This window comes from Podarcis vaucheri, assembly GCF_965113315.1.
Source record: "Podarcis vaucheri genome assembly, chromosome: 14".
Taxonomy (NCBI): domain Eukaryota; kingdom Metazoa; phylum Chordata; class Lepidosauria; order Squamata; family Lacertidae; genus Podarcis; species Podarcis vaucheri.
This window is the reverse complement of record NC_138752.1, coordinates 25,101,180-25,245,358: the sequence shown is the minus strand read 5'-3', so window position 1 is coordinate 25,245,358 and position 144,179 is coordinate 25,101,180. Positions and strand designations below refer to the sequence as shown.

The 144,179-nt window shown below is 44.8% G+C and overlaps 2 long non-coding RNA genes across 2 annotated transcripts; one reads left to right on the top strand and one right to left on the bottom strand.

The window, feature by feature from the left end:
• Positions 1-44,435: 44,435 nt before the first annotated feature.
• On the bottom strand, positions 44,436-49,528 carry LOC309518612. The gene is made up of 3 exons (XR_014213555.1): positions 49,474-49,528; positions 46,198-46,351; positions 44,436-44,836 (listed from the first exon to the last, which is right to left on the bottom strand). It is a non-coding gene; the product is annotated as an uncharacterized lncRNA (long non-coding RNA).
• Positions 49,529-57,607: 8,079 nt separating this feature from the next.
• LOC309518597 lies at positions 57,608-114,253 on the top strand. Its single transcript, XR_014213540.1, has 2 exons — positions 57,608-57,687; positions 113,954-114,253. It is a non-coding gene; the product is annotated as an uncharacterized lncRNA (long non-coding RNA).
• The last annotated feature ends 29,926 nt before the right edge of the window (positions 114,254-144,179 follow it).

Here is a 144,179-nt window from a genome sequence, read left to right as displayed (position 1 = left end):
ACACAGGTTTTCTCTTCCTGCTCAGCTCCTCTTTGTACTAAACCAGCCTCTCCCACACTGAACGTGCCACTTGGATGCAAGGATTGGGTCCCCCTCTCCTTTGCATTCTGAACAGGGGAGAGGTGCTAAGAGCAAGCATTGCAGTGGCTGAGGTAGGTGCCTTTCCCCACTGATATTTTTTTGTGGGGCGGGGGTCAAGGCCAGTAGAGGAGAAGTGGAGCTGGTATAAGAGTCTATTTCTGGTGAGATCTCGCAAGACTTTGGCAAGCTGTCATGAGATTTCAGCAAGCTATTGTGAGATTTGGGTAAGCTCTTGCGAAATATCACAGGAAAGCAGAGCTGATCGCAGGAGCCAACTCCTCGGGGCTGAGGGGTTTTTGACCCCCCCCATAAAATATTTGAAGGGGCTGGCTCCCCCAAAGTTGATAGGCATTGCCACTCAAATGGTGTCCATGCACTGCATCATGTGATTGATTGTGCAGGGTGGGGCTTACCTACCCCCCCAATATTTAATTCAAGTCGCTAAATTACTCTGAGAATTGCAGCTCTATGAGAGGATGAGGGATCTCCTAACCACTCCCAGCATCCTTAACAAACTACCCTTCCTGAGTTGCTTTGGGGGAAGCCATGAGGGTTTAAAGTGGTCTCACAGTACTTGGAATGCAAATGTGGCTCGTGTGTAAATATTTGCACCTCTATCACTAATGCCATTCCCTCCATTCAGTTAGACCAGGATCTCCAGGGTCTCATGACCTGTTGACTTAAACCATTTTCAGACTTGTCACTTACAAAAAAATAAAAATAAAAATCCTTGGCATAGCTGGGCTGCTGATGGCGTGCTCTGCTCCCGAAGTCGTAGCAAAGCCTCTCAGCATGAGATTGCTGTCATGTTGCTTGCTGCTTCCCTGCGCCCTTGGGCCATAATTCACCCTCCTTTTGATTGCTCTGCCATTCTAAGACTTTAGATAATGGGCTATTATTCTCAGTATATTGCTATTATAGTTTATTAATAGGCTCAGGGAAAATTTATAGCTGCAAACTCGGGGAGATTAGCAATTGGAGTGTTGTCATTCTCTCGACGGGCAATTACGTTTGGCAAAGCCGTTGACAGGAGGGAAGGACCTGGGGTTCCGCCTCCCTCAGTTTGCAGTGGCATTCATGACCTCTGTAATCCATGTAGATTAAGCAGTAGGTGGTCTCTAAACACACACACACACACACACACACACACACACACACACACACAAAATGGGAAGGCCAATTCTGCAGCTCCACAAAGGAAGAAGCTCATCACCAAAAAAGAATTGAAAAAGGACACCAATTTGCATATGCTACATTCTATATATGGATAGGAAAATAAGAGGAGCCTGCTGGATCAGGCCAGGGGCCCATCTAGACCAGCATTCGTCAGGAGTTCAGCCTACACTCGAGTAGGACTCTGGCAGAGACACATGCCCGACTGGCATGTTCTATCCCTCCTGGTCTTTCGTTCAGGAGCTTCATAAGCTTTCTTCAGCCTGAACATCACAGCGGCCAATGCCAACTGACACCGGCACACTTAGCGATCCACAGAGTTTGCGCAACTTGCGTGACAGACCTCAGCAATTCAGCACTTTGGCTAATCTACTTTTATTACATATAAACACACACGGAGCATTGCAACATGGCTCCCCCTCTCTCTAGCATCAGACAGCAAAGAGAAAAAGAACAAAGGACAATAGTCCCACTTCACGGAACACAGTAACACAAACATCCTGTCTCCGTCACTTCCCACTCCGTGGAGTCAAAACATATACCGTCATGTGATAGACAAAAATCCCACAACTGCAATCATGGAGGAGGAATTCTAACAGTTCTCACAATGACTTGTGGGAAACCTGCAGGCAGGACCTGAGCACAAGAGCCCTCTCTCCTCCTGGGGCTCCCAGCAACTGGTATTCAGAAGCATCACTGCCTTGGACCATGCAGGCAGAGCCGAGCCGTTGTGGATAGTAGCCATCTGTAGTCTTCCCTCCATTAATTTGTCTGATCCTCTTTTAAACCCATCCAAGTTGATAGTCATCACCACCTCCTGTGGAAGTGAGTTCCATTGTTTCGTGATTATGCATTTTGTGAAGAAGTACTTTCTATAATCTTATTCCTCCAACGCTCAGCTTTGCTAGATGTCCACAAGTTAGAGAGATATGAGAGAGGGAGAAAACCTTTTTGTGATTCAGCTTCTTCAAGCTATGCATGATTTTATTAACTTCTATCATGCTGCCTCTTCCTCACCTTCCCCATCAACTGAGAAGTCCCAAATGCTGCAACCTTTCTTCATGGGGTGGGAGGTGAGATGGGGTCGCTCCATCCTATTGATCATTTTGGTCACTCTTTTTTTAACCGTGTCCAACTTCCAGCTTTAGAAGTAATCTAACTTAGAAATCCAAGACAGCTCCCATTATGATGGGGAAGACTGCTCAGGTGTCTGGTACAGTTGGCTGTCCAGGGGTTGACAAGTAGCCTCAAGGCACTCCCTGTTGTTGCTTCTTATGGTTCTTCCATACGTTAAAGCTATGGTTTTCCCAGTAGTGATGTATGGAAGTGAGAGCTGGACCATAAAGAAGGCTGATCGCCGAAGAATTGATGCTTTTGAATTATGGTGCTGGAGGAGACTCTTGAGAGTCCCATGGACAGCAAGAAGATCAAACCTATCCATTCAGAAGGAAATCAGCCCTGAGTGCCCACTGGAAGGACAGATCCTGAAGCTGAGGCTCCGATACTTTGGCCACCTCATGAGAAGAGAAGACTCCCTGGAAAAGACCGTGATGTTGGGAAAGATTGAGGGCGCAAGGAGAAGGAGACAACAGAGGACGAGATGGTTGGACAGTGTTCTTGAAGCTACCAGCATGAGTTTGTCCAAACTGCGGGAGGCAGTGGAAGACAGGAGTGCCTGGCGTGCTCTGGTCCATGGGGTCATGAAGAGTCGGACACGACTGAATGACTAAACAACAACAAATGGTTCTTCATCTTTATCAGCCTGTACTATACATTTAAAGCAGTACAATTTCAGTCTTGAGCCCCCCACAAAGAAACCTGGGAAGTGTAGCTTGTTAAGGATGCTGTGGAGACGCTATTCCCCTCACAGAGTTACTCAGAGTGGTTTCGCTGTCAATCCCTCACCCCAGGGAACTGTGGGAAATATAGCTCTGTGAGGGGAATAGGGGGTCTCAGCAACAACTTCTCTTTGACCTTAGATCAGCATTCCCCAACTTGGTGCATTAAAAATGTTTTTGGGACTGCAGCTGATGTAGTCCAAACATCTGAAAGGTAGCGGGTTGGGGAAACCTGTCTTTGACCGCAAAGCCCAAAGACCTGACTTTTAGGCCTTCTTCTGGTCAAACACTGAACCATGCCCCCTTTGTCTGGAGAAGTTCCCGGGTAGTTAAAACAGCCAGTGCTTCATGCACAGATCTCCCAAAAGGCTCCTCAAACCGCCTTGTACAGTGTGGTAGTCAAGGAGAATCAGTGCTATCACAGCCAGCTGAGCAAACACAGGTGTGTTAGCCCACACCTTTCGCTGCAGGCAGAAGCAGCAGAACTTGTCTTGTTGGGTTCCTTGGGTGGAGTGTGAAGTTGGCAACAAAGAACTTCCATGTTCCCTTCCTGTTGCGTGTGTGGGTTTCCCCCTTCTCATTCTCCTCCTAAGTTCCTTCCACCGAAACCTCCCTGTTTCAGCGGAGGTCATGGGGGGTTCTTACCACAGGGCAAAGCCAACACAAACACTGTGGGTGGGGCAGAATTGTTCCAGCTCAACGTGCCGTGAATGGGCCAACAACATGTCGGATAACCTGTTGTCACCATGGTTGGAAGAATCTCTAACATTTGGCTCTGTTGACATTGAATTAGTCACCTAGCCTAGGGGTAACGAGAGGGTGGAAGGAAAGGAGAAAGAGAATATTCTCCCAAGACAACTTTTTCAGTTTGCATGACAGGTGCCAAAGCTTTAGTCATAAAGTACTTTCAATGAGGGAAAAGGTGAAATGCTTCAGCTTTTGGGGGGTGGCAATCTCTCCAATGCCTGCTTGAGAAGCATCATTCTAGCCCAGTCACCCCCAAACTCAGGCCTCCAGATGTTTCGGGACTACAACTCCCATCATCCCTAGCTAACAGGACCAGTGGTCAGGGATGATGGGAACTGTAGTCCCAAAACATCAGGAGGGCCAAAGTTGGGGATGCCTGTTCTAGGCAATAGGGCTGTTCACACATTCCATTCAACAACTGCACAATCTGTATATCCATAAGGCTTTCCCCCTTATTAGGCTGAACGCAGGTATGCAAGCTGCCTATACACATGTTCAACGGTTTGTGTGTGTGAGCACAGCAGGGTTCAAATCTCCACTCGGACATAAAGCTCAGATGATGACCCCAGGCCAGTCACTGCCTCTCAGCCTATCCTACCTCATAGGGCTGTTGTGCCTATCGAGGAGGGGGAAGAATCATGTACGACACCTTGAGCTCCTTGAACAAAAGTGGGATGTAAATGCAACAAACAAGTAATAAACAAGCAAACTATTGTGTATGAAGGGAAACAGACTGCACACTCAAGGAACGTTACCCGTCAATAACCCTCTGAATGCACAGCTCAGCTACTGTGTTTACAGGTACACATATTGTACGCAGGTGATTTCTTTTCTTTCTTTTCTTCTCTTTTTTAACAACAACAAAAGCCCATACTTCTGGAGCAAGCAAAATGCAAATATTTGTGGCTTCCTGAGGCCACCTTAATCTCCCTCCCTTAATCCTGCTCTCCATGTTAAGCACCATTCTGCTCTTTGTGAACTGCCTCCTTCCCACTTGCTCCTCTGTTGACTTGCCTGTGATTCCATCAGGCCAGGCAAACAGCTCGAGAGACTTTTGGATTGTGTGCTGAATGCTGCAGCAACTGCCTTAATCCACTGAACAAATAAGGAGGCTATGATCAAGGACAGCACTTTGAGCATTGGGCTCAGTTGTTATGAACCCCTAGAAAACTCACACTTTACCATGTTTACTTGATACTTTTTCACTTCCAGTTTGTCCTGGACAGATGATGGACCCTTCAGAGAAGCTGCCATTTCCCTGTGGGAAGAGACCTTATGGGGTTATTTGTAGTGCTGTGCTGAAGAGAGAAAGAAAAGTCCAGCAGTTTCCCCTGCAACGAAATATGCTTCTCTATTGTCATATAATCAGCATTATCTCATCACTGCATTGTGAAAGTGCCTATCTAATCAAAAATCCCCAAATCTAGTTTAGCCGATGCAATATTAAAGTGCGGTTCCAAGATTTGTTTGCAGAACAGGACATGGATACCATTACTTTACCTAGCTTTTCCAATGCTTTCCTCACATTAAAATTGCACATTGGTAAAGTGCTTACCTGAGCTAAATCTACCTTTTCTCTGCAAAGCACTTAAGAGGCCTACATTTTCAGTCTAGGAAGTCTGATTTTCTGGAAGATCAAGAAAATCATCAGTTTCTGGAAACCACAGGAGGGGAGAAAGAACTTATGTTCAGGTCCTGCTAGAGGGTTTCCCAGAGGTATCAGGGTGACCACAGTGAGAACCGGATGCTGGACCAGATGGGACACTGATCCAGTAGGCATTTATTCTTATGTTCATATCTACGCAGATGGAGGAATTAACATCCAGGGATGCCTTAACTGAAGCTGTTATGACCACATGGAAGCAGATGTTGGACAGATCATCTTCAGCTTCCGACCAGGAAGCTGGAACAAGACAAGATACCCTCCTTTTAGAGAGACTTCATCTTTTGTGAGTTTCTGTGAGGGTTATGTTCTCCACACTGCTTTGAACATTGCCTCCATATCCATGGGCCCACCATTTCCCCCTCACATCAAAAGCGACCGTCCTTCTCTTTCAAGACAGCCCATCTCTTGAGTGCCAACAAGCAGGCCTGTCCGGTTCTGCGTTGGGACTCCCCCAAACCCAATTCATCTTCAATGAATGTTCCAATTGTGCCCTTCCTCGCCTGGGTGTCGCGTTGGGAGGGAAATGCCGAAGAATGCGAGTGATGGGGACTTTTGTGTGTCTGTGTGCGCTGTTCCACTTTTTCTCACTCCGGGCTCTTTGTGCGGCTCTCCCCGCCCGCCCATCCTCCCACTCTGCCTTCCCTTCTCCCTTCCCATTGAAATGTCAGATGCAGCAGTTGTCTATAGCTGAAAGAGCGGCTCCCTGGTGGGAACGGAATGCCCTTCTAACCCAAAGGAATAAATAGAGGCCTCTTCCTCCCTTTGGTGTGTTTCTCGGCCCAAGCAATAAGGAGCCAGTTTCTTTTCACCTTGGCTTTGTGAATGATGGGCTTGAGCTGCAGCTTGAAGGAGACTCTGCTCTTTTCCCACCAGATGAAATGTTGGTACGCACAGGGCTGTGTTTGTTGTTGGGCTTCTCCTTTGAGGCATGTTGTGCACAAAAAGACTACTGATCCACTTTGGGCTGTGTAGTTTATAGAATGGGAAATTCCTCTGTTCATGGGGAACTTGCCATGTGCACAGTGTCCTAAAGAGGGGATCAGGATAAAGAAGCAGCCAGAGGTCAGCCTTCCCATCCCCCCAACAGAAATGATCAAGATGTGAATAAAAACTTGGCTTTGGCTGTAAATTCAGGACCAAGAGGCTATAATTGCTACCTCTATTATTATTATTATTATTATTATTATTATTATTATTATTATTATTACAGCAGGCAAAGTAAGGCTACATTCTCACCATCCATTTAAAGCACCATGATACCACTTGACATGACATGTTTTACAGTCATGGCTTCCCCCAAATGATTATGGGGTCTGTAGTTTGTTAAGGGTGCTGAGAGTAGTTAGGTGGGCCCAATTCTCCTTCCACTGGCAGAATTGACAGAGTGGTTTAACAATCAGTCCCCCTTCACAGAGAAATCTGGGAATTGTAGCTCTATGTGAGTATTAAGGGTCTATTATGGTGAAGGAGGAGACTCTTGAGAGTCCCATGGACTACAAGAAGATCAAACTTATCCATTCTGAAGGAAATCAGCCCTGAGTGCTCGCTGGAAGGACAGATCCTGAAGCTGAGGCTCCAATACTTTGGCCACCTCATGAGAAGAGAAGACTCCCTGGAAAAGACCCTGATGTTGGGAAAGATGGAGGGCACAAGGAGAAGGGGACGACAGAGGACGAGATGGTTGGATAGTGTTCTCGAAGCTACCAGCATGAGTTTGACTAAACTACAGGAGGCAGTGGAAGACAGAAGTGCTTGGCGTGCTCTGGTCCATGGGGTCACGAAGACTCGGACACGACTAAACGACTGAACAACAACAACAACTCTCAGCAATCTTTACATGTGGAAGCTCCCAGAATTCCTTGGTGGACTCTTAAAATGGCATCATAATTCTTTAAATGTATGGTGTGAATTTGGCCAGAGTCTACTTTGATTATTGCTATCATTGGATATATTATTGCTATCACCACTACTATTATTATTAGCTGATGTCCAAAGTTTGAGTAACCAGGTTGCTCATTTTGATCATCCTCTTGCATCTTCGTTAACTGTTTTATGGCCTTCTGATGATGCTGGAATTGGCTTCTTGCTTTGGCCGCTGTCTAGCTGCCATCTTGCTTTCTGCAGGTGTGCTACTCAAGGAGGGGAGCCATGCCTTGACTTTTTCATTCCTGGTTTCTCACCACCCACCGAACCTGGATGCCTGAGCTCCCTAAGTAATCCCCTCCCTCACCAGAGCTTTCTGAAATGGTAAATGTTTGCTTGGGGGGGGGCTATGTGTTTTTCTTGTGAAATGTTTCACCCTGGTGCAGCTTATTTCCATTGAGCATGGGGAAATGTTGCAATGGTGTGGGAAATAAGGATTTCAACTGTGACATTCCACAGGTTCCTTCCAGGCATTTCACAAGTGATGTTAGGGGAGGAAGGTTGTTGGTCTCTCACGGCACAAGGGGCACCTATAGAAAGTGGATCTACACTCAGCTTAAAACAGCTTTTATGCTCTGTATACAGATATGGAACATATCTGAAAGCATGCAAGCACACACTTTGTAAGAATTAAAATCTATGCATTAGCCCAGCAGAATTCCAGACCTATATCATAGCATCCAGTATCTGGTGGGCTGTATGTTAGCCACCCCTAATTTATTCCTACCCTCTGCTTATCTTTAGCTGCATTCACGTGGCAATTTATTGTGCTTCCCTGATGTTCCCCTAACTATTAATTTCCACATTACACTTGTGCTTTCACACAATGCAAAAGTCTGTTCTCGAAATCCAGCAGAAACTAGTGGAAATTCAGCATTCATTTCTGTGTTAATTGTTTTCCGTGGGGCTGGGGACCACTTGCAGGTACCGTAACCCAGAAAATAATGGAAGCTGTAAGGTGTTGAAATTTGGGGTTCAATACCAGTATATAATTCTTTCCTGCCATTTTCATGGGTGAATCATGGTGGAACAGAAGCACACATGTGCAGGAAGCCTGAGGGTGTAGCGATATAGGTTGACATGATGGCATATCAGTAAAAAAACCCCACAGTTCCAAATGCTCTCCAAAAAGGATCTCCACTTAGAGCACATTGGCAGTTCTCCCATTTGGCGCCAAGGCTTGTGAAATAGTTTCAGGTGCAACTGGGTGTGAGCACAGATCCCATCCAAAATGCAGTCACCTGCCCTGATAACCCATCTGCTAGTTTTATTATTTGTTCTTTTCTATTCTATCATAAATGTGCATTGTGTTTTATATTGGGAATACAGAGATATCCTTGTTCCAAAGAGCCAACAGTTTAAGCTGCATAGATCACCTACATTTAAAGCACCCCTCCCAAGAATCCATGGAACTGTAGTTTGTTAAGGGTGCTGGGAATTGTGAGGGGTAAACTACACCTCCCATTATTCTTTCTTTTTTTGGGGGGGAGAGCTATGCTTCAAATGTGCTTTAAATCTATGGTGTGTACACAGCCACTGTTGCCATTCATTGTTAGCGGCCAAGCTGTGCTGAAATGAACAGAAAGGCTTTGAATAGCAAGGCAGACACAGGCTAAAACATTATGTTGCATTTTAATGATGTTACATTCTTTAAGCCTCTACAATAGGTTGGGCTATATAAGCTCAAGTACAGATGAAACACACAGATACACTGTAGAAAATCGAAGGAATAGTTTTGGTTGCCATGCGGCAGTATTCAGATCGCTGTGGCCTCTAGATTCCTTTCCCCTCTGATGTGGTGTTTGCTTTTCCCAGAGATGCATCATTATTCTCGTCCCAAACTCTTGAGCAGAGAGTACTGAAAACCCTTGGGATCTACCCATAAGAAACTGGACGCCATGTAGAAGAGGCTATTCTTTAATGACCCCTGTCTCTTTGCACTAATTCCGGGCTGGACCATCTAGGTGAGTTGGCAGAACGGGCTGGTAGACTGAACAGCTCTGTGAGCTGATGTCTGTGGGATCAGCTGCTTTCTCACAGCCTTTTTACAGCCAGGGTTCAAAGACAAATGTGCTTGGAAAGAAGAAAAGGCCCCACAAGGCAAGCTTGTCAAAAGGAGATTGGTTTCCATTTCTCCCAGGCTCCCCTTCCGGCTAAGGGCTGCCCCCACCTTCTCAGCCACTGGTCTGAAACAAAAGATAGGCAATGTTTGGTGGGGCTGGAGGGGAACAGACACAGTAATTCCATTTGTATGCGATCTTCCACCCTCCCTTTCTAGGGTATGCCTTAAAATGAGTGTCAATAGACAAAAGAGAGAGGAAAACCCCCCAGCAATAATTCACACAGTGCATAGTTAAACTCCGGAATGCACTCCCAAAGGAGGCAGCGATGGCCACCAGCTTGGATGGCTTTCAAAGACGTTTGGATGAGCGCATCAAGGATAAGACTACCAATGGCTACCAGCCACAAGTGGCTATGCTTTGCTTTTGCTGCCACACACTCCTCTCAGCACTGTTTCTCACCCTTTGCCCAGCAGGTTCCACCACAGGCATTTTTAAATGTAAGTTGCTTGGAGACCTTCTTAGGTAACCAGTCCAGTTCTGCATGGGCATCATCTTGTATTGTTCCTCTGGCAGAACATGAAGCTTCTGGCTTTGAGGTTCACGCCACTTAATATATACAAGCTGCAAACAAGGGACTGGATGTCTGAGATACATCTGCGTAGCCAGCCATTGTCCTCCTATTCTATTGTCCAAGTCTATCACCTTTATACCTGAGGAACAGAAAGAAGATTTCGTGACATTGCCCAAAAGCCCAGGTTGCAATCCAGAAAGCTTTCACTACCAGAGGCAGTGTGCTTCGGAATGCCAGTTGCTGGGAATCACAAGTGGGAAGAGTAGTGTTGTCCTGCTTGTGAGTTGCCCATTTTGGTATCTGGTTGCTCACTGTGAGAACAGGAAACTGAACTAGATGGGTCTCTGATCTGAACAAGCAGCCAGGTTGTTCTTATGCTATTAGTAATGATGTCTCAAAGTTATGACTAAACACACACAGTGTTTTTGGGTGCTGAGACCCAGTGCTTGCTCATCGGCATATGTTCTTCAGAACTTCTGAGCACAAATGGGACATATGTAGGTACTGGTCATAGTTGGACCATGGCATTTTGCTGTCTGAGCCAAAGGATGGTGTCCCCATTCTGTGGAAATAAGCTGACTGGACAGGCAGTTGAATTTAATGTCAACACTGGTGATGGGCAGTATCATCCTGCAGTTAGCAGACCAGCTGTTGCTGGTTGTGTGAATAGTAACTCTGCAAAAAGCACACAAAGAGAGTGCCTACACTCAAATGTGTTGCCTGAACAGGGATAGGGAGCAGTTTGCCAAAGGCCACCTAGGATCTCCTGATTCCCAACTCAGGAAATGAGTTGAGACTGTCCTTGAGCTTGGCCCAGAAGCTGCAGCTGGGGCAAAATGCAGTGGCCTGCCTGTTCCCTGAAGCAGATGATCGCCATCATGTTACGCTGCCGTTGAAAGAATCTCACTGGTAGAAGGAAGAAACACTTCTGACTAAGGAAGATTGGCAGTTAAAATTAATGGAATATGCAGAAACTCACCGGAAGAATAAGAAATCAAGCAGAGAGACTTTTAAAACAGAATGGGGAAAATTTGTTGATTTTTTGAGGACACATTGCAAACAAATTAAAACGTTAGCAGGATTGATATAAACACATGCAGTAAGAGATAATTAAGGGGAGGATAAGGGAAAATTCAGATACATTTTTGAATTGGATATGCAGCAACAAAAAGATATGAAATAAATAACTGCAGAAGGGAGGGGAGAGAAGTCAAAGGGAAGGTGAATTAGATTTGTAAAGACTTTGTTTTTGTTTGTAAAAGTTGGAAATGAAAAAGATTTTTTTAGAAAAAGAAAAAGAAAGAATCTCACTGGTTGCCAATTAGCTACTAAGCTAAATTCAAGATGGTGGTGCTAGTGTACATAGTCCTGTACTGGTCCATTTGGGATGCAGATACATAGCCTTCTATATGATGGCTATGATGTGCCTCCACAGGTAGAGGCAGTAATGGTTCTGGATGCCAATTGCTGGAAGCCACAGGAGGGGAGAGGGCTCTTGAGCTCGGGTCTTGATTGCAGGTCTCCCAATACAGTCGTACCTTGGATCCCAAACGCCTTGCGAGTTGAACGTTTTGGCTTCTAAAAGCCAGAAACTCAGAAGTGAGTATTCTGGTTTGCAACGTTCTTTGGGACCCGAATGTCTGACGCTGCTTCCATGGCTTCCGATTGGTTGCAGGAGCTTCCTGCAGCCAATCAGAAGCTGTGCCTTGGTTTCTGAAAGTTTTGGAAGTCGAACGGACTTCTGGAACAGACTCTGTTCGACTTCAGAGGTACAACTGTATAGGCATCTGGTTGGCCTCTGAGAGAAGAGGATGCTGGACTTAGGTGAGCCACTAGTCTGATCCAGCAGGATCTTCTTTTGTTCTTACCTAACTGATTATTGTGTTCTGCTATAGATGCCATCTCATCAGGAGGTCCACGCTGTGGAAATCAGGCCTTTAATCTGACAACAGACTAGATGACACTTGGGGTCCCTTCCAACTCTATGATTCTATGGAATTTCACATTGCTTATCAGACACATCAGGCTGCTGACTGGTTTTAATTTAGTTACTTTTATTTGTTTTATTAATGTTTTACCCACTTTAAGTTTTTTTAAAAAATGATTATTGCACCTTTATTGAATTTCAGTGTCTTTTGATTGCATGAGCATTATCGTTGCTACCCACCTTGGGCACCGTTTGGTGGAGAAGCAGCTTGCAGATCCAACAAATAAATATATTCTCTTCAACACCAAGCGTGCATTACTTCCATATGCAAGCACCCACAATCTCATGCATCCAGCCTATCCGAATCTGCACCATTGTGTTATTAATAGGCTGGGTGTCTCAATTAATTAAGTGCTTAATGTGTGATGTGGAAGCCTGGGCAGGAATGCTGCGCTTCAATTTGAAAAGGAGCACATGGCACCAGAGCTAATTATTTGTCAGGATAATTATTTTATCCCCCCCCCCCCTTTCTGCCATGCAAATTACCGGGAGCAAATTCGCCGTGGTGCATTTGTGGGTATTTAATTATCGCGACGGCACTGAGAGTTGAGGGACTTGATCTAATACGTTCTTAATGAAATCTCCTTAATTTTGTTGGCGGCTGTAAAAAGCCATTATTTTGTAACAGCTGGATTCAGTTGAAGCAGATAACTATAGGAAATGTCAGTCTCGGGGCCTTGTTGTGTTAGAAGCTGTACAAAATGAGAGCATCCTCCCCGCCCCTCCAGAAATGCCAGTGCAAAGGGTATTTTGGCAAGTTTCACATGAATTTATATAATTTGCTCCAATTTCCGAGGAATTACAGTGTCTGGGAAGAGTGCTGTTGTGCTCAGGCCCTGTCTGTTTGCGATTCCCAGAGGCATCTGGTTTGCCACTGTGAGAACAAGATTCTAGTTAGGATGGACCTCTGGCTGCTACATTCTTAGGAAATGATATTTCTGTTTTCATATAGCATTTAGAGCTTCCAGGTGATGAAGTGTGACCCAAATTTGTTGGGCTGTGTGGTTTTGCAAGGAGATGAACCTGAGCCTTTGTACAGAGATGCAGGATTTGCCCAAGCATAGACACAAAAGGAGCTGCAGACAATAATATATTGCACCACTGTTTTTCACATTATATTGGAGATGGGTGACTTGCACCTGCAAACTCCGGCACCCAGAACTTATACAAAAACCTAAAGCTGCAAGACCACACATTTAGCAGGGTGTCAGCTCTGTAACAGAGTCAGATTTCTGAGTAAACGGTCGTAGAATACAATGCAAGGGTTCATTTTCTTTTGTCATTGTCCCTGGCGCTGTCTTCATCTCAGTGCAGACAAAAAATAACAATTCACCATTTCTGTAGTTGCCTCTCCATCCATCTCTCCAGGAACTCTCCCTGCCACCACTGCTGGTCAGTTTCCCCAGATGCTGCAAGAGAACCTCTTGGGAGAGTCAGCAGAATGTGAAGTCTCAGAAAGTTGTTGTCATTGCTTGATATCTGTCGGCCATTTTACTCTGAAAGGGGAACTGTCCTGACCTGCTCAATGGAAAACTATTTGGATCCTTTGCTTCCGAGACACTGAGCATTTGTATGAAGGGAATATGCTTTCTCTGCCGGCCCAAGGAGTCAGGATTGCGAGTTCCTTTGTGCAGCCTGTAAAACTTGAAAACAAATGTAGGCAAGCAGCCACAAAGGCTCCAAGATGACTTCTTATGTATTCAATCAACTGAGAGTGACTGATCTCATGGTCATGGTGAGCAGCTCAGCGAAGACTATCTGCTCAATGAAGTGTGCCTATTTCACTTTCTCTTCATTTCTCATTATTCCTCAGAATCCATGTGTGGCAACTTGTTTAATTTATTTAAAGCATTTCTTTTTTTACCCTGCTCTACAGCTGGGAGGAAAAAGTTTCCCAGAGGGATTTTCAAATAACAGCAATAAGATAATCCCTCTCCCTGAAACTGAGAACCCATTGGAGGCTACTCAACCAACCTCAGCCTGCCTTCAGTCAGCCTCTTATCTACCTAACTACCTACCTGCCTTGTTACTTACAAGTAGACTAGTGGGTGGCAGTACTGCTTGCAAGCTTCCTCCTCCTTAGTCTCAGTGTTGCCCTTGTGGAACTCATCAGGGAGGAGGACAAAACAATAATTAGCTGTCTCTGCCTGTCATTGGCTCTGGCGCCACCTACTGTTGGCCTCCATGCCTTATGCCTCACCAGTCCCAATAGGGAACGGTCCCCATTGTGACAATCTAAAAGATGTGACATGAAATGAAAGGGATTGGGGAGAGGAAAATAGCAACCAGTTTTCAATTATAGAGTTCTTGTAATGGCCAGCTGGAATAGAAACGGTTCATAAGAACATAAGGGGAGCCCTGGTGGACCAGGCCCATGTCCCATCTCCCAGCATCCTGTTCCTGCAGCAGCCAGCCAGATACTTATGGGAAGTCCACAAACATGAGGTAAAAGGGTAAAGGACCCCTGGATGGTTAAGTCCAGTCAAAGGTGACTATGGGGTTGCGGCGCGCATCTCACTTTTCAGGCTGAGGGACCTGCCGTTTGTCCACAGACAGCTTTCCGGGTCATGTGGCCACCATGACTAAACCGCTTCTGGCACAACGGAACACCATGATGGAAACCAGAGTGCACAGAAATGCCGTTTACCTTCCCACTGCAGCAGTACCTATTTATCTACTTGCACTGGCGTGCTTTCGAATTGCTAGGTTGGCAGGAGCTGGGACAGAGCAATGGGAGCTCACTCCTTTGCAGGGATTTGATCCACCAACCTTCTGATCGGCAAGCCCAAGAGGCTCAGTGGTTTAGACCACAGCGCCACCTGCATCCCTTTACCTTTCACCACAAACATGACCTCAGTGCAAGAGCACTCTGCACTTTCTAGCAACTGTTATTCGGAAGCCTTACTGCCTCTGACGATGGAGGCAGAATATAGACATCGTGGCTACTAGCCAGGGATAGCTTTATCCTCCATGAAGTCATCCATATGGTTGACCATCACTGCCTCCTGTGGGAGCAAGTGCCCTAGTTCAACCATGCCCAGTCTGGAGAAGAACTTTCTTTTGTCCGTCCTGAATCTTCCAACATTCAGCTTCACTGAACATCCACGAGGTCTTAGTGTTATGAGAGAGGAAGAAAACCTTTCCTCCAACCACTTTCTGCACAGCGTGCATAATGTTATGCACTTCTATCATGCCAGCAGCACAAACATTCAGAAGATTTGGGGCAGAAGGGCAAGGAGCCCCCAGAAACAACCAGTCAAGACTCCCGCTTGCACTACTTCCTGCAAAGTTATAAGAGGAAACTGCTATTCTTTCTGAGGGCTAAATAAAACTGTTCCCCGCCCCAATCTGAACACAGCAGGGGATTCTCAGTCCAGAGCAAGGTAGATTGTACCACCGCAGGCTTTTATATTTTCCTTCTTCCGTTTATTAGGGGAAGACGATAAGGGGAATAACTCATTTGCAGCTAGTTTATCTAAATCGCTCTCTCCTTTTATGCTGACCCCAGGCTTCTAAACCTGCACTGAATAAAAAGAAGTTAACTGTAGCTTAACAATGGATAGCAATTAATAACAATTAATATTAAAGCTTAAAATTAATAACAATTAAGCTTAAAGCAGCAGCTTTCTATAAGTTGTTTTCAAATTAGTACAGTGGTACCTCGAGTTAAGAACTTAATTTGTTCTGGAGGTCCGTTCTTAACCTGAAACTGTTCTTAGCCTGAGGTACCACTTTAGCTAATGGGGCCTCCTGCTGCTCCTGTACTGCTGCCGCACAATTTCTGTTCTCATCCTGAAGCAAAGTTCTTAACCCGAGGTAATGTTTCTGGGTTAGCGGAGTCTGTAACCTGAAGGGGCTGTAACCTTGAGCTAGGGGTCCAAACATCTTCCTATATTCTAGGTTTTCTTCATTTCAGCAGCCAAATTTAAGACATAAAAAATGCCTTTCTGTTGTTGCCAACAACAGTTAAAACAACTGAAAGTCAGAAACCTTTGCTAATCTACCATGAATCATCCAGAGATCAGCCAAGCTGGAATTTATTAAAGAGCCATTAAAGTGGATAGACCTAAGTAAGTTCAGGAGATAAGACGATTGGCTGTTCTGGGTGGGGTTGTGAGTTCACAGCTAAGGGTCATTCCTTGACCCATCTTTGTGACCAGAGGCTCAAGTGGCAAGGAGTGCTTTCTACCAGCTTCAGTTGGAATGCCACCTGAGGCCATGCTCGGATCAGAATAGCCTGACCACAGTGGTCCATGCAGTGGTAATCTCAAGATAACAGTAATCTGCTTTATGTGGGGCTGCCTTTGTGCTTGGAAGGGAAGAGTTAGGTAGTGTTGAACACAGCGGCCAGCCTGTTCATAGGAACAGATTACTGGCATCATGTTACTTCACTGCTGAGAAAGTTGCACAGGTTGCAAATTTGCTACTGAACCAGGTTCCAGGTACTTGTGTTAATTCACAAAGCACCAGACAACTTAAGGTCCAAAGGACATTAAGGAACACCTGATCCCACCTCAAGCAGCAAGATCCTCTAATGGGGCAATTCTGTTGATCTCCCATGCCCCTGAGGTCTGGCTTGTGTGTACCAGGGGCTGAGCCTTTCATATGGCAAGCCCTGCCCTGTAGAACTCATCGCTGACAGATCTTTGCCAGGTCTGCTCCATCTTTAGATGTCTTCTAAAAACGGCATTATTCAGACAAGCCTTTCAGGCCTGAGATTCTTTGCCAATCAGCTCTTACTGATATGTAGTTTGCACATCTCCTTGTGATACATTATATAAACATGTACTCATGTGATATATATATATTGAAATAAATAATGAAAGATAAGCCATGCCCTTTAATTTCATCAGGTCATCTCTGAGTACGACTAGCATGCTATGCAATATTCTTATTCTGAAATGGCTTTCCCAGCTGGATAAATGAGTCTTTACCATGAGTATCCACTTGTGAGGGTTTTAGGTAAAGGTAAAGGTACCCCTGATCGTTAGGTCCAGTTGCGGACAACTGTGGGGTTGCGCACTCTTCTTGCTCTATAGGCTGAGGGAGCCGGCGTTTGTCCGCAGACAGCTTCCGGGTCATGTGGCCAGCATGACTAAGCTGCTTCTGGTGAACCAGAGCAGCGCACGGAAACGCCGTTTAGTTTCCCGCTGGAGTGGTACCTATTTATCTACTTGCACTTGACGTGCTTTTGAACTGCTAGGTTGGCAGGAGCAGGGACCGAGTAATGGGAGCTCACCCCCTCACGGGGATTCAAACCACCGACCTTCTGATCAGCAAGCCCTAGGCTCTGTGGTTTAGACCACAGCGCCACCCGCGTCCCATGAGGGTTTTAGTCTTGCTTTAAATCATAGAATTGTAGAGTTGGAAGGGATGACCAGGGATCATCTAGTCCAACCCCCTGAAACGCAGGAAACTTTCACCTAACGTGGGGCTCAAACCCGCAACCCTGAGATTAAGAGTTTCATTTCTTACTGAGAATGAGAATTCCCTGTTTTTAATTATCTTACATGTAAATCGCCTGGGGATGGTGGTTTAGAAGGGGGCTAATAAATAATCAATTAATAAATAATAATTCCCCCCTCATCTACCTTTTGCCTCACCGCCCTCCTCCATGCCATTCACATCTTATTCTTTTTAGGCCCATCAGATCCCCCAAAGTTTGATATAAATTGCCCCCCCTCTCCCACCGCCACTCCACAATTTGGTGATATGCTTCTAGGAACTGTGTTTTATTTTAAAAGCCAAACACACCCGCCAGCCCTCTTCTCCTTGGCTACCCCAAGCAGATCTTTGCACAGAGCAGAGAAACAGCTTTTTGGATACCGCAACGGACCGCTGTCCCCGAGGGGGTCAAAAGAAACAAACAAAGAGGCAGCTGAGGCTCTGGCCTGGAAGGTCAGCGGGAGGTGTGAGGAAGGGAAGGCCTTTCCAAAAGCTGTAACACTGAGGCAGCCAGTGGGAGGAAGGGGCTGGATGGTTAACTACCCACCTGGGAGCAATCCTAGAGCTTCCCCCCCACCACAAGGCGCTTGTACACCCCTCCCAACTTTTTAATGGTGTGGAATTTGCATTTTCTTGGCCTCAGCTGTTGGAGGAAACACCCTTCTGTCAAGTTGATGGTGGGGGAAGGAATGCAGAGGTGGTTTGTTTGTTTTTTTGCTTTTTGTTTTTGCACAGCTTGCTATTGTTCCCGCTTGCCTCATTTCCACCCCAAGCCTTGGCTGCAGAAACAGGAGAGTGGCCTAACCCACATGCCCACCTGCTCCTTCACCCTCTCAAAATCCACTGCATCTCTGGCCTCTTTCCCCACAGCTCTTGGCGTAGCTGGCTCCCGGCGTTATGAATCTGGTCCTCCCATCTGCTAGGAATGTGGGTTTTTCTTTTCTTTTGGAAACCTCTTTCTGGCCTGTCCTGAGCTTCCTCTCATTATATTCCCTTATAAAATCCAGATTGGCTTTCGTACATTTGAGGCCATTTCCGCTCTCCTGCAGAACTTTCAGGAGGACGCTGGCTCAAGGCTTGGATCCCACCAGATGTTCCAGATGTCTCAAGCATCAAGTCCCACAAGACTCTTGGCCTAAATACCTTGCAGGGTTGTTGTGCAGGTGAGACGGGGAGGACCATATACACACTACCTTGAGCTCCTGGAGGGAAAGACAGAATGTTGGTATAATAGCAACAAGACCAACTGTAGTAATACCAGTCATGGGGATATAGATTAATACATGCACTGTGAGATGGTTAAACTATAATGTATGCAGCAACAGCAGCAAGAATCCCATATGCACAGAAATGGAAAGAAGGAGAAGTACCAACAAAAAGGAGGAATGGCTTCAAAAGTTAATGGACTATGTGGAAATGGCGAAAAGCACATCAAAACAAATAAGAGATAAAAGAGATGAACTATTTATGGAAGAGTGGAGAGCCTTTTCGGAATATTTGAAGAAATGTCATAGTCACATGAGAATGTAGGCAGGGTCAAATTATGAGCAGTGGAATGAAAACAATGACAAGTGAAATAGAGGATAATTATATTAAAGTATGTCATATAAAGCCATAGGTATAAGGTGGGAATGAAAACGTCATGGAAGTAAGGGTGGGAAGTCAAAATTTTGAGGAAACTATATATTGAAATGTAAGTAAATTGGTAGGACAGGCAATAAAAAAGTCTAAAATAATAATAATGAAAACATGCAGTGTGTACACCACTTGATATTGCTACGATTGAGCCTGCTTTGAACATGCATATTATTCCTTTGATAATCATAGCGTCAACAGCAGGTGATTCTTGTGGGTCAGGAAGCAGAGTCAATCTGATGGCTGAATAGAGTGTGGCTTGGTGGAATTGGAATACCAGTTAATGGACAAGTAAGTGTTGGAACAATGGACCAGGTCACTTGAGACGCCGCCTTATCTCTTCTACACCCAGTAGATCGCTGCAGTCTGTGGGAGAGGCTCCCATGCAAGTTTCAAAGATCTCAGACGCCCACTCAGAGTTTCTGAAACTACAAGTAGGCCTTCTAGCATTGCTGCCCTACAGCATCCATGGCAAAATTCAACAGGTGTCCACTATCTGCACTTTCTGGAAACAGTGGAAGACATTTTTGTTCTGACAAGTTTTCCCACCTGGATAAGTTGGTCTTTGCCACAATGGTCCATTTGTTAGGGTTTTAGTCTTGTTTTATTTGTGTTGTCAACTGTTTTTTTAAAAAAATATGTAAATTGCCTTGAAGCAGTAGTTTAGAAGACAATAAATCAACGATAAAGTGTTTAATCTGTCAGCTGGTTAAAATCAGTGAACTTTTCAAACATTTCCCCCCCAACCATATGTTTAATTATCATTAATCTCAACAGTTTATATTTCACCTTTTGCAGCTCTGGGAGGCTTGCTACTCTAATTTAACATTCCTTCCTTTCTGAAGTAGGCATTTTCTGGCACTGAGGTTCAGATGAGAAGCACAAACCTTGCAATCTTCCAGCACCTCCTGAGCCACAAATTATCCCTCCCCCCCAAAGCTCATTACCCACACAAGGCGATGGGCACATGGGTGACTCACAATCCCATAAATTACCCTCTCTTTTAGCTCTCAGAGAAAGTGATGTTCTGACACTTTCATCCTTGACAGTTAAGTAATGGCTCCGTTTCTGGTCGGACTGTTTTGATGGGCTGCTAATTTACTCTTCTGCCTCTCTGCCTGCCCTGCTTGCTCCATGTTACAGCTGGTTGCTGCCAATTTGCTGCCAAGAGACTGTCCATGTGACCTGGAGGGAGAGTCAAGCTAAAACATGTGCCACTGAGCATGCTTTGTTAATGTTCTGCTCTGAGAAGTCACGATATGGCATTGTCTATAATTGCTAGTATGTAGGTGTGTATCTGATGGGGGAAGAAAAGAAACCATAGACTGTAGCCAGTGCTATTTACAAACTTTTGCAGACTTAAACACCACTTGCTAAGGCTCTTCATTTGTTATTTGCTAAAATAGATCCCAACATCCCAACACACCCATCTCTAAGTAGAAAGAGACTCCAGGGGTGCCTGAGCTTTCCCAGCAATATTATTTCTTAAATTTGTACACCGCCCTTCATCCAGGGTGGTTCACAACATAAAATCACAATATAAAAACCACAAAATGCATTATAAAAATAAGAACAACAGCAAACCAATACCCCTCTGCTCCCACAACACCTTTAAAAGGGCATCGGATGTCAATCAGCCCAAGGCCTGGTTGAAGAGGAACGCATTTGGCACCTAAAGGTGTATGATGAAGGCATCAGCCAAACCTCTCCGGGAAGAGCATTGCCACAAATGGGTATTTTTAAACAAAGAGGCACAAGTTGCTCTATGCCCAGAGTCCAGCAGTGGCAAAGATAAGGAGCAGGTGTATCCAGTTAAAGTGCTGGACCAGGTTCAGGGCTCTTAGCTGAATGGTAGAGCATTAAGGCTGAGGCTGACAGACCAGAGTTCTTATAGCACCAGGGCCTGTAGAGTCAGAGCCAGGATCCTCACAGGTGCCTTTCGCTGGGGAACCCAATGTCTTTCATAGTACTGCACTGGTTCAGTGACTCAGAGAGCACACCAGGTGGGAGACCATGGAGCATAGGAAGAATGCCTGACTTCAGGGCAGAGGGCTGGTCCTTTAAGAAGCCATGTTCTCCACAAGGGGGCAGAGCCTAGGAGAGATGGGGACTGGGGGCAGAGGCTTCAGCAAGTCTCTGTTTGCTTCCAAACTTTGTTGGAGCAACATTTCCATTCAGAGCTCTCCATGGTCCTGCAATTCCTGATCTGCCTTGCCCTGTGACAATGCTTCTCCCTGCCCTGCTGACATCATGTGACTGACCTAGCTTTGCCCTTTAACATTCACTGTTGGGTGCTGTTGTTTGAAAATGAACTCCTCAGCAGGAATAGCTGCCTGTGGATAGGGCCTCCTTCCAAATGTGACACTGGTTGCATTGGCAGCGGCGCACATGTCAGAGTTTCTTTGCGGACAACTGTGCTCAATGCATGAATGCTGAGGGTTGGGTAGGCTAGGGTACAGCCCTGCTTTTGCTCCACCATGGAAGTACCTGCAAGTGAGTAACACATGAACAGGGAGAATGCTTGGATGGAGCCAGCATAGAACTTAGAAGATGGCAGGTGGATCCTGACAGAATTTGGAATTTCCTGGTTTCTCCGTACAGGACATCTGGCAAAAACAAGTGCTGCACAAAATGTTAAGAGACAAGTCAGGTCCGTTCAAGTTCCTGTGAACTGATGTGGAATTACAATGCCAAGGCAACAAGATAAGCCAAGGGTGCTCCCCAGCCAAAGGAATGCACACAGGTAACTCTTTATTGTCAAAAATGGACACTTAGTGTAGTTTCTATGGCTCCAAATACACCCCCCCCACCAATCTAGTGTGCAGACAGCTATTCCCAGGTCTGCACTCTATAGAGCAATTGCAGCAAGGGGCCACTCCCTCTCCACCAGTTTATGTACTGCATGCATGCAGCCAGAGACTATGCCTGTGTGGAAGCTGCCTCTGCTCTTCGCTCTTCAGTCCCCTCCTGGTTCTAGGAGACAGTGGTGCAGGAAAGGGTGGGGAAACACCCAGCCCTTCACTTGCCGGATCTGCCTTTTCCTCCTCTTCCTCTGATCCCTCCTGTGCTCTACCCTTCAGCTCTGAAGCTGCCCCAGTCTCCGGGCTGGTACAGGTCCCCACCAATCACTGCCTCCCTCTCCCAAGTCAGACTATAGCCCCCACCCCCCTGGTGAACCCTCTTCAGTGGCCTGCCAGTCCCTGATACTTGTTAATACAAGTAAGACCATGCATTCACATCCCATTAAGCACCCACACTCACAGTCATCCAGCCAATGTGGTCAGGGCTCTTTGCTGTTTTGTTTCCTAAAGCAAACAACAATCTATTTGGGCTCTTTTCCTTTATTCTTTTGTAAGCCAATATTTGCTTTCCTTCAACAACCTAGGGAGGAATTTGATTGCCGTACTCTCCATCCCACGGCAACACGATAAATAGCGTGACAAACCTAAGAGATATGACTTCAGCTTCCTGAAAAACAACTCTAGTTGGGAAATACAGAATGGGCCAACTGAGGGCTGAAATTAAACCTGAGGCCTGGCCTCAAATTTGAAAGAAATCAGCTGAATGATGAATAATACAGAATTCAAGTGGGCTGCATGGACCATTTGATGCTCACAACCTGCTCTAGGCCCATCTGCGGAGATCCCAGAAGGCAGAGAATTATTGCGGTTGCTTTTCTAGGGCTGCAGGCAATGGGGTGGTTGTGGAGGAGGCCACACCTCATCAGACATCTTTATGTTGCAAATAGGTTGCCTTCATTAGACATCTTCATGGTGCCTGTCACCATTGTGAGCTAGCCTGAAAGATGAGCAAAAGCCAGGATCCAATTCCTTAGAGAAGGCTGGGGTTCTGTGAAACGCCTGGGGAATGGCAAGCCCCAGAGTGGTGCCATCTAGTGGTAGAAAGAGACAGCAATCAGGGCAGAGTTGTTCTCACACTGCACAAATGCTGCTGTGCTTTCCACAAGCATGCCCTGAGCACAACAGCGCTCTTTCCTCCTGCAGTTTCCAGTAGCCGCTATTCAGAAGTATTACTGCATCTGATAGGGGAGATAGAACATTGCCATTATGGCTGGTAGCCATTGAATGCCTTGTCCTCCATGAAAAGCAACCATTTTTATGCCTGTGATGGGGCAGGGGGATTCCAGTGATTAAAATGAAAGCAAAGACTCACAATCCCACTTTCCCGTCTTATCCAGATTGTGTTAGAAGAGATTACAGTACTGGTTAAAGGTCCTGCTCCTTCCTGGCCTAATAACAGGAAGTATAATATTAATAGTAGCAGGGGCTGTACCTGATGGTTACGTCTAAGTTGGGGACTCGACTAAGCCTGAAGAGTAGCTGCCAGTCAAGTATAGAGAGTCAGACACAGCATGAGGCAGCTTATTATGTTCCTGTCTAAAACAGCCTTCATTCAGAAACATGAAGACAGGGATCTTATTTCTAATGTATGGACCATAGCTCAGTGGTAGAGAAAGTCCCAGGTCCAATCCCGGGCATCTCCAGCTGGATTTGGAAGTCACCCTGCCTGAAACCCTGGAGAGCTGCTGCCAGTCAGTGTAGACAATATTGAGCTAGATGGACCCAATGACCTCTTATTTTCTGTTATTCCCATGCTCAATGCAAACATTGGCATGTGTTGGCTTCATTTTGCACTAGCTGGAAGTGTATAACCCAGAGGGGAACTTAAGGAGCAATGATGAGATGAATGCCCTTAAAGGAAATATGAAGAACATTTTCCGTTTCATCATTGTTCTGCCAATAAACTTCCAACTAACCTACTCTCAGGAGGAGAATCCTCCAAGGTTAGAAAAGCAATTTGATCTCTGTGTTTGCTCAATCTTCAAGAGATGTTTCCAATTTTTCAGCTCTGTTATTTTTTAGCTGGACAGATTTCTCTCTCCTGCCAACACAACGTTTCATAGCTATGAATTTCCTCAAGTAGAATGTTGTGGCTTCTGCTGTGATCTGATGAATGATTCAAGGCCAAAGAGATCCATCCCAGCAACTTCTGGAGAATCATGGCATGTGCCCAGGGAGTGGAGAGAAATTCAGTTTAGCTCACATTTAAAGGGGAATTTACCTAATCCACACTTTCTGAAACAATACGTGAACTGAAACAGAGACATCCTAGGAAATTCTTATTTTTCCAAATTTTGCAATGCGGCTTTCCAGCCAGGTAACCTGTACACAAATGCATATACTAGGGTAAAGTGTGCATGAATTGTATATATAAGTGAAAATAACATAAAACCTTGGGGAAATGGCTCTGCAAAAATGTGTTTACAGTGGACCCTCTGGATACAAATTTAATTCATTCCGGGGGTCTGTGTGCACCATGAAAAATCCGTATCCAGAGGTGCCGCTTCTGCGCATGCGCATGGTGCAATAGAGCTCTTCTGTGCATGTGTGAGTGGCGAAACCCAGAAAAATACTTCTGGGTTTGCCGCTTTCGCAACCCAAAGTTTACGTTACTTGAGAGTAACATAACCAAGGGTCTACTGTATTAGGCAAAATTGTATACAAAAATGTGTATATTAGGAGAAAGTTGATGAATTTTCATTAAGACTAAAAAAAGAAGAATCACAAACTGATGTGGAAATGTGGTATCCTCTGGAGACTTTCTCTGGTTGTCCCCCCCTCCATTACAAAAGAAGACATAATTTTATTTTACTTATTTCAGAATCTATAACACACAGTATTGAAAGAGCGAGGTTTAAATAACCTGAACTACAGTTCAAATAACCTAAGCTACAGTTCCAAAGCAGTCATTTGCAAGACAGTAAGTTCTCCATAGCAAGATGAGCCTGGGAAAGTGCGAGTTGTGTGTATATTAATTTATTTTATTATTTGTTTTATTTCATAAAAATTATACACTGCTTGATTGAACCCCCCCCAAAAAAAACCCATTGAAGTGCTTTACAAAAGATAAAACAGCAAAATAAAATAAAAGTCACAACCCTACTTTAAAACATACAAAAGCTAACACCCTAAAGCAGATTAAAATCACCTCAACTTTCTTAGCAACTGGAATAAGAGGTGCTTCTTGAATTATACTCTTGAACTGAAATTTGCAACAGAATATTCTGACGGGTTCTCTGCTGGCACTGCATAAGGATTTCAGCATTGGTTTCAGATGCAGTTCTTGAAAAGCTACACATTTGACTGTTGCGTGTGTCAAACCGATTTGTATGCACCGACCCTCACCCTGCTTCTGCAGATGGAATCTGTGCAGTAGTCAAAGACATTCACGGGCTAGCCTGCCTCTGGTTACACACATCTATTCCTCGCCTGAGCATGCACAAGCACACACATGGCCCAAATCTGTCACTCTGTGCATAAAAAGAGTTGCATATTCTGTGTGTGTGTGGGGGGGGGGGAAAGCACGCGTCTATAAAAACGAAAGACATTTGCAGCTGGATGGAGAAATGGAAGAAGACTGTAGCGTCAGTCTTTGAAAGAGTTCTGGGACTGAACTAGGGATAACAATGTAACCCTTGATAGGCAGCAATTGTGGGAACATTTGAGTTTTTAGGTTCTTGAGGCCAGCAGCAGAGCAAGCCAATCGGGTGCCTGAGGTGGTGTGTGTCTCCTGAGCCCAGGGGCGGGGCCAGTTGCCCATGGGGCGGGGCCAGCCAGGACAGGACGCTTCGCAGGGCCTCCTAGGAGTCTGCCTGCCTCCTCCCACTCAGCCGCCCTACAGCTGAGGGGGAGGCGGCGGACAGACCGTTTGGGGGAGCCTGTGGCTTCCCAAGCCACCGTGTGATGGCCTGGGAATCCAATTCAGAGGCTGAACCGGAGGAACCCCGGCCTGCACAGGAGCCCCCGCCTCCAGGGCCGGCTGAGCTGGGGCAGGGCCTTGGATCTGAAGCGCCTGCACCTGTGCCGGATCCTCAGGAGCAGGCACCAGGTGATTCCACTCTGGCTCTGGAGGTGATTGAGGACACAGTGCCTACAGGTGCGCCTCTCCCAGCCCTGTCAGGGGAAGGTGAGTCTCCCCCTGGGTCCAGTAACCCTCCAGCCTCTCCTGAGCTGCAGAGGCTCAGGGCAGAGAGGCGGAGGGAACTGGTTTCTCCCAGGAGGAGTGCTCGCCTTAAGGCCAGGAGAGGCTTCTGCCTGGACCCAGGCCTGTCCTCCCAGTGTTCCCATCCCCGCCCGGCTTCCTGCTTCGGACCCCACCTCACTCTTTGTGAACTGTTTCCAGACTCGTGACCCAGGACCGGACTTTGACCACGCCAACGGTAACCTTCCCCCCGGGACCAGCACACACCATGTCACTCCCAGGAGAGACACGTGACTAGGACATGCTGCAGGCCCTGTGGTGAGTGCTGCCCGGCATTTTGTCACCCCCTCAGTGGTGACACCTGGGGTGACCCGCCGCCACCGCACCCCCTTCCTCCACCCCTGCTTGAGGCAGGCACCTGTCTCTTTGGATGCATTTACTCAAAGGCAGATCTAGGGGAGTGTAACCGGTGCAGTTGCCTGGGGTGCAGAGCTTCTCAAGCACTGCAGGGGGCGCTGCAACTATGACATCCAATGGAAGGCGAGAGGCATGGGGGTGCCAGATTTGGGCATTGCACAGGGTGCCACTGAAATTGGGGATGCCACTGATGCACATACCAGAAATTTAGGTTTGCACAATGAAAGTGAATTAAAGTGTAAGAAATGCACTAAACAAACAAACAAACAAACTCGACTTTTTGGTTTTAGGAGAGTGATGGGGAAATGTATTAAAAAGGGTGATTAATGGGAAGGTGTATAATCAGATTGAATGCTTGTTGTGTATAAGCTCCCCACAAACAATTCAGAACAAAGGCAAAATAAAGAATGGGTACCTTCTAATCTCTGCATACCTGAAAGACTGCCTCATCCCTTATATCCCCAATCAATCCAACCGTGTAATGTGTACAAAAATATATATAGCAGGGCAGAGGTTTCCAAACTGTGTGTCGCAACATGTCAGTCGGCTTCAGTGTGTAGGTGTGTTGCACAAACGGCCCCTTCGCTCCTCCAGGGGCTGGAAAGGGGTTAGTTTAACCTCCAGTTTGCCACTAAAACTGAATTACTGTGTCGTGAAATGATGCATGTCTAAAAAGTGTGTCACCAACATGAAAAGTTGGGAAAGCTCTGTAGTAGGGTAAAGTGTGCTTATAAATGCTTATATTAGGGAAAGTGGGAAAGTGGCTCAGTTCTGGGAGGAATTTTTTTCCAAATAAAAGCAATTACTGGGCAAAATAGCTCTAAATGTATGGAGCTACCTCTCCTCAACCTTTTCCCGGGAGACAACATTAACTCACGTTCTAAACCTTTAATAAGTTCTCTTCTGCTAGCAGCCTGGCTCATAATAACTAGATACTAGAAGGATTTAAATGGGCTTCTCTGACAAATTGGTACAACTAAGTGTGGTAAATAGCTCTTGTGGAAAAAATAAATATTTAAATGAAATTGGCAAAAGGCCTGAAGCACAAAGGCTCATTTGGAATGGAATTGGAACAGAGTATTGCAAAAAAACAAAAAGAGAACTCCCCTCACATTAGAAAACTTTTTGGTTAATGTAAACTATTTGTCACCTTATATATAAATAGTAGTCTGGGATAAGATGCTATTTGGTTGAGTTAGAGACCAGGGTTCAAATCCCCAATCAGCCATGAAACTCACAGGGTGACCTTGGAGGCCAGTCTTGACCTTTCAGCCTTCCTTACCTTACTGGGTTGCTGTGATGATGATGATGATGATGATGATGATAATGGTGGATGGTGGATCCCAACAGAATATTAAAAACATGATAAAACATCAAACATTAAAAACTTCCCTAAACAGGGCTGCCTTCAGATGTCTTCTAAAAGTCAAATAATTGTTTATTTCCTTGACATCCGATGGGAGGGCATTCCACAGGGCAGGTGCCACTACTGAGAAGGCCCTCTGCCTGGTTCCCTGTAATCTCGCAGGGAGGGAACTGCCAGAAGGCCCTCGGAGCTGGACCTCAGTGTCCGGGCTGAATGATGGGGGTGGAGATGCTCCTTCAGGTATATTGGACCAAGGCCGTTTATGATTAAATGAGAAGTGGGGAACCATGTATTCCACCATGAGCTCCATGGAGAATAAGGTAGGATATAAAGGCAATAAATAAATAAGTTATAAATAAATACCTGAAGGAGCGTCTCCACCCCCATCGTTCTGCCCGGACGCTGAGGTCCAGCACCGAGGGCCTTCTGGAGGTTCCCTCATTGCGAGAAGCAAAGCTACATGGAACTAGGCAGAGGGCCTTCTCAGTAGTGGCGCCCGCCCTGTGGAACGCCCTCCCATCAGATGTCAAAGAGATAAACAACTACCTGACATTCAGAAGACATCTTAAGGCAGCCCTGTTCAGGGAAGTTTTTAATGTGTGACATCTTAGTGTATTTTTGGAAGCTGCCCAGAGTGGCTGGGGAAACCCAGCCAGATGGGCGGGGTACAAATAATAAATTATTATTATTATAAGTTAGCCAGATGTCGTCGGATGAAGTGGAAGACTCTGTTTTGTTGCTAGTCTACATGTAAGATATAATGGCCAGTCTGGTCAGCTTATACATAGAATGGATGGAGTGTCCTTTGCTTGTCCTTTACTACAGGCAGTAAACGTCTTGAGCCGGTACATACACAGAGAGACTCAGGAAGCCCCTTTCCTTTCTACACTCCCTGCAAAAGGGCGACTCTCACACTTGCCATGGTGGTCTCTGGGATCAGCTTTCCTTTGGGATGCTTTTTAAACACTCCAAAGCAGAGGAAATAACTGCAGGCTCAAAATCTCTGCCTCGCCAGTCTCATGCTGCAGGCCTGCGAAATGGTTAAAAGCTGAGGAGGAGGAAATTGCAAAACCCACGACTGCCTGCTGACAGGATTTTGATGTTTGATGCCTGATAAAGGACTCACCATTTTTAAATGGATTGGCCTTTGAAATGCAATAAATTGTTTTGCTTCGCCCTGCAAGTGAAACACGGTCTTCTTGCCTACCCTTCCTCTAACAAATGAGTAACAGAACAGAGAATCATTGCCTATTGCTCCAGAACACCTGAGGTCATTCAAAACCTGACCAGAGTGGCTCTGAAGGTGTGCAGAGACTTATTGCTCTTGTACAAGAGGCAACCAATATAGAGACCTCCAGGTGTTGCTGGACTCCAAGTCCCATAAGCCCCAGCCAAATGATCAGGTTTGATGGGAGTTGTGGACCAACAATCTATAGAGGGCACAATATTTATTTAATGGCTTATTTGGAGAAAAAAAAGGCGGGTAAGAAAAAGAAAGGAAGGAAGGAAGGAAGGAAGGAAGGAGGAATAAACTGCCAGCATTCAGAAAAAAATATCACAGCATTGATGTAAAATCATCAATAAGATGACATTTGTAGAGGAAGGATAGAGTGCATCAGAAACCAGTAGATCATAAGAAAAGCCTATACTGATGGGTAGAAATGGGAAAGAAGCAAAAGGTTTAAATGTACAGAAATAGCATTACATAATTTGGGACATGGCACTTTTTTTGGGGGGGGGGAACTGTTGCAAAAGCTTTGTGTGGCCAGAGGAGAGACTTTTATGACAGATGGGTGGTCATTCATTCAGCACTTGAATGAAGACTCTACAGGGCACTCTGTACCTGCCACGTTCCAAAATATATGGATGTGTTAACATTTTCCTTTATATTGATACCTACAACTTTAGGACTCTCTCTACTTCGGTGCTCATATGAACTTATTTAGATCTGAAGTATGCCTCTAGATTGGGGAAAGCGAGGAGGGTGGGATGTTCAGCTTGTAAATTTTTTATTTTCAAAAAAAGAAAAAAGAAAAAAAGTACTTACCGAGAGAGAGAGAGAGAGAGAGAGAGAGAGAGAGAGAGAGAGAGAGAGAGTGCTCCCCCAGAAACATGAAGAATTTTAAAGTCTACTATCTATTGTAACATGGTGGTACTTTTAATCCACCATGCTGTCTGAAAGTTTTAACAGGTGAAAAACCAAAGCACTTGTGCTATTACTTCGGCGGGTGGGGGCTGTGTCTGTGGCGAGTGTTATTTCTCGAGTGTGTTGTGTGCTTCAGGATGTGATGGAAATTCTATCATGCAGCCTGGTTGTCTGACTGAGGCTCTTGGCTGATCACAAGTAAGCCGGAGCAAACGGATAGCGGAGCCTTGGGAGCTGGATTCCAATTACATTTAGCCTCTCGGTTGTCACTCTTTTACAAGAAGTAGATTTAAGGAGGGGGCAGGGCAGGGAATACAGAAAGATAGAGAGTTATGTGCAAAAAGCAAGGAACAGCAATAAACCATGGGCACACCCCAAAATACAGCTTTCTCAATTTTATACCGTGACACCTGTTATCCTCAAGATGAACCCTGGCCAAAACTAGGATTTACAAACAACAGATACCCATAAGCTGCTGAATTGCAGGGCTTTGAGATTACACTTGTTATCAATACTTTTTATTCCTAGAAACATATGAGGCTGACTTAGAGCTGTTTGACAGTGGAACAGACTCCCACAAGGGATGGTAGACGCTCCTTCCTTGAATATTTTGAGGCAGAGGCTGGATGACCATCTGTCATGCATGATCTAGTTGAAATTCCTGCTTTGCGAGGGGTTGGACTAGATGACCCTGGGGTCCCCCCCAATACTACATTCTTGATTCTATGATCATAGAAGCTTCCTTTGCTCCTATCTGGCAGTCCATTGTAAATCCACACGAAATGCATGATATGTTGCAGAAGACACAAGCAATGTCCTGGAAGGGGGCTCAGGGCCCTATTGCCCTGTCAGCCCCTCTCCTGGCCACCCTTGCCTCCAGATTGCTGTTAAGACCTAATCTAAGGCTCTTGCTGGGCTCAGCATTCCAGCATCTTCCCCATTGTCAATATCAATCTTTTATCTGGGAACTAATTTATTGCCAATTAGCTCACGTTGACCAGAAATTAAGGGAAACATAAAAGCAAACTGGAGCGTTGGCCAGATCTCATTTATTGCTAATTAAAATGATAACCTTGGCTGGGTATGGTGGAGGTATAATATTTTCTTTGCAGAGTAAAGGGGGAAAAAAAGCTTTTAAAATGCTCCTGAGTTATTATCTGCCAAGCCTTATAGCCATCAGGCTATTTCTGAGATACTGTACGGTGCCTGCGAGATTCTTTTTCCATTACGGCTGTCCATTGACAGTCCCTCTAATTCAGTTCCCTTTTGGGGCAGGCGTTAGCAATATCAGGGCTGTGAAATCAACCAACAGAGGTGCTTTGTTTCGTTTTAGCCTTTAAACCAATTAATTACTTAATTACAGGACAGGTTTGTTCAGATGGAGGCCTGCACTGCATCCAGCGATTTTTACTCCTAGTAAAGTTTACAGTCTTTCAGAGCATTCCTCTATAACAATAACAATGGGGGGCCTAGGCGAAATATAGTATTGCTTCCACCAACCTGGTGCCCTTTAGATGTTTTGGACTACAAGTCCCAAGCCAACACCCTGGAAGCTGCCTGGTTGGTGAAAGGTGTTGTCCAAGGAGGTGTGGAAGCTGTTTGAAAAATCTGGAAGCAATTTTAGCTTAGCGGCACCTAAGCAGGGTCGCTCCTGCTGCATATTTGACAGATGCCATTTCTATGGTCTTTTTGATGCCTATTGAGAGATATACCATATTCACTGGTGGAGGAAGAGGGGGGCAGGGGGAACACACCACCGCTGGCAGCACGAACCCGGTGGGGTGCCATTGTGGCTGTCCCCCCACCCACACTCAGTGCCACGCCCCCTGCGGGTGGCATGCCATGCCCCTGCCTGCCCTCCGCCCCCCCGGTGTTGGACCATATTTTTCCATGTATAAGATGCCCCCTATTTTTGGGGACTACAAATTAAGAAAGTGGGGGGAGATTGCCCAGAGTTGTTGAGCTTTTTTTGGCAGGGGATTGCCTACAGTTTCTGAGCTGTTTTTTTTTTTTGGGGGGGGGTACCTAAAATCGCTGACAATAGCACACACCACCAAAGACACCAATCGACATCAGCCCTTGCCATAGTCACCAATTATCCACCCTATCACCGCTGACAATCTACTGCTCACGGCAGCAACCAATTGACAGACCACCCTCTGCACTATCTGTGTATAAGACGACCCCCAATCTTTTACATACTTACTTAAACAAAAAACATAGTCTTATGCACAGAAAAATACGGTATTTTTAGGACCCGTCCTATTGTTCTTACTGTAATTAAAACAGTTTAATTTTTAAACTGTTTTTAATATTGTGGTTTGAAATGGGGACCTTATGGTGAAGGTTGGGTAAGAAATAATAATAATAATAATAATAATAATAATAATAATAATAATAATAGGATATACTCATAGTATGTGTATGGCACAGCATGCGGGATGGTGAGTTGCTGCAGAGGCTGGAGGGACACTTTGTCATGACATAGCATCTTTCCAGGAGGAGAAATGTATACCCCCCACTGCTCCACCAGGCTGGAGGATCCAATTTCTCCTCCAACAATGCCTCCAAACGTAGAGTCCCTCCAGCAGAATTTGTCTGCCCCGGTCCCCAAAACCTTGGTCCTTGTGGCCAGAGCCTGGGCTGAGAAATAAGGAGGTGCTTTCACGTCCCAGAATTGTGCCAGCCTTCTCAGCAAAGCCAGCTGCAGCCAGTGTCTTTGAGGGTGCCTGTTTTGCATCACCTTCCTTCCCCCTGGCTTCCTCTTCATTTAGAATTCATTATCTGTCTCTCCTTCCCTGAAAGATAAACCATCAGCTGCCCTTGACACCTGTTTCCTTGGGGGTCAAATCTCTATCTTGCCTTTCTTCCGAGGTTTGCATGCCGTAATGCTAGCTCTATCAATTTCATGCCTTCCTCCTGGGCCTGATCTGCAGGGACTGAGAGAGAGAGAAAGCTGAGCCAAAGACACTTAACCATTTATGCGTCCCACATCTTTGGAAAGTTTGCTAAGCAGGGGGAAAGAGCTCTCAGCCGTAGAGCCTCTGCTTTGCATGCAGAAAAATCCCAGGTTCAATCCTTGGCATGCCTCTCCAGAAAGGGCTGGGAGAGACCCTGGAGAGGCACTGCCAGACAGTGCAGATCAGTGGTCTGACTTGGTCCAAAACAGCTTCCTGTGTTCCAGAGGAGGAGACATAGCTCAGTGGTAGAGCATTTCTTTTCCATGCAGAAGGTCTCATGTTCAATCCCAGGCATCTCCAGGTAGGTCTGAGAGAGACTCGTTTTTGAACTCCTGTCAATCAGTGTATGCAACACAAGGCTAGATGGATGAATTGTCTGACAAAGCAGATCCAGAGGATGGTCAGTAGCTCAGTGTTAGAACATCTGCTTTGCATGAAGAAGGTCTTGGGTTCAACCCCTGGTGGCATGGACTGGGGATGTTTTCTGTCAAGGAAATAGTCTGCTAGGAAATAGTCAAGTTATTTTGGCACCTAGAAATGTCTTTCTCTTGTGCCCTGAGAGTTAAAAGACAAGAATAAATGAAACAAACAACTAAGAATTTGCTGCCCTTTCACCACACCCACAACCAGCTGCCTCAGATTACAATGGAGCAGAGTTTGTCACTTCTGTGACTTCAGAGATGATTCAGTGTGCCAGTGTGGCGTAGTGATTAAGAGTGGCGGACTCGTAATCTGGTGAACCAGGTTCGGTTCCCTGCTCCTTTACATGCAGCTGCTGGGTGACCTTGGGCTATTCACACTTCTCTGAAGTCTCTCAGCCCCACTCACCTCACAGAGTGTTTGTTGTGAGGGAGGAAGGGAAAGGAGAATGTTAGCCGCTTTGAGACTCCTTAGGGTAGTGATAAAGTGGGATATCAAATCCAAACTCTTCTACTCTTCTTATATAGGAGAGCTTGACTGTCTCTGCAGATCTCACTCAAGGCCCTTTGGCGAACTTCCAAGGAATGCAAAGGTTCTCTGGAGTGACCAGTGCTGGGTCCAGGTTCTGGAGAGCCCTTGAGCAAGACACCTCCGGCAGACTAACCAAGAGAGGAAAGACCATCTCCTCACTGCATCAAGTCCAGGGGGCTCCTGTTTGTGAGGCTGCTCCTGACACAGGGCCCTGGCAAATTCCCAACCATGCCAACCTCTGGGACGGGCTTAGCATGATCTCTTCTTGGAAATGGCCTTTGAGGATTTTCAAGCCCCTTCTTTCAGAGTGATCTCCTACCACCCCCCTCCTAGTCAATTTCAACTCAATCTTTAATTAAAAGGGGGAAGGGAGAAGGCATCCCCATGGACAAATCTGGACAAATGGGACTCACCAGGTTCAGAAGGGGGTGAGTTGCCCCAGGAGCCTCAGAAATAATTAGCCCTTGGTGACTCATCATGAAGCTGCAAAAAGCGATATTTATCGGCCTGGCTCTGGTAATGCAATTACCTTTCTTTATAAAAGCCCATAGCCTGATAAATGCATAATCTAAGCATTTGCAGAAGTTATTAGTTCCAGGCTGAGCTGCTTTGCCCAAAAGTGAAGCACCGAATGAGAAACCCAGAGAAAGCTGGCATGGAAATAAACACCCTTTTAATGATGGCGGCACCATTAGAACTCAACCCAAAGTGGGAACTCTACTTCCTGACATGTGTGGGATGTTGGTGGTTAGAAGTCCATTTAGGCAAATGGGGCAATTCCCCATCAACCTCACTCTGGCCTCAGCCAAACCCCTTCTTATTTACAACCAGTCTAGGTACTGGAACTGCCTATTGGCTTCCACCACATCCTCCTTAGTCTCCTTTGGAGAATGGAGGCACAACTTGAACTGCATATCCCTCAACGGTCCCAATTCTTCTGGAACATCCTGGGATTATAGAAGTCACCCTGGCTTCTGATTGGACTCTAGAATGTCCTGTTTTGGTGCCACACTCAGGCGTGAGTTAGCTGGCTCGCATGGGAGTGCGACACCAAAAGAAGCAGGTCCCTATTTTAATCACCGGAATGTTGGAGGGTACGGGATTGACTCTGGCTGTGGCTACAATTGGTTCTGACTCCCATTGGTGTTGGCCTCCCTGCTTCCCCAATGCATACCAGCCAGCACTATGGAAGAGGAATGGTCAATTTTGTGGTTGTGAGCCAGAAGCCCTCGACTAGTCCCCTGGTCCCTGCACCGCTAGAGTTGGTAATCTGAGGAAGAATCTTTAGGCTGTTAATTAGATGGTTAGTATGCTTATGAAATCACTTGGATCCTGCCCAGAGTGGCTCACAGCATCACAGAAAGCACTATACCCATAAACATAGCAGTGGGGGCAGTGTGAGAATCATTTTTTTTTTAAAAAAACAACCATGTCAGTTTGCAAACAGTATTATGAACTACCACCCGACTAAGGGCTCATCCATTCTAGTCCCACTGTTTTCCCCAGGGAAAACTGCTCTTTAGCACTCTACCAGAGCAAATGGCAATTGGGTTTTCTGCAGCTTGCCATTTGTTCTGATTGAGAGCCAAAGAACGGGTGTTCCTTGAAAGGAGCAGTGCAAGTGGGAAGCCGTTCAGACCCATGCTTTTTGGCATGGGACAAGCAGAAGTGTGGATGAACCATAACCATCTATACCAAAAGTACCAATCAGGAGAATCATAGGATTGGAAGGGAATACAAGCAGAGGCTAGGCACTTCTTTCCTTTCTTTTTATGAGGTCTCTTCTTCATGCTAGCAGTTCAAATGGTAACACTTCCTTGCAAGATTGCTGGCAAAGGTTGCATCTCAGCTGGTTGAAGATATCTTTCAGGAGCTTGGTGTGTTTTGTCCATTGAGTCTATGCAGTCAGAAGCGAGCCCGACTGGGTTCAATGGAGCTTAGTCCTAGGCACCTAGGTATAGGATTGCAATGTGGAGATTAGGGATGTGAATCTAGGTTGTCCAATACTCTAATCAGCCTTTCCCAGCTCACTATTCTATGGCTACAATCTGCTCCTAATAAATGGTGCATTATGCTAAGTACTGGTGCACTTTCGTGTGTGCAAAAGATCAACACAACTGTCTTCATTTTTGGACACTCCCGGTGGGGAGGCAACCAAGGGAATCTGTCAAGCTGAGCTCTGCTACAAACCTTACCCTCCAATCTCTCTTCCTCAGAATGGATCAGCTAAAACACTCTCTCTCTCTCTCTCTCTCTCTCTCTCTCTCTCCTTCACTCATCTTGCCTGCCTTGTACATTTTTCAAGCAGGGATGGCATAGCTACTAAATTAATTTCTGTACAGCTCCCGGCACACTGTGAGCAGAAAACGCTGGATGACTCTAAAACAGTAGCAGCTGCAGAAGCCAGGGAGGGCAGCCAGTTTCATGGCGGTATTTTCCCTGCCCCCCCCTCCAAGGTAGAGGAAGGAATATAACCAGCACACAAAACCACCAGCCACCTTGGGGGCTTTCAGTAATGATTTGTGCCAAAAGCAAGGGCCATACTGACTTATTACGATTGACGTGAAACCTCATTTTAATTATTCCTTTCACCTTGCGATCGATACCGCAATAAAATAAATTCTCTGGAGATGCTGGGTTCTTCGCTGTGGTCTCTGCCTAGCAACAGCAGGTCTATTGATAGCTTAAAAAAACCTGTAGCTATACTAACACACACAATGTCCTTGTTTAAGAATAATAACAATAAATCTGGATACAGGCAATCAGTGTAATTTTTCAAATGATAGCAACATGCTATGTTAACTGTAGCTGGGAAATAGGAAAGAAATTGGAACAAGATTTAAAATAATTAGTTGTATTTTCAAATTATTAATAGCAGTAAGGATTTTTAAATTTTTTTTAGTGGAAATCAGAAGATCTACCTTTGATCCCATGATGGATGAGTAAATCCTGGTTGATAATTGGCTTTTATCATCATAATCATCATCAAGCTTATTGCATTAACCGAAGGCCATAACAATTTAATTGCAATTTGCCAAACTGCAAACCATAACAAACAGCACACATCAATTACATAATACAAGGCATCAAGGGTTTAATGAAAGCATGTCAGAATTCATAAGTCAATTGGCTTTAAGGGTGCACAATTGGCTTTTTTTTTTTTTGAATTTTTTTTTACATAGAGATGGAAAGTTGCAGTTTACTCCTGCAACATTCTGACTCATACTGAAGCTTTTTTGGGAATATACAGAGCGCTATGGAAGTGGTTATAATAAGAACCGATCAGAAACACCTTTATTTCAAAGTCAACAAGCTTGGCTGATTCTGCTGAGACTTTCTCTCACATAAGGATGCACAGGATTTCTGCAGCCTTTGCTGGTTAGAAGTTATTTGTTTTATGAAACAGTTTTAAGTGCAGTATCATATTTTCATATTGTTATACAGGCGGCGACCCCCCCACTTACATAGGGTTACGTTCTGGCTCCCTGTGCGCATATTGCAGAGCACCCCACTTTAATAGGGAGGACATGCAGGGAGGAGAGAGAGAGAGAGGCTCACATGAAAACCTGGGACTGCTGCCTGTTCTGTCCCAAGCTTTCCCTTGATTGGGACTGCTGCCCAGCATGCCTTCCTTTGCATCCTTGAGTGAGAGGAGGACAGTCTTTTTATTTATTCATTTTGTGGAGACCCACATAAATCCGGTCACATGCGAGCAAAATATACATAAGTGGTACGTGTATGTTTGTGGTGTGGTGTAGTGGTTAAGAGCGATAGACTCGTAATCTGGGGAACCGGGTTCGCATCTCCGCTCCTCCACATGCAGCTGCTGGGTGACCTTGGGCTAGTCCCACTTCTCTGAAGTCTCTCAGCCTCACTCACCTCACAGAGTGTTTGTTGTGGGGGAGGAAGGGAAAAGAGAATGTTAACTGCCTTGAGACTCCTTAAAGGGAGTGGAAGGCGGGATATCAAATCCAAACTCTTCTTCTTCTTCTTCTTCTTCTTCTTGTGCCTGTGTAACCGTATGGCTTGACTTGGGGTCTCCAGATGTTGCTGAACTACAACACCCTACATCATCCCTGAGTACTGAGCAAGCCAGCAGGGGAATATGGGAGTTGTGACCCATCTGGGGAGCTAAGAACACCATTGCAGAGTATTGTTATGAGTTTGGTGGTGAATAGGCTGTATGCCTGGGTCCCCTTCTAATTCCGGATCCAGCATGGATTCAATTCTTGAAATAACCAGGCTAGCTTCCTGGTGAGGTAATGGCCCTCTGTGTTTTTGCCATAAAGGTAACAAAGGAAGTGGCTTTGTGCCTGAATGCAAATGGGTGGGAGGGGGGCAGAGGCAGTTTTAGGATAGCACAACCAGTCTGAGGGACAGTGGACCGGCCCCCTGCTGAAAAAGTTTGCTGACCCCTGAGCTAGAGGTAAGAAGTAAAGGACCCCTGGAAGGTTAAGTCTAGTCAAAGGTGACTATGGGGTTGTGGTGCTCATCTCGCTTTCAGGCTGGGGGATCTGGCGTTTGTCCACAGACAGCTTTCCGGGTCATGTGGCCAGCATGATTAAACCGCTTCTGGTGCAACGGGACACCGTGACAGAAACCAGAGTGCATGGAAATGCCATTTACTTTTCTGGGCATCTGGGAGACAGAGCTATGCCTGTTTTCTGTTGTCAACCAAGGCTGCAGCTATGGGGGAAGCAAGACTCTCCTGGGGTGTTAATGTTCACACCACCGTAGGCTCAGGTTGTATATAAGTGCAAATAAACCATATATCATAAAGACACCACAGTTTCTGCTGTCCTTCATTCCAAAGGAAACATGAGCCCTGGGTAATTGTCTGGAATCCTTGGAATCTCACACTGCTTGGAGACTGGGGTAGCATGCTGCATTATATATAACAAGCTGGAGGCTGGTGAAGAATCATTCACTGGAGGGGAGGGGAGATACCCCCTCTTTTTCAAGCAGGGGCAATTGTCTTCTGCAATTCACCATTGATGCAATAATAGTGCATTAGTGGTGGATTTATACCAGGCTGTCCACACATAGTTTTGTTCATTAGTTGTTCTGTGATGCTAAAGGTAAAGGTAAATGGACCCCTGACCATTAGGTCCAGTTGCGGACGACTCTGGGGTTGTGGCGCTCATCTCAATTTATTGGCCAAAGGAGCCAGCGTACAGCTTCTGGGTCATGTGGCCAGCATGACTAAGCTACTTCTGGTGAACCAGAGCAGCACACGGAAACAGCGTTTACCTTCTCGCTGGAGTGGTACCTATTTATCTATTTGTACTTTGATCTTTCGAACTGCTAGGTTGGCAGGAGCAGGGACCGAGCAACGGGAGCTCACCCCACCACGGGGATTCGAACCGCCGACCTTCTGATCGGCAAGCCCTAGGGTCTGTGGTTTAACACACAGCGCCACCTGTGTCCTTTTCTGTGATGCTACCTCCTTGTTATTGCCTCATTGCTGCCTGGAGAGGCAGTCTTGTGCAGCAATAGTGAGACAACTCCGTCCCATCCCCCCCCCCGACCTCTGTGGTACAAAAAGTTATAGGATCTCAGTAGGAAGCTCTGGGACATGCCCGAATTGGAATCAAAGCAGTATTCCCTCCTTGAAACTTTCGCAGGCTCAAACGGCAATGAAAGAGGGATTGCATATCTTATCTGTGGGTGGCCTCATTTCACTGTCCTGCTGATAGGTCAGCCAAGTTCATGATGAAGTGCAGTAGCAAAGTTCTGCAATTGTGGAATGCTACGGTCCCTTGGAGGGTGCCCCAGGAATGCTAAGAAGCATCAGATCCCCCTGTGCGAGGGAGGAGAGAGTTCAGACCTTAGAGAACCGATGCCAGATGTCTTATCTTTTCCGCATTCCTTGCCCTGTCCACAGCACAGCTCCAACACCAGAAAGATCCATTGTCCCCACAGCTCCTGAATGCCACTCCTCCCAAACCATGGATGGAATTAGTCTTGGAGCAGGTGTAGTCTATTTCCCTTCCCTTGCTCCCCAGGGATGGCAACAGGATTAGATTTTTTTTTTTGGGGGGGTGGAGGACAGAGGATCTCAAGCCAGCCAGGATGTTGGACAAGGTGGATGAATTGCCTTAGGTTTCCCCTCTCCTTGTGTCACTGCCTTAGGACTGAAGCTCAAGTGCTAGAGAAAGGTTGTAGCTCCACATTAGAGCATCTACTTTGCTCTAAGGTCCAAGGTTTAAATCCCAGCATCTCCACACTGAGCTTGGATACAGCCTCAGCCTGAAACCCCGGAGAGCCACTGCCAGTCAGTGTAGATCGGGGTGGGGAACCTTGCAACCCTAGGGCAGGGTCAGAGGCAAAAGTGGGCAGGACAATGAATGTAAAATTTACCTTTGTATCATTCATACCATAGGCAACTTTCTTCACATGCTCTGACCCTGTTCTCTCTATCAGTGGTTTAGTGGGGGGAAGAAACAGAAGTTGAGGGTCCCTTCATGGTAGTCACTTCCTTATTCCCTCACAGCTGCAGACCTTCTAAGATTATACAGTTTACAAAAATCTTATAATTATACAATAATAATGGTTAGGGATGTATTGCAATGATCAGTGCAGATCTCCAGGCAGTGCCGGATTTATGTATAAGCTAAACAAGCTTTGGGGCCCCCAAAAAAATTTAAAGGAAAAAAACACAACTGGATGTACATTTCCAAAATACAAGATAAAAAATAAATAAAATAAAACCTACGTACAGCAACATTGTTTGTGTTGTGTAGGCTCCTATGATGTAAGAAATGGGCCCAGCCTGCTAGCCTGCTCCCTAAAATACCACTGGTTTGCTCATTTCGAACAGCGGCAATTTGTTGTTGACAAAGGACAGCTGGACCTATAAAGGGCCCCATTAGCTTCAGTAGTTTAGGGTCTCATCAAACCTAAATCTGGTCCTGTCTCCATGTGTTGCCTTTCAGCCAGATCTACTACTTTCTGCACACATACATGAGCAAATGATTTGGAGTGTTCCAATAACTTCTTTCAGAGTGACATAAATTATTTCTCCGTGAAGTGCCACTGTACATAACAGCACTTGAACACCGATGAGAAACTGAAGTACTCTGTGTTTTCAGTGTTCTCAAATACTTGGGTTTGGAGCATGCAGGATGACTCCTCAGTGTTCTTCTTGGGCACCTTCTCCAGAGTGACCCTGGGAGCCAATCCTCAGTGGCTCACTCACCTCCTTTCACTCTGATTGGCTCCAGTCAGCACAAAGGGTGGGAAGGCTTCTTCTCAGGGGATAGAAACTCATTCCTGACAGGCAAAAACACTGAAGAAGGGTACAAAGCAGAGGCAATGAGGGATGTGATATGAGGAGAGGGGGTGTGGCCTGGGAAGAATTGCAAGGGCCAGTTAGAGGAGCTTGGAGGGCCACATCCCCCCTCCAAGCATCAGGTTCCCCATCCCCAGTGTAAACAATACTAAGATAGAAGGGCCAACTGTCTGCCTCAGGATACAGACAGCTTCCTATGTTCTTCTGCTATTTTCCTTTAAAAATAATGTATCACATTACAGTGGTACCTCGGGTTAAGTACTTAATTCGTTCCGGAGGTCCGTTCTTAACCTGAAACTGTTCTTATTTTTTTTTTATAAGATTTTTATTGGTTTTACAAAGTTTTTAAATAACAAACAAACACTTAAAAAGACAAACATACACGTATAGTTTCATACCATATTTTCATAAACCTCTTTTCTTGGACTTCCCCTCCCCCCCCCCCTTTCTGCATCCCAATGTCCATTATTTTTAGCAACTCCCAATTGTTACTTCCAACCTCTGTCATCTTAGTCTTCTCTATATTCTGAGCTTATACCACTGTATCCCTTTGTCTCTGAAAACCACAACACTTTAACATTCATTGAGTTTATAATAGTCCTTAAGGTAACTTTTAAATTTTCTCCATTCTTCTTCCACCGTCTCCTTTCGTTGGTCGCGGATTCTGCCTGTCATCTCAGCCGATGTCATATAGTCCATCACTTTCATCTGCCATTCTTCCAAAGTGGGTAGATCTTGTGTCTTCCAATACTTCGCGATAAGTATTCTTGCTGCTGTTGTGGCATACATAAAAAAAGTTCTGTCCCCTTTAGACACCAATTGGCCGACAATGCCCAAGAGAAAGGCCTCTGGCTTTTTAGGAAAAGTACATTTAAGTACCTTTTTCATTTCATTATAGATCATTTCCCAGAAAGCCTTAATCTTCGGGCACGTCCACCAGAGGTGATAAAAGGTACCTTCAGTCTCTCTACATTTCCAACATTTATTATCGGGCAAATGGTAGATTTTTGCCAGTTTGACTGGGGTCATGTACCACCTATAAACCATTTTCATAATATTTTCCTTTAATGCATTACATGCCGTGAATTTAATACCGGTGTTCCATAACCATTCCCAGTCAGCTGACATGATGTTGTGCCCAACGTCCTGTGCCCACTTGATCATAACCGATTTGACTGTTTCGTCCTGTGTATTCCATTTCAGCAACAAGTTATACATTCTAGATAAAATCTTAGTATTGGGTTCTAATAACTCAGTTTCTAGTTTTGATTTTTCCACCTGGAAGCCAATTTTCCTATCCTGTTTAAAAAACTCCATTATTTGACGGTATTGAAACCAATTTTGTACTTTATGTTTCAATTTCTCCTGGCTTTGTAGTTTAAGCTTATCTCCATCCTGTTCCAAAATTTCCCAATACTTCGGCCATCCGAACCTGAAACTGTTCTTAACCTGAAGCACCACTTTAGCTAATGAGGCCTCCCGCTGGCGCCGCGCCACCAGAGCACGATTTCTGTTCTCATCCTGAAGCAAAGTTCTTAACTTGAGGTAATATTTCTGGGTTAGCGAAGTCTGTAACCTGAAGTGTATGTAACCTGAAGCATATGTAACCCGAGGTACCACTGTATGGTGGATATTAAAATAAGAATAAAAGGATAATGTAGTTGTTTCAGATCCTTGCAGCTTCATGTTAGGGAAGCAAACTGCAAAAGTTGCTGTATCGTTCCTGCTGCGGAACTCAGGCCAGCATGATCTAGAGCCTGAATTTTTTATTTTATTTTTTGAAAAAAGATTTGTTGCACATAACAAAGTAGAAAGGCCTGTTCCTTGGCAGATGCAGAAGCACTAACTACAATCTCAGAGGGACTTGCTTGGAAAGAGAGGCTCTGCTCTAGCCTGCCAAATGCATGGAAGTAACCTTAATTTTTCACTTTAGAAAGATTGAATGGGGAGATGGTGCACTAGGCTGAAATGATAATTTGACTAATTTGAACATCCAGCCTGTTCTCTCCCCCCCCCCACATTTGATTAGGGCTGAGTTCAGATGTGCTTGTTTGGCACTCAATGGCATTGCCACTCAATGGCAGCCCCCTAGCATCTCCAGGCAGAGCTGGGAATGTCCTGTCTGAAACCCTTGAGAGTCGCTACCATAGGGTTGCCATATTTCAAAAAGTAAAAACCAGGACACCCCGAAAGTTGTTGAGCACTGCCTTTTGGAAATTCCCCCTCCCCCAGATATCAATTCTGCATTTGAAATCAATATAATGTCTGGGAAAATTTGCTCATATGGCAGGCCTACACTACCAGTCAGTGTAGACCAGGCATAGGCAAACTCGGCCCTCCAGATGTTTTGGGACTACAACTCCCATCATCCCTGACCACTGGTCCTGTTAGCAAGGGATGATGGGAGTTGTAGTCCTAAAACATCTGGAGGGGCAAGTTTGCCTATGCCTGGTGCAGACAATAGGGAGCTAGATGGACCAATGCTCTGACTCAGCCTAGGCCAGCCTCCTGGGCTCCTAAGCACTCTGAAAACTCAGCAGAGCTGATTCAAAGCAGGTGCTTTGGTGAAGGAGAACAGAGCTTGACCATTTTTGCTGTCAGAGTCGGAGGACAAAATAGCCTATCCCTCAATTCCATATACAGCAGCCAACAGCTGCATTTTACTTTGAAACAGGCCATGACACCTGATGGCAGCAGACCAGCAGAAGGCAGGCTGTGTGGTACTAGCAGAAATGCCCTCTCTACGACCCTCAGCCTCTGCTGCCTGAAGTGGCTGCCTCGTTGTACCAAATGCTTGGGATGCCAGCCTTGGAAGAGGAGAAGCCCCGTGTTTGCTCCAGAGCAGCTGATCTTGCCAGGCAAGGCAAATGCAACTGCTGGCAGAGTCTTTAAGCAATGTCTTTCTGCTCTGTGTGCAGCACTGACTCTGTTCTGCTGCAGTTCGTATTCCGCTCAGGGGTTCACTCTGCGTCTTGATGTCTGTTGCAATGAAGATGCATAACGTACACAATGAATTGTCATTCTACCTTGTTCATTTCATTGCAAAGGAAACACAATGCAAATCAGGGTGGGGAAACATAATCCTTTAAGTGTAATTTGCAGACTGAAAGGAACAACAACAACAACAACAGTGAATATTGATTGCAATCACTGAATTGATTTCCATTCTGTACACTGGATGAATGAGCAAACACCAGAAATTTCCACTTCCGTTTCCACTTTTGTCTGAATTCTCTAACATCCCTAAGCAAGATCCCTTCGTATCCTGGCCATGTCTTCAAAAGCTGACCTCTTATCACGGGCACTTGCTTTTCACTCAGGCTCTGTGAAAGCTGCCAGTGCAGCAGATGCCTTCAACAGGCATTCAACGTACCAAACTCCAGCTTCCAGATTCCAAAACCCTTTGCTGTTTTCCGACAAAGCCCATCTGTGCCTAGATTTTTTCTTTTTTCCATTCCCATCATTTTCAGCCTGCCCCTCTCCACAGATGGTTCATAATTGCCCTTTTCTCCCCCCCAGGGGGGAGCTGTTTCCACTAGCTGATAAAATCAAGGGGAAGGATGGCTTTCAGAATCTGTTTAAAAAAAGAGGAAGTAATATTTTCACTATCAATGAAAATGCCTTTGGGTTGTATCCAGTGCTAGCCCTGCTCCGAGGATACCCACCGAAAGTAAGGAACTTGAGGTAGTCATGTTCACTAATTTCAATGGGCCTACTCTGAATAGGATGTGGATTGGATACACCCCACTGTTCCTAATTAAACCAGGGGTGTGGATCCTCAGGCCTGGGTCGAAATGTGACCTTTGGACCTTGATTTGATCCTCAGCACTAGACAGGCACACCAGAGTTGTATCCCTCCCAACCCCTGTTCTACACACTACAGTGGTACCTCGGGTTACAAACGCTTCAGGTTACAGTCGCTTCAGGCTAACCCAGAAATAGTACCTTGGGTTAAGAACTTTGCTTCAGGATAAGAACAGAAATCGTGCGGCGGCAGTGGGAGGCCCCATTAGCTAAAGTGGTGCTTCAGGTTAAGAACAGTTTCAGGTTATGAACAGACCTCTGGAACGAATTAAGTACTTAACCCGAGGTACCACTGTATAAGAGAGAGAGGGAGAGAGGGAGAGAGAGAGGGAGAGAGGGAGAGAGGGAGAGAGGGAGAGAGAGAAATTATGATAGCCATATTTAAATATCTAAAGGGCTATCTCATGGAGCAAGCTTGTTTTCTCCTGCTCGGGAGACTAGGACCCAAACCAATGGATTCAAGCTACAAGAAAGGAGATTCCGACTAAACATGAGGAAGAACTTTCTCACATGAAGAGCTGTTTGACAGTCTCTTGCAGGAGGTTGTGGAGTCTCCTTTATTTGAGGTGTTAAAGCAGAGGTTGGATGGCCACCTATTATGGATGCATTAGTTGATATTCCTGCATTGCAGGGGGTTGGACTAGATGACCCTTGGGGTCCCTTCCAACTCTACAATTCTATGCTTTTATGTGTGCAGGGCCAGTCCATCCATGAGGTGGCCTGAGGCAGCAGCCTTGGGCAGTGCCCATCCCACCCACCCCTACTACCACCGCTGGAGAAGCCAGGAGAAGCAGGTGTGGGTTCTGGCGAGATCTCACAGACCTCTCATGAGATTTTGCCGGAACCCAGAAACCCCAGTCACAGAACCCCAGTAAGTGAAGCTTTGGCAGGGTGGGTGCAGGAGTAGCACCTTCCTGATTCACCTCAGGCAGTGCTGGGCCACCCCTAGTGTTTGTAGAAACAGGCAACCTTCAGATGGCACGTAGCCTGCTGCACAAAGGTCACATCTATTGTTCCATCCACTTTTGCTTCTGGACCTGCTGACAGCACACAGACCCCTAGAAGTTTGTCAAGGAGGGAATGCAGTCCTCAAGCTGCAAAGGGTTCCCTGCTACAGTATACCACGCTCACAAAGTTTCAACTGCAGGGTTCTTGCCCATGAGGCTGCAACAGGATCTGAGATCTCCAGTTTTGGTTGCATGATGTCAGCTGTGTTCTCTGGACAAGTCAAGTTAGAAGGCAGTGCTGCAGCTACGGCTGCATCCAGAGGCCACACTTCTACACTCTGGAGGGGGAAGGAAGAAGAGAGATGTTGTTGTATTTCACAACTGAATACACATAGCTGTCTGAATTCACCCCCCATGAGACCATTATGTCCAGCGTCTAAAATTACCTAGCTACGTCTCTCCTTTGAAAGCATTTCTGATGTCCAAAATTCCAGTGTTGCTTCCCAAAATACTAGTCAGTGTATGTACACTTTGGTTTGCCCAAAACGTTTTCCAAAAGACAGCCCACCCATTCCAGGTCAAATCTGTTGTGTCTGAACTGACGTGAAGATGTTTGCTAAAACCTGTGAGTCAGCGAAGTCTTGGAAACACACTCAGACGTTGGTCAAAATGTTTATCAAGTAAATTATCTCAGACCATGGCAGCTCTCTCCTGTTCCACCTTGACTCCTGACTCCTGGGTTTTGTTAATAATTCCTTGCTTGGTCTGGCGGGTTTGCTGGAGACCTGCTATATGAAAGCACTCCCTTTTTCAGTTGGGCTGCCCCAGAACAGGAGTTTATTCTACTCCACACTTCACTGGAAAATAACAGGCACAAGGCATCTTTGCGAGTTTACATTTGAGCCATTGGCTGGGATCGCCCCAGCTGGAGGCTGACATATATAAAAATCACCAGTGGAAATAATGCATTGCAAGGCTGATTCCTGAATTTGCAGGGAAAAAGCAGTCAGGTAAGGAGGACCTTTCCACAAACAACCCACATACCTAGCAATGGAACAAGACCTTTAGAGTGTCTGGCTGACTGCACAGACGCAGAACACAATATTTGTGTTGTTGTGCTCTGTTGCTGATTGCATACCCTCCAACATTTCCTTGATGAAAATAGGAATATCCCATTCCATAATGATAATCTTACTGTTTATACCTCACACATCTTACAGGGTTGTCACAGCCACCCTGGGCAGATTCCAACATATATAAAAACATAATAAAACATTTTAAAAAACCTCTTTCCTATACAGGATTGCATTCAGACGGCTCAGGGGGTCGAATAACTTCATACCCTCTAACATTTCTCCAATGAAAATAGGGACATCCTAAGGAAAAGTTGGACATTCTGGGATCAAATCAGAAGCTGGGATGGCTTCTTTAAATCCAGGATGTCTCTGGAAAATAGGAACACTTGGAGGGTCTTTGATTGCCAACAGAACACTATGGAAGAAGCCTTGAGAAACAGAGTAATGGTGGAAAGGTCATATTTACTCACATATAACAATAGAAGATCTGCCAAAGAATGACCAAATTATGTAAGTCTGAGCATGAATTGACGTATGTGAGGGAAGCATTCCTTCAGTGCAAACAGCCACATCCTGTGGCTCCCCATCCAGGGATTAGGAGAAAATTCTGGCCTTCTGGCAGTTGCCTCACTGCAAAAAGTGAAGTTACAGGGAACCAGGCAGAAGGCCTTCTTGGTAGTGGCACATACCCTGTGGAACGCCCATCCATCAGGTGTCAGGCAGATAAGAAGCTTTACAACCTTTAGAAGACATCTGAAGGCAGCCCTGAATAGGAAAGTTTTCAATGTTTGATGTTTTATAATGTTCTTATATGTGTTGGAAGCCGCTCAGAGTGGCTGGAGCGACCCAGTCAGATGGGTGGGATATAACAACAACAACAACAACAATGTGAGTCTTAGGGTTTGTGAACCCAACTGCACACCCAGGCCCTGGTAATTAAGTTCTTAAATTCTCTTACCTGCCTGTGCTGAATCCCAAAGAGATCAAATGCGTACATATATTAAGAGCAGAACACCCTTAGCAGGAGGTGACCCCTAACTCTGCACCCAAAAGCAAAGATGTTTAAGATAAGTGTGTGTATGTGTGTGCATAGCTTTGTTGCAATAAATGCTTATTCTGTAGTTCGCCTTCTTTGTAATGTTTTCTTTTAAAATCTTTAAGATAATATCTTAGTATCCTGTTAATTGTATACACTATATTTGACTTTCTTCAGTAATGGAATGCTTCATTTTATCTTTTAGTGTGTTGGAAACTGCTTTGAAATTTTTCTTAAAAACATAAAGAGGTATATAAATGAAGAAACAACAACAGTGGCATTTTCCTGAGCAGCTGCAGTGACATTTCTCTCCACATGGAGCAACAGTGAGAAGTTCCCAAGAGTGGTCACTTAAGACCTTTACGTTTCCAACAGGTTTCCTCTCAGAAGGTCCCCCCTCAGAAGACAAATGGGAAGACAGCAGCAATGCCGGAGGATGCCCTTCTGAGCCAAAGACTTGACCTTTTAAAATCTTACTGACTAAGCTAAGTGACAGGACTTCAGCACTCACTAACACCATTGCTTGGGGCTTTGGTTTGGTAGAAGCAACATCTGTTCCTACCCCAGAAGTCGCCTGCCTTTTTGGGCCAGAGGGCACATTTGGAATTCTGAAAACCTGCCATCCATGGGCACCAGTCACAAAATGGCTGCCATTGGGTTGTTGGGCAGAATACAAAATGGCTGCTGTGGTAGCATGGGATAACAAAAATGCCTGACACATCCAAAAGAGCAGAAAAAGAGGACCACAAAATAATGCCGGAATGCCACCCATCATTTGGTGGGGCAGGGGTCACGTACATCAGCCACTGCTGTCATGCTCACAGAGAGGGGTTATTTGTATCTATCCTCTGTTCAGAATAGAAGGGAATGTGGGCAAATTTAATGAGACATGGTCAAATGTAGAAAGGGCCAAGCAAGTGTAAACAACAGCTGGGCAATAAGAGCAAACAGTCTCTTATGTCTTATGGTTTTTTGAGGGGGTATTTACTGAGGTAAATAGGATGCAAAATAGCATCTATGCTAGTCTAGTTCATTTGCAGTATCTCAGGACTTTGTCCTAGAATACCTTTGTAGACTTTCTCTAATTCTGAACTGTTCATTGGTGCCTGTAAACATATCTATGATGTTGGACAGTAAAAAGAGGAAGAAGAAGCCTGGAGCTGTGTTAAGCTTATCTCAGTGGGAGGTTGTTCTCTGTGCGCCGTAAAAATAACCGTCCCATTTTGTGCGAGTGTGTCATCTATTTACCAAGGAAAATCTCAATCTGTTTGCCAGCAAGAGGCCCTCTTCTTGCCCGACGTTCCAGCTGGGTTGTCTTGTTAAGATACACAGAGGTCAACAGACTCACCCAGGGCCACACAGGAGGTGTGAGAATGAGCAGGATGCTTCAGCCATTGAAAGTTCACTTCTTTCCTCTAGAATGATTTTTATCACAACTGAAAAACACACACACAGAGTGAATGGAGACAGCACGGGGGGGGGGGGAGCTGTTGTCTGCAAAAATAACAGAGTCCAATGAGAGGGTTGGGTTTCCCAAACCTTTTACCTCCAGGGAATCCTTCCTACATCAATGTCTCTGTTAAAGAATCTCCATGCATTGGCCATGGAACTCTACTGTATTGCAGAGAATTCCAGGGAATGTTATAGGGTGTGTGCACAATTCACTGGAAACTGCTGGTTGGACTTGTTGAGCCTCGCCATCCCCCTGCACAGCCTGACAGTGTGCCTGAGAACACATGGCCCCTTTATAAGGGGTGGTGACACAGCACAGTGGTAGAAACACAAGATTCAGAAAGTCCCAAATTCAATCCCTGGTGTCTTCTGGTGGGTCTAGGAATGTTACCTTGGTTGACACACTGGATAGCCACTGCCGAAATCCCAAGGGAGCAGAAAAGACTATTTATGTATGCAATCATAGCTGCGCAGATGTTATTGGCCCAGAGATGGAAAGAAGATAAAGTCCCGACCAGAGAAGAATGGCAGAGCAAGTTGATGGAATATGCTGAAATGGCTAAAATGACCAGAAGAATCAGAAATCAGGAAGACCAAAATTTTAATAAGGAATGGGGAATGTTTATAACTTATCTTAAAGACCATTGTAAACAGTTAAAATTGTTAGTAAGACTGGAATATATCACTTGTAGTTTAATGGTGAATTTTGGATACAGTGGAGAGAGAAAAGATTTGGATTATTATAAAAGATGCAGGAGGAAATGATTAACAATAGGACCCACAAAGGGGAGGAGGGAAGTCCAGGAGATTGTCTGGAATCTTGCTTTTATGTTGCATGCTGAATATGCGACTGTAAAATTTTAATCTGAAAAGCCAAATAAATAATTTATTTTTATTTATTTGTTTTAAAAGAAAGAAACCATTGGAGAGCCACTGCCAGTCAGTTGAGGAGCAAGTCTGAGCTAGATGGTGCAATGCTCTGATTCAGTATAACACATGAGGCCTGGAATCTTACTTTATTTTTTGGGGAAGGGCTGCAGCTCAGTGTGGCAACAGAGCACATGGTTCAAACTTGTACATTTCCAGTTAAAAGGAACAGGTAGCAGGTAGTGGGAAAGACCTAGTGGATCACATACACTTTCACAAACTTGGACATGTGTAGAGACAGCTTGTAAAGGTAAAGGGACCCCTGACCATTAATTAGGTCCAGTCGTGGCCAACTTTGGGGTTGTGGCACTCATCTCACTTTATTGGCCGAGCTTCTGGGTCATGTGGCCAGCATGACTAAGCCGCTTCTGGCGAACCAGAGCAGCGCATGGAAACGGCGTTTACCTTCCTGCTGGAGTGGTACCTATTTATCTACTTGCACTTTGACGTGCTTTCGAACTGCTAGGTTGGCAGGAAGAGACAGCTTGTACCTGCGTTCAGTGTAACATGTGAACAAGCCTTTATTTATTTGCACAGCCCAGCTGTTGTGTACACAAGCATATAGACTGTATACAGCGCATGTACACCAGCTGAACTATTTGTGCACGCAATTCATATACCCGTTGAATATAATGTGTGAACACCCATATTATGATTTGCCATTAAGTACTACATCCGTATTCATCCTTTAGGGGGAAGAAAGCAAACCCTCCTCCCCAAAAGAATATCCAGGCTTAGCTGCCGGCACATTTTGGTCGGAGACAGTTCCAAGACAAACAGCCTTGCATTATCACAGCTGACTGCCAAAAGCACATTTTAACAGCCTAAAACATATTTTTATGCAAGTGGAGAATGGACAAACAGTTTCAAAATCAACATTCGACATGCTCCCAGGTGCAAGGTTCCATTGGGTATGCCAACCAGATGTTTCGGGCTGGGACGCTTTGCTGTGGCAGATTCCAAAATGAAGTGTCATTTTCAAGAGGAAACATTGGCCGTGATTCCCCCAAGTGAACGGAACGTCAAATTCGTTTTGAGAACTATTAATACGTCTGTATCTTTTTCTATCAGGCAGAACACCAAGTGAAATAAACATGTTAAACCTGACCTTTATAAAATTAATGACCTCGGGGCCGCAATAAAGTAGAAAAGGTGCACTAAAATATCCTGAGACACCCCCCACTTTCGGCAGGAAATATGTTGACTCGCATCCCTCTGAAACCCTTTGGGAACTGTGAGAATTCCTTGGGCCAAAGTGTCAACTGGTGTGCATTTGCTTGGCTTCCAAAAGGAGTCAAAGTTTGCTTTACTGTGGTGTAAAGCAAATTAAACGGCTATTCACGGTTATAACTAAAAGCAATTTTGAGGCATTGTCTCTCAGAATGCCAGCAGATGGTACCCATAACAAGGGGAAAACTATTGGTGGTGAGCTCCCAAATGCTGCTGACTGAACACTGGCAGTTACAGTGGTACCTTGGGTTAAGTACTTAATTCATTCCGGAGGTCTGTTCTTAACCTGAAGCACCACTTTAGCTAATGGGGTCTCCCGCTGCTGCTGCGCCGCCGGAGCACGATTTCTGTTCTCATCCTGAAGCAAAGTTCTTAACCCGAGGTGCTATTTCTGGGTTAGCGGAGTCTGTAACCTGAAGCGTATGTAACCTGAAGTGTACCACTGTACTGGAAAGCCTTGAGGTTGCATTCACATGGCAGTTCATTCCATTTCCCCAGTTTTGTATTTGAGCTTTCAAATGATGTGAAAGCTACTTACAGAAAACTAAATGGAACACAGCGCATATTTAGTGCTTATTTCCAGGTTGTTTTATTCCAGGTAAAAAACCCCTACACTTTTTCAGCCCCCTTAACCCAGAAAATTGTGGGAGTAAAACAACGAAATTTGGAATGATATAGCTCCATACAGTTATTTCCTGCTGTTTTTTTGGAATAATCATCAGGAAACAGAAGCACACAGGAGCAGGCAGGGTGGAGGAATAGTGACGTTGTCCAATGACGTCCGTTGTTGTGTCACACCCCACCCCACTGATGTGAAGGAAATCTAGTGTGACACGTGCACTGCAACAGGTAATACAGGGAACCAGGCAGAGGACCTTATTGGCAGTGGCACCCACCCTGTGGAACACACGCCCTTCATACGTCAAGGAGATTTAGAACTGCACAACTTTTAGAAGACATCTGAAGGCAGCCCTGTATTGGGAAGTTTTAAATGTTTTTCATTTAATTATGTTTTATATGTGTTGGAAGCCTCCCAGAGTGGTAGGGCAACTCAGCCAGATGGGCAGGGTATAAAAAATTTAATAATAATAATAATAATAATAATAATAATAATAATAATATAGCAACACACATAATTTCACCTCCCTTTCCTCCCCACACTTTCTATTGCTATGTTGTCTGCCTCTCATGTCCTAAGTTGTGTCTTCTGCTGCTGTTGTTGTTTAAATGCTGGAAATGTTGACAGGAGCCTTAATTGATCAGGAGTGCTTGAGACGAGGAAACCACCTTGAGTTAGATCGCCACATGCTTGCATTTAAAGTCCCTGTGCTTAGGGTGTCTCTGCGAGAAAGTCTGCCCTATGTGTTGGACATGCTCGAAAATCACAAGGCAAGCCTTTGATTCCTTTGCCTGTAACATTGTCTGGAATCGATACGGCAAAGTACTAAATGATGCAAAGACACTTAGAATGGAACAGATAACCTGGGCTGCGGATCCCAACACCGTAATTATTGGAAAGCCTTAGACAAAGTGGATGATTTACATCCTTACAACAATAATAGAAGAAGCAGGGGGGCGGTACAGTGGAGGACCAGTTTCCCCAACCCCTTCTGGTAATTGGTATCTCGATAATGACCAGTATAAACTTTGTCGTGGCTTCTGCATCTGCTAGTAATAAAGCCCAAGAAAGATGCCTTTGTAGGCTTCTCCAGGGAAAGTGGAAGATGTTACATAAAACTCTGGATCAGGGACTGAGAAATTTCAAATGCAGGATATAAATGACACCCCCCACCCACCCACCCAACCCCATAAGGATGTTTTGCTTTCCAAAAACTTCAGGGTGCAGAAAACAAAAAACAAGAGCAAAGCGAGTGATGGGAGTGGGAGTGGCCTGGGGGCAAAATAGGGCAAAATAGAGCATCCTGGAGGGCTAAATTTGGTCCACAGACCTGAGCTTCTCTACTTCTGATATAGAGGAAGGAAGGAAGAGAGAGAGAGAGAGAGAGAGAGAGAGAGAGAGAGAGCGCATGTGTGAGAGAGATAGAGCAAGCGAGAGAGCAGACATTTAGTCTTACCACATTTTGAGCCCCATCGACATGGATGCCCCCGACACTTAATTCTGTTGAAAAGGAAGATGTTCTTTTTATAAAGGGAGCCAAATGGATGATTAGGAAGGGTTTGAGGGAAAGGGGTGCTGGCTTGGCAAGTGATTTACAAAACCCAGATTGACTCAGAAATGTAACTTGTTTTTTTTTTTGGGGGGGGATGACAATTACCCAGATCACTTCAAAGCCAAGCTGAAGCAAACAGGGGGGAATCTTGCTGATCTCTGTTGCTTGCTGTGAACATTAAACTCAGCTGAAGCAATATTTGAATCAATTCAACTATCAGTGCTCCCCCCCATTCATCCATGCTCACTTGAAGGGGGAGGGGTGTTTTTAAGGGAAGCCTCCTACTTTTAAATGTGCTTGTAAAGATTAAAACATTATATCTTCTTCATTTAGTACCCTCCCTCTCCAGTATTCCCAGTTACACAGGAGCTTTTGAGTTTAATCAAGGAATGATGTAAAGGTACAGTGGTACCTCGGGTTACATACGTTTCAGGTTACATATACCAGGTTACAGACTCCGCTAACCCAGAAATAGTACCTCAGGTTAAGAACTTTGCTTCAGGATGAGAACAGAAATCATGCTCCGGCGGCGCGGCGGCAGCAGGAGGCACCATTAGCTAAAGTGGTGCTTCAGGTTAAGAACAGTTTCAGGTTAAGAACGGACCTCTGGAATGAATTAAGTACGTAACCAGAGGTACCACTGTACTGCGTTTAGGAAGTTGGCATATTATGGTCAAGCTGGGGTGGGGGCTCTTGAAACAGAAGGTTGTATGGGATACAAAGAGTGATCAACTGGATCTCATAAGGAAGCTGCCTTCTCAGACGATTGGTCCATATAGCTCAGTATTGTCTCTACCGAGTGGAAGAGACTCTCCTAGGTTCCCAACACAGGAGATTTCTGGCCTTACCTGGAAATGCTAGGGACTGAACCTGGGACCTTCTGAATGCAAAGCAGATGCTCTACAACTGAGCAATAGCCCTTCTCTCACCTATCAGTTAGCAGAACTTACTTTTTGCAAATTCAGAATCTGAATTAATTTGGTATTGATCCTTCCCCTGCCCCAAGCGGAAGACATGCAGCCTTGAAAGTAACCAGTCTCAAGGTGAATGGGATGGTGGTGGGGGGTTAGCCTAAATAAATAAATAAATAAATATGCATCCGTTTTGGGCTTTTACCTTTCTGCGCCTCAAAGGTTATTCCTTCCTCTCCTTCCTCTCACCTCATCCCTTTGATGTGTGATGAATCCCAGGCCTGAAGTGGCAATCAATAGCAGAGATTATTTCCTCACTGTCAGCTGATCGACTTTCTCTCAGTCTCTGGTATCAAAGTTTCTTTCCCAAGGTGGTATCGGGATCGTTGGGATTGGTGGAAAAGGAGAGCACTCCGATAAGCATCTCTGAACTTGGTTTGGAAGTGCCTCTTAATGGGATGAATGCCACAAGGAGAGAGAGAGAGAGAGATATTACCTGATAAGCCTCAACAAAATGCAGTCAATGGAGAGATCGTGGCTTGGAGATCTTACTCAACCTTCACCAACATGAATCCCTCCAGATGCTCAGACTGTAGAGTTGATGCATGCTTTTACTTTAGCAAGATGGTTTTCTCCTAGGCATCCTCATACAGAGATAGATGGACCATTGTGCAATTGACTAAGGGGTTTCATGCAGCGTAGCACTATGTTAAAGTAACTTGCTTTTCTCTCGCTGCTGGTGAGATGTTTTGCACCGGAGGGATATTGATGAGAAGAGCAAGAGAATGCAAAAGCAGGTTCCTGGCAACTTTGTGTCATCTATTTCAGAACAATCTGTTGTGCAACTAGTTTCTGCAACTGTTGCATTGGATTCCTCTGTTGTGCAACATTAACATGCATCCATCTGCTAGCACAGGAATCCTTATGCTAGCAGACAGAGAACGCTGGCCACTAAAAATGGCGATAGCCATCCTCATTTTAAAAATATTACAAACCTTATTGATTTTTTTAAAAAAACAATTACCTAGCATAACATGTTGTCTTCCAGGACAAATGCATGTACAGATATTCAGTCTTGTTTGCAGTCATCCACATGGCATCCAAATAGACTTGGAGAATCTTTTAAATTACATATTAAGCTCACATCCACAGCGTATATGTCAATATATTGTATTAAGATAACTTATCCATAGTGGCTGCTGTGACTGAGATAGAAGGAGTCAAACCCACATTTCTTTGTTATTCCTCTTATCACCCTCTGACACAAAGATTTGGACCTGATTTCTAACGGACCAGATATTTTATTCAAAATCATCAGACACATGGGCTTGGTAGAATTCTCATGTTCAGCTAAAGCCCCAAATGTCCATTTTCCAAACCCAGAAATAGTGCTTCGGGTTAAGAACTTTGCTTCAGGATAAGAACAGAAATCGGGCTCCAGCGGCGCAGCAGCAGCAGGAGGCCCCATTAGCTAAAGTGGTGCTTCAGGTTAAGAACAGTTTCAGGTTCAGAACAGACCTCTGGAATGAATTAAGTACTTAACCCGAGGTACCACTGTAGGTTTCTTACTGGTGGTTTGTCTTTTTTGGATTCCAGGGAGGAACTCTGCTGTCATTGGTTATACTTGCATATAAGGGGTCTACTTATGAGTAAGCAACCCCTAAGGTGCCTTCTCTGACAGCAGCTGTGGTTAGCATATGGTTTAGGAGGCCAAAGCATAGAAGGCCTCCCTCTTGAGCCTACTGTTTATTGGAAGCAACACAGGTCTCTAGTTCCTTGCTGTGTTGTGCTTTGCCTGAACTGCCTGGGATACTGACCTTGGACTGTGGTCTGACTCTCTGGATCATGTCTGGACCTAGATTGATCCTCTGTGCTTGAACTTGGTTTAGATCTTATGCACCTGGGGCCCTGAAGCGTGACGGTGTAAGAGTCTAGCCACATTTGTGTGGCACCACAACCCTTGGCAACCCTGCTCTAAAGTAGGCTTCCATCTTCCTGCAAGGTAGCCAACTGTATAGTAAAGCTGCACAATGCTGTGTTCCTTTGCTACTACCACCAGCCCCCAGGTTGTGGGATTCATGGGCATAGCTAGGATTTGGGGGGGGGGGGAGAATGGAGCTACCTGCGACTCGATTGGTCAGTTTGCAGAAGCCACACATCACTCAGTCAGGTTGCCAGTTGCATCGCTAGAATGTGCCACAACATCATTCAGGTGACCTCAGTGAGCATTAAAGTTTCAAATATTCTGGATTTTTCTACTTTTAGTAAAGTATTTTTATTTAATTACTTGATTTGGGCCAGCAGCTGCCTCCCGCCTCCCTGCTGGCTACACCCAAGATGAGATTTGCATGGGCTACTAATCTGTTACTTGGCAAAATTCAAGGTGTTGGTACCAACATACAGGGCACTATGCAGCTTAATACCAGGTAACCGGAAAGACTTCCTTAATAAGGCTGTGCCCTATCCCTTATTCACACAGGAGAGCACTGTGGTCTGTGGGAGAGTATCTCCTGCAATCCTAAAGATCTTAGAAGCTTGTTGCACAATAACTCAAAGCAGAACATTCAGTGTATTTTCCCCTGTCTGTGGAATAGCAGTCCTGTCAAGCTACAGCTATCTGCACCTTCAAGAAACAACTGAATACAGTGGTACCTTCGTATTTGAACGTAATCCATTCCAGAAGACCGTTTGAGTTCCAAAACGTTCGAAAACTGAGGTTTAAAGGGCAGTCTGCAACTTTCATTGAGAAAATTGATAAACACAGTCGACTTCTGAGACGCGTTCGAAAACAGAAGCATTTACTTCCAGGTTTTTGGCATTTGAGTTCTGAAACATTTGCCAATGGAGACATTTGAAAACTGAGGTACCACTGTACATTTTTGTTCCTGCAGGCTCCCCAGCTGGGCACTCATCACTGTGAGTGTCCACTTCTAGGGTTGTTTTAAATGTACTTGTGGTTTTTTGTGGTTTAAACAGTTTTTAATTATTTTATATGTACGTAAATTGCCTTGAGATGGTGGTTTAGAAGGTGATCAAGAAATCAGTGTTGTTGTTGTTATCATTATTAATGATAGCACTTTAGAGACCTGGGGAAGAGGGAGAAGGGCCTTGGGAAAGTGCAAGTCCCTGACAAAGTCGTTTCACTATTCCTCATACGCAAACATACAGAGAAGCTGATATTCTTCAGGCTACGATTCCATTTGCTCATGCCCATCTCCTGCCAAAGTAACCATCGCAGTGAAATGGAAGGGGGTGGTGAGGCGGGCAGGGGGGGGGGCGAGTACCAGGAATGAGGATTGAGAATTGCTGCGTTTAATTCTTTTTGTGTGCAAGAGCCTTTGGACCGGGGGGCGGGGGGTGGGAAATGTGCCGAAGACCAGAAGATACAGTGAACTCCAGGCAAGTGTTTATAAACTAACAACTTAATTACAGTCCAATTTCAGCCTGGGAGCACTGTACAAATAAGCCAATCAACCCTCACAGACAGGCTTGTTAAAAAATGTCAGAAAGAGAGAGTGCTCACAACAACCCCAAAGGTCATTTTATTAAAAGGGATTTTGCTTTTCCAGTTAAAGCCTTCAAGGTTCCTTGGAGGTAGGAGAATTCATATTGCAGTTTTTTCCTAGTCCCATAAAGATGATTTTTAAGACTTTGGGTTTTGAAAAATGTATAGTATTTTATTACTCCTGCAGAAGACCTCAAGGCTTTTCAAGAGTAAGGGGAGATTTGAAGAAGAGACCATTGAGGTTCCTACTGTTCAACTGGCGGGGAGCATTAACAGATGTAGTTGAGCACCATTCCTCATCAGGATTGGTGGGCTAAAAGCAAAACTGGACTGTCTAAAAGGAACAGTGTCTATGCCCAATTGAGGGATCAGGACAGAATTAGTAGAATTAGTAGCTTTATAGAACCAAAAACAGCACCTTATTGGTCCTTTGTGTCACCTGATCTCTCCCCCCCCCCCAAGCTATCTGTAATAGGTGGGGAAAGAATACTGACTTGCCTGAGTGTAGGGATTGGAATTTTCTTGCACTTCAGATATTGCTGGGCTCCAACCAATGATGTTTTTTCCAGTGCCTTATTTTTCTGTGGAAATTTTTCCATCTCTTAAGTTCATTAGCAGCCATGAGTAGATGTCAACTGAAAATACAGTATTAGGCAAGCTTGAGAGTTTTCCAGGGTTTTAACTTTGCTTACTAACTGCAAGTCGAATAAGCATGAAATTAGAGCATTCTCCAGGACATAAGAAACTCTTCCAGTAAGTATGTAAGAGCCTACTGGATTGTCAGTAGCCCAGTTGGCCCACATGGTCCAACATCCTGTTCTCACGGTGGCCACCCAGATGCCTGTGGAAACCTCTCACTCCTGCAGCTTCCAGCAACTGGTCTTCAGAAGCATTACTGCCTCCCACTGTGAAGGCAGATCATAGCCATCATGACTAGTAACCCTTAATAGTCTTATTTTCCATGACTCTCCCCCCAATCTTCTCTTAAAGCCATTCAAGCTGGTGGTCATCAAATGCACATGACATATGGAAATATCTTGAGCTTCAGAATCAACCTGATTGTTTTGGAAATTTTCCAGTTCAGTCCCCCCCCCCCCGGGAAACCCATATCTCTGGCTCCAGGTCCAGTCAGAATAACTCAATGGTCCAGGATGCTGGGTATTGAAATCCATCATCTGGAGGGCCACAGATTCCCCATCAGTGTCTGACAGGGTTGTTGTAAGGATTACAGTTTGATAAGGTACATGAAACACTTTGAATGTTCAAAAGCTCTGTAAGTACTAAGCAGCTCTTCCCTCTATTGAACTGGCTGGGTCTTTAGCAACTCTCACCAACATTTTGGGGAAACTGCTCTCTCCCTCTTTCCAGAATTTCGGTGTGGTGAAAAGCTGCAACTGACAAATTTCTGACTGTCACACAGGCGACTGGACAGGAACATGTTGTTGGCATCTGTCTGTCTTGAGAGACCACGGAGTGCACTTCTGGGGAAGTCAAATCACTGTGTTAAAAGCACCAAAGTGATCTCCCATGGTGCACAAGCCTGGGCAGTGTGTATGGGAGTCTTGGGCTGCCCAGACAACAAGACCCTCCTCTCAGCTTCACTGATGTGGTCCAGTGAAAGCAGATCAATGCATTTGGCACTAGCATGGCTGCAGGAGTTGCTAGAAGGAGGCATAAAAATGCATCATTTAACCACCTTAGGGTTAAATTTCTGGATTTCTGTAGGGTTTCCTCCTTGGCCTTCTTAAAATATCCTGCAAGACAGTGGAGGTTTAGGACCAGGGTTTTCATCTCCTAGATGGGCTACTGTCCCTGGTTGATGAGCCCCATTTGCCCCTCACCTCCCTCTACAGCACATGTAGAAACTGCCTTCTTGACCAGTGGACCCACTATTGGTCTTGTCAGCTCAATCTGATGGAGCCCCTGTCCCTGACTCACCAAGGGTTCCTGACTCACCGAGTCACAGCCATCTCCCAGAGTGTGGCCTCTGTTGCATGCCGATAGCTTCTTGGAGTCACAGGTGGGACTGAGTGCAAAGTTGGACAACCTATCCCAGGAGGAGCATGGAGTGTCCCTCAAGAGAGGTACTACTCTTCACTGATCACCTCATACACCCCACAGGAACATACCCTGCAAGAAAAGGTTGGAATGGATGACATCAATTCCAAAGGGAGAGAATGATTTAGGACATACGTAGGAAGCTGCCATATGCTGTCTAACCATTCGTCTATCTAGCTCAGGTTTAACTTTGAATACCAGTCAATGGCAACTGCAGATGGGTAGAGTTCTGTTACCCTCAGGTCCTGCTTGTGAGCTTCCCAAAATCATCTGGTGGCCACTGTGAGAACTGGATGCTGCTGTAGATGAGCATTTGGCTTGATCCTGAGGCCAGGCACTTATGTTTTCTTAGAAATAAATCCCACTGAATTCAACGGGACATGCTTCCTGGTAAATCTGCTCAGGAGTACAGTTTGCAGCAACCGTCCCAGCTTATCAAAGGCTTTGTCAACCTGTACAGTAATTTATATATATATATATATATTATTATTGCTTCACCTTGACACCAAAGTGAGGTGATAAATTTTCCTCTTTGCTGACTGCCAAAGGTAAACTGGGGAGATTTCTCAGTGATTAGAGAGTGTGAATTCCAGTAAAGCAGGAGTGTAAATGCACGTGCACCCCCCACGGCCTTCTGTGGGGAAAGAAGTCAGGCAGATCATAAAATAATGATGCATGTTAGGAGCCTTAGGCGCAGCCGTAGTTCATACAAACAATCCCTTTCAGGTAAATATATAAATCATCGTTTATTTCCTCAGCTCTTTTCAAGCACCTTTGCTGTATACTGTAGCTTGACTTTCAATAGTTTGTTTCTCCTTGGAGGCAAAGGACTCAAGTCACACAAATAACAGATGAGGTGGTAACAATATTCTATCCTGCTTGTTGCTAGGACCATGCGCTCCTCTTTTGAACCCACATAGGCCCCCTGTTTCTGCCTTTCCTTTGGGAGAAAGGACCATAATTCAGTGACTGAGCAACTACTTTGCATTTAGAAGGCCTTAGGTTCAGTCTCTGGCAATCTACATAGAATCATAGAACTGTTGAGTTGGATGGGACCCCAAGAGTTGTCTCGTCCAAACCCCTGCAGTGCAGGAATCTTTTGGCCAACGTGGGGCTTAAAGGTAGACCCCTTACAGGTAGACCCCTGCCTGAAACTGGGAAGAGCTGCTTCCTGCCACTGTAGACAATGTTGTCTTAGAACTTAGTGAAGGGAACCTGTGGCTCTCTAGATGCTGCTTCTACCACCCCTGAGCATTGGTCATGCTGGCTGGGGCTGATAGGAATTGAAGTCCAGCACCTACAAGGGCAAATGGGCTGTGGCTTTCCATGCAGAAGGTTCCAGGTTCATTCCCAGATAGGGCCAGGAGAGACTCCTGTCTGGGGAGCAGCTGGCAGTCATAATAGACAAGACTGGGCTAGATGGGCAAATGATCTGACTTGGGGAGGCTGGTCCATTTGGGCAAATGTGGCATTGCCCCACTAACCTCAATCTGCCCTTAAACAAAACCACCTACCTGCCTTCTTACTTGCCACCAGCCCTGAGAGTGTGGCAATGCCAGGCAGCTTCCTCCTCCTTAGTGTCAATGTTGCCCTTTGTAGAGGGAGGAAGATGGGGACAAGTTGGTTGGTCCCCCTTATCACTGACTTTTTCCTTTACCAGCTGTCAGTCACCTTGTCTTCTGCTCTACAAGTCCACCTGGGCACCAGCCCCTACTGTCTGTCTCCTTCCAGGTTCACTTGCAAATTCATTGCAAATAGGGCTCAATAGCAGAGCATCCCCTTTTCATGCAAAAGACCCTAGGTTCAGTCTCTGGCATCTCCAGTTAGGGCTGGGAGAGATGTCTTGTCTGGAATGGTGGAGAGCCACTGCTGCCACTCATCGTAGCCAATACTGAGCTAAATAGACAAATCGTCTGACTCATTATAAGGCAGCTTCCTGTGTTATTTATTTTACTCATTGATAGACTGACCTTTTAAGAATAGACCCTACAAACATTCTATTCCACTCAAAGGTCTTCTATTGACCTTCAAAAGACTTGCTCATTTGCTTACTCCTCTTTCTCCCTGTGGACTGTTTTGCTTTCTTCACCCCTTCTTTTCTCTCTGCTAGAGATGAACAGATCAGTCTAGTTCTGAGACAAGGGCCTCTTCATTCTTATTTATTTATAAAAACATATTTATATACTGCCATATCCTAAAATAGCAGGGTGATAAAGCATCATATAACCATAAACCATAAACACCCTTAAAAACAATACAAATGATCATTAAAGTGCCTGGGTAACAAATTTAAACAGCTGCAAAGGCCTGCTGAGATAAAAAGGTCTCCAAGAGAAACCTGAAAGTTAAAAGTGAGGATGCTGCTGCCAAATTTCTGCTGGAAGAGGCATAAATAGGTGAAGAAACAATATTTCTTAAAGCCACGACAATCTCCACCATGTCTCAATTCTCCAAAGGAACACAGACCCTGGGTGAGTGCCTGGAACTCCCCTGAGATCTTGCCAGTGCTTGGCAGAGAGTGGAGGTGGCACACAACTTCGGTAACAATATGCTCTTCTGCTGAGCAACCACCCCTTCCCCTTTTTGAAGATGCCTGCTGAATTTCTACTGAAAAAGTGTTCCACAGGGCTGGACTGATGACACCAAAGGGCAGCTGGAACGACCCTGGAAGGTGTCCCAATTTCCATATATAAAAAGTTGTGGAGTTCGGAAGTCTTAGCAGGGGCTGCTTGGTCTCTGCCCACCCACCCCATTCTGGCCTGGTTTCTTATAAGATGCCCCCTGTCCCCTGGGCAGATCAACCCTGTAGTCTGCTTGCAAGAAGCCTGGTATGGTGAAAAATTTGGGTCTCACTCCATTCAAGTACTAGACAGCTACAGGAAGCCATTAAGCTCAAGGTGTCACATTTTCTCTAAGGGCAGCCCCACACCTTTAGTGCCAAATTATATTTGACATTTAATTTAAAAATCCATGTAATGCTACAGCTAAGGCCAGTCATAGCAGGAGTGTTCCATTTGACCGGTTAAAAATGGCTCTCTCTTTGCTTTAATTTCCTCAGCCCTCAAGAGCCAAGTTTATCTGGAAGTGAGAACACTTGGGTGTTATTTTCTTTCTCTCTCCCCCCACCACAGTTGTTGTTAGCACTGCATCAATGGAGCAGGTTGTGTTGGGCTCAGCCTCTGTTATGGGCTCAGGTGTCCTTAATTAAATAAAATAATGTACGGGAACTGTTTGCCAGTTCAAGCAGAGCCAAGGAAAGTTGGGTTCATTCGGCGGGATAATGCCAAAGTCAGACATCTGATTCCTGGCTCAAGCCAGTCTATTCAGCAGGTGTAATGTTGAAAAGAGAAGAGTATTATGTGCCTGCAGAGAGGTGCACTGCCCATATGGGGGCATGACTTGGTCTGGATCCAAAGTGTTCATCTGTGCAAGTTGCAATTTTTACGGTGGCAGATATAGAACAATGTAAAGGGTGAACAGTCTTCCATGCACTCAGTTGTCTTGTCTGCGTATGCTTTGTCTCTTTAAGAGACATGCCTGGTCTGTACTAGAAACTCCCTTCCCCTCCTGGGATGTGGTTCCCTCCATAGTAAAGTGGGAGTACGTGGAACCTTAGTCTTACCTATGCAGCAAGTCCTAGCTGCTATTTATCAGCTTTGTTCACAGATAAATACAGCCAGCAGTGTGTTGTCAAGTTCAGAAGTGCAGGATCCCTTCATGCTAGTTACAGCCAACTCCCCTTCCAAGATTATGCAATAATAATAATTAGGAATGCACGGCAATGATCAGTGCAGATCTCCACAAACTGCCTTTCAGCTGGATCTGCTCTTTTCTGTACATGGGGAAATGATTTGGAGTCTTCCAATATTTTCTTTTGGCATTGGGGTAAATAGTGTTTTCCTGGAAGCTTCACTGTATGCAAAAGAATCTGCACACACAGCACACCATTCTATTGCTAACTGCTTACCGTATTTTTTGCTCTATAGGACACACTTTCCCCCCTCCAAAAATTAAGGGGAAATGTGTGTGCGTCCTATGGAGTGAATGCAGGCTCCTTGGCTTCAGCGATAGCAATGCGAAGCCTCCAAAGCACAGAGGGAGAGCTCCCTCCTCACTTCGGAGGCTTAGCGTTGCTTTCGCTGAAGCCTGGAGAGTGAGAGGGGTCAGTGAGCACCGACCGCTCTCACTCTCCAGGCTTCAGGGATAGCCGCCTGAAGCCTGCAGAGTGCAGCGTGAGTTCCCACTGCGCTCCGCAGGCTTCAGGTTCCTTTCGCTGAAGCCAGGAGAGCAAGACTCTCCTGGCTTCAGCAGAGAGGGAGAGCTGCACAGCACCCCTTCAGCCAAGCGGGAGGAGAAATGGAAGGGGCTCTATTTCTCCTGCCGCTTCGCTGAAAGGGCGCTGAGCAGAGAGGGGGAGAATTTTTTTTCTTGTTCTCCCCCTCTAAAACAAGGTGCGCCCTATGGTCCGGTGCGTCCTATAGAGCGAAAAATACGGTAGTTTTGGAGCATGCAGAACAACTCCTCCATGATGTTCTCCCAGGGCCGGATTTAGATGAAGAGAGGCCCTAGGCTACTCCACTTGTGAGGCCCCTCCGCATTTCCCACCCTCGCAACTAGAAGAGTGTTATAAACAAAATTGAGTGTTCCCAAGGATGACGACGGGTATTTAAAATCCTACAATTCACAATTTCTCCTCTAAAGGACATAAGATATTATTGTTAAATACCATGGTGATTTTTAAAAATGCATAAAATGAACACTGAAAACTGGGCAGGCTGCAGGCCTGGGCAGGCCGGGTCGTCCTCTTATATACCTGCTAGGATTGACAAGGCATCTGGGCCTCACCTGAATCTCATAGCTCTCCTGTAGCTGCCTCTGATTAGTTATCATTTAACTCTACCATCTCTTGGGATGCTGTCCAAGAGATGGTAGAAATTCCCCCCACCCCCCCGGCTCAGGGTATTTGAAAACCAGATTTGAAGCAGAAAATAATTATCTCCCCAATTCCACTTGAAGATTGGTGCGGGTCACTGCCTTCACACCTTTGCTGGGAATTGGTGTTAATTTCCATCATTTAGGTGGAAATATGATTCAAAATTGGAATGGGCCAGCTGTTTCTTACCTAGAATTCAGAGAGGTGGCAAGATAAAGGTAAAGGAACCCTGGACAGTAAAGTCCAGTCAAAGGTGACTATGGGATTGCGGTGCTCATCTCGCTTTCAGGCTGAGGGAGCTGGCGTTTGTCCACAGATAGCTTTCTGAGTCATGTGGCCAGCTTGACTAAACCACTTCTGGCACAACATAACACCACAATGGAAACCAGAGCTCACAGAAACGCCGTTTACCTTCCTGCTGCAGCGGTACCTATTTATCTACTTGCACTGGTGTGCTTTCGAACTGTTAGGTTGGCTGGAGCTGGGACAGAGCAATGAGAGCTCACCCTGCCATGGGGATTCGAACTGCCAACCTTCCGATCAGCAAGTCCAAGAGGCTCAGTGGTTTAGACCACAGTGCCACCCGTGTCTTCAAAGACAAAAGGCAAAAGGCAGGTGGCTACTGAAGATGATAGGGACACGGGTGGTGCTGTGGGTTAAACCACAGAGCCTAGGACTTGCCGATCAGAAGGTTGGTGGTTTGAATCCCCGCGACAGTGTGAGCTCCCGTTGCTCGGTCCCTGCTCCTGCCAACCTAGCAGTTCGAAAGCATGTCAAAGTGCAAGTAGATAAATAGGTACCACTCTGGTGGGAAGGTAAACGGCATTTCCGTGCGCTGCTCTGGTTCGCCAGAAGCGACTTAGTTATGCTGGCCACATGACCCGGAAGCTGTACACCGGCTCCCTCAGCCAATAAAGTGAGATGAGCACCGCAACGCCAGAGTCGGCCACAACTGGACCTAATGGTCAGGGGTCCCTTTACCTTTACCCTTACTGAAGATGATGTTCTGATATGCAGCCTGCTGCAAGGGGCACTGGGTCATTAGTATTCCTTTTAAGAGCGTAAGATGAGCCTGCTTCGTCCATCAAATCCAGCTTCCTGATCTCACAGTGGCCAACCAGATGCCTGTGGGAAGGCATGACATGAGCTCAGCAGCACTCTGCCCAGCTGCAGTTTCCAGCAACTGGCATTCATGAGCATAATGCCTCAGACAATGGAAGTAGAATTCCCCCCCCTAAAACTATGCATTTACTTTTATTTATCTGTTTTATGTTTATATCCATGACTTCATGCCCCCAACCCTTGAGAAGCTCTCGTGCTAGCATATATGATAAATGCAGCTATAAAAAGAATATTAAAAGACAATAAGGATCACCTAACACAGCAATAAAGCAGGGCATTAAATCATCAACAGACACTTCTCCTTTATGCCAGCTCCAGAGTCCTGGCGAAAGATGTTCATCTCTCATTTTTCCAGTCACACTTCAGTCAGGCACATTTCTTAATTTTCATTTTTAAGAATATTTTTTAAATTGAGTTTTATCCATGTAGCCCAAATAACAAAACAGAACTTCACGAATCATATAAAAACTAAACCAAAGCGAAAAAAGATTGGCATGGGACATTCCCAAGAAGAAATGATGAAGCTGGTAATCCAGTTATTTGTGATGAGATGCAGACAGGTAAATTACTTGACAAGTAAATGTCAAGTACCATCATAAGAAATGAGAGACCAAGAGGTTTGCAAGACATACAGGAACGTAAAATTACGACAGAAACCATGAGTGACATCCAGAAAAAAAATTAAACTAATTAGATGTCAACTAATTTTCCAGTAATTACTTATTTCTTGAGAGACTTGTGGAAGAGAAAAGGTCAACGTAAATTTTCTCTTTTTTATTTATTCAATAAAATCCCACCAAAGTGAGAGAAAAGAAGTCACCTTTGTTTTGCTACATTTCCACAACAGTTTGCAATTTTTTTTAAAAAAAAAGTCACAGCAAAAATTCCTCACAGCTTCAGGCAAAATTGTATGAAAAGCAGGCACTTAGAAGATGAGGAAAAAGGTCGCCTGAACTAGATGCTTCTGAGGAGCTCACAGACCTGACTGCAACAACACTCTGCTTTCTGGTGATTCCTAGAAGCTGTGATTTAGAGGCATTCTGCACCCAAAAGTGGATGAGGAACATGGCCACCCTGGCCTCACCTGCCTCAGAGGGTTGTTGTGAGAATAAAACGGGGAGGAGGAGAACTATGTATCCCCCCTCAAACTCCTTGGAGGAAAGGTAGAATATCAATATATTGATACTGCGGGGACTCAGAATGGTGCTGGGTTTTAGGCTAGACTGTATAGGACAGGGCATTAAAGTTTGGATGCATTAGGATGACGGGCAATAGGGGTTCTGCATATGGAAGAAGAAGAAGAAGAAGAAGAAGAAGAAGAAGAAGAGGAGGAGTTTGGATTTGATATCCTGCCTTATCACTTCCCTGAAGGAGTCTCAAAGCGGCTAACATTCTCCTTTCCCTTCTTCCCCCACAACAAACACTCTGTGAGGTGAGTGAGGCTGAGAGACTTCAGAGAAGTGTGACTGGCCCAAGGTCACCCAGCAGCTGCATGTGGGGGAATGGAGACGCAAACCCAGTTCACCAGATTACGAGTACACCGCTCTTAACCACTACACCACACTGGCTCTCCAGTGGAGAGTGTTGCAATGCTATTTCCTTGCTATTGCTTCCTGGGAGGGAGAGGGGTAAGACTGTGGGGAGGCTGTTGTGATGCAGTTGAAAGAGTGGTGGAATCAAGGGAAGGCTGAATACTTGCTTGCTTTGATAGCCAACCAGATGCCTATATATCAGAGATGCCTACATTTTTATTCTTTGGGGGGGGGGGGTGCGTGCCTGTCATGACGAGCTAGCACTAGCAATTGTTGAGGTAGACAGGCTCACAGAGAAAACTCCCGTATAACAGTTAGCTCGGACCTCTCTGTTTCATCCCTGGCCCTGAGATTCCCACTTGCTTCATTGGCTTTAGACACCAGATCTAGGGATCCCTGTTAAGTTGTGGGTGAACATATCAGATGACACAGCGATTCTTCAACAGCTCTTCTTTATTCACAGGCCAGAACAGAACTGAACTGATGGGTTCAGCCAGCCTGCTTATATAGAGCTCCACTAGAACGCAACAGTAACTACTTTCTGTAACTATCCTATCACAGAACATCACTTTCAATCCCTTATTTGCATATGTGGACCTGAGTGAAAACTATCTACAGTATCAACCCTGCTGGCCCAGGGTGAGAACTTCAGTACATAACACCCCCAGTCTCCTGGACCACTCCCTTCTCTTTGTGAAGCCCACAGCTCATCATTAAAACGGAAGGGAGAAATTTCCACTCATCTTTCACCTCTTATAACAAGCAAGCTTTGGATGCAGGCCTTTGCAACCATCTCCAAATCCATGAGGCTTGAAGCTGGGCATTGTGATCTCAGCTGCCCATTCGCCAGCCGGGCCAATTCATGGAGAGATAGTAAAATGAAGGCAGTGCAATTAGCGAGAGGCAATTTGCCCTCTGGTGATGCATCTGTCTCCCCTGCCAGGCCAAACGCTAGCTGTTGGGGCACTTATCACCCACAAACACCCGCCTTATCACACTCTTCAAGTTAATGGGGCATGGGGATGATGGGATCCTGAATAAATGAGGCAGGGAGTCCATGACTTCTCATTACGCCTTCCAGCTCCTCTCTCTCTCTCTCTGTGTTTTTGCCAAATAATGGAAGGACTGACAGATTATTCTTATTCTTATTTTGCAACAGATATTATCTCACAAATAAAGTGCTTATTACTGAACCCTGCTGTACTGCTGTTTGATTGTAGCACTGGCAGTAGTAATTGGCAAGGTACAGTATGTTTGGATCTGTGTCAGAGAGAAGACTCACATTCCTCTAGTCTCCACGGTGCCATTCCCATTAGTTGGGTGGCAAATTCAGAAGTGCAAGGTTCCTTCATGACAGTCACAGCCATGCTGCCTCACAGCTATACCCTCTCACAGGAACAACCCCTTCTAACATTGTACAACAATCTCATAATCACACAATAATAATGGCTAGGGACGCAGTGCAGATATAAATGCAAATTTCCACGTGTTGCCTTTCAGTTAGATTTGCTATTTTCTGCACATGTGCATGGGGAAAATCGATTTTGATTCCTCCAGTGTCTTCCTTTGATGCAACTCAGGTTGTGTTTTCATTGAGGTTCCATTGTACATTACTGAATTTGCACACCATTCTTTTGAAACAGAAGCATCCTGTGATTTTGGTGTTCCTAAATACTTAGCTTTGAAGCACAACTCATCCTCGACGTTCTTTCTGCATACCTTCTCCTCAGTGGCTGACTCACTTTCATTCACCCTCTTTGGCTCCAATCAGCACAAAGAGTAAGAAGGACATCCTCTCATGATGGACTATGCAGAAATGGAGAAATTGACTGGGAAGATTAGATACCAAGAAGACAAATTTTTAAGAAATGAATGGATTAACTTTATAGAATATATGAAGGAACATTGCAAACATTTAAAAACGCTAGCAGGATTGGATTAGCGCTTGTAATATAATTTGATAAAGGGTATTGAAAAAGGAGATTTAATAGATTGGATAAAAGTATTTATTGACAGAAATGATAAATATTGGAAACCACGGAAAGGGTGAGGGGAAGTACAGGGGTTGGAAGAACCCCCATAAAGACTGTGAAATTATTATGGATGAATGCAATCAATATTGTATGCAAAAAACTATATATATATATCTATATATATGAATGACATCCTCTCAGTGGCTAAAAAACCCTCTCCTTTCATACTGATTGGGTGCTCTGAAATCATAGAATCATAGAATCATAGAGTTGGAAGAGACCACAAGGGCCATCGAGTCCAACCCCCTGCCAAGCAGGAAACACCATCAGAGCACTCCTGACATATGGTTGTCAAACCTCTGCTTAAAGACCTCCTTAAATGCTGGAGAGAGGAACCCTGCTGAAACCCACCTGATTAAATTGTAATGGGTCTTCGACCCCATCCCAAATCCCAGACCACTATACCCCTGGCCATTCCTTCACTGTTGTTTTCCTGAAAATAAACCTATGGCCCCTCCAGAATAGTGATGTTGTTTTTGTAGGTGTATTTTGCATCATGACATTGACACAATAACAGTGCATTATGTGGGATAATCAGCTTCATACAACCAACATGCTTAAGTCTAATTCATGTATGAAGGGGTTAATGCCATAGAGTAAGCTGTCCTGCCAGTCTTAACTGGGTCATTCCTCCATACCTTTAGATGAAGTCTATTGTTTCCCTTCAGTCTGCCATGCGAACTCCGGCATATAAAGAGGCTAAACTGGCTATGATTCTTTCAGGGTGAGATATCACATGGTGTTCCAAAACTCATGTTTTAAAGTGCCACATTAGATAATGGCCCTGAAAAGGTGCCTTTTCAGGGTGAAAACATTGCACAAGAGTGCATGAGAACATGACACCCAAAATAGCTGCTGTGATCTTGTGCGAAAAAACGGGATGTCTTATTTTTTTCCAGAGCACTTGTGAGGTATGAAATGGTTCAGAATGGACCAAGAAAGCGATAGGCAACTAGCAGTATGTATCTCTCTAGCTATATATTTCTAACTCAAAGAGTTCTGGTGTGATGAGCCCCAGAGGCATATATAAATTTTTAAAATGTGATAACATTTTATCTCATGTTCCTTCTTAGGGTGTTTAGCTGCCAGGATCCCCGTACTCTCCCCTCTGGGCTGCTGTTGCGATCTCACCTTGTATCTAAGTGAAACTGTAGTCAGTTTATGTTTCAAGCGATGTCCGCCTCCCCACCACCACCCTCGGGTGACTGCCCCTATAAATACCAGATGCATTGCATTAGCTGGGTGATTATTCCGTGCTCGGTTCCTACAGGAGTGAGCCAAGATGGAAGAGTTTCATTCCAATATTAGCAAGGGGAATTGAGGGAATTACTGGCAAGGTAATTGTTTGTAGACATGTGTTCTTAGTTAGAGTATTTCCTTCCTATTGCCCAGGCTTGATCTCCTGTGGCTTAGGAGGTCATGAAGAAGATAAGGGGGGTGGGGAGTAGTAGTGCGGTGAACCAATAATACTATAAAAATCACACCACACTTCTTTAAAATGTCACACCCTCCCCCTCCTTAGCACAGCTGTGTTTCCCAAGTTGAGGAGCTGCTGGGCAGACAGTCACGCTATACGTTACATTCTTTCCCGCAAAGAATCCTGGGAACTGTAGTTCGTTATGAGTGCTGGGCATTGCAGCTCTGCAAGTGGAGAACTGCAGTTCCCAGAATTCTTTGGAGGAAAAGATATACAGTGGTGCCTCGCAAGACGAAAAGAATCCGTTCTGTGATTCTCTTCGTCTAGCGGTTTTTTCGTCTTGCAAAGCAAGCCCATTGACGGATTAGCGGATTAGTGCTATTAGCGGCTTTTAGCGGCTTTTAGCGGCTTATCTGCTGATCGGATCAGCTGATAAGCGGCTTAGCAGCTTAGAAAAAAGGGGGGGGGAAACCCAGCAGGAACTCGCAAGACATTTTCGTCTTGCGAAGCAAGCCCATAGGAAATTCGTTTTGCGAAGCACCTCCAAAACGGAAAACTCTTTCGTCTAGCGAGTTTTCCGTCTTGCGAGGCATTCGTCTTGCGGGGCACCACTGTACTTTAAATGTGCATTGAATGTCCTAAACTCATTGGGCTTTGTTCCTAACATAAACTTTCTTGTCATTTCCCCAAATGAGAATGTAAAACTACCAATACAACAAAGGACCATTAACCTATTCTCTGTTTTCTTGGATAGATCTTTAAGTGAACTTTAGAAAGAGAATTAAAGAAATTCTGAACCATCTTACATGTCATGCTCACATGTAAAATACCATTTGGAAAAACTGTTGCCAGATAATGTAATTTTGCAATACAGTATTATATTTAAAATGTTATAGGAAATGTTAACTATTTATGAAATTGAAAAATGTTTCTGTAGGTTGACATTTTCATGGAATTACCCCTTGCTGAAAGCGTTTCGTTTAGGCAAGTCTATCTGGACATGTACATTGTTGATGAGTTTTAATCTGCTTTTTAGTTTATCATTGATTTTAATTATTTTAATGTTTTCATTGGTTGTTTTAAAGTGCTTTTATGAAAAACTCCCTGATAATCTCATTGTTTTATTATTTTTGTAACCCGTTTTGAGGTTGACCTTCTTATTATCATGCATACATACACAATATTATTAGTATGCCACACTACAAACCATGCTCTAGGTGACTTTCAACCTAAAAAAAATGTACTGCAACATAACAAAGATAGTCGTAAATAATAAATAAAACATCAAAAAGTACACAACCAAACTGAACGATGTCCACATATACTACAATATCTAAAACAAAGATACAAAAAACCAATATTAGCAACAGCAGCAACCCCCGCCAACAAGACTCCCAAAGCAACTTCCCAGCCCAGCAGCCTCAGCTTTTGTAGTTGGAGTCAGTCCTACCCTCCCAGGCAAGGTGGAAAAAGGCCTGCAAGCCAGGGAACTCAGAGCCTAGATCAAGCAACATATCGAACAACAGTATATAAATTGTATGAAAAATTACAAAATTATCCCTGTGTTTTGCACTCATTGGCCAGAGCGCTAGAAGGTGGGTGGAATCAAACTGATTTCTTATGAAACAATTGGATAGAAATACTGCCTGCATCCCCGTCTTCTATTTCCACAGGTAAAGGGGTGAAGGCAACTTGCCCAAGCAGGTGCTATTCAAATGTTTTGGGCTACTTCTCCCATCAGTCCCAGTTAGCACAGAGATGCATGCAGAGCACTGCTGTGTTTCCTCTAATGTACAACTGGGCTTTTATCCAGTTGCAACCACACATTTACTCATTCACTCAGCAGGAACCAGACACAAATCACCCACTCCACACTGCAGCGGCCACACACTGCTGACTGTCACTGCAACAACCACACACACAATCCAGTTGGCCAGCCAGCATTGGGAGTGACAAGAAAGCAGCTGTAGATGACTCAAAACCCATTATCTATGTGAATAGGTGACATGACAGAAGTGTGTAAAATTATCTACAGCATCGAGAAAGTGGCTAGAGAAAAACTTTTTCTCCCTCTCTTACAAAACTAGAACTCCTGGGCACTCAGTGAAGCTGAATGTTGGAAGATTCTGGACAGATAAAAGAAATCCATGCAACATGTAGTTAAACTATGGAACTCACTGCCACAGGAAGCAGTAGTGGCCACAGACTGAGATGGCTTTAAAAGGAGATTAGACAAATTCATGGGCTCTCAGTGGCTCCCAGCCACAATGGCTATGCTGTTCTTCCACAGTTGGAAGTAGCAATGCTTCAGAAAATAATAATAATAATAATAATAATAATAATAATAATAATAATAATAATAATAATTTATTTATACCCCGCCCATCTGGCTGAGTCTCCCCAGCCACTCTGGGCGGCTCCCAATCAAGTGTTAAAAACAATACAGCATTAAATATTAAAAATTTCCCTGAACAGGGCTGCCTTCAGATGTCTTTTGAAGATAGGATAGCTGCTGATTTCCTTCACATCTGAAGGGAGGGTGTTCCACAGGGTGGGCGCCACTACCGAGAAGGCCCTCTGTCTGGTTCCCTGTAACCTCACTTCTCACAATGAGGGAACCACCAGAAGGCCCTCGGCGCTGGATCTCAGTGTCCGGGCTGAACGATGGAGGTGGAGACGCTCCTTCAGGTATACAGGACCGAGGCCGTTTAGGGCTTTAAAGGTCAGTGCCAGCACTTTGAATTGTGCTCGGAAACATACTGGGAGCCAATGCAGATCTCTCAGGACCGGTGTTATGTGGTCCCGAAGGCCACTCCCAGTCACCAGTCTAGCTGCCGCATTCTGGATTAATTGCAGTTTCCAGGTCACCTTCAAAGGTAGCCCCATGTAGGGCGCATTGCAGTAGTCCAAGCGGGAGATAACTAGAGCATGCACCACTCAGTCACTGGAAACCACAGAATCTTGTGCTTGGATTCTGCTTGAGAGTTCCCCCCATGCATCTGGATGGCTACTGTGACAACAGGATGCTCTAATGCAGGGCATAAATGCTATCATTTCTTACTACTTTTTAGGCATTGAATTAACTGCTGGGATGAGAACGGAACCTCTAAGCAATGATCGTGGGAGACTGAGATGTGGTTAGAATGAAGGCTGGATCTTTGGCCCTGACAACTCTTGACGGCTCTCCTTTACAAAGCCGGGGGGAGAGGGGGCAGGATTTGTAATGGTGTCCATGCCCTGGCTTTTCTGCCCCTCCCCTGTTCTTGGTTTCCTAATTAGCAGGCCCAGGTGGCTTCATGCGATGCGGTTGTCACCCCAGGAATACTCTGAATGACACTGGTTCTGCTGGGGGGGGGGGGAGAGAGAGGACTATTAATGAACGCTTCTGTGCTTTTGCACTGAAACCCGACAGCAGCTTGCAGTGGGATCTCTCATCGCCAGGTCTTGTAAAGGCTTGTAGCGGATGCCTTTAAGAAAGGAACAAGATGGGGGCAGTTAAGACAAATGCTACCTGAGGTCAACAAGAAACTGGAAAAATGGAAACGGATGGCAGATGGCAAGGAATGACAGAGATTACGCATTGTGCAAAAAAGGGACTAACTGCATCCTCCTAACAGCTCCCAACATGTACCATGATTCTTCATTCGTTACATTTCTATCCCCTATAGAAACATAACAATCTGACATACTGATTCAAACCATTGGTCATCTAGCTCAGAATACCAGTTGCAGGAAGTCACAGGAGGGAAGAGGGCTCTTGTGTTTTGGTCCTGCTTGCGGGTTTTGCACAGGCATATGGGCAACCCCTATGATAACAGGATGCTGGACTTGATGGGCTACTGGCCTGATCCAGCAGGCTCTTCTTATTGTCTACACCAGAGGTTCCCAAACCTCTACCCTCACAGACCCCATCTTTTTAACTCTTGAGACCTCCTGCAGCTTTCCTAAACACAGAAAAAGTATTATGTATAAATGTGATATGCTGTTGTTGTGGTTTAGTCATTTAGTCGTGTCTGACTCTTCGTGACCCCATGGAGCAGAGCACGCCAGGGACTCCTGTCTTCCACTGCCTCCCGCAGTTTGGTCAAACTCATGCTGGTAGCTTCGAGAACACTGTCCAACCATCTCGTCCTCTGTCATCCCCTTCTCCTTGTGCCCTCAATCTTTCCCAACATCAAGGTCTTTTCCAGGGAGTCTTCTCTTCTCATGAGGTGGCCAAAGTATTGGAGCCTCAGCTTCACGATCTGTCCTTCCAGTGAGCACTCAAGGCTAATTTCCATAAGAATGGAGAGGTTTGATCTTCTTGTAGTCCGTGGGACTCTCAAGAGTCTCCTCCAGCACCATAATTCAAAAGCATCAATTCTTCAGTGATCAGCCTTCTTTATGGTCCAGCTTTCACTTCCATACATCACTACTGGGAAAACCATAGCTTTTACTATACGGTGATATGCTAATAATGCAGAAATATGGTCATTAATGTATGTGCGAACACAACCTATTTGCATCGAGCGCGGAAATGAAGTAGCCCCACTGCTGCTACCCCAAAAGAGGTCCAGGGGCATCACTTTGGGACTGCGGTAGCCTTGGATGATGCCAGAATGATAAATGGCGAATGAGCAAGGCTGTTATCCAGCCCACTGGATAATGAATGTCCACTTCTGCCAAACACACCAACTCTTGGGGTATCATTTCCAACTTGCTAACTGTCAACCCTTGGTGGTAAAAAATGACTTCCCATTTCCAGCCTGTAATGAAAGTAAAATGGTGCAAAGACAGATGAGGCGAGGCTCTGAGTAATCAGTTATGGAGCCGGGTGAGAAAGAAGCTCATTTGTCTCTCCCACTCGACTGGCCTTTCCAACATAAAGTAACTGTGTAATTGTCTTAAACCCTAACTGGGTCAAGTAGGGTTGGTGTAAGGGGAATTTCCAGTCGTCTTCCTTCCAGCTGTGTTCCAGCTGCTTTTTCTATGCTGCATAGACACTGGGAACCTCTTTCTCATGACTTACAACTCGCCGTTTTCTTACCCTTCTTGTGGGTCACCTTGACTTTCTCAGGAGTGCACATTTGGCTGAAAAAAATGCCCCTCCCTTTCTCATCCTTTGAATTTCTTAGTTCTCATGGAAAACGAGATTTCCCATGTGACCATGACCTATGGTGGCCTTGGGTATTTTTCCTAGGTATTGGGAGCTCAACCACATCTGGCTCTTGGAGACTCTTGGGCCAAACATAGGTATGAAAACTTAAGCAAGAACTCCAGAGCTTCTGTGGCTTCTCGCTGGAAACCTGGGCAATTGCTGTGAATTAGAAAGGAAGTGAAATTTCATTGTAGTTGCAGGATATCTATTTGCCACGACCAATCCTTCAAATAGTGGGAATGTGGTCTGCATGGATGTGGAATTCACATCCAACTGGGTTGGATTCTAGGGTTCAGATAAGAGAGGATTTTGCTCCAGATGGGAACAAATACTTAATGGACATTTCTCTCTGGTTAAGCTAGGCCTCCCATCTCCACATGGGTAAGAAAGTAGGCCTGGTGATGTGATGCAGCAATATTGTTAAACAGAAATACAGTGGTACCTCTAGATACGAACGGGATCCGTTCCGGAGCCCCGTTCGCATCTAGAGGTAAATGTAACTAGTGACGGCATGTCTGCGCATGACGTCATTTTGAGCGTCTGCGCATGTGCAAGCGGCGAAACCCGGAAGTAATGTGCTCTGTTACTTCCGGGTTGCCGCGGAGCGCAACTCGAACAAGCTCAACTCGAAGCGTATTCAACCCGAGGTATGACTCTATGGGAAATCAGAGCACTGGCTCTGTCAGTATTGCCAACATTGACTGAAACCTCTCCAGGGTTTCAGGCAGGGCTCTATCCCAGCCCTACTGGGAGAGACTGAGGACTGAAGCTAGGACCTTCGGCATTCATACCAGATGCTGCAGCCAGGGAACCTTAAATCTAGTTCTCTCCATTTATACATTTTGTTTTAAAGGTCTCATGGAAATTCGTCCACATTTTAGAACGAATTTCTCCATTTTTTTGCCATTTCTCCTAAGATACACATTGTTGCAAAGCAGTTACCCCTTATATCGAACATTTTGTATTCAGAGACATATGCATTTTTATGCACACTTACCTCCTTGCATGCATTTTTGTACACATTTTTGTACATTTGGGGGAAAAAATGCATTGCAAAATTCAGAGAAGGGCACATTTTGAAGGATGGCTGCTTTTCTGTCTGTATATTGTTTTGGAAAATTAAAAATTAGGTTGGCTCACCTTAAAATGCTCTGTAGAACATGAAATTTCTGTATGCCATTTTCACTATATGCATTTTGATTCACGTTTGTGGGGTGTCATTGGGTTGTTGCTTTTATTTTGATTATATATTTTGGGATTTTATATTTGGATTTTGTTCTGTTAACCACCCTGAGACCTCCAGGTGTGGGGCGGTACATATATATATATATATATATATATATATATATATATATATATATATTTAAAGTATATGTATTTTTCCAAATTCTGTATCCCACTCACGTGGAATGCAGATTCAACAGGCGCCTTCTCTTCTAACCTTCAAAGACCCTTTGAATTTTTTTCTATGCTGCCAAGCTGATGCTGACAATTAAGATATCCTGCTATAATATTTGATCTGTGATTTAAATTTTTTATATGGTTTTTACTGTGCGGCTTTATGTATGATCGTTGCAAACCACTCTCATTTTTCTTTAATGAATAATGATATATAAATGTTTTTATAAGAAAGAAAGAAGCGTCAACCAAACTGAATTTCTCCCCCATCTCTAGTTCCAGTACAGAGCCACATCCCTCCGTACCTCTACTACTTTCTTGAATGAAATTGCATCCCTCCAAGCTACTGTTAGACTAGCTTGAGCAGGCATAGGCAAACTCGGCCCTCCAGATGTTTTGGGACTACAACTCCCATCATCCCTAGCTAACAGGACCAGTGGTCAGGGATGATGGGAACTGTAGTCTCAAACATCTGGAGGGCCGAGTTTGCCTATGCCTGAACTTGAGGGTTGGGGGTGGATGGGAAGGGCAACTACAGCACACACTTTTAACTCCCACCCCCCATTGGTGAGGCTAAGAGCAGCTTTAGGAAAGAAACTGCATGGACTGAAAATATTGAAACGTCTTCTCCGCTAGAGTCTCTGCCCAGATCCATTTTGCACTCCACGCGGCTCCTGTTTAAAGCCCAGAAATTCAGTCCCGGACCTCTTGTAATATCAGGATTACCCCTCCAGATGTTATGGACTCTAGTTCCCATCAGCCTTAGCCAGCATGGCCAATGGTCAGGGATGGATGGGAGCAGGAGTCCAGCAGAAAAACAAAATCCAATAAGAGATGGACAATAAAGGCAGAGCAGAGAGAAAAACCAGTCAGCTAGGGACACCTAGATAGCTCAGTGTGGTGCTGATGATGCCAAGGTTGCAGGTTCAGTCCCCATATGGGACAGCTGCATATTCCTGCATTGCAGGGGTTTGGACTAGATGACCCTCGGGTCCCTTCCAGCTCTACAGTTCTATGATTCTATGACACAAACTGCTAGGAGGACAAAAGGCAGGGATGTTAAAAAGAAACTGGTTTCATTGCCTCCACTAGTTCACTAGGAAGTGTTGCTTTACATAGGAAGCTGCCTTGTACCGAGTCAGACTCATCTAGCTCAGCATTGCATACACTGGCTGGCAGCAGCTCTTCAGGATTCCATATAAGGGACATTGACAGCTTTACCTGGAGATGCCAGGCACTGAACTGGGGATCTTCTGCATGCAAAATATATGCTCTACTACTGAGCTATGACGCTCCACTCTTCAGAGTCAGACCTCTGGTCCACCTAGCTCAGTACTGTCTACTCTGACTGGGAGCAGCTCTCCAGGGTTTTTAGAATAGGGCACATTCCCAGCCCTACCTGAAGATTCAAGGGATTGAACCTGGGACCTTCTGCATGATGCTGCTGATGCTCTACCACTGAGCAGCTCTTTCCCACAGCCTGCCTTGACAGTCTGCCTGCATGCAGAGCCAGTAACCGTGTATTGCTTATTTCCTGACTAAAAGAATACCCCAGCTGTCGAGCAAAGCATGTTGGGCAAATCCAACCTATTGTCTCTGGAGGTCTTTCAAATAATGGCCTCTTGGCTCTTTGATGGCTGTAATGACAGGTTAGGGAGTTCAGAATTGAAAGGCAATTGCTGGAAATGTTCGTTCCAGATCTGAAGAGTTCCTCGGCGCAATTGGCAAATCGGTTCCAGTTGCTCTAAACATGCCTCATCTCCTCAGTAAGGCCGTCCAGGTGGCTTCCCCCCTCCCCCTCCCCACCCTCTGTCCCAACTAGAAGGAAACAGCCGTCTGCTTAGATAATGAGTGATGCTCGCCAGGTGGGTCCAGCAGAGAAGAAATGAAGTTCCTCTTCCTCCCCTGTTCAGTCCTCTGGCTGCCATTCCTGGGAGGCCACTTAAGGTTTATTGCTTTGCTGAGTTTTCTGCTGAAACGTTACACGGTCTCAAAATGGAATGGAAATGGCAAGAGCCAAACATTTCATTACCAGCTCTTCTTTCTCAGTGTGAAGGCAGGTCACAGATTTATTAAAACCATTTAATACATTGAGCCCGTGTTCTGCAGTGGTTAAAGTGCTGAATAGGGACATTTAGAGACCAAGGTTCAAATCCCAGTGAAACTCACTGGGTGTGCTTAGGCCAGTCACTGCCTCTCAGCCTAACCTAGCTCATGGGGTCGTTGTGGATATTAATCAATGAGTGGAAGAACCATGAATCTCCTTGGCTCGGTGGGGTGTGTGTCACATAACTCCATTCCCTCCAACATGTCTCCAGTGAAAATAGGGAGGTTCATACCTTCCAACATTTCTCAGATGAAATAGGGAAAGTGGAACATTCCGGGATCAAATCGGAAACCCAGATGGCTTCTGTAAATCTAGGACTATCCCTGGAAAACAGGGACACTTGGAGGGTCGGCAACAACCCTGTGAGGTTGGTTAAGCCTGTGGATATTTTCACCCCCTCCCATTGCAAGAATCTCATGATGTTTTTAGAAAGGAGGGGGCGGAATCTGCTCATCGCTTCTTCTACTCCTACCCGACTCTGTAGGAGTCTGAGTGTTATCTGTGTGCAAAAAAAAAAAAAAAAAAAATGAGAGGCACAAATACAAGATGGGTGACACCTGGCTTGAGAGCAGTACATGTGAAAAGGATCTTGGAGTCTTGGTTGACCACAAACTTGACATGAGCCAACAGTGTGACGCGGCAGCTAAAAAAGCCAATGCAATTCTGGGCTGCATCAATAGGAGTATAGCATCTAGATCAAGGGAAGTAATAGTGCCACTGTATTCTGCTCTGGTCAGACCACACCTGGAGTACTGTGTCCAGTTCTGGGCACCACAATTCAAGAAGGACACTGACAAACTGGAACGTGTCCAGAGGAGGGCAACCAAAATGGTCAAAGGCCTGGAAACGATGCCTTATGAGGAACGGCTAAGGGAGCTGGGCATGTTTAGCCTGGAGAAGAGGAGGTTAAGGGGTGATATGATAGCCATGTTCAAATATATAAAAGGATGTCACATAGAGGAGGGAGAAAGGTTGTTTTCTGCTGCTCCGGAGAAGCGGACACGGAGCAATGGATCCAAACTACAAGAAAGAAGATTCCACCTAAACATTAGGAAGAACTTCCTGACAGTAAGAGCTGTTCGACAGTGGAATTTGCTGCCAAGGAGTGTAGTGGAGTCTCCTACTTTGGAGGTCTTTAAGCAGAGGCTTGACAACCATATGTCAGGAGTGCTCTGATGGTGTTTCCTGCTTGGCAGGGGGTTGGACTCGATGGCCCTTGTGGTCTCTTCCAACTCTATGATTCTATGATTCTGTGTAGAGATAAGATGACTGCATAAGAAACTGTAACACTCATGCAGTCCACAAGCCTCCTTTAGTTTTTAGTTTACAGTCATACCTCGGGTTGAAGTTGCTTCAGGTTGAGCGCTTTTGGGTTGTGTTTCGCGGTGACCCGGAAGTAACAGAATGCGTTGCTTCCGAGTTTCGCTGCTCGTGCATGTGCAGAAGGTCAAAACAACGTCACAAGCATGCGCAGAAGCAGCGAATCGCGACCCGTGCACTTGCAGATGTGGAGATGCAGGTTCTGGATGCGAACGGGGCTCTGGAACGTATCCTGTTTATATTCAGAGGTACCACTGTATTTTTAATTTGCAGTAGCTGTAAGAGAATAAAGAAGTTATGCTTCAGAGCTTTCGTTCGTGTAAGTCATACTCTGTTGACTTTGGTGCTCACAGCTCAAAGCTGTGGGTCCGTTGCACTTAGACCTGCTCTCCCGCAGTGAAAGGTCTCTGGAAGTGCTTCCCAGTTTGCCTAGCCCAGTTGGGGCAGAAGAGGTTGACCCCAGTCGTTGGCACTGGCTCAAAGGCGAAGCTGACAAAGCCATGGAGGCCATGTTCTACCTCCACTGCTGGAGAGACTATACCTCTGAATACTAATTTCTGTGAATCACAAGTGGGGAGGACGCTGCTGCCCTCAGCCCCTGCTTGCGAACCTTAAAGCTCAGTTGGTTAGAGTGTGGTGCTCATAACACCAGCTGCATATTCCTGCATTGCAGGGGGTTTGACTAGATGACCCCCGGGCTCCCTTCCCACTCTATGATTCAATCATACAGGGTTGTTAAACCTGTTCTCCAGTTTTATTCAGTTAAAGGTTGTTTCTAGGCTTTAATCTTGCCTGTGTCTTTCCTTAGGGCATTTGCTCATGTATCTCTGCAGTGGACTAGCAGTAAAGGTCAGAATAATAACAGCTGCTGCCAGAAGTCAGAATGTGGAAGTTAGTATTTGGAGTTACGGTTTCTGGCTGCTGGCGACTGCAGAGAGAGCGTGACTTCCATTTTCTGTTCTTTGGTGGGTCGCACTGGGAACAGTAGGCAGAGCCCGTTCCTGTTAAGAGGCTGGGGCTGGGCTAATCTGCCTCTTGCAATTATCTCCCAATGTGTGCTGACTCTATGAAACATGAGAGGATGAGCATGGTGTCTGTGCATGTAAGAGATATAAACTTTGAAAGCCAAGCAGCAGTCCTGAGCTAAGGAGGCTCATTCGAATCTAAGAGGGTGTCTTGCACAGGGGCAGGCTGAGAGACAATGAATAGTAGATCGGGAACATGGTTATGATTCCATTGTGAAGCTCTGTTAAGATCCCAAAGTCCTTTCACCAGAGAATCATAAATTTTTCACTGCTGGCTTCAAAGGGATCAGCTGAGCCTGAAGGAAACAGAAAGGGGGAAGGGGGATTGTAGTGGCGAACTGACACTCTTCTTGCTTAAATTTTTTCCCTCCATGTGGCAAAAAGAAAAGAGTCTCCTTTGAAAGATTTTGCTTTTTAATGAGAGCAGGTTATAAAATATTCTCAAAGGCCGCCTTCCTTTATCACCTCTGCACTATATGTTTTGCTATTTTATACCAACCAGAGCTTTGTTTTCTTCCTAGAAGGCTGGAGATGTTGAAATTCAACTTTATCTGGTTAAGTAGATAGCAGAGGGACATACACACACACACACACACACACACACACACACACACACGTAGGAAAACAGTTTCTCAAAACCAGAAAGAGAACCTCTCCCCAGCTCTTATATTAACACTGACCTCTTATAATTGTACAATTATTTTATTTCCTTATTTTATTACAGTTATATATCACCTTGCATCCACAACAACCCTGGGGGACAGGCGAAGTTGAGAGGCAGTGACTGGCCCAAGGTCACCCAGCAAGCTTCATGGTCAAGTGGGAATTTGAACCCTTGTTCAGCACTCTAACCACTACACAGCAACAGATCTCTTTCTGCTGGGATCTCTGGGACCTGAATGAGAAACCTCAGGGTCACCTCTACCACTGGGCAGAGTGTAACATGGGAACCGAGGAAGCTCACTGGGCCTCTGCCTCACCTGTCTGCCTGACCTACCTTACAGAATTGTCGTGGGGATTAAATGAGCAAGGAGAGAACCTTGACAGACCCTCCAAGTGTCCCTATTTTCCAGGTACCATCCTGGATTTACAGAAGCTGTCCCGGTTTCTTATTTGATTTCAGAATGTCCTGTTGTTGTTTAGTCATTTAGTTGAGTCCGACTCTTTGTGACCCCATGGACCGGACCACGCCAGGCACTCCTGTCTTCCACTGCCTCCCGCAGATTGGTCAAACTCATGTTAGTAGCTTTGAGATCACTGTTCAACCATCTTGTCCTCTGTCATCCCCTTCTCCTTGTGCCCTCCATCTTTCCCAACATCAGGGTCTTTTCCAGGGAGTCTTCTCTTCTCATGAGGTGGCCAAAGTATTGGAGCCTCAGCTTCAGGATCTGTCCTTCCAGTGAGCACCCAGGGCTGATTTCCTTAAGGATGGATAGGTTTGATCTTCTTGCAGTCCATTGGACTCTCAAGTGTCTCCTCCAGCACCATAATTCAAATTTCCTTAGGATGTTCCTATTTTCATTGGAGAGATGTTAGAGGGTATGGAGTTATATGATCCCCAGGCCAAGGAGATAAGCAACTATAGAAGACATCTATAGACATCTTTAGAAAACATCTGAAGGCAGCCCTGTATAAGGCAGTTTTATTATGTTTTTATATATGTTGGAAGCCACCCAAAGAGGCTGGGCCAACCCCGTCAGATGAGCAGGGTACAAATAATAATAATAATAATAATAATAATAATAATAATAATTATAATGCAATAGGACATCCTTATTTTCATCAAAGAAATGCTGGAGGGTATGCCTTTAGCTGGTGGGATATAAATGCAATAAAATAAACACATAAATAAAATAATATGGAAACAAGTGTCAGGGTGACGAACCTCTGACAACTGTCCAGATTGTGGGGCAGGAGGGAAATGAGCTCTGTCAGCAAGAGGTTTGACAATGCAAGTCGTTTCTTGGTAATGTTGAATGGCTCAGCTGAATTACTCTTATGGTGTCTTTTCATGTACCTAGGAAGGTGGGGGAGGCAATTATTTAAGAAGATAGCATCTTAGAGCAGGCTCCTAACATGGTTTTCTTTTGCAAGAACACGCTCCCTTTGCATTGAGCTGAGTAGCCTTGAGAATCTACAAGGGAGGGATACCTTATCTTCAGCTGCACACACAATGTTAATTTTATAGACTGACAATTAATTACCTTCTCTGTGGCTACTGGAGGAGATTTTATTAACCTGTAAATCAAAGGCGTGGGTTTAAATATGACATGCTAATTTTTTTTAATGAGGTATGCCGTCTGTGTTTATCTCTGTTTTATTATGCCTTCATTTGTGAGGTTATCTATTTATGCCAGGACGGGCGGGGGGGGGGAGAGATAGGCAAAGAAGCCACACACACATACACTCTGGCTTGAATAATAACTTTGAAATCTCCTTTGAAATACAGACAGTGGCAGTACTTGGATGCAGTTAAAAAACACACCAAAACCATGCCTTTCTCACATCAAAAATCCCCCTCCAAGTTGACCTGACATCTTATTGAAAAACATCATCTCTGGAGCACGGACAGATCTGCAATTACCACATCATAGACAAACATACTGCAATAGACAGAAAAGTGTTTTTCTGGTCCGCAAAGTGTCGAGAAGGATTGTGGTAGATGGAAGATGTCAGCCAAGGGAGTTTATGTTTCTGGGCCAATTCAACCTTCTTTAACCTATAAATCCTTTTGGACCAGCAGTCACACTTGGAATTTTGAAAAAGTACCATGGTAGCCTGCCACAAAATGACTGCTCTTGAGTGTGTGCTTAGCACAAAATGGCTGCCATGTGTTGTGTGGCATAGCAGGAAATGGCTGCCACATATCTAAAGAGGAGAAAAGAAGACAGGAACACAAAATGGTGTGGGCCTGGCCTCCTCTCTCTCACACACATTTTTAGGGGATACTGAGACATTTCATGGGCACCATAAGAGGTACTGACAGGCACATTGGTGCTTGTTTGTGCGACCCCATATAAATCCATATACAGCTTGAGAACACAATAATTGGTGGAACATCTCTGCCAATATGAACCAGCCTGCATATTTAGATTTACATCAGAGGCCCTCCTCCCTGTGACACCTCTTAAATAAGGCAGTGGGGAAGAGGGTCTTTTCGGTGGTGGCTCCCCATTTATGGAACGGTATTCAAAGCAAGGCCTTGATGTTAGTAAAACATTCCCCTGGTCTCAGACATTTGATAGCAATGCAATGGGCTGTTTAACCACTCAATAGTTTTTTATTCCTTTTCCTTTAATAGTATATTCTGCTGGGTTTTGTTTTGTTAATTTTCATTGGGTGGGAGTGTTTCTCATTTCTGGTGGATTCATACTTACTTATTACTTGGTTTTCAAAACCAGAAGACATCAGAAGCAACCCAGTCAGCGAGGGGCATGTTGGTGGTGTGGATTTGGGATGTGCCAGGGGCAGGTTAATGGCTCCATAGCCTTAGGGACATACAATGTTGCTCTAAACCAGCCTTTTTCAACCTGTGGGTCTTCAGATGTTGTTGAACTACAACTCCCATCACCCCTAGCTAGCAAGGCCAGAGCTCAGGGATGATGGGTGTTGTAGTCCAACAACATCTGGGGACCCACAGGTTGAGAAACCATATCAGTCCACTGGTCCATTTAGTTCAGTATTATCTGCACTGACTGGAAGCAGCTCTCCTAGGGTTTCAGGCAGGAGTCTTTCCTTCCAACCTGGAGATGACAGGGATTGAACCTAGAGAACCTTCTGCATGGAAAGCAGATACTCTACTACTAAGCTTCCCCCCAAACAATTAAAATTCTGACCTGCTGGCAGGTCCTGGTAAGGCACTGCCTGAGGTGAATCAACCATGCTTGGCTACTGCTTTAATTGGTTAATCTACCCAGAAAAATATGGACGCGGGTGGCGCTGTGGGTTAAACCACAGAGCCTAGGACTTGCCGATCAGAAGGTTGGTGGTTCGAATCCCTGCAAAGGGGTGAGCTCCCGTTGCTCAGTCCCTGCTACTGCCAATCTAGCAGTTCGAAAGCATGTCAAAGTGCAAGTAGATAAATAGGTACCACTCCAGCGGGAAGGTAAACGGCGTTGCCGTGTGCTGCTCTGGTTCTCCAGAAGCAGCTTAGTCACGCTGGCCACATGACCCGGAAGCTGTACTCCGGCTCCCTCGGCCAATAAAGTGAGATGAGCACAGCAACCCCAGAGTCGGTCATGACAGGACCTAATGGTCAGGGGTCCCTTTACCTTTACCTTATCCAGTAAAATGGACATGCCTTCTTTGGACTGCAGTGGAAGAAAATAAGTTGCCCTCAAGACTGCAGTTGAGGCTTAAACCTGCCTCTTTGACCAGGCCCTTGAATCCCATAAATTCAGGAGCCACATGTGGTTCATTCACTGCCCCAAAAAACCACTCTGTGTTCCCACAAAACCAAAGGTCACAGGACAGGTATTAATAACAAGCTCTAGGGCTGAACCCTGCCATGGTGAGCTCTGGCTTCAAGGACAACTTCATCCTCCCAGTATTCTACAAAATTAATCCCCAAATAATTTTTTTATTTTATTTCTGCTCTTTAGCAATTCAGAAAAGACTATTCTTTCAACTTCTGCATGGTGCTGATTTAATTTCCACATTTTTCATTATCTCCCTAATAAGTGCCAGAGCAGGATAACAAAGGCTCAATTTTAAAAATGTATAAAGCAGCCTCCCTTCCACGCAGCCATCTCAGGGCTGTTTGCTAGATTAAATCCCCATATGGAGAGAACAATGGGAGCTTCTCAGCTACGGAATAAAAGCAAAGAGTTTGATCTGATGCAACAAGACTTTGCTCGCAGCCCAGATAGAATATCATATCATCCCAGCAAAATGTAAACCTAGCTATAATCCCCAAGTTCCTTCTATTGTTCTGCCAAAACCTCAAAGATGACGAATAATAGAATGCAAATGGAGGATTTGATAGGTTTATTTTTAGCCTATTCGATTTAATTATGGCCATCAGCTTGCTGTCTAACTTGGGTGCACTTGATGTCATTATACATTAGAGGTACTGAAAGCTTTCAGGAGAAAAGAGCAAAGATTTCATATTTGCATGGAGGGCATTATTTGTCTGAGATGCCCAGTTGCAAGGGGGTAATTGCATTATTTACATGGTGTGCTATATTGCAAGGGTAGTTGCACAGGGTGCATGATTTACATGTGGTGCATTGTCGAACTCCTAACATTTTGAAAGAATTTATCCAGCCCACCAAAGATTGTGGGGTTTGTCTCTCACCCGGGGCTGCACGGAGGGGGTGGGTGGGAAGGAGGGAAATGGATGGAGTACGCATGCACATTCAACTCCCTAACGGCGCCCGCATCATGCAGGAGATCGCAGGTGCAGAGAAAAGAAAAGAAGAATTGTTTTGTCACTTCCTGGCTCACACGGAGAAGCTGTTTTCAATGGAGCCCAGTGACGGAAGCGCACAGCTTATTGAGGCAGCACCAGGTGTTGAAATTTTGCATCTCCTAATAATTTTGCAGCTGGGGCAGCGGCTTTTGTGAACTCCCCATGCTATGCCACTGCCTTCCAGATGTTTTGGACTACAAGGCCATGTTGGCTGGTGATGCTGGCCGTTGAAGTTGGAACAACAACAACAACAACAACAGCAACAACTATTGGGCACTAAATCTTTCCCAACTATGAAAAGAAATAATTAGTCAAGTTCAAAAGAAATAAACTCAGCCATATTTGCACATGAAAAATTCCCCACTTGTCCACCATCTTTATCAGCCTGGCACCAAGCGCCCTGCTCAATTGAAGTATCCGAAGTGTTTCTGTCCTCCTAAAAATAACAAGCTGGCTGCAAGGAGAATTAAATTGATTTGTGAAGAGTGTTTACCGTTTTTCTTGTCCTGAGGCAGACAACCAATTAATGGCATTAAAGATTAATTAACATGGAAGCCACCGCTCCACGACCAAGGCAATGATTTAACGCCACACTATTTTATGCTCCCTCCACCAGACAAGAAGAGAGGGAGGAAATGGAAGGCAATGAAAGATAGCTATATATATATATTGCTTAGGTGTCTGTTCTAAAATGTTTGCTGTTAAAACAGGGGAAACTGTTCAATGAAGGAGGAAAAGTGAAGCTGTTAAAAGCTCATAATCTCTGGCACTGAGGGCCAAAAACCACATCACACTAAGCACATCACTTGGAAGTGCAGCATAGCTTTTTAAGAGAAGTGAATAGTTGGCACAGAGAGATTTTCATTAGGATCACTGCACTGAGGACTCATCCAGACTTCAGTTTGTGCCAAATTTCTAAGCTCAGGTTCGGACTTTAAAACTCTGTGTCTGGAAGGGTTTATTTTTGTCCTGGCGCTTTTTCTGTGAAAACCTGCATGTTACCACTGACTCAGAGCAAAGGGCGATGGGGTCTTCCACACACTGATGTTTAATCCGATTCAGTGGTAAAACACTGGTTTTCACAGGGGAAGTGCTGGAGCAACAACAGCAAAAATCCCCACTCAGACATGGAGCTTTAAAGCCCAGACCTGTTCCTGGAAAGTGCAAAGGAAAGTCTGGATGAGGCCTCAGTTAGGAAATGCTCAGAAAAGGCCAAACCAGAATGATCATGGGGGTGGAATGATTGCCCTATGAGGAAAGACTGAAGTGTTGGAGAATTCTTAGTTTAGAGAAAAGGTGAAACTTTGGTCTAAGGGTACTGGGAACTGAAGTTCTGTGAGGGGGTAACCTCAGTTCCCAGGATGTGTGCGAGTGCAGAGGGAGGGGGGGTCATGTGCTAGAAATGTGGATTCACCTTATTTCTCTCTCTTACAGCAGAGGAAAAAGAGGCATCTGATGGTCTCTGGTCTCTGAAAATGCATACCTGAATCAAACCATCATTTCTTAAGAAGCCTCAGAACATAAGCTGCTTTGTCTTCATAAATGGGGGCATCTCTTTTCACTGTTGGTGGTTTTTCTGTGGCAAACACTCCAGAACAGAGGACCCATGCTAACAAGCTGCTCCAGGATAACATTTCTCATCTTGAGCACATCTCCACTGTTCTGCCAGCAGTAAACAAAACCTTACTACATCTCAGGTACAAAAAGCTAAAAGGTAAAGGACCCCTGGATGGTCAAGTTCAGTCAAAAGCAACTATTTGGGTTGTGGCACTCATCTTGCTTTCAGGCTGATGGAGCTGGCATTTGTCTGCAGACAGCTTTCCGGGTCATGTGGCCAGCATGGCTAAACTGCTTTTGGTGCAACGGAAACCAGAGCGCACGGAAATGCTGTTTACCTTCCCGCCGCAGTGCTATCTATTTATCTACTTGCACTGTCATGCTTTTCCACTGCTAGGTTGGCAGGAGCTGGGACAGAACAATGGGAGCTCACTCCGTCATGGGGATTCGAACCACTGATATTCCGATCGGCAAGCCCAAGAGGCTCAGTGGTTTAGACCACAGTGCCACCAGCGTCAGGTAGAGGACCTGCTCTGCATGCAAAAGGTCTCAAGCTCAATTCCTGGCCTCTCCTGGTATGGCTGGAAGAGACCCCGACTGAAACCCTAGAGCAGGGGTCAGCAACCTTTTTCAGCTGTGGGCCGGACTATATTTTGAAAAAAAAAATATGAAAGAATTTCTATGCCCCACAAATAAGCCAGAGATGCATTTTAAATAAAAGCACACATTCTACTCATGTAAAAACACGCTGATTCCCGGACCATCCGCTGGCCGGATTGAGAAGGCAATTGGGCTGCATCCAGCTCATGGGTCTTAGGTTGCCTACCCCTGCCCTTGGGAGCCACTACCATTGGAGGAGGAAGAGGCATGTGGGGGGGGGAGCGCACAGCCCCTGGCAGCGTGATCCCAGTAGGGTGCCATCGTGGCTGCTCCCCCCCCGCTGGGCATCACGCCCCTATGGGCGGCACACCATGTCCCCAGGACGTGCACCACACCCCTATGGGTGATGAGCCACGCCCCCAGGATACGCACTAGTCACGCTCCTGCCTGCTCTCTGCCCCCCAGTGCCGGAGCATGACGCTCCGCCACTGGCCACTACCAGTCGGTGTAGACAGTATCAAGCGAGATGGACCTATGGGCTGTTATGGTTCAAGGCAGCTTCCTGTGTACAGCTGCAGAGATGTGGTGAAATGGGTTGTGGCAGTGCTGTCTACATGGGCTAAGGGATTCTGGTTTTTCCCATCGATTTAGACCCTTCTGATCTGGAAATTTCTTGAGTTAAGTTATGCACAGTTATCCAAAAGGGCAAGGCTCCCTCTAGCCGGAATAATGATGTTTTGTTCTAATTAGCCAATAAAAAAGGAAAAACATTTCAAAGGAGTACTTATATCACCCTCATTAGTTCATTCTTGTGGGCTCCTAAATGGCACTTTATATTGCTTATTTGCATAGTTTTTCCCAGTGTTCTTAGCATTATAAGTCACCCTAATAAAAAAGTAGATTAGTGTTCACTAGAAACTCACTCCATACAGACTCCCTCTCCCTTGCTTGCAAATAATATCTCCACATCATATGGATTTGCAACATTACACTACTGTAGCACTTAAGATGCAATTAGAGGTGAATGTTGGGAGGGCTTATGGTAGTCTTTCTTTTGGTGTTTCTAATTAGGTCTGGGATCATTTTGCAAGTGTGGCAAGCGCAAGACTGTAATTAATATAAAATATGTGATTTCAAAGGAATGCTAGAAGCCAGCAGAGGGTCCTTGGAGGCTTTGTAATGGTTAAACCATGCATAAGAATGGGAGTAGCCGACTGATGCTCAATCAGTGCAGGGCGGTTAGGAAACTGACAGCTAATTAATAATCTTGAGATGTGTTAAAGGGCCGAAGTATAATTTGTAGATGTCTAGTAGATGGGATCTCGATCTGGAAGCTGATTGGTGGCCTTGTCAGATCCAGAGATGGGTTTGCTGAGTAAACAGACTGCCTGCAATACTGTGCTTGTTTTTCAGGATGGATCCAAGCACAAATGGGGATTTTAGGTTTACCTGGTTAATTGCTATCTCCTCCTAGCACAACCAATCCACCTTTTTTAAAAAAACCAACAGATGTTTGCCATTTGGAAAGGAACAGGGAAATACAAGAAACAACAGTTTTGCAGGGGGGTTGTATGTAAACCTGCTCCGCCCCATTCCACCCTGTTCCACCCACTTTTCTGTCCACTTACGGGGTCTGCACCATGCACATGTGCATGATCAGGCGTCAATTGGACATGCCTAAAATGGTCATTGCCCGTACAATCGTACCTTGGAAGCTGAACGGAATCTGTTCCGGAAGTCCGTTTGACTTCCAAAATGTTCAAGAACCAAAGTGCAGCTTCCGATTGGCTGCAGGAAGCTCCTGCAGCCAATCAGAAGCCGTGGAATCCCCATCGTAAGTTTGGCTTCCAAAAATAGTTCACAAACCGGAACAGTCACTTCTGGGTTTGTGACATTAGGGAGCCAAAACGTTTGGGAACTAAACTGTTCGATTTCCAAGGTACAGCTGTATGTTGAAATGCATCGGTCAAGTGCATTATTTATTTATTTATTTATTTGGACAATTTATATACCATTTGATTGCAATTGTCTCTAAAACACGGTGAAAATATAAAGTGACAATTCAGTTAAAATGCCTGCTGGAGGTGAGTAGTAGGTACTGTCTGACCTCAAGTACGGTGGTACTTCGGGTTACAGACGCTTCAGGTTACAGACTCTGCTAACCTGGAAATAGTACCTTGGGTTAAGAACTTTGCTTCAGGATGAGAACAGAAATCGCGCGGTGGTGGCACAGCGGCAGCGGGAGGCCCCATTAGCTAAAGTGGTGCTTCAGGTTAAGAACAGTTTCAGGTTAAGAACGGACCTCCGGAATGAATTAAGTTCTTAACCCGAGGTATCACTGTAGAAGGTAGTTCCATAAAATTGAGCCTACAATAATGAACACACATTTCCTGGTGAATATGAGTTATGCATCCAAGCCACTAACAGTGACTCCCTCAAGACCTCCCTGATCAGCCAGGGATATAAGGGATTGGGCGGTTAATGAGGTGCCCTGGACTCAAGTTGTTAAGCCTTGTAAATTAACTCAAAAACTTTGAACTTGGCCTGGCAACATATAGGCAACCAATGCAAGCTTTAGTGCCTGGAATGCTGGTCCACCTCTGGCTGCATCAACAGCCTAGCCATACCCAAAGGCAGCACCAAATACAGAGCATTGCAGCAATCAAGCACACCACCTCGCCCCTCAATTGACGGGGCCAGCGCCATGCATGCTGGGGTGTGTGTGCATGAGAGCTGTGCAATTAAGGTAAGCAGGTCTCACAGCATGCGTGTATGGCCGCTGCAGGTTTTTTTGGGGGGGGCTGACCCCTGCTTCAAAAATTTAAGGGGACTCTTGGGTCCTCCGAGATGGCACCTATGGCAACAAGTGAGTCTTGAGGTTCACGGGAAGACATGTAAACAGTCCACAAGCAAATCACAATGAACACAGGATGATTGCTTATTGTCATATAACTGTGCCGTAAACAAATAGGAATAAATGCTCTATGAAGGCTGGGCATAATCTTTGCATAATCTTTGTCCAAGCAAATCAGGATGAGTGCCAAATGAAAAGATCAGCCTAGATCCCCTAAGGTGCTGTCAGAAACTCTTAGTTTGGAGAAGCAACATAGCCTTTATTTGGAAAGAAAAGGTGTCAGGTGGCCTTTACTTTATTAGCAGCCTGGTTAGTTTATTTTACTGCTGTATCAAAATCTGCCCTTCAAAAACCTTCTCAGAAGTTCTTGTCCCTGGCAAAAGAAGTTTCTCTTGCAGCCTCCCTGGGTGCCTACACTTCCTGACCTGACCCAATGGGAGGAGCTGCCTTGTGATCTATTCTCCTGGAAGCATGAGAAGCCAGGAAGGCTGCAGAAATAATACCATGATCATAATCATGACAATATTTATTTTTTTTGGGGGGGGGGGAGGGAAGGATCATGCAATTTGTTTCATTGCCTTCCTTGCCTAGGACCTCTTCTCCTTCCCATAATTGCAGTTGAGACTGTGATGCTTCCAAGGACTTCAATTTCTCTCTCTTCTGTCAGAGCTGTCATCTGCCCAGATAGCATTTGATCTTGGAGAGAAACAAAGGCCCTTTTTCATATCACCCAGATTTCAGAGTTGTCATGCACCATGGCATGGGAGGTGGGATTAATTTAGCGGAGTCATTTTTCGCGTGTAGTTTGTCATCCTTCCCTCCCAGCGTGACATTTGTAATACACTGAGGAGTTTCTTCTCTCGAAATCTCATCACCTCTGCGGAGACTGAGCATGCCTTTATCGTGCAAAGGAATCTGTCCTCTGCTTCTTGAAATAGAGCTCCAGTTAATCCAACATTCATGCTGTAAGCAATTATTATATGTGGGGGAAAATCATTTTGATGGGCTAGGTGTGCTAGGGGAGAAGATTTGTCTGTTGCAAGGACTTCGTGGCTTTCAAAGAGACTATTTTACACTGCGGAATCTCTGACAGTATGGGTGGGGAAAAGGTTTCGCCCTTGCTACTGTGTGCAGGTTGCCTGAAGGCAGAGGCATACCTAGGCTCCCTTGTGCCTTTGGCAAGGAGCTGTATCTGCACTTCCTGTCCCTCCCAGAGCAGTCATTGCCTGTTGAGTGTGTGCATGCTCCATTGCCCAGGGAGCGTGTGGGCATGTGGGCTCCTAGCTACTCCAAGCCAGACTGGAGAGGCATTCTTTGCACTCCCCTGGTCCTGCTCCCTTGGTGGGAACCAACCAAGCCAACCCCTAAGTACACCTCTGCCTGTGGCTTCAAATATTGCCTGCATAGACCCCACTACTTCCAGGATTGCCAATCTGCTACCAGCCCAAGATCAAGGTGGAACTAGGGTTGCCATGTGTCCTCTTTTTCCAGGACAAGTCCACTTTTCCAGGAGTAAAATTTCTGTTGGGGTGGATTTTTTTAATTTGCCAAAATCTCTCTAGCTATATTGCTCAGAGGCATGCTGATATGTGACAGACACCCGTTTTCTCAGCTTTCCAGAAACAGCTGAAGACATTTTTGTTCTGATAGGCTTTGTTCTGGGTCTGAAGTTCTGATGGGAGGGCATCCCAGAGGGTGGGCGCCACTACAGAGAAGGCCCTCTGCCTGGTTCCCTGTAACTTCACTTCTTGCAGTGAGGGAACCGCCAGAAGACCCTCGGCGCTGAACCTTAGTGTCTGGGCAGAATGATGGGGGTGGAGACGCTCCTTCAGATATACTGGGCTGAGGCCTTTTAGCGCTTTAAAGCTCAGCACCAACACTTTGAATTGTGCTCAGAAATGTACTGGGAGCCAATGTAGGTTTTTCCAAGACTGGTGTTATTGTGGTCTCGGCAGCCAGATCTCCCTCTCTCTCTCTCTCTCTCTCTCTCTCTCTCTCTCTCTCATCTATCTATCTATCTATCTATCTATCTATCTATATCTATCTATCTATCTATCTATCTATATCTATCATCTATCTATCTATCTATCTATCTATCTATCATCTATCATCATCATCTATCTATCATCTATCTATCTATCTATCTATCTATCTATCTATATCTATCTATCTATCTATCTATCTATCTATCTATATCTATCTATCATCTATCTATCTATCATCTATCTATCTATCTATCTATCTATCTATCTATCTATCTATCTATCTATCTATCATCTATCTATCTATCTATCATCTATCTATCATCTATCTATCTATCTATCTATCTATCTATCTATCATCTATCTATCTATCTATCTATCTATCATCTATCTATCTATCTATCTATCTATCTATCTATCTATCTATCTATCTATCATCATCTATCTATCTATCTATCTATCTATCTATCATCTATCTATCTATCTATCTATCTATCTATCTATCTATCTATCTATCATCTATCTATCTATCATCATCTATCTATCATCTATCTATCTATCTATCTATCTATCTATCTATCTATCATCTATCTATCTATCTATCTATCTATCTATCTATCTATCATCTATCTATCTATCTATCTATCTATCTATCTATCTATCATCTATCTATCTATCTATCACCCACCCACATATCTAAGCTGGGGTGTGTGATTTTCATTAGGGCCCTCCCCCACTCCAGCTGCAGTTACAAAAAAAATGGCCCATACCCAGCAGGGTAATTAGCCTTAGGAGACAAGATCTCATTGACACCCCTCTCAGCTTATTAATCATCCTAAACAGCCACACAATTCATAAAACATCTGGTATGACCATGAGAATATGTGCATTTTTGCACAGATACTTCAGCACCCAAGAGTGATGCAGCAAGACTTGTTCCTCTGCAGATGGATAGCCTCCTGAAATTTACCAACACTTCGTGATGCTTCCTTTCTGCCAAAACAGCAACAAGTCAAAAGCAACCCCCAAACCACAATAAAGCACAAGAAGGAAACAACACTGGCAGCCTCTTTAACACCTCTTTTAGTGGGGTGGGATCTTTTTTGTCTTGCCTTTTAATTTCATGACTGTATTTTAGGTCCCCTCCTCCTTTTAAAATGTAAGTCGCTTTGGGTTACTACAGTGACTAAGATATAAAACAATTAACGCTAATAATTAATAATAATAAATACCAAAAAGAGAGAGAATTGGAACAGCAAGTAGCTTGTGGCTCACCAGATGTTCTAATAATAATAATAATAATAATAATAATAATAATAATAATAATAATAATAATTTATTATTATTTATTATTTAGAAATAATACTAATTTATTATTTGTACCCCGCCCATCTGGGTGCTTCCACAAAGACCCAAAATACACTAATATGTCATACATTAAAAACTTCCCTGAACAGGGCTGCCTTCAGATGTCTTCTGAATGTCAGGTAGTTGTTTATCTCTTTGACATCTGATGGGAGGGCGTTTCACAGGGCGGGCGCCACTACCGAGAAGGCCCTCTGCCTGGTTCCCTGTAGCTTTGCTTCTCGCAATGAGGGAACCGCCAGAAGGCCCTCGGCGCTGGACCTCAGCGTCCGGGCAGAATGATGGGGGTGGAGACGCTTCTTCAGGTATACTGGGCCGAGGCCATTTAGGGCTTTAAAGGTCAACACCAACACTTTGAATTGTGCTCGGAAACATACTGGCCCCCAACTCCCATTTTCCCTGACAGCGTGCCCAATTATCAGGGTTGATGGGAGTTGTAGTCTGGACACATTAGGAGGGCACCAGGTTGGGGAAGGTTGGAATAGATAATAGTGCACTCCAGAGCAGGCATGGGGGAGCCAGTGGCTCTCCAGATGTTGACGGACTCCAAATCCCACCAGCCATACCAAGCATGGCCAATGGTTCAGGGATGATAGGAGTTGTAGTCTGGAAACACCTAGAGAGTCGCACATTAAGCCGGCCCTGATTTAGAGTGTAAGATTCTGGGAAAGTTTTCCTAAGTTTCCTGACAAGGAGACTAGCTAATCTCACTACGCACATGTCAGCAGTTGTGCATGTGTGAAATTAATTCAAAGGGTTTATTTATTAATTTGTTTTGCTCATTCCAGGAGGCTGCCGGTTTTTATCTCGACACAACATTCCCAATCACAAAACCCATTAGCATCCGCTATCTAGAGCTTACTGTATTATGTGTAAAACCAGCCGCCGCTCTTTGATATCACCTTCAAATGTCTTGTCGAGGGGAAAATCGCAAGCTCTGGTAATCAACACAATTTTCATGTAGGAAATGGAAGTGCTGATAAGGAAACTCATGTCAGCAAGCATTCCAATCCCTTGATTGAATGATTATTAAAAGAGTGCCGGACAAGGCACTGGTAGCAAATCTCTGAATGCCGGCAAGATGAGAAACTTTGGCTAATGTCTTGGGATGTATCCTTTAGGAAGACTGGAATACAAGAAGCTGCCTTATACTGAGTCCATATTCAACACACTATGATACCCCTTCGGTCATGGCTTTCCCCAAAGAATCCCAAGAGCTGCAGTTTGTTAAGGATGCTGAGAGTGGTTAGAAGACCCCTATTCCCTTCACAAAGCTACAATTCCTGGAGTGGTTTTGCAGTCAATCCCTCTTCTCTGGGAATTGTAGCTCTGGGAGGTAAATGTGAATGATCTAGTTCGTTGGTTCCTGTTATGTACTGAGTTGAATAGGATCCAAAAGGCAACAGTCTGATTGGTTCTAGAACAATAGGATCCAGAATGCAGCAGTCTGATTGGTCCACAGGAGCCATCCAATCCAGCTCCAGGTAGAAGTGAATCCGCAACCTGATTGGCCTACAGGTGAATCCTGGATTTAGCCACTCACGTGGGGCCCATTGTGTAAATAATGTATATAAAGCAGACATTCTGGGGGAACTTCCATTCCTCCTCACCACTATGAGCTGAATAAAGAGCATGAAATCCACTCTCGACTCTGAGTATATTTCAGTTCCCAATTAGCTAAGTACCACGGACCCCCTGTTTTTCAAAAGCCAAGCCATGGACCTCCTACTTTTGAAAATTTTGATATCTCTATGGTAGTTTTTGTTACGTGAATGGTGCTGCAGATATCCTGGGTGGGTTATGTGCACCCCTGGGGTCCACAGACCACCGGTTGGGAGCCACTGATCTAGATCATTCTTGTTTGCACTGACTGGGAACTGAACCTGGGACCTTGAGCTCAAGCCACGCTGCAAAGGAAAAAGGGGTCACTTGATGCTTTGTTGTGATAAGAGAGGTGGGCAGCCCCACCCACCCATCAAAGTGGCCTGCTGGGATGCCTGAAAATCTGTCCTGCAAAGATGAAAAGGTTCCCCACCTTTGCACTAGGAGTAGACAGAGAGGAAGGGATCATCCATGAAGGAGCTGATTGGGTTGAATTTCAAAGGAGAGGTGGTTTTGCAGTAAAACAGGAGTGGGCAAACTGGTCCATTTCAGTTTCTCAGTTTCTCACTTTTCTGATCTTAAGTTCAGTTCTCTACCTTTCTTTAAAGTAACAAGCAAATTTGGCAGCATTTTAGTGCAGATTTATTGCCATATACACATCATTGTACACAACTTTGCCTGCAAGAAGCAAAGTTGCAGGGAACCAGGCAGGGGTTGAAGGAAGTCTTAGGCCGTAATAGCCAAAGACTTGTTATGTGGTTTTGGAGTTGTTATGTTGGAAAATTTGTGCAAAAATAAAAAAAAAATATTTTTTAAAAAAGAATTATGAGACTGGCTATTTGACCAATATATAGACATATCATGCTAAATTTCAGTCACACCAGTGTGACACAACATCACTATTCCCCCAACTTTTCGGCACATGCAGGCTTCTGTTCCCCCGTGATATCTCCATGAAAATGGCAGGAAAAAACCTGCATGCCAGTATACTGCCCCCAATTTTGCCACTTTGCAATTTTCCAGGTTAAGAGTGCTGCAAATGGATTTTTCTGTGACCAAACCAGACAGAAATGAACATTAAACATGCTGCGCTGCTCTGATTCGCCAGAAGCGGCTTAGTCATGCTGGCCACATGACCCAGAAGCTGTACGCTGGCTCCCTCGGCCAGTAAAGCGAGATGAGTGCCGCAACCCCAGAGTCGGTCACGACTGGACCTAATGGTCAGGGGTCCCTTTACCTTTACCTATATTCCACACATTTTCCAGAAGTGGCTTTGAAGCCATTTGAAAGCCGTTTGAAATATAATGCAGAAATTAACAGTTAGGGAATTGTTGAGGAAATGGAATAAACTGCCATGCGAACACAGTCTTGGATGCAAGAAGCAGCAAAGCGGTTTACAATCTGCAGGTAACTGGGTAAAGGTGCTTCAAGAGGTGAGAGACGTCATCGCCCAGGCAAAACCTCTCTGCAAGAGTTGCTGTGTATCAGCGCTACGACACTCCTTTCTGTGGTTCGCGTTAATAAAAAAACATGAGAGGCTCCGGTTCTCATGAATAATTCAAGCCCCCAAGCACACGCCATTAGACACTGACCCAACACCAACCTCCTCCCATCAATCTCCATTTCTGAAAGAAATCTGGGCTAGAGTAGAATCTGTCAGGCCGGCCGGCACAAGGCAGTTTTGATTTGCAAACTAAAGTGGCCCTCAAGTCAGGAAAATCAATTCCAACATAGGGAACGACATGAGAGTTTTATTAAGTCAGCGCTGTTGAGGCTGCATTATTGAATAAGTGTATCTGCTATGACCTCTGCAAACCATGAATGGGCATGCAAGGGAGAGGAAGTGGCAGTCACAGAATAATTTATGGCTCACTGTTGTGGTTTAGGCTGGCTCTCTCTCTTTCTCTCTCTCTCTCTGGTAGACGGGGCAGGGAGGAGGAAATCAGAAGCCAATTCAGGGCACCAGACCCAAACCAGGACATTTTGCTACCCAAGGAAAAGGAAAAGATGGCACCCTGACCATTCCATGTGCAGCTGAATCTTCTGCTAACCCTCCATTGCCAACCAGATTCCTATGGGAAGGCCACAAACAGGACAGCAGTTCCCTCTAAGTTGTCCATTGTCTATCCATATTAACTCTCTGAATTGTAATGGCTTCAACAGGAGATAGCCATAAAGCCAGTAATGTTTCTTAGCTTCCTATCACAAATTCGAAAATAAAATCAATTTGCCACGAAGTTAAAGAGGCCATAAAAGGAAGGGCAGCACAGACCCTTAACTTAGTCCAATGCCTCTTTGGTCTTGGTTGCACAGGTTATCTCTTGCAACATCTTCATTCATGCAACCATAGACTGTGGTTGCAACGGAGCATTGGGTTGAACAGCAGGGAGAATCTTGATGGCCGAAGTGGCACCAGGGGCCAAATATAACTCACTATCAGGCCCTTGGCACTCTGCCCAGGCCACACACCCTACTGGCTCAGATTTGCACCCTCTTTGAGTGTTTTTGCTTGGCTGGAATGTGTCTTGGGCCACATCCACGCCGTCCATTTAAAGCACTCTTGCGCCACTTGAACAGCTATGGCTTCCCCCAAAGAATTCTGGGAACTGTAGTTTGCTAAGAGGTTGCGAATACTCAGCGCCCTTTTGAAAAGTACAGTTCCTGGGGCGTTTTGGGGGGAAACCATGACGGTTAGGTATAAGAGTGCTTTAAAGGGATTGGGTGGGTGTGACCTTGAATTCTGAGCCTGTTTCTTCCCTGAATGGAGGAAGGAGTGTGTGTAGAAACTAGCCTACTGTACAAAGGCAAAACCTGTGTTGGTTGCCATGCCCACTTTTGCCTCTGGCCCCACCCACCACTGCCATGTCAAGTCAAGTCAAGTAACCTTCACTGGCATCACATAAGAACATTCAGAATAGATAGGCCAGTGCGATCTTGTCACCACCCCAACGGCACAGTCACTTGCCAAAGGGCAGAAGAGGCAAGCAATCCTGAGTCGTTTCCACTGCCATGTGGAACCTGGAAGTTTGCTCAGAAAGGAATATGGCCCTCAGGCTGGAAAAGTTGCCCCATGCAGACAGCTGCCTTGTTCCACTGAAAGATGGCGTCCTCTGTTGGTCTCAGTCACTTGCTACGTGGCTCTTAAGAAAAATTAATATTGGAACCATATGTTACTGTTATAGAATCATAGAATTGGAGAGTTGGAAGGGACCCTGATGATCATGTAGTCCAAACTCCTGCAATACAGAAATATGCAGCTGTCCCAAACGGGGATTGAACGTGCAACCTTGGCATCATCAGCACCATGCTCTAACTCGCTGAGCTATCCAGGAAAATTTGCGTTATTGTTATTTTTTATTAGCAGCTTTCGGATCCAACTGAATGAGAAGCTGCATAGAGATACAATCAATCAATCAATCAATCAATCAATTAATTTACTATGTTTATTTAGGTATAAACATTGCATTTAATCCTAACTGTTTAATTGCAGGATTTAAAGAGCATGTTCCTTGTCAAAGATGATATGGATTACACATTCCCACTGGGTATGATGTCCAGCAGTTAATCCTACCTATCTTTTGAAAACATATTGAGTCAGCAGAACATTCCAAGCTTTCTGGAAGGCGAAAGCCAAATCTCATTAGATTCAGGGACATTGATTTGGTTGGTAGTGACAAATCTGTGAGAAAAGAAAATATGTCTTTTCATGTAAAAACACTGAGAATTATTCCTGCTTTGCAGTGATAGATAGGAGTTTATTTAACTCCTACTGTTTCCTGAAAGGGCACTCTGGTGAGTAAATTAGGCTTGTTAATGGTCTCAAAAATAGCTTGTGTCTTGTTGCAAAGAAATATATTGCATTTCAGCAAATATATCATATTTCTGAGCCCTTGCATGTACTCAGAGGTGGGAGTTGTAATGGCTGAACTCAAACTTACTTTAGGTCCAGTGAGGTTCTGGGATACAATCCTTCCAACTCAAACTGCACAAGAAAAGAAAAGAAAAGAAAAGAAAAGAAAAGAAAAGAAAAGAAAAGAAAAGAAAAGAAAAGAAAAGAAAAGAAAAAAGATGGTATTTCATTCTGACTCTCTTATTTATGTGCTGGGTGTTGCCAAGAGGTGTTCTAAATGAAACCCACATAAACGTACCTCACTCACTTCCTGCAGCCCCTCATCAAACTCTGACCTTGAGGCACTGCAGCAGAGGGTGCAATCCTGCACTCTAGATATGCTAGGTGGGGTGGTGGTGTTAAAATTTGGAAGAAGACCGCCCCCCAACAGCAGCTTATCCCAAAATGATGTCTTCCTGCTTGGTAACAGTGTAGCACTTCACAAGCATATCTTTACTGCTGCTGTAACTCTTCCAGCAGAACTGCCAACATGGGGTGATAATGGGGGTGACATGAGGAGGAGCAGATTTCCTCCACAATTTGTTGTTATTATTATTTACTTACCGTATTTTTTGCTCTATAAGACTCACTTTTTCCATCCTAAAAAGTAAGGGGAAATGTGTGTGTGTCTTATGGAGCAAATGCAGGCTGCGCAGCTATCCCAGAAGCCAGAACAGCAAGAGCGATTTCTGCTTTCACTGTGCAGTGATCCCTCTTGCTGTTCTGGCTTCTGAGATTCAGAATATTTTTTTTTCTTGTTTTCCTCCTCCAAAAACTAGGTGTGTCTTGTGGTCTGGTGTGTTATATAGAGCGAAAAATACGGTCTTTATTTTATTTAACAGGATCGGTACCCTGCTAACCCTTAAAAGCCTCCAGGAGCCTTGCATAGGATATAAAATATACCTTTTCAACCCTGATGAGATTAGATGCTAAAAACAAGTTGGTGCGAGAAGTTCATAGGATCTCAAGTTGTTGTTGTCAAGTTACTTGTTGTTGTCAAGTTACTAAAATTTATATCCTGCCCTTCATCAGCTCCATTGGTCCCTGGTCTAACTGCATCTTAACACACAATACAACTGTACACATTTTAGAATAACCAACACATTGGTTAAGTAACTCGTCCCAAGCTGTTAAGGGCTTTATATGCTAATCGTGACACCTTGAATTTGGCACAGTAACAAATTGGCAGCCAGTACAGCTCTTTGAGGGACGCGGGTGGCGCTGTGGGTAAAACCTCAGCGCCTAGGACTTGCTGATTGCATGGTCAGCGGTTCGAATCCCCGCAGCGGGTTGCGCTCCCGCTGCTCGGTCCCAGCGCCTGCCAACTTAGCAGTTCGAAAGCACCCCCGAGTGCAAGTAGATAAATAGGGACCGCTTACTAGCGGGAAGGTAAACGGCGTTTCCGTGTGTGCTGCCCTGGCTCGCCAGAGCAGCTTTGTCACGCTGGCCACGTGACCCGGAAGTGTCTGCGGACAGCGCTGGCTCCCGGCCTCTAGAGTGAGATGAGCGCACAACCCCAGAGTCTGTCAAGACTGGCCCGTCTGGGCAGGGGTACCTTTACCTTTACAGCTCTTTGAGCCAGGGGTGTTATAATAATAGATATGCTGTTATATGCTAACAGGACCTCACACCTGTCTGCAACACTGCTGCAGCATTCTGCCTTAACTGTGGTTTCCAGACCGAATCTCGCAAGGGAAGCCCCACATAAACTGCATTACAATAATCCAGTCTTGAAATTGCCAGCACCTGCAGAACTGTGGTTATGTCAATACTGTCAAGGATATAAATTGCATAACAGGCCTGGTTCCTTGTGACATAGCTACCGCTCTCTCTGCACATTTGTAAAAAAATATTTATTTATCTATTTTGTCCAAGGAGCTCAAGGTGGTGGGCATAGCCCCCCCTCTCTCTCCTCATTTAATCCCCACAACAATCTTGTGAAGAATGTTAGGCTGTGAGGCCCAAGGCTGTCCAGCGAGCTTCATGGCCAACTGGGGATTTGAACCCTGGTCTCCCAGGGACATGGGTGGCGCTGTGGGTTAAACCACAGAGCCTAGGACTTGCCGATCAGAAGGTCGGCAGTTCGAATCCCTGCCACGGGGTAAGCTCCCATTGCTTGGTCCCTGCTCCTGCCAACCTAGCAGTTCGAAAGCATGTCAAAGTGCAAGTAGATAAATAGGTACCACTCTGGCGGGAAGGTAAACAGCATTTCCGTGTGCTGCTCTGGTTCACCAGAAGCGGCTTAGTCATGCTGGCCACATGACCTGGAAGCTGTATGCTGGCTCCCTTGGCCAGTAAAGCGAGATGAGCGCCACAACCCCAGAGTCGGCAACGACTGGACCTAATGGTCAGGGGTCCCTTTACCTTTACCTCCCAGGTCCTAGTCCGACACGCTAACCACTGCACTGGCTCTCTACATTGTGTGCACAAAGGCACATTTAAGAAACTGATCCTGTCAATGGCTGCTCCAAAGCTTCTGGTTGCTTGGGGGGGGGCAGGGGCTGCATGAAGAAGGCACTGAAAGATCCTTTACCCACAATGCGTTGCACCATCAGACGAAGCCGCCTAAAAATTATTGGCTGCAGTTCCTTCACTTGGCAAATGGATAGTCTGATTTTGCATGTGGCAGCCACATGCTGCATCTCTGGCGATCAACACTCCAGCGTCTCTTGGCTAGCAAGGCACGGGATCAAAAAGGAAAAGTGGACAGACTTCAAGCAGAAGCTAAAAGAGCCATGCTTTTCTGATCGATGGCTCTGGCTTCTTGGAATGCACAAACAGTGAACGCTGGTCAACCTCCAAGAACACTCAGGGCTTTTTCTTTTCATTAGAAGAAAGTGAGAATTTCATTGCAAATCAAAATAGTCAAGGCTCATGCTACTGGATGGTATTTTATTGCACCAATCCCTCTGCCACATCTGCCCCTACCCCTAATTATGCCTGCCCCAACTGGAAACAAAGCTGCATAGTCTTTTGAAGGCAACAGACCCATAGCTAGCTATTGCTGCAATCTGTATGCAAAGGGATCCCAGTGTGGTGATTCTTGAGTTTTGTCTTCTTATGCAGAGGGCTTCCAGATTGAGAGCTTCAGGTGCTACCCATCCATCAATGCTCTTCTGGTGAGAATCACAGGAAGAAAAGCACCTGACCACCTGCACTTGGGCTCCAGTCAGTGCTGGATTTACGTATAAGCTATGCAAGCTATAGCTTAGGGCCCCACTCTCTTGGAGGGCCCCAATTTTTTTTAAAGAAAAAACAACTGGATGTACATTTCCAAAATACAAGATAAAAAACAAATAAAATAAAACCAACATACAGCAACAGTGGTTTGTGTTGTGTAGGCTCCTATGATGTAAGGAATGGGACCCACCTGCTAGCCTGCTCTCTAAAACACTGGTTTCAGTTCAACAATTACAGTGGCACCTCAGGTTACATACGCTTCAGGTTACATACGCTTCAGGTTACAGACTCCGCTAACCCAGAAATAGTGCTTCAGGTTAAGAACTTTGCTTCAGGATAAGAACAGAAATCGTGCTCCAGCGGTGCGGCGGCAGCATGAGGTCCCATTAGCTAAAGTGGTGCTTCAGGTTAAGAACAGTTTCAGGTTAAGAACGGACCTCCGGAACGAATTAAGTACTTAACCCGAGGTACCACTGTTCTTTGATAAAATACATATTTTGTTATGTGCAAATGGCTTTAGATACCTATTAGGTCCATAAATTACCACATAGCATATAGTCAACACAAAAAACAGTGGCAATTTGTTGTTGACAAGGGACAGCTGGGCCCCATTATCTTCAGTAGTTTAGGGCCTCTTCAAACCTAAATCCGGCACTGGCTCCAGTGCTTTTAAAGGTCTCTGTAGAGAAAGGACTGTAGTGAACAATAAAAAGATGGTTGGGGTAATTCAGGCCACCTTCACACCATGCATTTCAAGGACTATGGTACCATTTTAAGCTATGATGACATTCCCCAAAGAATTCTGGGAGCTCTAGTTCATTAACAGAGGACTGAGAGCTGTTGCAAAAAATATATCCCCCTCCTCCTGCCTGAGCTACAATTCCCTGTGTGGAATTTCCAATCTTACGTTCAAGTTCTTTGCATTTCCATGTCCATTTTTCGATTTTCTAAAAAAGTCATAATGAAAACTCAACAGCATTTTATTGCAAATTTCCTGGACACAGCTGGGATTCAGCCTTCAGAAACAGTGTCCGGCTGGAAACCGCTGAAAAGTCTGGGAAAATCCAGGTGCATGGCAACCCACATTGGAGATGTAGATTTTGGCAAATTTCCTTAAAAATAGCTCAAAAACTTCATTTTTAAAATTTTTTGCAAAACAAGCTCAACAACTCTGCAAAAACAAAAACAAAAAAACCCCTCAACAACTTTTGAGTCTGGACTTCCACTTTCTGAAATATGGCAATCCTACCTAATATACAAATTTCTATTTGCCATTTGGTCCAGCATGCTCATTTTTGCAAAACGATTTGCCTATACACAATGTACTTTTTGTCCTTTTTTTTTTTTACTAATATAATCTTTTTTTAAAATGTCAACTTTACCCCAGAACATGCATTTTTGGTACACTTGAGTGGAGAACTGCACTGAAGATTTTGGAGAGCAGAGAAATTCAAATGAAGGCTGTGTTTTGGTTTGCATATTGTTACAGAAAGAGTGAATAGGCAGACTCTTCTTTAAACGCCAATGGAATGACTAATTAAAACACACACGCTTTCCCGGTGGTTCTGTTGAAGATGACATTGACCCGCATTCCAAACTGAGTTTCTGCCATCATTTGAGATTCTCTCACCACCTAATTCTTCCTCTGCCTGATCAACTGTACAGCGTGTCTGTATACAACACCACTTGGGGGGAAGGAATTCAATGCTTGGTGACATTTCATCTGCCATTTTATTCCCTTGGCTGTCCGCCTTTCCATGATACCTGCTACTTCCTTTGGGAGCAAACACTTGCTTCAATTTCACACTTCCCGAAAAGAGCCATGTGTCAACATCACGCTACCACTGGACGAAAAATATTCCTTTGCTGATGTCGACACCCGTTGTGAGATCCTGCAAGGGGGAAACTGTCCTTGAGAAATGGAGTTGCAATGGAAAGTATTTGCAGAGGGTTTCTTGAACTCTCCAAGGTCCAACACTTTTCTTTTTTGCTGACAGGGCTCCAAATGCAGACATTCAGCGAGGGAAGCACACTGCTTCTTCCAACCACCACAATGGGGGGAAGAGGTAGCAGGATTTGACATCTTTCCGCAGGGCCTGCAAGACGGAGCTGTTCCACCAGGCCTTTCGCCGGGGGCAGTCTGACCTATTTTCCTTTGCATAAGAACAAACATGAAGGAGGCCTCCCAGCCTGTTCACAGGTCCTTATATGATCAGTGAAAGCAGTTGGTCCTGGCAAGTATTAACCGCTCTCAATCTTAACCTGATAACTGCCATTTGTCTAGATTTTTATTTGTCTGAATTAATTTTAAAATGTATTTTAATTAATTGATGCCTGTTTTTATGTATACTGTGTTATTTGTATGATGTTAGCCGCTCTGAGCCTGGCTTCGGCTGGGGAGGGCGGGTTACAAATAAAATTTATTGTTATTATTATTATTATTATTATTATTATTATTATTATTATTAATATTTGCACTTGCTGAATTTCTGTCTGACCTGCAGTTCTTAATGGAACACATTTTTCTTTATTATAGCACTTTTAGAGCATGCAAAACCCTTGTCATGCATCATTTCAGGAATCCTTGCAGCTGTTCTGCAAAGCATAAGTGAATGTACAGCAAGCATGGTGGGAAAGGCTCAGTGGAAGGTTGGTATGAATTTTGAAAACTGAATGGGAAACCCAATATAGAATATATAGAAGAATGGGGAAAGGGGTAGCAAAGTGGACACGCTTCCTGATGAGATAAATGGTTGCCATATGTCTGGAATTTCCTGGACATGTCCAGAATAGTGCATTCATCAGCAGCGTCTGGAAAATCCGCACATATGGCAGCCCATACCGTACCGGCAGTGCCAATCTTCCCTGCTTTACCTTAAAATAGCTCACTGTTTGAAAAATGGCAACCCTAAGATAGAAGGTGTATTCAGCCACATGGTAAGCAAAAATGCCAAGATGTGAACGCAAAAAAAATGTAGGCAAGACCTGTAAGCAAAAAAAGTAGAGTAGGCAAAAATGTCAAGCCCTGGAACCGCAGTCATCACCAAACTTCATTTGCCTGAACACACAAATGTTGAATCAGTGCATGGGCTCCTTTATATTGTGAGGTGCTATTACACATCTACACTATACACCTAAATCAGGGAGCAGGTGGCGCTGTGGTCTAAACCACTAAGCCTCTTGGACTTGCCAATCAGAAGGTCGGAGGTTTGAATCCCCACGATGAGCTTCCATTGCTCGGTCCCAGCTTCTGCCAACCTAGCAGTTTGAAAGCACACCAATGCAAGTAGATAAATAGGTACCACTGATGCGGGAAGGTAAATGGCATTTCTGTGTGCTCTGGCTTCAGTCACAGTGTCCCATTGTGCCAGAAGCAGTTTAGTCATGCTGGCCACATGATCTGGAAAGCTGTCTGTGGACAAACGCTGGCTCTCTCAGCCTGAAGCGAGATGAGCGCCTCACTCCATAGTCACCTTTGACTGGACTTAACCATCCAGGGGTCCTTTACATTTTACCTTCTACATCTAAAAGCACTATTACAGTCCTTTAGCAGTCATTGCTTCTACCAAAGAGACTTGGGAACCCTGGCTTTTAAGGGCGCTGAGAATGCTATTCCCTCCACAGAGCTACAATTCTTAGAGTTCCCTGGGCAGAGGAATTGATTGTTAAAGCACTCTGGGAATGGTATTTCTGCAGGGAGAATATGGGCCTTCTAACAACACTCAGTACACTGAACAAGCCACATTTCCCAGGATTCTTAGGGGGAAGACACAACTGTTTAAAGTGATATGTTACTGCCTTATAGTGCAGAAGGGGCCTAAAAGCAGACTATCCCCACTGAACATGGGGAAAGAGTGAAGACTGAGCATTGAACGACCACGAGAATGGCAACATTGGGGGCAGGGTTTCCATGTTTGTAATGATGGAGCTGGTTGTGAACTGCAGTGTGGTAGCAGCCTTAAGTTTTTATGTATATAGGATGATTTTTGGTACTGGTAAGATGGGAAGCAAACTATATTTTATTATGCTCTCCTAATAAATTTATTTTTCTTTAAAAAAATTATGCAGAATAGGCCAGCGTCATTATCCTCATGTTGCAGATGAAGGGCTATAGCACAGAGTTATTAACTTTATGCTGTAGCCTTATTGGAGTTCACAGTTTGGGTCTGCGTTGCTCCGGTACAGGAGGAAGGAAGTCAAAATGAGTTGGTTCAAAGAAAGAGTTTATTCTGCTCTCCAGACAGCAGAAGGCACTTGCGTGATTAGTCCACAGCAAGTCCAAAGAAATGACAAGTTTCATGCAGTATATATATCCTCCAGACACCCTCTCCCCCTTCCCCAGCCACGTCAGCTTGTATACGCAGGTTGACATCACAGATGTTCCTGCTCCGGCACTCTTAACCATAAAAGGGATTTCCTTCCTGCACTCCTGACCATAAAAGGATATTCCTGTTCCTCTCCTATTTTGGAGCAAGAGGTCACTACTTCCGAGAACATGCTCTGGCGTTAGTCCCAGACTTGGGTCTCTGCATCAACAGGACATGAGATATGTCTGTGTCTGTTCTACTGGTAAAGTCAAGGCCAGTCTTGCTGTCAAACTGATAAGGGAGAGAGCTGTGTTCTTGTTTTGCATTTGCTCAACAGCTAAAGTTTATGCATTTTAGCGAAGGAGAAATGGGAATTTTGGTGCAGTTTAAAACTGCCTGCACAGTCAGTTTTGGGTTTGGGAAACCCATTCCTTCAATGCCACCTACTGAGTTTGCGACAGAGGCGAGTTTTGAATCTGCAAAGGAAGTCTCCACGCAGTAGGCAACAATGCCTACTAGAGTCACCACCAAATTTCATCTAAACCAAAATTTAAAAGCAAAATAGGAGACCCTTGCTTAAGAGGCAACTTGAGGAACTTTGAAGAAGGTAACCAGCCTATCAATAAGACCAGCAAAATCCCTCAGGCAGGATTCCACACGTCACTCAAAAATCTACATTTCTCACCAGAACAAAGATAGATGTTGTTTTATAAAATGAGGAGCCTGGTGCAGCTTTTCCTCCAGAGACCAAGGAGAATAACAAGAACTCCTTCTGATGCCTTTGACAATCATTTTCAGAATTAACTCTCTGTATGTTGCTGGATGGGTCACTTGAAGGACAAGGCCCACTTTATTTGATGGAGATTATATCTGAGATACAAAGGCAGAGCAAGACTTGATAAGTGTTTAAAAAGCAATAAACTCATTCACTTGGTGAGACAGAGCACAGCACCCTGGGGTAAACTCTGATTGTACTGTATTATCTCAGCACTGAATTTCTTTGCAAATGTCAAGTGTTATGAATATTAATAGTCCCTTTATGTTATCTCCAGTTGTTACTATTCCAATTTTCTGTGATTACACCAAAAAGCATCTACTCATGTATTTAGTCTAAGAATGACAGGCGCTATTCAGCAGAGTACTTAGAAGTTTTGGAAATGATCTCCTTCTTGGGCCCTTACAGGGCCTGCCATGTGTTCTTGCTCAACTATTTCCAGATAAAAAGGAAATGCAGAGCATTAACGTGGCTCCATTGGAGAAAGCTCTTGTTTAATTTTGGGAGGTGAGCAAATTACAATTGTACTATTACTATAAATAATAATACTAATCATTATATTGAAAGGTTGAAAGAGAAAGGATTTTGAGGTGGGGCATTTGGCTTCTTACTTGACAGGAATGACTGGAGCCCACGATATGGGGGAGGTTTATGTGCGCAGAGGGAGGATGCAGCTTATAAAGTTCAAGAAAATGCCTTAAAAACTGTTGATCTCTTGTATATGCATCCTTCCAAGTTGAACAATACTTATCAAATCTCTTCGCCACTTTGTTGGTGAGGCTGCAAGCAACATAGAACTTTACTTCACTTATGGTGGTACTGTCCAGAAATGCCTATTTTTTGGGGGGGAGGGGGAGAGAATGCAACATTTGATCAATCGGATCATCAAACAAAATGTCCTTTTGGACCCAAAAGTGGTACTGCTTAATTCTCAAACCCCATAATTTTGCAATTTAATAAATAAGGATTTAATTTTACACTTGTTATCGGCTGCAAAGTTAGTAGCCACTAGACAGTGGAATTGCCTTGTTGTGGACCTCTGTGAAACTTGAGGTCCAGGTTTGAGTTTTAATACTGATGGAGAAACTTGCTGCTTAGCAACAATATTGAACAGCTGGAAAAAGCACTACTTTTTATGCAACATGGTCTGACTTTATTCACCATGTACAATTAGTTGAACATGGCTTCCACCCCCAAAAACAAAACAAAACCATGGGACGATATGGAATGATACTTTTGTTCATTGATTTTGTACCTTTATATAAGAAATCAGAACATAATGGATATTGCATTATGAGTAAGACTGGTTCCACACTCTTTGGGGTGGAGGGGAGGGATTATTTTCTGTTGTTACATTTGTAACTGCTTGTATCTGAAAAATGACACACACACACACACACACACACACACACACACCAAGACCCCAGTGGGATCTCAGTGTACTGTACCATACATTTAAGGAACATTACTTACCCCAGAGAATCCTCTCACAGAGCTGTAGCTTGTACGGACTTTAGATATTTGGTGTGAATCTGCCCAAATAGGTGTGAGATATCTAGGAATGTGTTTCTCAAATGATATGGAAAACCCTTAGAAGATAACTTTACACCAGTGCTACAAAAATTTAAAAAAAGCATAGGAATACAAGAAGGTGTCTTATACCAAGACTGACCAGGGTAGGCAATGTGACACCCTCCAGACGTTGCTGGACTGCAGCTCCCATCAGCCCCTGCCAGTATAGCCAATGTTAAGGGATGATGGGAGTGGGAGTCCAACAACATCTGGAGGGTGTCACATTGCCTACTCTTCATCTGCACTGACTGGCAGTCCAAAGTCTTCTCCCAGCTCTACCTGGAGATGCTGAACATTGGACCAGGGAACTATTCAATGCAGAGCAGATGCTTTGCCAGGGCTGTCTTTACCTGGGGGTGCAAGGGGTGCAGGGCACCTGGGCGCTGAATTCTGTGGGGCACCAGGCGCCCGCCCCTGAAGCCACTTAAGCGTATTGTATTGAGCTGCTACGCGGCAGCGGGGTCAGTGGCACCTTGGACACAACTGATCTCACACCGCCTTCCTGCTAGCGATGGGAGCATGCACAGACTCCGGAACCTTCCCAAGAATAACTCGTATATGTGTGCTCACAAGGGCCCTCCCAGCTCCTCTAGAAATAAGGTTGCTCCCACAATGAAAGGCTGCCCGAGATGGCTGTCCAACTCATGCCCACAATGCCCACCCGTCTCATCTTTCAGACACCTCCCTACGACTGTAAGTGCATGTGTGGAGTCTTTATACTGACTCCCAATGTGTTCTTTGTCTTCTTTAGAAAAGCTGGTTTTAAACAAAGCACACACAAATAAAACTCCTTTTGGAGCCACGCAGGCGTGAGCGCTATTTATCAAATGATAATAGTGACATAAGCATCATAAAAGTTAATTGGGGGGCTAAACTAAATTTGGGGGTGCTGGGTGGATCTTTGCACCCCTGCGGCGCATCTGCTAAAGACAGCCCTGTGCTTTGTTAGAGGGTTGTAGCTCTTGCCCATGATGGAGTTGGGTTGAATTACCAGACTCATCATCGTAGGTGCCATCTTGCACCCAAGATTGTAGGTGAAGTGTAGGTGGGTTCCCACGAGGCAAGACACAGCGATAACAGCAAGAACCTTTATTGAACTACATATCTGGGAAACAGAGGCAAAGCAACTGCTTATATACATTTCTGAAAGCCTGGGCCACTCCCACTCCCAACGTGATTGGCTGTCTAAACTTCCGAACTGCAAATCATGACTCAAGAGTTCAAGGGCCAATGGCAGAGGCCCAAATCCTGAAATGTTCTGTGATTGGACAACATATATCAAATCAGAACACAGGAGCTCAGATCCCATAGCTCAGGCAAACAGAGACCACTGAATACATAACAGTAGGTGCCTGCAACAAAGGGCTTCAGCTTTGCCCATTGACTTTGAGAGAGCCCAGCCCTCACAAACTTATTATTGTGGGTGCTGAAGCACCCATGGCACCCTGAAGCTGGCTCAAGTGCTCATCATGGATGGCAGTAGTTAAAAAAAAGAGTCCTCCACCTCCTGCTTCTTTCATTGCTCATAGGATAGGAATGAAGATCACAAAAAGTGGAGAATGGTTTTTTTGCAGAAGCTGGATGCACTTCTGCATTCACTTCAGCAGTGGGCTTCCTGTGTTGGCGGGCAGGTAGGAATGAAATCATTGTCACTAGACGAGCTTTGAGGCCCCTTTTTGGCTCTGTGAAAAGGTCAGAAAGGGGCAACCAAAATAATCAAAAGGATGGAGAGACTCCCCCATGAGGAAAAGGTTGCAGCAATTGCAGGGTTTCCCAAACTTGGGTCTTCAGCTGTTTTTGAACTACAACTTCCATTATCCCTAGCTAGCAGGACCAATGGTCAGGGATTATGGGAATTGTATTCCAAAAACAGCTGGAGACTCAAGTTTGGGAAACCCTGGTTTATCTACTGAACTCACTGCTACAGGAGGCAGTGATGGCCACCTACTTAAAGGTAAAGGTAAAGGGACCCCTGACCATTAGGTCCAGTCGTGGCCTACTCTGGGGTTGCGGTGCTCATCTCGCTTTATTGGCTGAGGGAGCCAGTGTACAGCTTCCGGGTCATGTGGCCAGCATGACAAAGCTGCTTCTGGCAAACCAGAGCAGTGCACGGAAACACTGTTTACCTTCCCACTGGAGCAGTACCTATATATCTACTTGCACTTTGACGTGCTTTCGAACTGCTAGGTTGGCAGGAGCAGGGACCGAGCAACGGGAGCTTACCCCGTCATGGGGATTCGAACCGCCAACCTTCTGATCGGCAAGTCCTAGGCTCTGTGGTTTAACCCACAGTGCCACCCACGTCCGGCCACCTACTTGGATGGCTTTAAAAGAGGATTGAACAAGCTCCTGGGACAGAGGGCGATCATGGACTACTAGCCATGATGGCTATGCTCTGCCTCCACAGCTGGAGGCAGCACTGCTTTTGAATCCCACTTGCCGCAAGCAGAGAGAAAGTTACAGTGGTGCCTCGCAAGACGAAATTAATTCGTTCCGCGAGTTTTGTCGTCTTGCGATTTTTTTCGTCTTGCGAATCACGGTGTCGGGAAAGTTTTGGAAAAGCTTCAAAAATCACCAAAGTCTTTAAAAACCTCAAAAAAGGCTACCACACCGCGTTCTATGAGTTGCTCCTCGAAGTCAAGTCGCAACTGTATTAACGGTGTTAAGAAAAAGGAAACAAACTTGCAAGACGTTTCCGTCTTGCGAAGCAAGCCCATAGGGAAAATTGTCTTGCGAAGCAACTCAAAAAACCAAAAACCCTTTCGTCTAGCGAGTTTTTTTGTCTTGCGAGGCATTCGTCTTGCGAGGCACCACTGTATTCTGCCCAGGTCCTGCTTGCCACTGTGAGAACAGGATTCCAGGGTAGATGGACCATTGGCCTGTTTCAGCAGGTTCTTCTGAGTCTATTCCATTCCAGCTCCACACAGAACACATGGCGATAGTCAAGCCTGGAAATGTCAAAAGCAAACTCCTCTCCAGCCCACAGAGCACCCATATTTATTGCAGTTAGTAAAAATTGCCCTTTGGTGCCATTGCAGTCACAAGCTTATCAAACAATAGTGCCAGGTCTGGAAGAATGCTAGGTTCTGCACCTGTTCAAAGAGAGAGATCTCACCCCTGCTATCAACCACAGGCAAACCAGTTCCTCCCAGCCCCCAAGGGCTTCTTGGCATTTGTAATCAAGACAAAAACCTTCTCCTAATAGAAGCCGGTAGGGGTTCCATTCTATTCTCCTATGAATTTCTGAGCTGACTTTATGCCTATTACTGTACAGCAATGAAAAACCTATTTCCTTGTAACAGCAAGTAATACAGTTTCTAAGCTTCAAATAAGCGCATTCTCTCTCCCCCCACCGCCCCTTTTCTTCACAGGCCACCATCCCAAAGCTCTTCTGATTCCTGATTCAAGAGGATGGGAAGATCAAGGGTTTGCATTTCAAGAGGGTGTGGAGAAGGGGGGAAGATTGCTACCCGGCCAGTCAGCCTCCGCAACAGCAGTGCTTTAATTAAAGCCATGTCTCCATGAAAAGAAAATTCTAAAGCCCTTTGATCGGCACGTGCTAATTTAACACGTTGTCCTGCCAGATCTAAATCATCTATAATGTATCAAGGGGTTTTATTCTGGTTCCATTATGAAGCTATGTGGGGAAGGGTATTTGACCATGCCTGGGCACCAGGCGTTCAGATGGAAGCCTTGCTTGCTGGGGTGTTTTGCTACATTTAAACTCCTCTCCTGGATGTTCCTCATCAACCTAGGGCTCAACTGTTTTCAATTCCCATTCATGTGTACTTTTTCAGCACAGGTTTTTAAGGGTGTCTGTGGCTGGGCACATGTGTGTAATTTTCCTAGCCATCACTGCAGTGAGAGACACTTCATGTAAATTCCTGGCGCTCTTCCCCAGAAATCCTCGCAGAAGGTGACGTGTTGTGAAATGCCGATACAAAAATATGAAACTCAACGTGTGTGTGTGTGCTGCAGCCACAAGTTATTCTTGTGCACTGTCTTTAGCAGTTAACATTGATGGTACGGAACTCTCTCATGCTCCATTAAACCTCATAAGCAAGCATTACAAATGCTCCTGTGACAGATGATTGATCTGCGCCTGCTTTGTTCAGCTCGATAAGTGCAAGGTTGCCCTTCAACCAAAATCCTAAAGGTGAGCAGGAGAACCTTGGGTTATTTCTCTCCATTGAGCAGAGGCAAAATAATGCAGAGGCATTGTGAAAGACGTAACATTCAATTGACCTTTTGCTTATCTATAAATGTAGAATAAGCTGCACAGATCACCCCTCCAATTCACCGGGGAGACATTGCGGAGGAATTTATTCCCTTTCACTAACCATAAAAATAAATTGCTCCTCTCAAAGAAGGACAGATGTGCATTCATATCTTTTCTGTAGCTACCAGCCAGTAATAAGATCATTACAAAGGATATGTTTCCCTCTCCACCCCTAGGCATTCATAATTGGGTGGCCATGTTATCAAACTATGTATTATCAAATTGCCCAGGCAGACATTAAGAGATAGAGAGAGAGAGAGAGAGAGAGAGAGATAAATGTGACCTGCAACAAAATGTTGCAGTGTCAAGTGTCAAAGGCAGCTTTCCCCCTTTCCCCGGGACACCCTATTTCATCCCATATCCTGATTTTCTGTTCCTCCCCCAAGGAGTCAGAGCTTGCTTGTTGGGCGGTTTGCAGGAGATTGTGTGCCCTTGCTTATTTTTGTTTGTTTGTTGTCTTAAGAGCTTTGTATTTCCATAAATAATGGGGTTCCCACCGGGACTACTGATACCTTCCCAAGAGGACATAGATAGTGCTGCTTCCAATTTCTAAAGATCAGCATTCTGAGGTTGTTCACTGTTAGAGCAGAGGATTACATGCATTATCTTGGCTCCTTGGGGTCTGTGAATCTGGAAACCGGCATCCTCAGAAAGATGATTAATGTTGTGACTTTGAGATATTCATGGAAAGTGCAGGATTGGAAGATCAGCTATGTAGAATGTGTACCACAGATCAAGAAAGATTTGATCAGACTGTTTGACATGCTTTGTCCTGACCCTCCTCTTTGACATATGACCGAAAAGCCTTTAGTGGCCCACAAAAACCCAAAACTGCCTCCCCCTGTGTGAACTGACCCAGATCCTGAGATCATCATCTGAGGCCCCTCTTTATGTACCTCCTCCATGAGAGGTCCGGAGGGTGGCAGCACAAAACCAAGCCTTTTCTGCAGTGGCTCCCCATTTGTGGAATGCTTTCCCTAGGGAGGCTAATCTGGCAACTTCATTCCATATCTTTAGGCAACTAGTGAAAATGTTCTCTTCAAGCAGGCCTTTGGCTGATTAACATTCTATGTCCTTTAAAATGTGTTTGTGGGAGGGAAGGGGTATTGATTGGTTTCTGTTTTTGTTTTATCATGTATTCAGTGTCCTCGTTTTGTATTTTTAATAATAATAATAATAAATAATAAAATTTTATTTATATCCCACCCTCCCTAGCCGAAGCCGGGCTCAGAGTGGCTAACAACAGTAAAATGATACAACATTCTAAAATCATTTCATTATAAAATCAGTTCAAATCAGATTAATGGCCACCATTGGGCTAGAGTTCTGTGAGGATTGCCAAAGGAGGGGGTCAGGCTGTGCCTTGGCCAAAGGCCTGGTGGAACAGCTCTGTCTTGCAGGCCCTGCGGAAAGATGTCAAGTCCCGCAGGGCCCTAGTCTCTTGTGACAGAGTGTTCCACCAGATTGGAGCCACAGCCGAAAAAGCCCTGGCTCTGGTTGAGACCAGCCTAAACTCTCTGTGGCCTGGGACCTCCAAGATGTTTTTGTTTGAAGACCGTTTTTATGTTGTGAACCACTCCATGATCTTTGGACAAAGAGCACTATACAAATTTAACCAGTGAATGGATGAATACCAACTCTTTCTGAAAATTGAGTGCCTTAGCTTCAAATCCACCCTCCTCTGGAATCCCAATTTGGAGAAGATAGGGTGGTTCGCTCCACCTGAAGGCCTTTGAATCTTACGATACATCCACACAACTTCTGGACCAATTATTCTGCAATAACTCATGCCTCCTTGTGTCCGAGACTGAACTGAAGAGGAGGAGGAATGGTGGAGGTCCCCCCCTTCTCCTGTAGCTTCCAGAGAGGAGGGAGGCAGCCTCGAGTTACAGCAGGGCTTTGAGGAAGATAATAGTTCAGAGACAGGCAAACAGCAGAGTTATGCTGTGTTAGGAAAAGGAGAAGGGGAAGCAGAGCAGTTAGCTGGCACATCACTGGACAGCATAACTGACCCCCCTTCTCCCAAAACACGGTCTTCGTTAAGGGTGCAGGAACAAAGAGTCCAGAGACAATTGTCCATGGACAGACGCCAGAGAAGCAGGTGTTGTTGCTAGAGGGGGAAGGGGGAGGAGCTCAGTGTGAGCCACTCCATTATGGGGAATGACTGGAATTCTTTGTCATTGACTGTGATGACTGAATAAATCATAGGTAAGAACTTTCTTGTTTCCTCCCTGCCTCTTGGTCCCATTGGGGGTGGGGGTGGGTGGGGATTCCTTAAGCCTGACACCTTGTCATATCATAAGAACATAAGAAGAGCTTGCTGGATCAAGCCAATGGTCCATCTAGAGCAGCATCCTTTTCTCACAGTGGCCAGATAGATGCCTTGGGAATCCTGCAAGAGGACCCAAGCACAATAATGCTCTCCTCACTTGTGGTTTCCAGGAACCAGCATTCAGAAGAAGAAGAAGAGTTTGGATTTGATAGCCTGCTTCATCACTACCCAAAGGAGCCTCAAAGCAGCTAACATTCTCCTTTCCCTTCCTCCCCCACAACAAACACTCTGTGAGGTGAGTTGTCTTATGTCCTGTGTTGACCCCTTGACGGCAATGGATCTAAGTTAGCCATGCCCATTCACTTCTGTGGAGTTGAACATAGACATCCCAGTTGCCATTATTAAAGTACATTATGCCCTTAGGTGCCCTTAAAAGGCTCCTGCTGCTCATCATTTTTCAGCATGAACTACATACAAAGATCCAGTTATGTCTCCACCCTTTCTTTATTTGTTAAGCTGCCGCTGAAAGCAAGCCGGCATTTCAGAGCATTAGCTCACCCCTGGGCAGGAGCCAAGCCAATTGGTTTAACACAAATGCCATCAGGGTGAACACAGGCTGTCCTTTTGATGAACGGGGCTGCATATTTGGACCTTTGGTGTCTGGGGTGGGTTTTCTTTTTTTAAAAAAATGCATGTTTATTTTACACTACAAACATTCCCAGACATCCTCAGGACAGAAACGGAGTGTGATCGCATGAGAGCGCCAGAAGCACAAACAAAAGAACGGTGTGTTTAACTTTCCAACACTCCCAAGTGTAAATATAGGGTCTATTCCAGGCTTTGGTAACCCAGTGATCTCCATATGTTTGGGACTACAACTCATGCAGCACATGGTTAAACTATGGAACTCTCTCTCACAGGACGCACTGTGGGCCAACAACTCAGATTGCTTTAAAAGCAGATTGGACAAATTCATGCAGGACAAGGCTATCAGTGGCTATTAGCCATGAGGACTATGTTCCGCCTCCATGGTCAGAGGCAGTCATGCGTCTGAATACCAGTTGCTGGAAACCCCTGGAGGGGAAAGTGCTCTTCTGCTCACTTCCTGCTTGCAGATTTCCCATTGACTGTGAGTTCAGGGTTCTGGACTAGATGGGCTGTTGGCCTGATCCAGTAAGCTCTCCTTATGCTCTTATGTTTCCATTGGCTGCAGACAGCTTTACCTAGGCAACAGCGTACTGATGGTCAGTTGGTTTTCAAATGTTTTAGATGCTTAAAAACATTTTAGTTTTATTTTGGGTTGTATGTTTCATCACTGGTGTGTTTGCCACCCTGGGCTCCTTTGGGAGGAGGGGTGGGAGATAAATGTGATTGGAGTGGATCTTCTGGTGCAATCATGCAAGCAGACTTTGGAGAGCCAGTGTGGTGTAGTGGTTAAGAGCGGTAGACTCATAATCTGGTGAACCGGGTTCGGTTCCCTGCTCCTCCACATGCAGCTGCTGGGTGACCTTGGGCTAGTCACACTTCTTTGAAGTCTCTCAGCCCCACTCACCTCACAGAGTGTTTGTTGTGGGGGAGGAAGGGAAAGGAGAATGTTACCTGCTTTGAGACTCCTTTGGGTAGTGATAAAGCGGGATATCAAATCCAAACTCTTCTTCTTCTTCAGACTTTGCAGCAATGTCAGAGGAGTGGCTCCATGGCACTGCCCCATGTTTCTGGTTGCTCCTGTTTGCAGGACTATAGAGAGCCTTGTCTTTGGTGCCCCCCCTCCCAGATTGTGGATCGACCTTCCCTCCAAGGTCCATTTTGCTCTATCATTCTTTTGGCAGTTGGTCAAGACAACCTCCTTACCCAGTCCTCTGGCTGATCTCATAGAGTTCCCTGTGAAGAGGGATTGATAGTTAACTCACTCTGTGAATTGTAGCTTTGTGAGGGGCATAGAGGTCTCCTAACAACTCTCAGTACCCTTTACAAAGTACAACTCCCAGAATTCTTTGGGAGAAGCCATGACTGTTGAAAGTGGTATCATAGTGCCTTGAAAGTATGGTGTGAATGTGGCCTAAGTGCGGCCTATTTGTTGTACATTCATTTCCCTAATGAATACATTTGGGCAGGATTTTTTATTCATTCCTCAGTCAAAATCCTTTCAGGGGTTACCTGGCCCATAGGTTTCCCACCAGTCACTGATCCTTCATCAAGGATGAAGGCTCCAGATGGTGATAGACCATCATTTCTCACTATAGGTCATGCTGACTGTGGCTGATGGGAATTGGAGTCCAACAACATATGGGAAGACACCACATTGGCTATGCCTGCTGTAGGGACTCAGATATAGGTTCTTTGGAGCAATGAAGACCTGATGAAGATATGAAGGGTGTCTGTTTTAATAGCCTGCTTTCCTCTCTTCAGATGCCCATTTGATGATCGAATTTTCTTTGGAGTTTGATTATTCTCTGCCTTTTTCTTTACAAGCATCTGCATAACCAGTTCAATGACTGGTTATAAGCCAGCTTTCAGAGATCAGTGACTTTCCCTTCCCATTTAACATAAATAGTCAAAGCCAAAAGTGTTTATATTGCCCAAAAATTCTGTTTGGGTAACAGTTTATGACTTCATAAACGTTCAAAAGACAGGGATGGTATTTAAGACACCAAGACAGGCAGCAAACAACAAGGTGTCCATGTTTGGGAGCCGAAAACAATTTTGAGCAGAGCAGCAGTAAAGAGGTTTGTTTGGGACTTTGGAGAAATGCATGTATAGGCATGGATTTTTTTTTTGGGGGGGGGCGACCAAAGTTGTTGAGCTTCTTTTAGGAAATCGAAGTTGTTGTTGAGCTGGGGAGGAAAGAGGGAGGAAATGAAGCGACAGGCAGCCTTTCATGTGAACAACTCCAAATCCTTATCTAGTTTGGAATGAGGGGTCGCTTATTTTTATTTTGGGACTGCTCCTTTGTGCACGCATGGTAGATCACAAAAGGTGTATGTGAACATGCAAACAAATACCCAAGTATCTCAGCTTTCCTGGCTTGGAGCAACACACACACACCTCTCTCTCTCTCTCTCTCTCTCTCTCTCTCTCTCTCTCTCTCTCACACACACACACACACACACACACACACACACACACAGAGCTGCTGTTTTGTGCAAATCTGGTAGACTGAGAAAGTTGTATTAAAAAAAGAAGTAAAGGTGTGTGCTTACAACTAATCAGATAACAGTGTGCAAGGCCAGCCCACCCATGAAGTGGCATGAAATGGCTGCCTCATGGGGGCCTTCTGCTATGCCCCCACCTCTGTCAGAGAAGCAGCGCCAGTATAGGTGCTGATTTCCTGCTGATTTCCTGCAAGGTCTTGTGAGACTTGTGATCCAAGTCTTGCAGGATGTCAAGGAGAGCAAAAAATCTCATGAGATTTGGGTGAGATCTTGCAAGCACTGTTTCCCTTTCCCTTAGGGATGGAAGGATCTGACAGTTTCAGTCCTCTTGGTTTCTCATTTTTGCCACAATTCACTTTCGATTAATATTATTTTTAAACAATATTAGCAGTTTGGTGTGAATTTCTTCTAATAAACACATTTTGCTCTGCAGTTGTTGTTGTTTTATTGTATTTTATATACAATAACAAATGCATAGCACATTGTGTTTTAATTAGTATTTTTAATTGTTTTAAATATTTTATTATAGATTTCGTGCTTTTATATTGTAACTTTGTGTTGTGAACTACCCTGAGACCTATGGGTAGAGGCTGGCCTATAAATTGAATTAACAACAACTGCATACCCCCATTCACATAAGAGGCATTGGGTAATGCATTAACATAAATGATTCTCACTAATCCATACAATTTCTGCAATTGCCCAGCATATATTGGCCCAGGGACAAGACAAAAGCTATATAATGCAGTTATATAATGCAGTTTTATAATATAATGCAGTTTGGTGTGTTATTCTCACTAATGTATCCTTTTTACACACACATACTTTCCTCAAATATATGTGCTTTTGTGAATACTGGTTGGTGGTAAATATGCATTGCAAAATTCGGAGAAGCGCGAATTTCAAAGGTCTCTTTATTTCGGTTCTTCTATTGTTTCAGAAATTGTAACTTTGATAGATTCGCCTTTAAATGCCAATGGAACCAAATCCCCCCCCTCTCCCTACATCTATAGCTCTCCGTGCTCTGCACCAAAATGACAGCCGCTAGGTGACAATCTGGAAGATGACCCGCTACCCCAAAGAGGCGGACCCCCTCATTTTGAGCCCATTTCCAAATTAGCTGGATTCAGCAAGGTAGGTGAATTACTGCATTTCAACCCCTCCCCAGAGTGCCACAAGAGGAGCAGAGGAGGAGGGAACAACTCACAGTGCGATACATCTGGAAATCAACACCGACAAGATGAATTATTCAAGGATTAGCAGGCTCCCATGTGGGGGTTTTCTTTTTTGGTTTATTCAGATGAAAAGCCTGGAAAAGGCAAAGTGGTGCTTTCCCCCTGACATTTAATTTAGCGGAGATTGCTGCATTACAATAGGGAGGAAGTGAACTGCATTGCATTGCAGCAGGCGGCTGAGTCTGAGGGCACTCCACGCTAATAAATAAATAGAATTTTGCACCCAGGGTATTCATTCACGTTCTACAGCCGAAAAGTGGGGATCCCACAACCTGCCTGAATATGCCAACTACAGTGGTACCTCCGGTTGTGGAAGGGATCTGTTCCGGAGCTCTGGTCGGATCCTGAGGTTTCCGCAAATGGAGCAACTGCATCTGTGTATGCGCGCAGGGCAAAACACTTCTGGGTTTGCCGCTTTTGCAACCCAAAGTTTAGGTATATACATTTTCACAAGGTAATGAATGCCATTGTGTCAGTGCAGTATCATGGTTAGAGTGCTGGACTAGGACTGAGGAGAGGGGCGTTCAAATCCCCTCAGTCACTATATCTGAGCCTAGTTAGTTATCTGAGTCTAGAAGTGAAGTTACAGGGAACCAGGCAGAGGGCCTTCTCGGCCCTATGTTTAGACGACATCTGAAGGCAGCCCTGTTTAGAGAAGTTTTTAATGACTGATGTTTTAATGTATTTTTAATCTTTTGTTGGAAGCCGCCCAGAGTGGCTGGGGAAACCCAGCCAGATGGGCAGGTTATTATTATTATTATTAATAATAATAATAATAATAATTACCTACCTCACTGAATTGTGGTGAACATAAAATAGAGAGGCCATGAGAACCATTCACACCACCTCAAACTCATTGGAGGAGAGGGGGATATCAATGTAACAAATGTAACAAACAAACAAAAATATTCTTCTTACTTTATTCTTCCCTGTTTCTCTGTCATTCATCCTGTGTCAGTATACCTGAAGGAGCGTCTCTGCCCCCATCATTCTGCCTAGACACTGAGGTCCAGTGCTGAGGGCCTTCTGGTGGTTCCCTCGCTGTGAGAAACCAAGTTACAGTGAACCAGGCAGAGGGCCTTCTCAGTAGTGGCACCTGCCCTGTGGAACGCCCTCCCACCAGATGTCAATGAGAAAAATAACTACCAGACTTTTAGAAGACATCTGAAGGCAGCCCTGTTTAGGGAAGCTTTTAATGTTTAATAGATTATTGCATTTTAATATTCTGTTGGAAGCCACCCAGAGTGGCTGGGGTATAAATAATAAATTATTATAATATTATTATTATTATGTGTCAAATTTCACAAATGGCCCCGGACACTGAGGTCCAGCTCCCAGGGCCTTCTGATGGTTCCTTCACTGAGAAAAGTGAAATTACAGGGAACCAGACAGAGGACCTTTTGGTAGTGGTGCCCGCCCTGTGGAATGCCCTCCCATCAGATGCTAAGGAGATAAATAACTATACAACCTTTAGAAGACATCTGAAAACAGCCCTGTATAGGGAAGTTTTAAAATGTTTAATGTTTTATATTGTTTTTATATACATTGGAAGTCACCCAGAGTTGTTGGGGCAACCCAGTAAGATGGGTGGGGTACAAAGAATAAAATTATTATTGTTAATTGTAGTCGTGGTCATTTATTTATTATTTTATTCATTTCTTTGAAAAATCATATCCCTGCTTTCATTGCTGAGTGATTGCAAGATGCGTCACAACAATAAAAAAGAAAGTTTGTAAAGTCCTCAGGGCAGGGACAGTTTATTTGTTTGTTTGCCAACTTCAGGCTTTTGGGATTTTGGCAGGTGCTCTCCATGTTTCAAGTTTCCTCCCAGAGTCATGAGGACTGGAAGATTCATTTAAAAAACAAAACAAAGCAAAACATGAAGATTATCAGGAACCTAAGAAATTTCTGCATCTGCTACTGCATTAAGTGGTTTGTTTGTTTTTTTGCACACACAGAGAGAATTGCTACATAGACACAGCCTACCAGTGAGACCGAAGGCTTTGTCAATCATGTAGCTCTGCTCAGTCACTTCCAGGGAGCGAAGACTCAGAAGAACAATCAACTCTGGACATAACAGTACTTCTTATACTGCTTTGAAGGACCAGCCCAATACGATTTTGGAAGCTTGAGCCTTTTAAAGTGTTTGCTGTTTTGCATTCCAAACACACCCACCGTCATGGATTCAAGTGCAAATACTGATTCTCTGGTGTGACTGCCTCCAATCCCTTGGCCTGCTCGGAACAGCACCAAGAACCCAAACTCATCGTAATGCACCAAAGCCATGCATGTTTCCAGCAGACGATTGCCTGATTCCCATTTGTATTCTGGGAGGCTGTTCCTGCTCATTTGCAGAGACATGGCAGAGCAGAAGCTATTATGCCTCTTCAATCAAATTGATTGCGGAAAGAGGCAGGGAGCCTCTTTTGAGTTATGCTTCCTCCTGGCCAGAATTCAAAAAGATGACGCTTAAGGAGCCCTCTTCAAAAGAGCTTCCATTTCAGAGTGTCCTTGTTGCTGGTAGCAAATGTTGGCTTCCTTGTACCCTGCTAAAGGCAGGAAGACACAGTGGTTTGTTGGTGCATCTGACATACATCTATCACCCTTGACCGTTGGCCTCCCTGGCTGGGGCTGATGGGAACTGGAGTTCCACTGGAGGCCATTGTGTCTCCATCCTTTCTGAAGGTAGGGGATGATGGTGTTCACTCCCCTGGCCTGAGAACAGGAGTGGGGGAACCTCAGTTCCAGGAATGTGAATGTGGCCCCCCAGAATGCATTATCCTTCCCTTGGGACTCTCCCTAAGCCATTCCTGAATGCGTTGGTCAGTTGGAAATGTGTCTTGGACTCTTGCTTGCCTGAAGAAGAAGAAGAAGAGTTTGGATTTGATATCCCGCCTTTCACTCCCCTTCAGGAGTCTCAAAGCAGCTAACATTCTCCTTTCCCTTCCTCCCCCACAACAAACACTCTGTGAGGTGAGTGGGGCTGAGAGACTTCACAGAAGTGTGACTGGCCCAAGGTCACCCAGCAGCTGCATGGGCAGAGATGTATGCCGAAACTGTTTTGCATAGATGGAATGCAGCATGCTCTGCAAACTTAAGAAGCACCTCCTTGATCCATAGACTTTTGCCTCTGGCTGTTCCCACCACTGGCATGTGGGCCTTGGAAGGTTTGACATGAAAAAATGTGGCCCTCAGAATGAAAAATGGTTCCCCATCCCTGCTGGTGGGATCTCTCCTCAAGCCAGTCAGTTGACAATTTGCAGCTCCTGACTCTTGGTGGTGGTGGAAGGCTTGATAAAGGCCCTGGAAGGACAGGAATGGGAAATATCCACTTCCTAAGCTTTAACCTCTTGCTGATCCTACAAAAGTCAAAAATTTCTCTGCTGGATTAGGCAAATCAGGTCTGATCAGGTATGGATCAGACCCGAGTTCATCTGCAGACTCTCCCTCTCTTCTAATTCCCAGGAACAGATATTCTGGGGTGTGCTGTCTCTGACAGCCACCATGGCTAATAGAAACAGGTAAAGATGCTCATAGGCATCTTTAATCATTTAATTGCCACCGATATTCTCTCACGGCATGCCTGTATGCCTCCAGCACACAATTTGTGAATTAGTGCTTTAGAAAAACAAGCTGAATATTTAGGAGCACCTCAACCACAATCTGTATTGGGATACAGCTGAGGGAGAGTTGGGAAGCAGGGCCATTCCATCAGCTCTTCTGAGAGATCATCACAATTGGGATCCTCCTTCCTCAGCTGCCCAGCATCAATTTCATCAGACTGCAGCAGAGGAAGAAAAGGGAGACAGGAACACCCAGCCAGTTCTGCTGAAAGACTCACTCAATTTGGCTCTTTCTCTCCATTAGTTGTTTCCATCCCAGCTGGTCCATCCCAGCTGACCATGTTTGCTGCCCTGGGCTTCTTTGGGAGTAAATACAGGATAGAAAATTAATAGAGAAAATGCATAAATACCCATTGAAATTAATGGGCATAGTTGAGTGAGTTGGATGCAGACCATCCCAAACATATTGCCATTCCTACTAATCTGATCAAAAATGCAGACACCATCTATATATGAAAAATAGAAACACATGAAATGCAAATATGTGGTTTTTTTTTTAAAAAATAACAGGCAGTGTCCTCAACAAATAAAGTAAAAAGGAAATGAAAGCAAGAGTCTGAAGGTTCCTCCCTCTCCCCTCTCACGCACACATGCACCCCACCCTTCTAAGCAGCTGTACGGAGCATGGAAGTTACAATTATGTATTGTCAGCACAAAATTTTGCCAGGCCCATCATCATAAATTGCACCGTGGAAGTTTACTGCACACTCCAGAAAGTCTGGCCAGAAAGTCTGGCCTGGAATGAGAGAGAGAGATACATTTTGCTTTCACTCCTCAAGACTGGGTGACTAATACTCCCCCTTTTCCTGTTACACCATTAAAAACAAAAAACAACAAAACAAAGCAACAACAAAAAAGCAGGTGGAGCTATAAAAAATATTGGTTTGGAGAGCCTGGGCAGGCCGGGTCGTCCTCTTTATATACCTGCTGGGATTGACAAGGCATCTGGGTCTCACTTGAATCTCATAGCTCTCCTGTAGCTGCCTCTGATTAGTTATCATTTAACTCTTGGGGAAAACAATTAGCATCACACGTCATGTGCATGGAAGTTGCCGAACCAATTAACCAACTAGAAGGATTACTGTTAATAGCACCAGTTTTCCTATAACTTGATATTGTTGGATAGTTTTGATGAACTGCAAAAGCATTTTTAGTTTGCTTTCTGTTGTCACCCTGGAACTTTTCTTTATTAGTGCCACTTTGTTTCATGCAATTCCTTGCAAATGAAGGAAAATAACTTTTCTGCTTGTATATGTTGATAATATAATTTTTGTTACTGGCCAGGACATAGGTGTCCTGACTGTGACAAAGGTGACCTGTGTGCTTGCTTGCTTGGTTAACAGCTGTTGAGAACTTCAAGGTGCCTGTTCTCCCTTCTTATGGTCTTTGTACTGGATCTGCAGACTCCAATAGAGAGCATTCCATGTCAAGAAGGAGGGCAAGTGGGCACTCTATCAAATGACAGGGCAGGAGTTACACAGAGCAGAGTCTTTTCACTGGTGATGCCCATTGTATGCCTCACTCTTCCCAGACCTGCTCTCTTTTGGCCTGTATTTCGGAGCTTTATAATTTAGGAAGACTTTGGAAGAACTGGTTGACAAGTCTTATCAGTTGTTGACGTACGAGCAGATTTTTTGCTGCTATTCTGTGCTTCTGGTGCACCAGATTTTACACTGGCATAATAGAGTTGGCCAGGATGCCAGAAAGGATACAATTTATGAGCTTTCTCCATTATCTGCACAGAAGGGAGTGTTCAGTCAACAGTGCAAAGGCTGAGCTGAAGCATTCCCTGCTGGTTACCTGCTTTCAGCAATAGGGGTCCTAATGGGGCCCCTGCACCAGGGCAATCTAGATGGATTTTATTTATATCTATAAGATTTTGCAGATTTTGGCTGTGAACTGGGGCCCTACAAAAAAAATAATAATCAAGTTGCTCCCCACTGCTTCAAATTAGGCCCCACTGGCTAGCCCTTAGTCTCATAGTTGCTGGACCTGAGTTGCCCTGCCCTTGCATGAAGTCTTGGGTTTACAATTTTGGGAGAGGGGAGACTGCGGCACTGGGGAGCGGGCAGGCTGGTGAGGCCCCCTAGATTTAGAGGCCCTAGGCTTCAGCCTACTTAGCCTATACATAAATCCGGCACTGGCTTTGGGGACTTCTGACTCCAGAGGTAAATATTCAGGTTGTGCTGCTTGCCACAATGAATCAAGACTTGTTGAGGAATACAAATAGTGGGTGTCCAAGTGCCAGCAACTGTAGTTTGTTAGGTGCTAGTTTGTCAACTTGTGCTCATCAGATAGGCCTCACATTTCACAGATCTTTCTTCCCCTTTATCTTTCCTTCATCTTGTATTGAGCAGCGAAGTGTAAAGAAAAGAAATGTCAATTTTTGGCCATATTTTAATGAAATCTTGTTGCAATTGGATTTCGTTTTAAACAGTTTTTAATACTGTATTTTATGTTGCTGTAACCTACCCTGGGACCTTCCGGCAAAGAGTAATAATGATAATAATAATAATAATAATAATAATAATAATAATAATAATAATAATAGTTTTTGAAGGAATTGGCTCTTTTTACAGCTGGACCCTGCTTTGGGAACCATGAGGAATTGCATTTTAGAATCTCTTGCTCAACTTAAGATCTCCCCAAAATAAGTTCAATGGAGGGAGCGAAGGGGTTGGAAAAGAAAAATAGCTGTGGCTAAACTAAGCATCCCTCCCTGCTGTTGCTTCCCTGCTTCAGATAATCCCTTTCAGAAGCTGCTTTTCCTCTGACGAAACAGCTGCCAAGTTTTGCCATTTGTGTTTGCGTGTAAGAATTAAGTTTGGCTACTCAAAATGTATATATGATTTAATTGTAAAAAACAAGCAACCCAAAGTGGTTTACAAAAAAAGAACAAAGCGATAAAAGTACCAGCAAGAATTGTTACGACTATTTAAAACAGTCAGAAATTAATGAGTCAATGATAAACTAAAAAACAGATTAAATCACATGACAACAACTTTACATATATGCAGAGGCTTATCCAAATAAAAAGTTTTACAAATGTTTTATACCTGCTATTATTTTCCAAATCACTCCAGGGTGCCTCATGGGAAATGCTTTATATATGAAACACATGAAATTATTGTTATAATGACAATGACAGTAACTGTAACTGTAACAACAACAACAACAACGTTATTAGGATGCCTATACCACAGTCTATGCCCCACACTATCAATATTTTGGGGTGGCTGCCAAAATAAAGAAGTTGTCAATCCTACTCATTACAGAACCTAGCAAGATTGCCCATGGAGGTAAAGAGTCATCCAGTTTGGTCCCATTTTTGCATCTTTCTTTTACAAGAGTCTCTTCCTCTCCCCTCTGCCATCTTGTTGAACTGATTTGTGCACTTCCTTTATTATTCTGCCCCCCACTCCATCTTCCGAAAAAACAGTTGTACGTTAATTAATTCCTTTCTAAAGATGATGGGTGCTTACAGGCATGGTGAGACACATTTAGCAACTGCGGAAAGCAAAAAGTGACTGCCAGGGCTTCCTTTGACAGGAGGCAGGAGAGAGAGAGAGAGAATGCAGAGCAGGGGCTGTGGAATCTGTAGCTGGGGATGGAAGGACCTGTCCATTTCATTTACCTCATTTCTATTCTTAAATTCAGTTCTCCACATTTTGGCAGCAATTCACCAGCATTTAAGTGAATTCTTCCAAATAAGCATAAATTTGTATGCAGTTTTGACTAATGTGCACATTTGTTTCAAGCAATATCCCCCAATGTGATACATTTTTTTGTATGTTGCTTTCACTGATACATTCTTTTTAATGCACGCTTTCCCCAATGTAAGGGACGCAGGTGGCGCTGTGGGTTAAGCCACTGAGCCTAGGGCTTGCCGATCAGAAGGTCGGTGGTTTAAATCTCTGTGATGGGGTGAGCTCCCATTGCTCGGTCCCTGCTCTTGCCAACCTAGCAGTTCGAAAGCACAAAGTGCAAGTAGATCAATAGGTACCACTCTGGCGGGAAGGTAAAGGGAGTTTCCATGCGCTGCTCTGGTTCGCTTAGTCATGCTGGCCACATGACCCGGAAACTGTACGCCAGCTCCCTCAGCCAGTAAAATAAGATGAGCGCCGCAACCCCAGAGTCGTCCACGACTGGGCCTAACGGTCAGGGGTCCCTTTACCTTTCCCCCCAATTATTCATTTTTCCAGACACTGCTTGCTTGGAGAACTGCATGACAAAATGTAAGATATTGAAGGATAGCTGTGTTTTGGTTTGCATATTGTTTCAGAAAGTGCAGATTTGATAGATTCACCTTTAACTGAGAATCGAATCAGATTTCTCCCCCCAGCACTACCTTTGGTTCTCCAAATGTTGCTGGCCTCTGACCCCCATCATCCCCAATGATGCTGGCTGGTGCTCCAAAGCCCATCCAGGTCCTTGTACTAATTCGCAAAGCCCTGAATAACTTAGGTCCTCAGGGACTGCTTGACCCTTCGTCAATGAGATAATCTACAGGAATACTGTTGATCATCTCGAGTTGGTGAAGCTCATCTGACAACAACAAAAATCTGACTCTATAGTGTCACCAGCCCTGTGTAACAGAACACTCTACTGATAGAAATCTAGCAGGCACCTTCTGCTTCAACTTTAAACACTTGCTGAAAACTTTTCTATTCCATCCTGTTTATGAAGACAATTCCACAATAGCTGAATTCTGATTTTAACATTTTTGGGAAGTTTTTTTATAGTATGATTTTAGGTATTATTGCTTTGATTTTCTTTAATCAATTAGAACATACATAAGGAAAGCCTCCTGAGTCAGGTCTCATCAAGTCCAGTATCCTGTACTCACAGTGACCACTCAAGAAACCCTCAAGCAAGACTTGAGCACAAGAGCACTCCCTCCTCCTGCAGTTCTCAGCTACGGGTATTCGGAAGTGGACACGGGTGGCGCTGTGGCCTAAACTACTGAGCTTCTTGGGCTTGCCGATCGGATGGTCAGCTTTGTCCCAGCTCCTGCCAACCTAGCAGTTCAAAAGCATACCAGTGCAAGTAGATAAATAGGTACCACTGCGGCAGGAAGTTAAATGGCATTTCCATGCACTCTGGCTTCTGTCACAGTGTCCCATTGCACCAGAAGTGGTTTAGTCATGCTGACCACATGACCTGGAAAGCTGTCTGTGGACAAACACCGGCTCCCTCGGCCTGAAAGCTAGATGAGCACAGCACCTCATAGTCACCTTTGACTGGACTTAACCATCCAGGGGTCCTTTACCTTATCTGTTCAGAAGTATTGCTTCTCCATCTGTGGAGGTACAATGTAGCCATTATTGCTAGTAACCATTGCTAGCCTATGTCCTCCATCTATGCTGGTAGCCTTAGCTGCCTCCTGTGGGGGCAAGTTCGATAGTTTAACAACGTGCTGTGTGCAGAAGCCCTTTATTTCATCTGTTCTGAGTCATGCAACATTTAGCACCACTAAATGACCGCAAGTTCTAGTCTTATGAAGGTGGAAGAAAAACTTCTCTCTCTTCACTTTCTCCACAACATGCATAATTATATACACTTCTATCATGTCGCTGCTTACTTGCCTTTTCTCAAAACAGAAAAGTCCCAAATGCTGCAACCTTTTGTCACCAGGGGAATATAAACAATATGTAAATATTAAAGGTAAAGGGACCCCTGACCATTAGGTCCAGTCGTGACCGACTCTGGGGTTGCAGCGCTCATCTCGCTTTATTGGCCGAGGGAGCCAGCGTACAGCTTCCGGGTCATGTGGCCAACATGACTAAGCCGCTTCTGGCGAACCAGAGCAGCGCACAGAAACACCGTTTACCTTCCCGCTGGAGCGGTACCTATTTATCTACTTGCACTTTGACGTGCTTTTGAACTGCTAGGTTGGCAAGAGCAGGGACCAAGCAACGGGAGCTCACCCCGTCACGGGGATTCGAACCGCCGACCTTCTGATTGGCAAGTCCTAGGCTCTGTGGTTTAACCCACATTATATGCATGTAAATATTTTTTGATAAATAAACAGGCAGGAGGGCTACAGGCTCCCCATCTGATCTCCACTGAACACAAGCTAGTGAAGACAACTCTTAGGGCATCCACAGAGCCATGATGATTCTGCAGGGAGCCACCTTCCTGAATGTCTCTGATGCTCTGCTGTCCTCAAAATCAGCATGCAGAAGAGCTGTGTTTCTCTCACAAGACCATCCTAGTTGTGAGGGAGGAGAATGGCCTTCCCCACATCCTTCACCAAGCAAGGGAGCATGATGGGAATTCTTGTCTGCATTATTAAATTTCTGCTTTATGGAGGCTGCCTTGGGAGATCTCTGACCTTTTCTGTGCCTAATCTATATGCTTTCCTTTTGCTGCACATGGTAGCCAGAGGAGCAGCACTGAGAAGCACAGGAAAGTTATCCTCAGCCAATTATACATTCTCTTTCTCCACATCTCTCTCTCCACATCTCTCTCTTTAAAAAATGCCATTGATTTTCAGATTCTGCCAAGAAAAATCACGTTTTCAAGATATGTCTTTCTTATCCCAGGCAGAATTTCTGCAAAGGAAATTCCTCTTTGGTTGTTGCTGTTTTTCTTTCCAGGACACAGGAAAGCTCACTGAAAATTTGGCATTCAAAAAATTGCATTGCTTCAATGGGGTCCTGACAAAGTCTTATCTTGATAGCTGGTCCAGATCTGTAGTAGTTGTTTTTTCCAATTTGGGTAGCATGCTTGTCACTGCGGAATGTGTTACAACCACTTAACCTTCGGTTTAGGAGATTGGAAAAAAAGAGGCTAGACACAGGTTATGGGATAAACGACAGCCACTGTATTAACTACAACTTAGGAACTTAAGAAAAAGCAAACTTCTGAATTTGCCATTACACTTCTGCAAATATGCTCATCCTAAAATTATTCAGTGTTCCTAAATGCTTAGCTTTGCTTTTCTTGTGCACCTTCTCCAGAGTGACTCTAGGAGCCAATCCCCAGTGGCTGACTCACCTCCTTTCACTCTGATTGGTTCCATTCAGCACAAAGGGTGAGGTGGCTTCTTGTTGGCTAAGAAGCTCCTTTTCATGCTGATTGGGCAGCCCTAGGACACTAGAGACTGGGACCCTGCTGCAGAAACAGTAACAGGTCTTTGACCATAGACCACCACACCATTGAAATCAGACAGTGACTGTGGGGAGGATGAAACTCGCTCCAGTAAACTCTTGGGTTGTGTCATCCTTCCCAGTGACTAACAACTTTAACCACCTTTTTGAAGCAAGAATTTGCTGTAGCAACATCTAATAAGGTGTTGTCTAGTGAATCGCTAGTCATGTATATGCTCAGCGGTCTTTGTATCTAAGCAGAAATCTGTATATGTACACACACACACACACACACACACACACACAAAATAAAAAATAAAAAATAAAAAATAAAAAATACTGAGTATGTATTATTCACTTATGTGGAATATTTTTATTTGCACTTCATCAAAAGGTTTCATGGCAGCAGTGCCAAAAAGCATGAATCAAATTATTGTTATGGGACTGGATGACCTCAATATCTTTTCCAACTCAGTGATTGGTTGGGGCTCTAAACAATACAGAAGGTCTGCTTATATGGTCAAACTTGCCCAGCAAGTCTGTTTTAGTTAAAATAGCTGGCCAAGTATGGGTGATTTGTTGCCATAGGAACCCATGGCTGGTGGTGACTCTTCCCAGATAAAGGAACCATTTGGGATCTTCCTCCCTGCAGGATATTATGGCATCAGGCTGTTTTGTGGAGAAACAGTAGGTTTAGAGAAAGGCAGACTGAGATGGAACTGGGAAAAAGGCACAGAAGGCTTACATTTCCAACATTTCTCTGATGAAAATAGGGACGTTTTATTCCTCTATCATCATCATCATCATCATCATTTTATTATTTATATCCTGCCACTCTGAGCAGCTTCCAATATGTATAAAAACATAATAAAACTATATTCAGATGTCTTCTAAAGGTTGTATAGTTACTTATCTCCTTGGCTCAGGGGTCGCAATACTGGATACCCTCCAATGTTCGTCTGATGTCAATAGGGATGCCCTAAGGAAAAGTGGGACCAGGATGGCTTTTGTAAGTCCAGGATTGTCCCTGGAAAATAGAGACACTTTGGAGGATGAGTAGGTCTCTGATAGTGCTGGCAGTTCCACTAGAAATCTGATGGGAAACTCTGATTTGTGAAACATATGTTGGAGCATTTAACACCATGGATCTCCACCAGTGCTCAAACCTGCATATTTGTAAAGAAATACGAAAATTGCAAAGTTCCAGTAAGTCTCCTCATTCGAAGGAAACTAATCTAGGGCTCACCTGAAACCTCACTGCTCAGAGAACTGCATGCAAGCTGGTATTCCATCCAATATCGACAGGCAGGGAATTCCAAAGTACAGGGGCTGCCACACGAAGAGAATGTTGTTGCTGCCACCACCGCAGTGCCGAGAAAAAATGCCGGATTGTCATTCAGTGCATCATTTCAGACTCGTCCAAAAGAAGAAGAAGGAGTGGAAGGAGAAAGGGTGTGCTTGAAATTTTTAAAAGACAGAAAGTACAGGCAATTAGAGTGAAGAATACCTCACTTGGTATGCAAATAGCACCAAGCAGGCATCAGGTTGCATATTAAAGTGTCAGGAAAGTTTCATTACGAACCATGCAAAGCAACATTCCCTCCTGCCGCCCTTGATGTAATGCTTCAAATTCCCTTGGTCGCAACAAGAATGCAAGATCTTTTGTGCTTCAAACAGAGGCTGAGCCAGAAAGCATTAACATTTCAGATTAATTTATCCCTCCTGCTTTAATATTACAATTTGCATTTCCACAGCTTATAACAATATCTGCCTTCTAGATAAACATAGGTGTAGCCAAGATTTTTGTGGGGGGACAGGACAGATCCTCAAATTTGTATTGATTTGCATTTTTATTATTGAATGGGAGGGGGGATGGCAACTGCCCCCTGCCTCCCTTGGTTATGTCACGTAGAGAAGCAGAAAAACCCTGTTGCTTAAAATGGGGCTTCACCCTTGTGTACATGTGAAAGAGAATGACATGGTTTCTGGAACTTTGATAATCTTGGTTGCCTTCCTCTGCACATGTTCCAGCTTGCCAATATCCTTCTGAATTGTGGCACCCAGAACAGGACACAGGACTCCAGCTGGAGGTCTGATCAACACAAAATAGAACAGTACTATTACTCCCTTCACACTGTATTTCTGTTGATGCAGCCTAGAACAGCGCTAGCTTTTTTGCTGCTGCATCACACTGTTGACTCTTATTAAGCTTATGGTCTACTAAGACCTCTAGAGCCTTCTCACATAGCACTGGCTACTGGCAAGCCAGGTGTCCACCATCTTATATTTGTGGAGTGGGTATTCCTGCCTATGTGTAGAGCCTTGCATTTGTCCTTACTGGAATTCATTTTGCTAGTTTGGGCCCAGTTCTCCAGTCTGTTAAGGTCGTCTTGAATCCTAATTCTGTCTTCTGTGGCATAAGCTGTCCCTCCTAGTTTGGTGTCATCTGCAAATTTGGTGAGCACGCCCTCAGTTCCTTAATCCAAGTTATTTACAAAGATGGTGAGCAACAACAGGCCCAGGACAGAACCCTGCAGCATTCCACTTGTCACCTTTTTTCAGGATGATGAGGAATCATTTGTGAGCACTCTTTGGGTTTGGTCAGTCAACTGGCTACAAATCCATCTAACTGTTACTTTGACCAGTCCACATTTTATCAGCTTCTCCACAATAATATAATGGTTATTTTGTCAAAAGCCTACTGAAAGCAAGATACACTACGTCCACAGCATTCCCGTGATCCACCAAGCTATAGAAAAAGAGATTTATCTGGCATGACTTGCTTTTGAGAAACCCATGCCAGGATTTAGTGAAGATAGCATCCTTTTTAAAGTGCTCACAGACTGTTTAATTATCTGTTCTGGGATCTTTCCTGGTATCAGCATCAAATTGACTAGTTGGTAGTTACCTAAGTCTTCTTTTCCTGCCAACCTAGCAGTTCGAAAGCATGTCAAAGTGCAAGTAGATAAATAGGTACCACTCCTGCGGGAAGGTAATCGGTGTTTCCGTGTGCTACTCTGGTTCGCCAGAAGCAGCTTAGGCATGCTGGGCACATGACCTGGAAGCTGTCTGCAGACAAACGCTGGCTCCCTCGGCCTATAGAGTGAGATGAGCGCCACAACCCCAGAGTCTGCCACGACTGGACCTAATGGTCAGGGGTCCCTTTACCTTTAAGTCTTCTTTCCCTCCTTTTTGAATGACATTTGCCCATCTCCAGTCTGCAGGGATCTTTGAGAATCCCATTTGATCCACATTTGCCATCTTCACAAAAAAATCTGAAAACTATATTTTAAAAAACTGAAGAAATCTGGATTAAATGTGGGGAAATTGTCAGCAGTATTTTGATGAGGAAAATGTAGCATGGATACTGACAAAAATGTGCATGCAGGAACAACACCGATTCCATAATGAACTGCTGAACTGAAATGGCCCAGGTAAGCACAGTCACACTAAATTGTGATAATGCATGGCCTATTAAATTCCATATTTCTTGCCATTGTGGGTTTTTTGGTGGGAAGGAAGAGGAGGCTAATGATGTTAATAAAGCTGATAATTATCCGGCCATGTAAATATCTTTTGTTTGTTGGTTTGACAGAGCCAATCAAAGCTGGCTTACGAGTTTCCTCATTTGGAAAATGACCCAGCCTTCCATTTTAATTTGGTTATTGTATAAAGGTTGACAAATAATCATCTTTATGGTAGCTCAGGGTTCTTTGGTATCTTGGTTACACATGTGTGTATAATTAGGCACATCATTTTAGCTGAATATGTAAACTCACTTGTTACTTGGATTTTATGCCGGCAATTAGAGATAATGGATTGGGGAGGATGAAAAAGTGGGCTAATGTGGCAGTTTTTAAGTCCTTTCCAAATGAAATATGTCTGCACAACTGTTAAGTATACAGCAGTGTCACAGGAGATTTTGGGCTGCATCCAATTCATATTTTATTTTCAAACTCAGTGTCAGAAAGTGTGGGTTTTCCAGAGGTGTTCTAGAAGCAGGATCCAAACACTTCATTGCTTGACTTTGCTGACTTGCTAGAGGACAGAGATGTTCATCTGATTTCTCTTGCACTACAGCGCTGCCATTGCAAAAGGCAAAAAATGGTATTGCTGTTGAGCAGGAAGTAGGTAACAGAAAGGGACAATTGGGTTCTACCTGTCTTCTTTGGTGATCACTCGTAGCTGAGTAAGATTGTCTTCCATAAACACAGTTTTAACAATGAGTCGGTAAGTGACTGTAACAGGCCAATTCTGGATCCACACGTCCTACCACAGTGGGGACATTGGTTTTCGGCTGGGAGTTGATCACGGTGTGGATTTGCCAAGCGTGCCTTCCTCTTAGCATGTTTCTCCCTTGCGTCCTGAGTTTGAGTGTCTTCAAAGCAGATGATTCTGGGGTTGCGGCGCTCATCTCGCTTTATTGGCCGAGGGAGCCGGCGTACAGCTTCCGGGTCATGTGGCCAGCATGACTAAGCTGCTTCTGGTGAACCAGAGCAGCGCAAAAAAATGCTGTTTACCTTCCTGCCAGAGTGGTACCTATTTATCTAGTTGCATTTTGAAGTGCTTTCGAACTGCTAGGTTGGCAGGAGCAGGGACCGAGCAACAGGAGCTCACCTCGTCACGGGGATTCGAACCGCCGGGCTTCCGATCGACAAGCCCTAGGCTCTGTGGTTTAGACCACAGCGCCACCCACTTCCCTTTAAAAATAAAAAATAAATGGTACAAAATGTAAAATTGGGATGCATCTAATAATGAAACCCTTAGGGGAACACCTCATAAAATGCAAATAATCAGCCCTAAGAAGAAGAAGAAGAAGAGTTTGGATTTGATATCCCGCTTTATCACTACCTGAAGGAGTCTCAAAGCGGCTAACATTCTCCTTTCCCTTCCTCCCCCACAACAAACACTGTGTGAGGTGAGTGGGGCTGAGAGACTTCAAGGAAGTGTGACTAGCCCAAAGTCACCCAGCAGCTGCACGTGGAGGAGCGGGGAAGCAAATCCAGTTCACCAGATTACGAGTCCACCGCTCTTAACCACTACACCACACTGGCTCCCTAAAGGAAAAGAGGTATACGGATTTATGCCACTCTGCTGCTCCCCAGCACCAATCTGGATTTCGCCAACCTTTGGCCAGCACATTTATTTCGTCTTTTCAGAGTGCACTGCACAGTGACTTCTAGCTTCTGCCCAGATTTTGCCCTCCGGTTGCCAAATATTCCACGCTCTTGACTCTGCTCCATCTCTGACACGTTGGCGGGAGCAGCTTCTGCGGCGACATTTGAAGAGCAAAGAGTTTCACACCCTCGTAAATTTTGCTTCCATTTGTGTCTCAGCGTGGGGGCGTGAGTGACGGCAAAGCAGGGTGACAGTTTTTGCTTTCACACCCCTGCCTTCCATTTGTACTAGCCAAAGACATCTTTAAAACGCTTTCTTGGAGGGGGTGGGGGACATAGACAGTGAGTGAAGTGTTCTTTCATATATATATATATATATTCTCCCTGATAATACAATCTATTCTATTTTTGTCATTTTACCATTCAGCTTAGATTGGGAATTTGAAAAGCGCACAGTGTATGCTTAAAAGAAATTGGCAGGCCTTACATCAGATAGCGTAAATCAATAAATGCATTCCTATGTGGGAATGAGCCCACGGAATTCAATGAATAGATTGGTTGGGTTTTAAAGATACACTACCTAATTCACACTTTCTGATATATTAGGGAAGATAACATGCACAATTTAATTAAACGTTCTTGTAAAGATGTGTGCATTAGGCAAAAGCCGCACACAAAATTTGTCAACCATACACTAAAATGTTGTTGAATTTAAGGGGAGGAAATGCACGCAGATGCAGAAATTTGTAGAACTGAACATAAGACAAAAAGAAAAAAGAAAAAGAAAAAAGAAAAACCTAAATCAGCAAATTTTTCCCTAGTGGAGAAATAGCGGCAAGGTGATGTCACTTTGGTCTCTTTCCACCACAGCAAGATATTAAGGAGGAGCCCTCTTGGGAACAATGGAAGGGAAATATATGGGGGAAATTTTTGCTGCTTCTCAGCTGGTATACCTTTCTCCTGAGTTTGTGCAAGGTAAGCAGGGAGGGATGTTGGAGCACTGGGAAGGCACTGCATCCTATCGATTCACACTCTTTCCTAACCCTTTTCAAACATGTTCCCTCCAACTGTTCCAACGTGCCACCCCTGAATTTCCCCCAGTCACCCTGAATGGGCAGGGTCATGGAAGCTGCTGCAGCATGGAGAAAGCGAATCAGAGGAGAGACTGCCCACTGGGGATCAGGCTGGCTGGCGAGGGCCCCTAGATTTAGAGGACCTAGGCTACAGTGGCGTAGCGTGGGTTGTCAGCACCCGGGGCAAGGCAAGTAATTTGCGCCCCCTAACCCGTGGATTTGCGCCCCCTAAGCCTAACCCCCAGATGTTGCGCCCGGTGCGGCCGGCCCCCCCTGCACCCCCCACGCTACGCCACTGCTAGGCTACTTAGCCTGTACATAAATCCGGCACTGAATATAGTCCCCTCTGTTATCAGTGGCTATTATTCTTGATGGCTGTGCTCTTTCTCCACAGTCAGAGGCATCAATGGTCCTGAATTCCTTTTGCTGGGAACTGCAAGAGGGGAGAATCCTCTCATGTTTACATCTTGCTTGAGGATTTCCCATTGGGGCATCTGGATGGCTGCTTGCTGTGACAACAGGATCCTGGACTAGATGGCCTGGTCCAGTTGGTCCCTTGCGATATGTTCTGCAGCCATTCTTCTGCCAACACTATTTTTATACAGTATTTTCTTTTTAGCTATCCTTATTGCCATATCTCCACTATTGCCATTGCCTTGGTCCACATGCCTTGCTCTCACTTTATCTTATAGCAGTAGACACTGATTCTTTAAGGTGAACGGGGCATTGCTCCACCATCATCTGCCCCCAGCCAATTTTTTGACCTGCCTGCCTTAATTCAACCAGCCCAAGGGGTGACATTGTCTGCCTCCTTCCTCCTGCTTAGTTTCTTGGTTGTCGTTGTAGAAAGCAGGGATGAGAGCAGGTGAAAACTTGAATTTGTCGGTTCTGCCTGCCATTGGCTCTGGCTCCCTCTACTATTAAGCTCCCTGACTTCTGCCCTACCAATCCAAATGGACATCTGCCACCACTGTCTTTTAGGAAGCCCAACAGAGAAAGTGGTGGCCAAGGCAGGGTGTGTCATTCCTGCTGGCTTTGCAACTGTTTGCAATATTAATCTGCACCATCTGTGATTCAGATGGTGCTCCTGTTTGAACACTGTGCCAGCAAAGATCTGAAGCTGTGATACTCCCAGGGTCTTATGCTATCTAACAGATTGTTCCATCCACAGAGCAATTTATACACATTTCTGTGGTGCCTGCTAACAATGCTGGTTCCACAGACTGAAGTAGTCAAATGGGCACAACGAGGTGAAGTGATCTTGCAAGTAAGCTGGTCCCAAGGTGCTGAGGGCTATCGTGTTACCACTTGTCTTTTTTTTAATTCAAAAGAAAAAGTCCCCAAAGTTGAAACCTTTCTTCATAAAGGAGTCTTTCCGTCCCCTTGATTATTTTGATTCCCCTTTCCTGAGCCTTTCCCACTGCTATAATATCTGTTTTGTGGTGAGGCAGCCAGAACTGTATTCCAAATGTCACCACACCATAGATTTGCATAATGAAGTTCTAATACTGCCAGTTTCATTTTCAATTCCTTTCCTAATGATCCCTAGCATGGGTCATTTCATGGCTGCTACTTCAGGTAAATAATTAAATAGCACTGGGAATAAAACAGTACCCTGCAGCACCCCATAATGTAATTGCCAGGAGTGAAACCTCTCACCTATTCCTACTTTCTGACCTCAGTCCCATAGGTAAGGCCAGAACCACTGTACCCCCAATTCCCATTCCATGGAGCTGGTCCAAGAGAATGGAATCAAAAGCCACAGAGAGATCAAGAAACAGAAGTTCTCCATATTTTTTTCAACTTCATTTTTATTAATTTTCCATTTTATAATATTTAAGCACATCATCCATTATCCACTTTACTTCTTTAGCTCTTAAGAGCCTTTCGGCTCCCCTCCCTCCCGTCTCATGGTTTCCCAAGCTGATTTTTATATCATTTTCCAATTTATGTTTCACTCATTCAAAATGTCTCATTTTTGAAATAAATATAAAAAAGGGAAAAACAATAATAATTACAAGTCTTCTTACAACCCTGCTAGTGTTGTTAAATGCTTACAGTGGTCCTTCAAATATTGTATGAATTTAGTTCAGTCTTTTTGGAATGCTTTGATCACACTGGTTTGGGATTTTTCCCGTCAGCTTCGCCAGTTCCGCAAAGTCCATCATCTTTGACTGCCACTCTTCTTTCGTTGGAACAGGAGTTCTCCATAAAGGTTGTTCATCAGAGCGGCCAACTCAGTCCCATGACCAGGCCTGAACTCAGATTGGAGCAAAAGCAATCTGCGCCATCCATGGATGGTTGTAGCTTCCTTACCACAACATGAGCTCATGCAGTTTCTTACATGTGAGAAAATGTTCCCAAAGGACTTGCTGCTCCTTTAATAAAGTTATTTTCCTCTCCTTTCTCCTTCCCTCTCTTTAATGATATTGATTAAAGTTATTGTCATTACTGACTTCCGGAGGCGGCGCGAAACAAGTAATGGCGGTCCTCTTTGCGCTGCGAAGAGGGGCTCCGCAGAAAAGGGTCGTTCGCTGCGGCAAAGCGACGACCCACTAAGAAAAACCACGAGCAGAGTGAGCTCGTGGCCGTGGGATCCGGCGGGCACCTAGAGCGACCCCCAAAACGAAGAAGGGGCCCCGTAAGGGGCTCCGGAAGCGCGGAGGGGAAGCGGTGCTGTGGATTCATCGCTCTTTCTGCGGGAGTGAAGCCGCGCGGCTGTTACGGATGAGCGCCGACCTTTCTTCCTTTTACATTGGATTACAAACCAACTACTCGTGAGTAAGATTCACCTGAGATTGGATTACAAAATTTATGAATTTGGCTGAAAGCGGGAGACGAGAAAAAGGAAGTCCGTCTCCCGATGGTGCTTAGTGATCAAAGGCAAAGGATTTGACAGGCTGGAAGCAGCACAGAAGGGCTTTAAAACGAGAGAAATCATACGCTTAGAGAAGCTGGAAACTGAAAGGCAAGTTATTTTTATTTCTTTGGGACTGGCTCTATCTTTCTTTATGGGGATTTTCTCCTCTGCTAAACTTACTAAAAAATTTTAAAGACTTTAAAAACCCAAGCCCCGGACTTGCAGCGGGACAAAAGGCTGTTTTGCAGATACACTTACAAATCTGAAATGGATACTTAGAGGCATCACTGTTGGATACAATTTAACAACTGTACTTTGCACCTTTTAAGAGACTTGTGGTAACATTGTGAGAGCTCTGCTTGAGGGAAAAGGTCTTCTCCAAAGACTATTGTGAATTTACTTAATTGCAGGAACTTTAATGGCGACTGAAATTTTGCTTCTTCCTCCCTGAACTGCAACATTACTCCCTCTAGTGGAGTTTGGGACTTACAATTTCCTGAGAACCAACTTTGTTTTGTCTCTCTGTGGTTTGGTTGTTTACTCCAAGGCCTGCCTTTCCCATGAAATTTTTGACAGCCTGACCTTGAATCCAAAGACAGGTGGGGAATGAGCGACAGAGTAAAAACAAGAGCTGCGTCGAAGGCAGGGAAAGGCAAACTGACACAAACAACCCTATTTTCTCAGGGACGCAGATCTTCAGTCCCTGCCGTCTTGCAGACTGCACCCTCGCCAACAACTCTAGCTAAAGAAGAAGCTGAACAATTAACAGGTGAGGATATGGCATCTGGAGGGTCTAACACTTTGTTAGAGGAAATGTTACAACAATTTGCAATTTTGAACAAAAAAGTGGATGACCAAACTGCAAAAATTGATTTAGCCACATCCTCAGTTACCAAACTTTCAGAACAGGTGGCTAAGCATTCACAAGACATTGGAAACCTAAACGACGTAACATCTGAAAATAGAAAATTGGCGGAGGCTGCGAACCAAAAAGCAGAGGCCGCAGCAAAAGGAGTGGAGGAACTGAAAGGAGAGGTAAGACCGCTCCACAAACATATTACCGACCAGCAGGCCTACCTGTCTTTGGTGGAACTGCGAAACAAGGAAAATAACCTGAGATTACGCTCTATCCCAGAGATTGAGAAAGAGGACTTGATAGGTTTTCTAACAGCAGAATTCTCTAAATTCTGGGGTATTAATGAAGACACAGATTTTAAAATAACAACTGCATTTAGATTGGGAAGAGCCGTTGGAAAAGACAGGCCTAGAGATTGTTTGATTATCCTAAGGACTAAACAGGAGAGAGACAAGCTACTTGACCTACATTTTAACAAAGCACTTGTGATACAGGACAGAAGAGCACAAATCTACAAGGACATCCCTAAGCAACTACTGGATCTCAGATCTAACTATACTGACCTAGCTGGACTCTTGAGAGGTAACGGAATACCATACAGGTGGGAGTTTCCACAAGGCCTTTCATTCAAATACAAGGGAAAGAAGATAAAAATCAAAACGAAAGAGGACAGCCAGAAGTTCCTACACGACAACGGAGAAGACTTGCAGAAAGGAGCAGCAGCTATTTGGCCGCCACCAGAGTCTGGGAAAGAGCCACCACCTTCGGACTCGGACAAAAAAGAAGACACCCAATAAAGAGTAACAACAGATCGACACAGGATGTCTCTGCAGCTGTATAGTTGGAACATTAATGGCGCGAATTCCCCAGAAAAACGCAAAAGGATCTTCCATATTTTAAAGAAAGAGAATTTGGACATAATTTGTTTGCAAGAAACTCATGTGACCAGGTTACACAAGAAGGTGTTAATAAATAAAAGATTAGGCCAAGAATTTATTTCATCAGACAGAGTTAAAAAGAGAGGCGTGGTGATCTACGCCAAGGAGAACCTTTCACCAAAATTCTTGTTTAAAGATGAACAAGGAAGAATCCTGGCTATTGAAATATCGACCCAAGGAGAGAAAA